Source organism: Cervus elaphus, chromosome 21 (genome assembly GCF_910594005.1).
Source record: "Cervus elaphus chromosome 21, mCerEla1.1, whole genome shotgun sequence".
NCBI lineage: Eukaryota > Metazoa > Chordata > Mammalia > Artiodactyla > Cervidae > Cervus > Cervus elaphus.
In genome coordinates, this window is record NC_057835.1 from 20316783 (window position 1) to 20443635 (window position 126853).

At 43.7% G+C, this 126853-nt stretch overlaps 1 protein-coding gene and 1 non-coding gene across 3 annotated transcripts; both read left to right on the forward strand.

Annotated features, from left to right (window-relative positions):
* The first annotated feature begins 47781 nt into the window (after positions 1-47781).
* Positions 47782-84902, forward strand: FBXO32 (F-box protein 32). Of its 2 annotated transcripts, XM_043879299.1 has the most exons (9): positions 47782-48163; positions 54235-54347; positions 55173-55222; positions 56279-56371; positions 69975-70068; positions 70913-71097; positions 77600-77782; positions 78828-78971; positions 79591-84902. In XM_043879299.1, the coding sequence occupies exons 1-9, from the start codon at positions 48048-48050 to the stop codon at positions 79678-79680; spliced, it is 1068 nt and encodes a 355-aa protein (XP_043735234.1). In that variant the 5' UTR covers positions 47782-48047; the 3' UTR covers positions 79681-84902. The 2 variants fall into 2 exon arrangements, with proteins under 2 accessions (XP_043735234.1, XP_043735235.1); XM_043879300.1 differs by lacking the exon at positions 77600-77782.
* Positions 84903-119363: 34461 nt separating this feature from the next.
* On the forward strand, positions 119364-119436 carry TRNAG-CCC. The gene has a single exon. It is a non-coding gene; the product is annotated as a tRNA-Gly (tRNA).
* The last annotated feature ends 7417 nt before the right edge of the window (positions 119437-126853 follow it).

The window sequence follows — 126853 nt, forward strand, 5'->3', positions numbered from 1 at the left end:
GGCGTGTCTCTAAAAGGATGCGACAAAATAACCCATTTTCAGTGACTAGGACGTGTGGCATGTGTCACAACCATCCACCGCTTGAAAACCTTGGGATGACAGCCATGACTTAGCTAGACTCATCAGTTCCACCGAGACCCTCTGTCTGAATTCTGAGGAGTTGCTACAGGTTTATTCACTCATAGGTCCAGCACCTTAGCACATCTAACGCAGAGAAACAGTTATGCACATCCTGTCACAGAATTAATATATTTCCTCATCAAATACACAGTTGGTTGCTCTTTACTCAGTATAATATCACAACCTCTGTATTAATCTGTTTCTTCTCGCAACAGCATATTCTTCTTGCAACAACATATTCTTCTTGCAATAAATGTTAGAACAAAGCTCATATAATTAAATACCCTTGTCACTAAACTATTATACAGCCAAGTTCAACTACTCATCAGGTCTGCTCCCGCTTGTTCTGAAATTGTACATAAAATAGACTGTTAGTGTTAATTGCCTCAGTAAAAATAATATTTATAATATAATAGCAATGGCTCATTATATGCCAAGCACCATACCAAACTCTTAATATCCTTTAATGTTCACAAGAACCCACACAGAAACAGGCAAAGAGAGGCTGAATAACTTGCCTCAAACCACACAACTAATAACAGTGGAGCTGGGCAGTCTTTCTCAGAGCACCCTATGTACTCCCTTCCCCTTCCATGGGTTCTATCCCATCATCCCAACTGTGTCTCCAAAAGAGAAATAGTTCTTAACATCCCCAACAAACAGCACTCTTGAACTTCCACTTTTGGTATCCTAAGATTCTCTCTGTTTTGCAACTCAAAGTTAACTGTTCTAAAACCTCACACCTTCGTGTCTCCAGTGTTTTCATTTTTTCAACTTCAATATCCATCTCGTTTTCTAATGTAATTCTTATGCATTATTTTTAGCTTTTTTAGAAAGTTTTTTAAGTGCTGAATCCCCTCTCATAAAATGCTTTAAAATTTTAAAAAGCCTACCTAGAGGAAGCAGACTAGAATCATTCTAGGGTCTGGGTACATGGTCAAGTAAATATTATTTTAATAAATGGGAAAAAATTAATGAAGCCAAGAATATGCATGGTGGAATTTGGTTTGTTGGCAGCAGTCTATTAAAGAAGATATTTTTGAGTTATCTTCCAGGGAAAGCAAAACAATTCAAAACAGAAACTAGTGCTCTTGCCACTCTTTCAGGCTCAGGAAATGGGAACCCATGGAAATTTCTACCTAATGATTTGACCGGCCAGGAATTTGTCCTGTCTGCTTTGAAAGGGTTGTCCTCCTAGATCTGGCTGTGATGAAAGTGGCAACCATCAAGAAGTGACTCTGAAAAGAGAAGATTGAGACAGGAAAAGGGAGGTAGTAGGTCATGTGATTGCTAAATTTCACCTCCAATTGTAAGATGCCAAGAACTATTGTCCAATTGATAAGATATCGATGTCAAAAAATAAACATGTGACAACATTGAGGTTTATGGTTGAAACCATAATGTTAATTTATAAAAATTAACATTTGAAGGTGGGTGAATGTGTGCCTCTAGGAAGTGGGGTGGTAAGGTCAGGAGAGAGCAAAACCTTTTTTTATCTTACATATAACTTCTATACTATTTGAAATCTATAGGAATAGGTATTGCTATTGCTCTTCAATCACTCCGACTCTTTGCCACCCCATGAACCTCAGCACGCCAGGCTTCCCCGTCCTTCCCTATCTCCCAGAGTTTGCTCAGACTGTCTGTTGAGTTGATAATGCTCTCCAACCATCTCATCCTCTGTTGCTCCCTTCTCCTCCTGCTGTCGATTTTTCCCAGCATCAGGGTCTTTTATTATTGCTATAATAGAAAAATAAAATGACCAAAAATTACAATAATGTATATATACATATAGTATATATGTATCTACATATGTGTATACATGTGCATGTATACATGGAAACATGGCTACCATGAGTATATGCACATGTATGTATATACATCCATCTTTTCAAATATTCTTTTTTCCTTAGGGTGGCTTGTAAAGCTCATATGGGTACCTGTTTTCACTTCATCAACTTCTGTATGCTTTCCAAAAAAAATGAGTAACTCAAAACTTATAGTCAAAGATCCTTCTATTTAGATAAGGAAATAAAAACCCCCTTTCTGCTGACATTTACAGAGAAGCTGCAATTACCAGAAGGCAAGGTGGTAGGCCTCAGGATGCAGGGATGAATAACTCCAAGGGCTTCTGATTAAGATGAATGTCAAAAGTGCAAATGCCTAACCATGATGACGACACAAATGCAGTAAGTGGTAAAACTGGAGAAAAGAGCTCAAGAACTCAAGATGATGCCGAAAAGAGCATCAGTCCCGGATGTGAGCTTTTCCGTGGTGGAGAGGGGAAGTGACTGGAAGGCAGAGTATTTGAAGTTACTTCCTCTTGTCCAGAAGTTTGGGAGCTGAAAGACACCCACCTCAGTTCTCCCCATTTGTCATCCTGCTCTATCCAGCCAGATCAAGGCCAAAGCAGAGGCCAGGGATCCAGACACAAAGAAATCCTTTCCCTCCCTCTGCCTCTCTGCAGCCAGGTTATCTTAGGAGCCAGGAAACTAGCAGACATTCTGAGTCTCCCTAGAGCCTAGATCCGTGGAAATCTGGGCTGACATGTGAGTCTTATTCTTTTCCAAGAACTGAGGGCTTTGGAAAACAAGAGGCATACAGACCACCCCGTGCTTATGAGTTGTGGAACCCTCCCTAGTAACCAGTGACGCAGCAATCTGGTGCTTCTATTGTCTGCTCATCGGATTGGCAGAATTTTTAAAGACTGAGCAAATTTATGTTGTTGAGGGTGCACAATAAAGGATATACCCATTCATTGCTGGTTAGGGTAGAAACTGGCTTAACTTCTTGGGAGAACAGGTGGAAGCAGCTCCATAAAAGTTCACATGCAAACCCACAACTGACAACCCCACAAGGACATCTTAGCAGAAAGATATATGCACAAAATGCTAATGTGGATGCTTGTAATAGCAGAACATTGTAAACAACTGAAATGACAATCAATGAAGATACAGTTAAATTGATGGCAACATATCTATCTAAGGGAATACCGTGTGCAACAATTAAAAACAATAAGGCAGATCTCTTTGTCTTGTCGCAGGTAGGAGGACAAGCAAAGAATGCAAATATCATAAAAGTACAGGGTTTGATCTCACCTGTGTTTTTAAAAATATATACGTTTTTGTGTGAAAGCAAATGTCAGAGAAAGTGTCCCTTGTTATCTAAAATTTTATTACAAGTATTCATATTTCACTTACTGAATTTTTATAGTGAAAGAAAAATAAGAGTATTTTAAAATTCCTATTTCACTTATTGAATTTTTTAAAGTAAGAGTATTTTAAAATATGACAATAGAAAGTGGAAAGAATTTTTTTCTCTTTTTTGCTGTGTCGTATGGCATATGGGATCTCCCCTGACCAGGGATTGTTCCCCCTGCATTGGGAGTGTGGAGTCTTAACCACTGAACTGCCAGGGAAGTCCTAAGAATTTTTAAGTCAAGGGAGACCAGTGGGCTGCCCAGGACTCTAAGGAGAGAATTCAGCACAGTCCAGGTGTTGGTCTTCAGCCCAACAGGCTAAGTAGACTTTGCTATACCAGACCTGGGAGTGGTTTAACCTCCCAGCAGCAAATTCAAAGTAGCTAAGCTTACCGGTGAGTGATGGAGAAATATGGACTTGTCATCTACAGCGAGGTGTCTCAACCTCCGCACTGTTGACTTTGGGGGCTGGATGACTGTCGTGTGTGGCGGTGACATCATGACGCATGTAGCGGCGTTCCTGGCCTCTATTCTCCAGATGCCTGTATCACATCTCTCCCCCAATTGTGACGACCAAAAATGTCTCTAGATGGTGCCAAATATTCCCTGTGGGGGTGTTGCCAGAATCGTCCCCAGTTGAAAGCCACTGATTTACAGTGAGAAATGTAAATGCCAGGAAAGCCAGATGCTGCGCTGCAGGAAAATGACAAGGGCAACCAAACTACAACAGAAGGTTGCTAGGAGAGCAGGAAGTCAGGACAAAGGCAGTTTAAAAAAAAAGAAAATATGATTTAAATATCTGATGACTTTGACCTGGGATAGTCTCATACTCTCCAGAGGATCTCTGTCTCTGGACAGTTACCTTGGTTGGGCACTGAGAGCGCTTTCCTCTCTGACCCACATTAACTAATGGTTCCCCTTTGATCAGCACTTTTTACCCCCAGAGAAACCAACGTGGTCCATTGTGTGAACACTGCTTAAACAGACCCATGACCTTGAATGACAGAAGAGTGTAAACCCATGGAAGCAGGTGACCTCTGAGGGCAACAGAGCTCCAAATGCCCCACCACAATCACATCCTTGCTTTGAAATTGTTTCATCTTAAAACTCTATACTTCAAATTTAAAAATACTTCAATTTAAAAAATTAATCTAGGTAAGAACCTGGAAAAAAAAAAACTATGTGATTTTGCCCTCTGCTCTGCCTTATATGTATGTTTTTATTTTAACAAAAAGCAAATACATTTCCCAAATCCTAAATAGCAAACTTTGGGACATCACTTTGCTGATGAAGGTCAATATAGTCAAAACTATGGTTTTTCCAGTAGTCGTGTACAGATGTGAGAGTTGAACCATAAAAAAGCCTGAACACCAAAGAATTGATGCTTTCAGACTGTGGTGGTGGAGAAGACTCTTGAGAGTCCCTTAGCGACTGAACAACAAACTTTGGGAAGCTACACAAGTTTCTCCTGTGGCTTTATGCTCTCCCAGGCACCTGCCAAGGTATAAAGGATAGACAACTTCCTGCTCTTCCCTCATCTCATTCAGGGAGAATATTTTCATGAGCTTGAAAAAGGTTCAGAGTTGCTTGGGGAATGTTCTTCCTTGAGGGCACCTTGTGCATCTATCTGACCTCCACAAGTGTACTGTTTACACTCCCAGGTCCAAGGAAAGCCCATTCATGGTCACCTGTACTAAGTAGCTCACAACCTCTGCAGCAGCTGAGCTCCAAGAGCAACACAGACAAGAAAATGACGTACTAAGCTTTCTCTGTCTCCAGTAGAATTCTAGTTAAGACAAATGCTGTATGATTTCATTCATGTGTGAATATTTTAAAAATTTTAGATAAAACGTTTAAAAGCTAAATGAACAAACCAAACCATACAAAAATGAACACATAGATACGAAGAACAGAGTAGTGGTTATCAGAGGGGAACAGGGACGGGGGGAAGAGAAAAATGGTTAAAGAGGGTCAATTTTATGATGACAGAAACTAAACCTTTGATGAGCATGCTATAGTGTATATAGAAGCTGAAGTATACTATTGTACACATCACATATATAAAATGCTATAAACCAATTTAAAAAAAAATGGACAACCAATTCACTCATTTCAAGCAATACTGCTTCTTGAGATTTTTTTTTTTTTTTTTTTTTTTTTTGTAGAAATTTCTCTTAGCAAGAAAGAGATTGGGGTGGGGAGGATGGGACATGGGAGGCTCTATTTCTAAATCAGACTTCCATGGAATTTTATTTTCTCTTATCTGAGGGATTTCATGCTTTAATGTGGGGTCAGAGGGCAGATTAAATATAGTATATTTCAATCATGGCTCATTTAAAGCATGTGTTAAGACTGACTTTTGCAGGGGATGGAGCACTCATGGTTGAAGAAAAACCACAGCAGGGGAGCTGCCCAGGAAACACTGAGCTCCTTCTGTCTGTTACCAAGTCACAGGGCTGGACCCTGCAGTCTGGGACAGGTCTAAGATGTCCGGAAGCAAACACTTTTGGGGTTGCAGTCATGACTTCATCATCCTCACTTTAGTATCATTTGGAAGCCTACTTTTCTTTTTCTTGTTCCCATCTCTCCTCATCCAATCCCTTCTTTATTTATATACCATAAAAACAGAATCTGAGAAAGGACAGAACTAGTCACATCCCTTTCCTCTGATTCTTCCCAGAACTGGGATGGAGTTTCATGTTTTGCTGTTGCCTCCCTTGACAATTCTATATGTGATTTTGATGTACTTTAATCATTAAATAGTTTCTTGGTAGAACAAGATTTTCCGTTTTTACAATTTCCCTGAAAAATGACTAAGAAAAATGGGCCTTGGATCTTCACCTTTTCTTCCCTTCAGAATGTTTTTCAAAGACTCAAATCTCCATCCTCTTATTCTCGTCAGTAACTGGAAACCCTCTTGAAAGTTAGATTTGGGGAGAGATAAGCAAGGCATTGGTTCCTGCAATTTCTAGGCCCACAGGAAAAAAAAAACTCAGCCACACCAGGGACTATTTACACAGGTAGGAGGCAGGGAGAGATGAGAAGCATAGTTCTGCAAAAAGGGGTTTCATGTTAAGAAAAGTAAGGACCAGCATGAATTAGGTGGTATGTCAGAGCAGAAAAGTAACCCAGTCCAATTCAGCCTAGAAGGAGAAATCAGACCAAAATAAGGCCACACTGGGATTTCCCAGGGGTGCAGGTTTGATCCTTGGCTGGAGAGCTAAGATCTCACATGCCTCCTGGCCAAAAAGCCAAACCATAAAACAGAAGCAATATTGTAATAAATTCAACAAAGACTTTTTTTAAAATGGTCCACATCAAAAACAAGTCTTAAAAAAAGTGGGGGGAAGGGGTCATACCAGGATGGGGCCAGAAACACATGAGGATTAAGGATGTCCGTTTTGGACATAAGTAACTTGGGTTTGAACCAGCTCTGCCACTGTATTAACTACAAGTTACTTAGGCTCTCTCTGCTTTCATTTCTCATATGTAAAATGGTGGCTATAGCACGTCTTCAACAAATGTTTATGAATACCTGGTAAACATCAGGCACGCTTCTAGACGCTAGGAAGTGGGGAGGGGACTATGGAGGGCAAACCATTCATGGCCATTGCTCTTGGGCAGTTTATATCCCAGAGAGGAGTGATGAGAACACAGAAAAAGAGAGGCTGATTTCTGTAACAAGTGCTGCAAAGAAAACCAAACAGGATGATGTGACAGAAATTGGTGGGAGAAAGAGGGCAGCAAAGCCCGAGAACAAACAGCTGACTGATGGCTGAAGGATGGAGACACACCAGCCACGTGAAGATGAGGAGAAGCACATGCAGGCAGAACCTGCTTCAGAGGGCATTTCATAAGGACTCAATGAGATAAAGTGTGGAAAATCTTAGTGCAGCACCAGACACAACAAATGGAAGTTACTCAACAAATGGAGGCAACCATTATGATTCAGAGGACTTGGGGAAATTCCCAGAGTCAGGGCATGAGGAAACCGGGTGAGGGAATGACAAGGACATCAGGGAGGAAACTGAAGCCAAAGGGTTGACGGTATACCCTCAACCAAGCAGGCCAGCTGGAACAAAGGAGTCATGGAAGGCCTATGAAGGACACCAGGACAAACTGCAGAGCTCAGGCCCCATCTAGAAGGAGCAGCGGGGACACACTCCACTTCCCTCGGTTACCCTGATCCCTGTGACTTGTCCTTCTGGTCTGCACACAGCAGGACTCTCAGCTCACCCTACCCAAGCACCTCCCCTCCAATACCTGGGAGGTCTCTGCCCATCTGGTCTGGACTCTTGGGCAGGAGGTGGGCAAACAAGTCAGACAGCATCCGTCTAATCTCCTGTTTTATCGATGAGGAAGCTGGGGCCCAGGGAGGTGATAAGATACTAATGGAAAACACAGCTCCTCTCTCAAACTTGAATATCGCTTGTGCCTCCCTTAATCAAGAAGGTTGTCTTTTTCCACCTCGGCTCTCCCTGTGTCTGTCCTATAGCTCAAGAGATGGCATGAAGAGAGCAGCAGGGGAGAGGGGGGTCACCTGCCCAGCCAACCAACCCTGGTTCTCCATGGGGTCACTGATGCCACAATGAACTATCCCCCACACCCAGAGAATGAAGCTCCAGTGCACCTAGTTTTCAGAACTGTAAGAAGAATCTTCTGGCAGGTCATGGGGATGATGAGGAGGCCATGATACCATTATCAACCATTATCATAATGGTTGATAATACTATCAACATCGAGGGCACTGGTTGAGCAGGCCATGTACACAGCAGGGCAGGATGGTGGGGACCAGCCCTAGAAAACAGATCTGGTCAAAGGAACAATTCAATCATCCAAAGAGTATCAATGGTACAGCCTCAAACACAGAGATGCAGGGACTTCCATGGTGGTCCAGTGGCTAAGAATCCACCTTCCAATACAGAGAAGGCAGGTTCGAATCCTGGTTGGGGAGCTAAGGTCCCATATGCAGCAGGGCAACTAAGCCCAGGCATCAAAACTAGAGGAGCCCTCACACTGCAATGATGAGCCGGCATACCACAATGAAGACCCAGTGCAGACAAAATTTAAAAATTAGAAAACAAAAGCACGGAATTGCAGAAGGTAAGAGAAATAATGACATCCCCTTCCATCTGAAAACTGCTTTCTTGTCCCACCCAGATGGCTTACAGAGGAGAAAACCACAGCCCAAGGAGGTTAACTCAGATGTTGTGATCCCCCATGCCCTGCTCTCATGAAGGCAAAGCCCATGATACTGGAGTACACCTTCCATGGATGAGGAACACAAGCCTCCCATCCGTGAAACCATGAGACAGCAGCTCCACACACACAGGCCCACCCCAAGGGGACCTGCTGGTCGGAGCTCCGGACTTGCGAACCACTTATACTTCCTGGGTGACACCACGCACTTCTCATCTGCAGACTGTGTAAATACTCTTTCCTTTGCCTGAAATCCTATTCCAGGCGTCTCTCCCCAGCACGAACCTCATTTGCCTGGCTAAATCCTATTTATTTTGTCACAATGTAAATATCACCTCCTCCAGGAAGTCTTCAGGCTTCCCTGATAGCTCAGATGGTAAAGAATCCATCTACAATGCAGGAGACCTGGGTTCAGTTCCCAGGCCAGGAAGACCTTCCCCTGGAGAAATGAATGGCAACCCACTCCAGTATTCTTGCCTGGAGAATTCCATGGACAGAGGAGCCTGGCGGGCTACAGTTCATGGGGTCGCAAAGAGTCGGACACGACTAAGCGAATAACACAACCACCAGCAGCCAGGAGGTCTTCTCTGACACTCATGGGTCGGTCCCCCATCCATGCCTCACTGGTGCTTGATGCCTCTGAGAGCACTCACCAACCACACTGTCCTGTGCTGACTTGATTGTGTTTCTGTTGCATTATGTTACACTACATTCCATGATGGCACAGGCTACGTCGTATTTGCTGGTATATCCCCTGGCCTCGACAAGCACTTGACCGGTTGTCATCTACAGAATCATAAACAAGAGCAGAGGCCCTGCCCTCTCAGGGCTCACAGTGTGGCAGCTCACAGCCCAGGATGTTTATTCCACAGCACACGCACCCTGAGAGCCCCAGGCCTCTTATGGCTGTCTCGCTCCCTCTTTTAGGAATGTCTACCCTCCCTCATCGTCAACAACTCCATGTTAGTCAGATGGGATCTGGATAATGCCAACCCGCTCCGGAGCCAGCCAGCTCCTCGCTGCAGACTGGGCACCAGTCCATCTGATTTTCTCCCCTCCACTGGCATGAGAGGCCCAAAGGCAGCCAGAAAATCAGCCTTGGGAATATTTGGCCTTTCCAAGCCCTTGGGATTAGAGTATAAAACTCGGGTCCAGGGAGACAAACTAACCACCGTTTCCCCTATTGATTGGTGGGAACTCCTTGCACTCATTTAGCTACCTGGACCCACTAGCCTCTCTCTCATTCTTCCAGTCTCATCACCATTTGTAGATTAACTTTTATTTTTGGTGGCAAGTCTATGTATAGGCTACGGTGCACCTTTTGGGGTGTCTGCTGGGTCAGGAGATCCTCTGGAGAAGGAAATAGCACTCCAGTATTCTTGCCTGGAGAATCCCTTGGACAGAGGACCCTGGTAGGCTATAGTCCATAGGGTTGAAAAGAATTGGAAATGACTGAAGTGGCTTAGCAGGCACGCACGCTCAGTTTAAAAGACTCCTTAAGCTCAGAAGGTAAAGAATCTGCCTGCAACGCAGGAGAACCAGGTTCAATCCCTGGGTCAGAAAGATCTCCTGGAGGAGGAAATGGCAACCTACTCCAGTATGCTTGCCTGGGAAATCCCACGGACAGAGGAGCCTGGTGGGCTACAGTCCACGAGGTCGCAAACAGTTGGACACAACTGAGCGACTGAACACACACACACTGTTACGGGGTGTGCTGAAAACTCACACCTCTCCCCACCCAAAAAAATGGAGAGTGATCTGAAGCATGACCTAGGTTCATTAACACAGAGAGAAGAAGAGCTCAAATACCAAGGAAAATAAACAGAGGTAAGAAAGAGAAGGAGCGAAGATGGCTGGACAGGGGTAGAACTAAGAACAATTCCCTTCAGCCATCTAGACACAGAATATCAGGAACATAGGAGGCAGAAAGCCAAACAAGGGTACTCCCAAAGTCGTGTATACAAGCCAGAGAAAGATGTGTGCCAGTAGATGCAACAGTGGTGTCCTGGCCAATGCTTATCAACCACTCTCAGGGGAAAGCCCTGGTCGCTAGCATGTGCCCATTTCTGGGGTGTAAACACTCCCACCATGGCTGATTTCGAGTTACCAGTACAGAGCTGGGAAGAAATGCTCACAACTGGCGCTCTTGAACCAGCCCTAACATACCCCTGGCCAGCCAGGTAACCTGAGTGGGTTTTGCAGTCTGTGGCATCCAGGAACCCTAGGTGCTTAACGTTTTTAATCTTTGCCATATATATTAATAATAATTAATAGCACTATCTGTGAATTAACATCATACATGTGGGGGCTGGGGGGAAGATCATTTGTACTCTACCCTCCCTGCCTCCCCAGGAAAGTGAATCCCAAAGAGGATGTGTCTGGACGGCTGGAGAAGCTACCAAAAGTCGTGGAGAATATTTTGGGCAGGGAGGAGAAATGAGGTTGCTTGTGTTGACAGTGGAACTTTGGAAAAAGAACAAAGATGCTTAAAAGGGGAATTCTTTTTAAGTTTTGCTTTGTAGTGTGCATTATCATCCTCCAGATTTCCCCTAAGTAATCTTGAGTAAAGTCTGCATTTTTTTTTTTCACTAAAACTTTTGGAACTCAATTTGATTTAAGGAGGGATTAAGTAAGGTGCTAAGTTTGGTCTCAAGGTGGGTACAGAGAGAAGGGGCTGCCCAAAGGGGCCCACTCACATTAAGAGCAGATGGAAAATAGCAATAATAACACATAATAATAACATAATAATACCAATGACGCTTGCTGAGCACAAACCACATGCCTGGCTCTGCTCCACTAGCTTTATGAATATTAACATATTTCATCTCACAACATCCCTGTGTGGTAGGAACTCTACAGATTAGCAACTTGTTTGAACCCAAACAGGCTGGTAGCAAAGCCCAAGCTCAATTGATTATTATACTACCTCTCTGGATAGTATATGGAGCATGGTGTATATTTTAATTTTTTTATTCATTCTACTCTTTTTTAGAACAGAAGAAATATTAATAACCTCAGATATGCAGATGATACCACCCTTAATGAAGAAAGAGAAGAGGATGAAGCCTCTTGATGAAAGGGAAAGAGGAGAGTGAAAAAGTTGGCTTAAAACTCAACATTCAAAAACCTAAGATTATGGCATCTGGTCCCATCACTTCATGGCAAATAGATGGGAAAACAATGGAAACAGGGACAGACTTCATTTTCTTGCACTCCAAAATCACTGCAGATGGTGACTGCAGTCATGAAATTAAAAGACACTTGCTGCTTAGAAGAAAAACTATGACAAAACTAGTCAGCATATTAAAAAGCAGAGATGTTACTTTGCTGACAAAGGTCCATCTAGTCAAAGTTATGGTATTTCCAGTAGCCATGTATGGATGTGAGAGTTCAACCACAAAGAAAGCTGAGCACCAAAGAAATGAGGCTTTTGAACTGTGGTGTTAGAGAAGATTCTTGAGAGTCCCTTTGACTGAAAGGAGATCCAACCAGTCCATCCTAAAAGAGATCAGTCCTGGATGTTCTTTGGAGGGACTGATATTGAAGCTGAAACTCCAATACTTTGGGCACCTGATGCAAAGAACTGACTCATTGGAAAAGACCCTGATGCTGGGAAAGATTGAGGGCAGGAGGAGAAGGGGACAACAGAGGAAGAGATGGTCGGATGGCATCACCAACTCGATGGATAAGAGTTTGAGCAAACTCCAGGAGTTGGTGATGGTCAGGGAAGCCTGGCATGCTGCAGTCCATGGGATCACCAAGAATTAGACACGACTGAGTGACTGAACTGAACTTTTTTTATTGAAGAATAGTTTATTTACAATATTATATTACTTTCGGGTGTACAACATAGTGGTTCAATATTTTTGTAGATTATACTCCATTTAAAGTTATTATAAAATATTGACTATATGCCATACAGTGTATCTTTTCAGAGAAATTGTCTATATTTCAATACAGAACACCTTAGATTTCTGTGGTTAGGAGGTTTGATTGGATATTCCCAGGAGAAGGACTTCTCTGGTGATCCAGTGTCTGAGACTCTGTGTTCCTAATGCTGAGGGTCTGGGTTCAATCCCTGGTCAGAGACCTGGATCCCACATGCCACAACCAAGAGTTCACATGCTGCTATTAAATATCCCACATGCTGCGGTGAAGATCGAGGGTCCCATGTGTCACAACTAACAGCTGGCACAGCCAAACTAAAAGAAAAAAAAAATTCCCAGGAAAGCTAGAAACCCAATGTACGTTTTGGCGAGCATTCCTTTGAAGAGAAAATGAGAGCCTTACATGGACCGTAAGGGAGAGAAGGGAGTTTCTGTCATCAATCACAGAGCTGGGTATCATCTCTCTGAGGCTCCTGAAATCCCTGCAGAAATGCATTGGCACCAGCTGCATACAATTCCACAGACATTATTAAGCACCCTTTGAGGGCTACTCTGTGCATGGCACCCAGCCAGAGGGGCGGGGCCGGGAGCGGAGAAGCGGGTACACCCTCACCTCTGTGACGGGAGAGGGATGTGGGTGCGTGAGAGGCAACTAAGTGAGCGCGCTCAGCCCGTGACACAGACATCATGAGAAACCATGGGGTGATAAAGTCGGGGCTCGTCTTTGAGGGATTCCAGCAGGGCACAGGTGAAGGGAGAGTGAGGGAATTCCCGGGAAGGGGGAAAGCCCGAAAAGTGCAGGGGTGGCACAGACAAGGGAAAGAGTGGGACCGTGAGCCTGAGGAGGACGCTTCAGGCACGGAAATCAGACGCTGTTCTCCGGAGTTCACAGTCTTCTCCACGGTATTATTATCTTTTAATTGAAATGTTCTTAATTTTTTTGTTGCTGTTTGGCTGTGCCACTCAGCCTGTGGTATCTTAGCTCCCCAACCAGGGATTGAACTCTCGCCCCCTGCCTTGGAAACTCAAGAGTCCTAACCACTAGACCACCAAGGAAGTCCCTCTCCACATGATTTTATAATTTAACTATGAGATGAAGAGATTAAAGTTATCATGAAAGTCTAAAAGATCAACAGGACTATGTTCATCCTGACCAAATAAAGAGCGCCTTAAAATGGAGTGAAACATAATAATACTTCCACTAACCTTAACTCATGATCATGAATAATGAACCAGTTGGTCGAGGCTTAAAATTTCCAAGGCAGAGCAGAGTTACTGTGTGCAGGTCAGTTTCTCCAGCCCTTTCCCCTGCTCCTCCCTCTCAATTTTTCCATCCTTCCCCCAGTTCAGATCTTAAAGCCCCACAACTCTGAATTGCTTCCCTCTGGTCCTTTCCAGGTTGCACTTTCCTGATCATGTCTTTTCTATCAAAAAATCATGTCTTTCCTATCTTCTGTGTTCCATGCCCTTGCAGTCTGAGATAGCCCTAACTGGAGCCCAGGTGATAATAAGAGATCATAAAAATTATGATCTTCAACTGGGACTATATTGGCTTCAGAATCAAAACTGCAGGAAATGGGAGAATGTCAGACCACTAGGAGAGATCAGGGCAGGGTCTTCTAATTCCTTTCAAATCATATCCAATAGAAGACTCTCTATTCTACCTACAGGGCTGGCACTGTTTGGGGAAATTGCTTTAGGAAGCCAACAGCCAGATTTCATAAAAGAAAAGGTAGACCATGGCTACAGAGTGTCCTCTCTACCCTCTTGTGCCCTGGTTCCTGTTTTCCTTCCACCCCTTCCCCCCACTGAGGAAACACAGAGATGTTTTTGGAATGTAATTCTAGATAACTCAGGCTATCTATCAAGTTACATTTCATCTGGCAATCCAGACCGGCTGGATGAGCCAGCATAAAAAGAGAGCAGAGGTGGGGGAGGGAGGAAAAAGCCATGGGGGAGAGCAGGGTAAAAAAGAAGGTGATGACAAGAGGAGCTTATAGAAGCAAAGACCTGGAAATCTGGACCCAGCAGGTTCAGCTTCTGAGCCCAGTGTCCATCTGAAGGCCAAGGGCACTGGCAACAGTCCTATGGGCATCTTCAGTATTTCGTAATTGCCTTGGCCAGAGTCCACTGCAACTCATATCTCTGGACATTTCAGTGTTTACAGAGCCCTTCCCAGACAGACAGCCTCCCCATGGCCCTGTGACAAAGACTACTGCTGTTAATATACCCATTGTACAGATAAATAAACTGAGGCTGAGCAATCTAGTGATTCACCCAAGTTTGCTCATTGAGTGAGAAGGGAAATGGACTTCACTCTAGCTCCTCTCATTCAAGAGCTCCCACCTCCTCCTCCTTCTTCTCCATTACTGTAATGACTACCTAGAATTTCTATAGATTCTATTTAGCTGATGTCCTCAGTCTACTATGAACCAGTACCTGGTAGTAGCCAGTGTCATAGGAAATATAGAAATAGGGGGTAGAGAACTGTCCTCTTCCCTCAAGTTACAAGACTGAGAGATCTTGAAATAATGGTAAAGAGCCTTCTGGCCAACGTGCTTTCAAACACAACCTCTCCTTCAGAACTTTGCCCTACAGTCACTCATTCAATAAATGTTTATTGAGTACCTGCTCTGTGCCAGCCCTTTCCTAGGTGCTGAGGTTACAGTGGGGACCATTAAGGCCCTTGCTCTATATGGATGTGAGAGGTGGACCATAAAGGAGGCTTAGTGCCAAAGAATTGATGCTTTCAAACTGTGATGCTTCAGAAGACTCTTGAGAGTCACTTGGACAGCAAAGAGATCAAGCCAGTCAATCATAAAAGAAATTAACCCTGAATATTCATTGAAAGAACTAATGCTGAAGCTGAAGCTCCAATACTTTGGCCACCTGATGTGAAGAGCTGACTCGTCAGAAAAGACCCTGATGCTGGGAAAGATTGAAGACAGGAGGAGAAGGAGGCAACAGACAATGAGAGTTGAATGGCATCACTGACTCAATGGACAATTGAGTTTTAGCAAACTCCGGGAGATAGTGAAGAACAGGGAAGCCTGGTGTGCTGCAGTCCATGGGGTTGCAGAGAGTCTGACATGACTTAGTGACTGAACAACAACTCATGAGGATTAGATTCTAATGGCAAGGGACAAGTAAGAAACCAAGAAAATAAACAAGTGCGTGCCAAAAGAAAAACAGATGCAAACAGAGCTTCTCTTGGACAAGAACAAGCTCAGATCGTATGAATGTCAGGCTGAGTTTCACAAATCAGCCTCCAATCTTCTAAATTAATACCAAGTTGGTTCTCTATTTACCAGATCTATAAAAATAAGCCCCCCTTATTACAAAACCACAGAAAATACCATGTGAGAGCCCCGGTCAAAAGTCAAATTGGGAAAGACAGCTGCAAGACCCAAGGAAAGATGTTGCTGCTGATAAACCACAGCCTCATCTTCAAGGCAGGAATAGATGTGAAGCCTGAGAAAAGGGCAGATTCATTCACGCTGGAATGATCTGGAAAGATGACATTATCATTATGTCTTCAGGGTCGAATTGGAGACTCTTGTATATCAAAATTAAATTACGCTTACAGTATCACACACAAAGATTTCAGCTTCCAGGATGTCCATCTGTGTTTGTTCACATGTGACTTTTATATTTCAAAAGATAATACCTTCAGAAAGTAGCCAAGCCCACCCCACAGAGTGGGGCATTTGACACCCGCTGTGCTTGTTTGGCAATTAACCACACACTGTCCATGAACTTGAACCGGTGTCTTGTATTGTTCATAATCTCTTCCAGGGTTGGACTTCTCCTGCAATGATGACTCATCTACCAGCTGGGATTTATAGGGATCACCTCTCACCCTTGGGGCTTCCCAGGTGCAATGCAGGAGACGCAGACAGACCCGAGTTCAATTCCTGGGTCAGGAAGATCCCCTGGAGAAGGGCACCCCAGTATTCCTGCCTGGAGAATCCCATGGACAGAGGGGCCTGGCGGGCTACGGTCCATGGAGTGGCAGGGTCAGACACAACTGAAGTGACTGAGCATGCACCTCTCACCCTTGCACTGTTTTAACCTTGCACTATAACATAGCCTTCATTTAGTCCACAAGGTGTCAAATTCCTACTATGTGCTAGGCACTGCATTAGACATTGGGGAGGGTAGACTTCTGGGAGATGTCAGTCAATAGAGACAAACATTAGCCATCACCCAGATGAGTCTATAGTTAGATATTACAGACGGAGACACACAAAAGGAAGGGAAAGAATTCAATCCAATGAGAATGGATCACATTTAGGAAATATGATCTGGACTGGAGGGAAGGAAAGGATTCCCTATGAAAGTGGCCCTGGAGGTGAGAAGGAGAGCAGAGGAAGAAAGCAGGAAGGCCCTGGGCGGGAGGAACAGCGGGGCAACACATGCACCATGCAAAAGTTTGCATGGTCAACAAATGGACCACAGCAGAGACAGGACCGGGAGCTAGAAGGGAGCAAGGCAAGAGACTTGGATGGATCTTTGCAGAACTTTCCTTCAAAGCAAGGAGAAGCCCTTGAGATGTATGCCATAAGGTTTTCACATCAAAAAGGTCTCCTACCTGCTAGGTGGAGCAGCCTTCTCTAAACACTGGATTATACATCTTTAAGAGTAAAAATGTTTTATGTAATTTTATGTGTTGTATATTTGTATATTCATATATATTGTATAGTTTGTGTACATTATCAAACAAACAAATATAGAAGTTTTTAAAGGGAACAAAGAAATAGTTTTCAAAGTCTTGTCTTGGCAAAATGCTGATAATTATTGAAGCAGAGTAGTAGGTACATGGAGTTTCATTACTATTTTTTTTTCAGTGTATGCTTGAAAATGAGCACAAAGAAAAGATTTTCTTGAAAATTGATGATGGCTATGTATTATCATTAATCAATATTTTTGGCCATGCTGTGGGGTAGGTGAGATCTTAGTTTCCCTAATAGGGAGCAAAACTTTGCCCCTTGCATTGGAAGCACAGAGTCTTAACCACTGGGCTGCCAGGGAAGTCCCTTCATGCGATATTTTTGACCACTCTGAATTCGGGGGCCAACTTGGTGTCTGACTTGATTAGATCCAAAGACTTTATCATTGTCGTTACTCATTCACGGAGATGTAATGGCTCAGCCACTAGCCTTTCACTCCCCCTTGCTTGCTTTAGGTATTCAATCTACAGCTATGAGGCAGGAATCATTTTAAGTTGCTTGTCCGTATTTTGAAAGCTCATTTAATTAAAGTTACTTAATGGAATCCATAAACAGCTTCTCCTGGAGAACATACAAAATGCAGCACATTCTAAGACACTAAGGACAAATGCACAAGGGAACCTGAATAGACTTTGCCAAAGATGTCAACAGATGTCATACAGATGTCAACAGGTACATGAAAAGATGCTCAGCTTCACAAATCAGGAAATGCAAGTCAAAACCACAGGGAGGATCACCTCACACCTGTTAGGATGGCTATGATCAGAAAAATGAAAGGTAACAAGGATTGGTGAGGATGCGGAGAGAAGGAACCCTCGTGCAACACTTGTGGGAATGCAAATTTGTACAGTCACTATTGAAAACAGTATGGAGGTTCCTCAATAAATTAAAAAACTACTATGTGATCCAGCAATTCTACTTCTGGAATATATCCAGAAGTATATCCAGATGAAATGAATTCAGGATCTCAAAGAGGTATCTGCACCCCCATGTTCACTGCAGCATTATTCCCTATAACCAAGATATGGAAACAGCTTACACATCCACTGGTGGATGAATGGATGAAGAAAGTGTGGCACCCTTATTACAATGGGATGTTAGTCAGTCTTTTTTTTAAAAAAAAAAAAAGGAAATCCTGCCATTTGCAACAACATTAATGGACCTGGAAGAATTATGTTAAGTGAAATAAACCAGATGCAGAAAGACAAATATTACATGATCTCACTTATATGTGGAATCTAAATAGTCAGACATAGAAGGAGTTGAATAGTGGTTACCAGGAGCTAGAGAATGGGGAGAGCTTGGTCAAGGATACAAAGTTTCAGTGATCCAAGATGAATCAGTTCTAGAGATCCCACCTATGCAACAATGTGACTATAGAATATTATACAGTATACTTGAAATTGCTAAGAGGGTACATTTTAAGGGTTCTCACTGCAAAAAAGGGTAGCCCAATGAGATGGTGGCTATGTTAATTAGCTGATTGTTGTGCATATTCACAGTGTATATGTACATAAAATCGTCAAACTATACACATTAAATATGTACAACTTGTAATCATCAATAAATTTGGGGGAAAAAAACCAACAAGCAGAAAACCATGAGGGCAACCTTGAGCCCTGCCATGTTCTGGAGCCTCCAGCGTGCCTGTTAAACCAAAATTACAAGACTGTCTGGTACAAGGATTGGGGCAAGGAGCCCGGGTAAAGCCACTTGTTGAATATAAGTAAAATTTTATTCCTAATATTAATAAAAAGAAAAATTCTAGTATTTTCTGCCTGCACCCCAATGGCCATCACATGGTATGCAAAGTTTTGGAGACTCCGCAATAAAGACTAGAGAAGAAGGATCCAGTAAGGGCATAGAGGAGGCCACTTCAGTATGGAATGGAGTGATGATGGGGTAACAATGGCAATAATGGAAGGATAAAGATGGATTCAAGAGATATTTATAAGTATATCAATGCCAGATTAAAACGGGGATGGAGCAGAAGAAGGACACAGAAGCACTTCTGGGTTCTGTCTAGCACAGAGTTGTACCTTGTACAAAAATGTATATTGATTCAAATGTTGAATTAAATTAGCACAATGTCATAAAACTGAAACTTATTCACAGTACTTAAATGAGGTATTCATTATTTACAAAACCAATACTCACAGACTTCGAGAATGAACTTATGGTTGCCAGGGGAAAGGATTAGGGTAGGGGATAGTGAGGGAGCTGGGGGTCGACTTGTACACTGCTGCTATATTCAAAATGGACAGCCAACAAGGTCCTACTATATAGCACAGAGAACTCTGCTCAAAGTTATATGAAAGCCTGGAGGGGAGGGGAGTTTGGGGGAGATACCTGAATATGTATGATTGAGTCCCTCTGCTGTCCACCTCTAATTATCACAACATTGTTAAGCAGCTGTACCCCAATACGAAAAAAAAGCTTTCAAAATAAATAAATAAATGGGTTGTTCCTACTACTAGTGCTGACATAAGACTTTCTCTGTTTGTGTTTTTTAATAGTTCTAGAAAGTGCACGAGGTTTTCACTTAGCTAATTTCACTTGTGGGAAGCTTTTGATTTTGAACCCAGAGCTCAGGCAGAGGTGAGGAGATGACAGTGGACAAGCTGCACATTCAAGCCTCTTCAGTGCAGCTCGCACCCCGGGCACCTAGTCTCGGAAGATGAGAGGGCAGCCCTTGCCCTCCCACCACCCAGAACCAGCTTCCCCAACAGGAAGCTCCATGTACGGGCACATCATAGTCAGGATGACAGGGACAGGCCTGTAGGCTGAGCCCCAGGTGTGGGCCGAGCAAACCACCGCCTCCTCTCGTTTAACTGGAGGGGCTCCAGGAAGCTCAAGCCCCAAAGGCTGCTTCTCTTTCCTCTTCACCTGGAACCACTACCTGAGATTCCCTGCTCAGAAATGAATTCCTCTGCATTGAGTATCAGCTCTGAGCCATTCTGAGAGGAGTGAAACATCATCAATGACCCTTCATATGAGTAGGTTTATCAGATCGCTTTTCTCAGTGGCAAGAAAAGTCCCATTTCACAACAACACTGTACGTGTGGGTTTGAGCAAGCCCCAGAAGTTGGTGACAGGGAAGCTGGGCATACCGCAGTCCGCGGGGCTACAGAGCTGGACACGACTGAGCGACTGAACCGTGTGTACGTCAGAGCACGGAGACTGGCGGGCAAGATGCCCCACAAATGCAACATCTTGCCGTGTCCTTGCCACACCCCAGGCTGCAGGGGGTAGGCAGACAGAGGTACCCCTTCCGCCTCACAAGCCAGTTCCCCCACCTCGGGAGATGATACTATAGATAAATTTTTAAAGTTCTAATTTACTAAGCAATTATGTGTACCAGGTGCATGGGGAAAGCACTTTACAGCTAAAATCCCTTTTATGTTTTACCATAAATCCATGAGGTAGCTAACTATGATTGCCTGTACTTAACAGATGGGTAAAGATCTGAGGCTAAATAGTTGTGTAATGATGAAACCAAGATCGTATTCATGATAGCAGCATGTTGCAGATTAAAGAAAACTGCACCAAAAATCAAGACTTGAGTTTGAAATCCAGCTTTCCCAGTCAAGAGCTACGTGACCTCGGGTGACCTCAGAGTCTCGGTTTCCTCTTCTGTAAGATGAGGAACCCAATGACCTCCAGGGTGCGCCCAGTTTGAACATCCCATGAATCTACTGAGACATAACCCTCCATCCACCAAGGCCTCCCATCCAAATACACACTTTGTCTTGAAGGCAGTTTAATTAGCCACTCTGTGCCCCGGGTCAGAGGAGCAGACAATTTTCAGAGAGTGGCCAGGAATTAACAACAGTTGTCTTTTTTCAATTTTTAAATTAAACTGAAAAAAAAAAAAAAAGGCTACTCTAGTGCTAATAAGATCAATGCCTGGGCATTCAATGGGTTGGATGGAAAATATCAACCTGCTGAGTGGACAGGCCAATGGGAGGCAGGCTGGCATGTTACAGTTTGTGTTCCTGTAACCAGGGATGGGAGGCTTAGGGCTTCAGCTGTTCCATCAGCTGTGACCTGTTCATGTTTCTCAGCTCTCAGAGCTACCCTGCATCAGGCAGAATTACTTTCCACAAGGACACATGACAGGTGGCCTCGGGTCCCCACATAGCCCCCAGGAAAGCCACGGTGACCAGGCCTTGCCGCAAACAACTTTTCAGAAGAGGAAGTGCCTTCCTTGATAATCCGGAGGAGCCTTCATCCGGGACCTACCTCTTGCTGATTCATCTCACGTCAATCTTGATCATCCCACGTGGAGTCCATGAATAAGCTACACCTGGCGCTGGTCATAAATCTCAGCTTTGCTGTTTATTAAGAACACCTGGGTTGAAATTCCAGCTTTGCCACTTCTTAAAAGCATCGCTTGACACCTCCAAGCCTCAGCCTCCTCACCTGAAAAATTGGGATTGAGTACTTTACAGGGTCGCTGACAATTTTAAGATCTTACTTATATGGGAACAGATCTAGCCCAGGAGTCACATACATTAAGCACTCAATAAGTATTTGTTAAATTTCAATCATAAGTTGTAAGTCTCCAAGCCTCAAAGAGGAAAGTTAAAGAGTGTATGTCACTCAGGGGAAAATGATTATAGAATTCTGCAGCCCTCAAAAGCCAGTGGAGGGACTTCCCTGGAGGTCCAGTGGTTTAGACTCCGTCTTCCAATGCAGGGGGTGCAGGGACCTAAGATCCCACATGACTCAGGGCCAATAAGCCAAAACATAAAACAGAAGCAATATTGTAACAAATGTAATAAAGGCTTTTTTAAAAAATGGTCTACATCAAAAAAACTTTTCTTTAAATAAGGACAGTGTAAATTTAATTCCATTTATTCTGCAAGTCTTTACTTGCTGAATATGCTAACTATGTATTGGGCAGAGGTATCAAGGACACAGAAAAGAACAAGACACACAAGAACTTGCTCCCATGGAATTTATTTACTGTGCTATTTGGAATTTTCTAAAGTTTAAATCCATTTGGGGACCACAGTATCCTACTGAGCTATTAGGCCATGAAAATCCAGTGTCCAGCCTCCTCATTTGGCCTCAGCAGAGGGCTCTTGCGACACTCTTCGTGGTGGCCCTATCACAGAGCACATTCCCAGGCTGGAAGAACTATGACTCTGACCCAGTGTGACATTTCTTATATCCTCGGGTATCCTTTCTGCTGGCCTAAGTGGACAGGCTGCATGGTGAGTATGACACAGCCTCTCTTCCCCCCAGTATGTACCTCAAGACATGGCTAGATGATCCATGAGAAAAGAGCTCTTTGTCTTCACAAGTTCAGGAAACTATGCCTTGAACCAAGTTTAACAGGTTTCTTAGCTGCAGGCCTTATCAGAGCCTTTAGTAAGCTGAGGATTACAGTATGCAGTCTTTGACCGAAGCGCTGCTTTGACCATGGAACACTTCTTTATTCCAGAGTATATGGTAAGTCTGGCCTTTCCCGACACACATTTTCAGACACTCTGGATTCTTGAAAAGCAGTCAGGAGCCCTGAATTCTGCCACTGACTCACTCTATGGTCTCAAGCAGGGCAGGGCACCTCCCTAGATCTTAGATTCCTCATCTAGAAAATGTATCTGTGTGTTCAAGATGGGGCAGGAAGGTGATGAGGAGGAGGGGGGAAGCTGGACCACATCACCTCAAAGGTCCCTTTCAGCAGGACAAGTTCATGATCTGCAGGGTCACCAAGCCCCCTGATGTACTAGCTGGCTCATAACTCTGAGTGTTGGCCCACAGGTTCCAGTGGCCCCTCAACACTCAGCACCCCTGGGTTTGACTGTGACATATTCTTCTTCACTCCAATGACTGTTCCTACTTCCCTTCAGTTCTATTAGTGTAGTGTAGTGAAAATCACTCAGCTGTGTCCAACTCTTTGCAATCCCATGGACTATCACCCACCAGGCTCCATGGGATTCTCCAGGCAAGAATACTGGAGTGGGTTGCCATTCCCTTCTCCAGATGATCTTCCCCACCCAGGGATTGAACCCTGCATTGCAGGCAGATTCTAAGCCACCAGCTTAATGATCAGTTCTATTAATGGCCTCTCTATGGCCAACTAGTTCTTGAAAGAATTGCTCAAAAGTTTGTCTTAGCAGTTAGGTGGGACCTTGAAGATGCTCCAGGATCAGCGAGAGTCAGTTCTATCCCATCTGAACCATTTCCAGAGGACCAGGGGAAAACTATGCAAATAGTATGAGCTAATACTCTATACTGAAGTGGATAGCCTTTCCCTTCTCCAGGGGATCTTCCCAACCCAGGGGTCGAACCCAGGTCTCCCAAATTGCAAGCAGATTCTTTACCAGCTGAGCCACAAGGGAAGCCCTTAACATGATAAACCATGTACAAATCAATGTCTATATTATTCCTGTATCTATATCTATCTACCTATGTATACATACAGATATTATACAGATATCTAGATAAATACAGACATATATGTTTATATACAGTTTCCCTGGTGACTCAGATGGTAGAGAATCTGCCTGTAATGCAGAAGACCCAGGTTCAATCCTGGGTCGGGAAGATCCACTGGAGAAGTGAATGCCAACTCACTCCAGTATTCTTGCCTGAAGACTTCCATGAACAGAGGAACCTGGCAGGCTATAGTCCATGGGGTCTCAAAGAGTCGGACACGACTGAGCGGCTAACACTTTCACTTTCAGACATCTGTAACTATTTATTTATCTATCTATATCACCCATCAAGAAACAGAGAGAGGAGAGCCTAGAAAAAAATCCAATAAAACATTAGCAGTGGTTTTCTCTGGGTTGTGGATAATGTGGGACTACTATTTTCATGCTTAAACTTTTCTACATTTTCCAAATGTTCACCCATTTGCGTATATACTTCTATGATGCAATGAAACTAGCCCCTCCCCCTTTTAAAAAAGTCACTTAGTGTGAGTCTGGGTATGAAAGAAACCATCCAGCAGATTCTGTCAGATTGCCCCAGCTAGAGTCCTCCGCGTTCCTTCTCCCATTACCTTGGCTTGTTTCCCTGATTCCTAATCTCAACACCAACTCCCAAGCAGTTTTTAATAGCTCCCCAACTGAGCTCCTGGCATTTCCATGTGACCTCTGGCTCTCGGTTTATGCAGGCCCCAAGGCCTCAGAGTAGCCATATATATTTGTGCAGGCTGTCCACTGCACAACTCCAGTGTTTACAATTACAAAGGTGACAACGTGTATGGCCCCCCCTGAGTTGTGCAGTGCACAGTCCATACAGCCTCACATGGCGGCCCTGCCAGATGCCCTGAGCCCTTACTCACAGTCCTGTAAACACTTGCAGTGAAGTGCTATGCAGAATACAGCATAGCTGGACCTGGGAAGCAACCACCTAATGTGTCACAGCACGGGCTCTGAAATCCAACAGCCTTCTTTATACACTGAGTGGCCTCAGACAAATTTATAAACTCTGGCAGATCAGCTTCAGTTCCTTTACCTGTAAAGTGAGCACAAGTACATATCCCCCAGTGTTGTTCTGAGGATTCAATGCGGTTAAAATATAAAGCATGTAATCAATTTTCTGTCCCATGGTAAGTGCTCAATAAATGTTAATTACTGTAAGTACGATTTGCTCTGAAGTCACACACAGACACCTAGAGACAAGCTCTTCAACGCTAATTAAAACTTGCGTTCTTATTACCTCCATCTGGGTAGGATGGGGTGTTGGGGGTGGGGGGGAAGTGAGCCAGGGTAAAGATGAGTTCCTTGGGGCCAGAACTGGATCATGGGTGCTCACTAAGGTGTTGATGGCAGGGGAGGTGCCCACTGTGGAGGAGGTAAGACTTCTTGTCTGCCCAGCATCTCTGAAGTATACCCCTCCCCTACCTGCAGCCAGGTGGTTCACATGGGCTGGCTCCCAGCCTCTGAGCTTCAGACAGCGCTAATCAGAATGCTCCTAGGTGGAGCTTTGCTTCAGGAAATGGGCAGGTGACCCAAGCCAGGTCAATCGTGTCATTCCTGGTACTTAGACTGGAATTTGAGGAATGATGCTCTTTTTTTTTCTCAGATAATCTACTCGGAGGACAATGGAAGCTGGGAGGGGCCAATGGCTGCCTTCGTCACTGATGAGAAAAGCCTGCCTGGTGTTGAAGCCAGCGCAGAGATGAGCAAGAAGGTATAATGGGGCGAGGTGGGTGGGGTGGGGATGAACAGAGAGGCACGGGGACCTCAAGTCATGCCCACAGCCCAAGAGCCACCCATGGACTTTCAGTGCTCCTGAACCAAAACATTCCCTCTACACTTTTCTTTTTTCCTTAAACTGATCTGAGTTTGCAGCCAAGTGCCTTGGCTAATATGCTCAAGAAATGTACCTGTTGGGGCAAGTCACAACTTCCCAGAGCCCTGGAGCGTCTCCTGCATCCCAGCTCTTCAACACTCTGATGCTAAGCCAACGAGCAGGACCCAGGAGGCCCTCCGGTCTCTCTGTGCCCTAACAGACCCTCAAACACCTGGCCTCTCTCGGCCTAGCTCAGCCCAAAGGCATGTAGACTTTGCCAAGTCATTTACTCTGCCTGGGAAACCCCCATGCAACCAGGGGCCCTTCCTGGTCCCTTGATTCTCTTTTCTTTCTGCCTCTGCTGGGAATGCTAACAAACAGTCCGGCAGAAACCAGAAACAGGCATAGCTCCCGCAGGGCATCCATATGGAAATCCATGGCTGCAGAAGAAAGAGGGAAAGGACCACTTTCTTTCTCTGAGTGACAGCTGCGAGAACCTATAGTTCATTCCTTCCTCCACAGTCCCACCCCATGCACAGCTTTCCTGGCCTGAGTCCCTCCACGTGGGCCAGCTCTTGGCTCAGCTCCAAGCAAAAGACACTCCTGTAAATGTAACCTGGGGACTTCCCTGGTGGTCCAGTGATTGAGAATCTGCCTTACAATGCAGGGGACGTGGATTCTATCCCTTGTCCGGCAACTAAGATTCCACATGCATACACACCGCAACTACGGAGTCCGCGTGCCTCAGAGAGAAGCCCATGTGCCGCAACTAACACCCCATGCAGTCAGATAAATAATGCATACAATAAACACTCAAATGTAACCAGAAGCAGGGAATCCAGCCGTGAAGGAGGAGTTTGGAAGAAACAGCCATTCCCAGCCAGCTGAGGCCAGAATTAGAGCCCTTCTGAGTAGCCACAAGGAGCAAGGCAACTGAAGAGGTTTACAAAGCACCTGTGGAACTGCTTTGCTGTTATAAGTGTCTCGTTTCAAAATTCCCTGCCGGTAGTGTGCCTGGCTGGCTCATGGGAGCAGCCGTGAGCATCCCCTCCCAGGCTTAAACATCTATTAATACCAGCCCCCCTCCCCCTTCCCCAGGCAGATGGGCCAGGACAGCTATCAGACCCACCTGGGTTCTGGTGTCGTTAAAGAAATCGGCACCCTCCTAGGTCATCCATTAAATGAGAAATAAATCCTCATATCTTGTACTTTGACTAAAATTCCGTGTGAAGTCATCATAATCACTGCCACAATCATTGCTTCCCCTGTACCAGACACTCCACTAAACCCAACAACAACCTACCAGGAGGTTTATTATCACCAGCTTACAAGTTAGTTGCCCAGGAACTCACTTAAAAGAAGGTATGTGCCCCAGAAGAGCTCAATCCCAATGAATTAATTAATAAATAAAACTTACTGAGCTATTAACGCGAACAGCTGTCAACCTCCGACAGGCGTGTTCATCCCTGCTCTCCATGGAGCACCACCACCTTTATTTATATTCTTCCGTGTGACTTGGTTCCAAGAAAAGTCACATGGTGTCACATGAGTTGAAGACCACTGGAGTTTTAGAGAGACCCAGTTCTTCAAGAGAAAGAAGGTCAGGGATCAAATTCTGGCTCTGCCACTTAACTAGCTGTGTACCTTTGAATAAGTTAACTCGCCAAGCTGAGCTTCAGTTTGCCCGTATGAAAAATGGAGCTCAGAATACCTATCTCTCTGGGGTTGTGTAGGGATTTGAGACATTTGTAAAATGCCTCACAGTGAGTACAAAGAAAGTGCCTGGTTTTATTAGTAGTTAGGTACTATAATTGTTTGATATGGAGCAGAGTGATGGGCTTGATGAATGGGAGGATGGTGAGAGCAGAGAACCCACTGAAAGAAGGCCCAGGAGAGGGGGGCTGATAGTGGGACAGAAGTCACCAGACAGCAAGGTGCAAGGGACAGAGAGGTTGCAGAGTGGACCAGAAACTGTGCAAAAGTGAGTGCCACAGAAGACAGACAGCTTCCACTGCCACCGTGCCAAGGACGCCATGGCCTGGAGCCCAAGAGCTGGCTGGAGGCAGAACCCCCACAGGACCTCTCTTCCAGAAGGACCACTTGTCTAGATGCTGAGTAAAACCAAGACCCTTGAATCGACTTCCTGTGCAAAGGGGTGGGGCCTCGAGAAATTTCACTTGCTCACTTGCTCTTCCATCAACAGACAAACAGCCCCTCTGTCTCCCCCAACCTCTTCCCCCCATTGCTCTCCCGGAGGCCGAGTGGAAATGCTCCCCAGAGCCTCCTCTCTCTGCAAAGCCATGGGAAGGAGACTTTTAAAAAGCAAATATTCAGCTTCATAAACATGTCATAAATCCATAACCAGTTCTCCACGTTCTTCGTGTTTTTATGCGGTGCATCTACTATCTATCTACCCCTTGACTTTGAGCCCACATTTTTGGGTCCAGGTTTCTAGGAAGTGGCTGTTCACAAGAGATTTTATTGCCATTTATTACTTTTGTGTGGACAGGGCAGTTGCTTCTTTTTTATTTATCTCCAAGAAAAATGCATTCCTATGGCACTCAGACAAAACATGATATTAGATATATTTTTTTCTTTTTCAGAAGAAGTTGCTTCTACTTCTGGTAAGAGATTGTCTAACCTGGATCTCCCAGAAGCCGCTTGCCTTCTAGGTTTCAGGGTGGTTCTCCCTGCATGGGAACATACACCTATTTCCTTCTCTCAGAACAAACGTGCTTGAGACAAGCACCTCCTGATGCCCAACAAGCTCCTTACAAATTCCATCCATAAATAGGCATAAACCACCAAATGAGAGGGGAGCCAACTCGATTAACCAGTATTCAACTGGAACTCTTGGTTAACCAAAACTTTGAACTTGACTTCAAAGGAAAAGACTAAGAACATGGAGGAAAGAAGCTAACACTAGAGAGTTAGCTTTAGAAACAGCCCCATCCATGGGACTTCCCTGTTGGTCCAGTGGTTAAGACTTCACCTTGCAATGCAGGTGGTGAAGGTTTGATCCCAGGTTGGGGATCCCTGCCTCATGGCCAAAAAACACAAGACATAAAACAAATAATATTGTATCAAATTCAATAAAGACTTTTTAAATGCTCCACATCAGAAAAGAAACCCCATTCCAGTAACTGTGATTATTAATATTATATTATTACTACTTATACTATCTGGAGAAGGAAATGGCAACCCGCTGCAGTATTCTTGCCTGGGAAATCCCATGGACAGAGGAGCCCGGCGGGCCCCAGTCCACAAGTTTGCAAAGAGTCAGACACGACTGAGCGACTAACATTACTATTATAGCCAGCACTTACCAGGAGCTCACGGGGTGCCGGATACCAGGCTAAGCAGTGCACACGCACTGTCTAATTCCATCCTCACAACAACCCTTGAAGAAGCATCCTCTTCATCCCCATTTTACAGATAGAAAGCTGAGGCTCAGCACTTGCTCAGTCATGCAAGACTGTCCTCAAACCCAGGACTCTGATTCTAGAATCCACAAGCTTAACTACTCTAGGAAATGAGTAAATTCAGTTCCAATATCTACACCTCGTACTCAAACTAAAAAGAGCCCATTGCCCCCCTCTTTTTACAATCAAGGAAATGGATATCCCCCAAAAAAGGAAGCCTATAGTCACCCAGCCAGCCTGTAGGTACCGACAGAGCCAGGTTGTGGAACAAGCTCAGCCCTCAGGACAGTACCCCGAGGCTGCATGTTCACAAAGATGGCACAGGGGCTTTCCTGGTGGTCCAGTGGTTAGCATTTGGTATCCCACTGCAGGGGGTGACTCGGGACTGATGATGTTACTCCCATTTCACAAGAGATGAGGCTGAGGTACAGAGAGATTAAGCACTTGTTCGGGGTGTGCTAAATTTATGTACTATTTGTATAAAGCTGCTTCCACAAATATTTTCTTATTTGATGCCATAGCAAACTTCTGATTCACAAATATTTCATTTATTTTAATTTTTAATTAATTTGTTTTTTGCCACACCAACATGGCTTATGGGATTTTAGTTCCTCACCTAGGGATCAGACCCGGGCCCCCTGCCATGGAAACATAGAGTCCTAACCACTGGATAGCCAGGGGAGTCCCAGATATTTTCTTATTTTTATCACTTCCATTTTAGAGATGGAGAACTGAAGTTTGTGTTGGCCCTACCACTTCTGAGCTATGTAAGCTCAAGCAAGCACTGTATGTCTTCCAGCCTAATTTCTGTAAAATGGTCAGGGTGAACCAGACTCTCTCTGAATTCTCACTGCTCCAACCCCCAGCTGGAATATCCAAGGTGATAAAGAGAAATGGCCTTGTTCTCTGGAATGTCCTTCCCCTACATCTGGCAAAGCTGAAGTCTCTTGGCTTTAACACAGGGAGGTTGGCACCTCCACAGTGGTTGTGAGCAACTATGTGGCTTAATTACCCGTGTGCCCAAGGGCAGAGGAGAGGGGGTGCATTTTTACACTGATTTAATCAAAGCCCAAGAAGGCTGAGCACCGAAGAATTGATGCTTTTGAACTGTGATGCTGGAGAAGACTCTTGACAGTCCCTTAGACAGCAAGGAGATCAAACCAGTCAATCCTAAAGGAAATCAGTCCTGAATATTCATTGGAAGGACTGATGCTGAAACTGAAGCTCCAGTACTTTGGCCAACTCATCAGAAAAGACCTTGATGCTGGGAAAGATTGAGGGCAGGAGGAGAAGGGGGTGACAGAGAAAGAGATGGTTGGATGGCATCACTGACTAAATGGACATGACTTTGAACAAACTCCAGGAGATAGTGAAGGACAGGGAAGCCTGGCGTACTGCAGTCCATGGGGTCACAAAGAGTTGGACACGACTGAGCAACTGAACAACAACTAATCAAATCCTGCTTCACTCAGCCTGAAGCCTCTAGGACCTTGTCACAATTCTGCTTAATGAACACCTGATGGATGGTCTGGGGCTGGCTTCCCCTGATGTGATGTTGAGGAAATGACATGGGGAGTTCATCCATGAAAAGTCCTGGGGACATCACCCCAGGGAAGAGCCATATGGGAGACAGACACAGCCACCAGGCCATGCCTCTCAAGGTCAAAGCAGCAGGGGAACTCCCCAATCACGTGGCAAGATCAGAAGCTGAAGCCCTAGTGTTTTTCTGGGTATTTTTGTTTTGTTTTGTTTCTTTTCTTAAGGCACTCAGTTCAGTTTACATTTAAAAGGGCACTGTGTTCTGGCAGGATTTGCTTTTAAAATAAAAGGTACGTGATAGATAAGAAATTAACAGACCTCTTGAGTACATGATGACCTGTCAAAGTTTTGACACCTGACATTTGGAGAGTGGGGAGTAGATGAGAAATAACACAGTAAGCTTTTCACTGACTCAAAGGTTCAGAGAACTGGGCATTTTGTCAGAAGCTATCAAACAACTACAATGTATTCAATATGGAGAGACCTAGCTTTCCACCTACTATAAGAATGTTTTTTTTAATATGTTTTTTCTACCCAATTCTAAACCTTCCTATCCTAGAGAATTCCACACTGAGAGTTCCAGGGTAAGACAGAGCCCATCTTCACTATAGAAGCTGAAAAGACACTTTCCCAGCTTCCCTTGCAGCTAAGTCACATTCAATCAGCTGAGTCCATGAGCTTTCAATGAGAAACTGGTGGTGCAAAGAAGCAAGGTTAAGAGAAAGGCATTCTGGTGAGGCCATCAGCAGAGCAGCAGTGTCTGATATCCGGGAACAGAGATGGTGACTGCAGTGCATGGGGAATGTGCTCTGCTCAGGGGAGATCTCAGCAGTGTTCTTACTAGGCTGCTTCTCAGGTATGATTCTGGCCTTAGTCCTGACTGCCTCCCTTTGTTCCACCTCATTTTCTAAGCCTGAGTCTTCCTATAATTCAATGAGCTCCCCAACAGTCTGTCAATAAAATAGTTTTCTTCTTAAATCAGCCAGAGTTGATTTCTGTTGTTTATAATTAGGAACTCTGATGGATGTACTAGTTATGGGACTTGGACAAGTTATTTAATCTCTCAGACCCTCAGCTTTCCTATCTGTAAAATAGGGATCGTACTCCTATGTCTTTCATTTATTCACTCAGCAAATATGTAATTACTAAAAACCTATAGGATCTCCTACACTCATAGACTTAGAGTCTGATGGGAAAGACGGAGATTAACAAATTTTCTTGTTAATCTAATAAATTAACAGAAATAATTTATTAATGTTGTGGAATATTTTATGAAAAATTCATAGAAGCATAATTTATAAAAGCCCCCAAACAAGCCAAATGTCTGTCAACTCATGAGTGGAGAAACAAAATGTTGTATATCTGCACAATGGAATATTATTCAGCCATGAAAGAACTGAAGTATTGATATATACCGAAACATGGGTAAACCTTGAAAACATTATTCTAAATGAAATAAGGCAAGCTACAAAAGACTACATATTGTATGATTTCATTTATATGAAACACCCAGAATAGGCAGAAAGTAGATTGTTGGTCTCCGGGGCTGGGGATCCAGGAGGGGAGATGGAGGGTGGTTGTGAAAGGTGACAGTTTTCATTTGGGGTGATAAAAATGTTCCAGAATTATATAGTTTATCAGTGGTGATGGTTGACAAATCTGTGACTCTACCAAGAACTACTGAATTGTATAGTTCAAAAGGGTGAATTTTTGAGTAGATGAACTGAACTAATCTCTAAAGAGGGCTCTCACTCTTATTCCACTCCTCACCTCTGTCTTCCCTTTGTGCCCTATCCTCTTTCTCTCCAAATGCAGATAGCTTTTCTCAACACTGCTGAGAAAGATAAGCCTTTGATATTCCTAGATGCACAGGCTTCTAGCTTAGCAGCCCCATAAGAAACAAATGCCCTCGCTCTCTCCAGGTCTCTTGAAATCAGTCTTGAAAGACCCTGATGGGCTCTGCTTAGGTCACATGACCATGGGAAGGCTAATCACTGGGGGTGGGCGGAGGTATCAGTATGACTATGACTGGCTCAGCCTGGTTACCTGGAAACTCCTGTGGTGGGAGGCGGGCTCTGTGATTATCAGCCCCACCAGAACCCGCATAAAGGGGGAAGTCTTCCCCCAAAGGAAAGGAGTAGTTGTTACCAAAAGAGGTGGGGATGGGATGGGGTGCTTGACCTTCTGTCCCGCTTCACCGTGATCACTACAGAAAACAAGTCTGTTCTTTGGGTGCCAGAAAAACCTCCCTAGACACAGTTAAGACCTAAAGAATGAGTTGCAACTAGTGAGATAAAATCCATACCTGAGGAAGAATGTTACAGGCGGAGGTAACAAATCATGGGTCATAATACAGTTGAGTCTTGAACAACACAGGTTTGAACTGGGAGGGTATAACTGCAGGTAAAAAGGTCAACTACGAAATCTTGCATCATCCTGCCCCATTCCGCCTGGGATGTGAATCATTCCTTCATCCAGCGTATCCCATCTCTTAGTTCCCGAGTACCTGTCTGGGTATCATCAGATTGACTGTCATGGTATATATTGCATGCTTGTGTTCAACTGACACTTATTTTACTTAATAATGGCCCCACACCCTGGCACATTACTGATGGGGTGCACATTGATTAAGCCTCTCTGGATGGCAGTTGGACAATCCCTGTCAAGTTCAAAATTCCTACACTCTTTGACTTGGAAATTATCATCCCAGGAACCTAACCAACAAATATTTTGGTAAGCGGGGAAAAGGTGTGTATTCAGGTTAATTACCATGACGTGGTCAGAGCAAAGGATTGGAAACCAGCTGCCAAGGGGGCATCAGTGAACTAGATTATAATGTTTCCACAATAGGATAAGGCTTGCTCAAGGAATAAAGGGCTTCACCTCCCTGCTGGCTCAGTGGTAAAGAATCTGCCTGCCACGTAGGAGCCTCAAGTTTGATCCCTGAGTTGGGAAGATCCCCTGGAGGAGGAAATGGCAACCCACTCCAGTATTCTTGCCTGGAGAATTCCATGGACAGAGGAGCCTGGTGGACCACGGTCCATGGGGTTGCAAAGAATCAGGACACAACTGAAGGACTTTCACTTTACTTTGTCCAGTGAAGTGAGGTTTGTCCTTCAAAAGTTGCCTCTTTTATGGAACCATCCATGATTTCCCCATAAAAGAATACGTTCCTCCCTCCAACTGTGCCCCTTGACTATTTTGCACACATGTACCATACATGACATTTTATTACAATGGGTCAGTCTCCCCAAATGACGATCATGATCTCAAACATTTATTAAGTATCGACTATATGCTTGGTGCACCACAAACGTCTCATTTAACTCTCACAAGAACTCCACATGGGTCCCTAGGCTACAAGGGTTATTACTTCAGAGATCATCTGAGTATACGCTTGGGGGTTTTTTGTTTGGCTTCGGGGTTTTTTAATTTCATCTTGCTTTTGCTTTTGTATGCTTTGGAGCATTTGTTTCTTTTCTGTGCATTTTTTCAGTCTTATTCTTCCAGTGCCTAGCCTTGGCACATAGCAACAAATAATTTTTAAATGAATAAATGTTAGTATCACTTTCACTAACAAGGACACTCAAAAGTAAAGACTTGATTGAACTTGCCCATGGCTCTCTCACTGTGCCCAACTATGCTGGTGATTGAGGACAATCCCTCATTCATCTTTGTTTCACCAGTGGCAGGACTTTAAGAGGTATTCAGTAAGTATCACATAAAATCTTGGAGAAGGAATAAATGAATGTTTGGTTACTGCATATCCCATAGGATTATAACTTGATGACAATGAATCAAAAAAAGTAGAGTAACAGCTAAATTCTACCAAAAGTCTACAGAAATCAACTTTCTCGTTTATGACATAGAAATGCTGTAACTCACCATAAGAAATACTAGGAAGAAAATACGTCTGTCTATGTAGTGAACAGACTCGTGGTTGCCAAGGGGAAGGGAGGTGGGGAGGGAAGGATGGCAATTTGGGATTAGTCGATGTAAACTGTTATATTTATAATAGAATGAATAAGCAACAGGGAACTACTGCCTAGCACAAGGAACTATATTCAATATCCTCCAATAAACCATAACAGAAAAGAATATTTTAAAAATGAATGTCTATGTGTGTATAACTGAATCACTGCTGAATAGCGGAGATTGACACAACATTGTAAATCAACTATACTTCAAATTAAAAAATAAAATTTAAAAGAAAGAAAATATGTCTGCCTAACTTTCTTAGGTAAAAGAGACTTTTAAAATAGCCCTCCTCCTCCTCTTATTTTGTATGATTCCTGGCATGGCAGCATGTAAATCAAACATTTGTAGATCAAATTGATTTAAATATTGCAGAAACTCTTTTTCAAGAAACACTACTGGGAAAATGAAGACTGCTTCAATAAAATGAAAACATTCTGCTTCAATGAAATGAAATCAGCTCCCAATTTGTATCACACATGGGCCCAGCAGGTTACAAAACTGCTCCAATGGTTTAACGTAAGAGGTTTTAATGAAGGCATAAGTTATGGAGGTGTGGATAGAGTCAAGGGAGCTTTCAAGAGACAGCTTTCAAGAGGGCAGCAGGAAGCTGTTGTTACCTCTGGGTCTTCAAGGGCAAGGGGAGAAAAACAATTCTGCAGAATCCAATGAGAACTGAAATCAGGGCAGAGGAGCTGCCTGGCAGGAACCAAAGTCATGGAGGACTCAGGCCAAAGGTGCTGAAGCAAAGAGGAAGAAATATTCTGACTTCTCTCCTCCCACCCTCTGATTTTTTTGCCTGTAACTCCCATTTACCAAACCCAAAGGAAACCAGAGGGCAAGGGAGCCCAGATGAAGTGGTCTATAGGGCTCAGCCCTAGGCCTAGAATGTGTGTGTGTGTGTGTGTGTGTGTGTGTGTGTGTGTGTGTGTGTGTGCGCGTGCGCTAAGTCACCCAAGTCGTGTCCAACTCTTCACAACACTATGGACTGTAGCCCACCAGCCTCCTCTGTCCACGGGATTCTCCAGGCAAAAACACTGGAGTGGGCTGCCATGTCCTCCTCCAGGGGATCTTCCCGACCCAGGGATTGAACCCCGTTCTCTTATGTCTCCTGCATTTGCATGCGGGTTCTTTACCACTAGTGCCAGCTGGGAAGCCCGTAGGTCTAGAGAAGGACAGAAAATGATTGTGGGGAAGGGAAAAGGAGAGATGCTGAGAGTCACCTGCCTGGTCCACCCTGTTGCATCCACTCAGCATCCATCCTGTCCTTCACTCAGATGAAGAAACTCTCATCCCCAACATTATTGAGACACCAAGTCTCACAAACTGCCTTGTCATGAAAAGGAGATCTCAGAACAGTCACATTCTCACCTGGAACCTAACCTGTAACACACCCTTTACTAGAGGTAGCAGAAAGACAAGCAGAAAAAGGAAATTGTACTTGATCAGATAAGACCTACAGCAACTACCACCCACTCCTCAGCCGCTGATCAAGGAACCAAAATCAACAACCAAACTTCCTTTTTCCATCACCCAATCCACCTTCTCCCCACTCTCAGCACTGCAGAGGACTGGAGTTTTGTTTACTTGATAGATGAGTCAACCTTTTATTTCCATAGGGTTGGAGCCCTTAGTGACCCAATATTTACTGGGTTGTCATGGTTTTTCACTAACCATCATTACTGTACATGAGAGCACTAAGAAGAGACCCAGTGAGTCTTCTGGGCTCTGGATGTGGTTTTCTTCTTGGCTTTGTTGGATGGCAGTAACCTGATTTTCCTTGATAATGAGCATCAATCAATCTCTCCAGCCAACACAGTAACCTTCCGACTGCTTGTTGGTCCAGTGGCATGGTGGTGATGGTTTAGTCGTTAAGTCATGTCTGACTCTTGCGACCATGGTTTAGTCGTTAAGTCATGTCTGACTCTTGCCACCGCATGTGCTATAGCCCACCGGGCTCCTCTGTCCATGGAACTCTCTAGGCAAGAATCCTGGAGGGGGTTGGAATGCCCTCCTCCAGGGGATCTTCCCGACCCAGGAATCAAACCCACCTCTCCTGCTTTGGCAGGCAAATTCTTTACCACTAGCACCACCTGGGAAGTCAGTGAGGAGCCTCAAATGGCCAGGGACATTTTCAGCTTCAGCCCTAATGGAACTATGTCTGTGGTCCCCGGTAGAAACCACGACCTCCAAATCCACCAACCCAAGATCTCAGAGATAGAAAGCCCCAAAACATTCTAAATGCATTGTTAGGTGTAATAATCTAAAAACAAGATGGAGTTACTCCCACCTCCCCCTGGGTTCCAAGACCTTGTATTCTAAATCTGGCGGAACACTATATTTACTCTATTTCTTAGGACAGGAACCTCAAACCTTTAGGGCATTATTTCCCAGCGGTCTTTAGGTCGTTCTATGATTCTATCAAGCTTATGAGTGATGGGCTAATTCAGTCAGATCAGCTAATTTTGTCAACAAAAGGCCAGTGATATATTTCTTCTGCTTTAAAGTGAGTTTCTTGGTTATTTAGACACCAAGACAATGGAGGTCCCCTCCCCGAGTCCATGTGGCAGCTATGTAACAAACCAGTCAGCTATGGTCGCAACTCTCCTTTACAAGGAAGAGGAACTTTCTTCCTAAGGTCTAGTATCCTACTCTCTCTTTTATTCTTCCTGTTGGTTTCATGTAAACTTCAGAAGGCAGAATGGTGTCATAGGAAGAGCATAAGTTTTGGGGTCAAAAGACCCAGATTCAGATCTCAACTCGGCTTCTTATAAGCTGTGCAAGTCTAACTATGCACAGTTTCTTTGTGAATAAAATCAGGATATTACACTTACTTTGAAATTTTCAGGGTGAATTAAATAAACTAATGTAGATGAAAAGTCAGGCACACAATACACATTCAATAAATGTTCCTCCATCCCGCCTGTCTTCAAGCTAAATCCCACACCTGAAACATCAATTTTAGAAGTTGTTTATAACAAAATGTATACCTTAAGGAAACTTCACCGCCTCGGTCTTGCTGCCCTAATGATGCACATGGCATGGATTTACAAGAAAAACCTACAGCTTTCGGGTTTTCAGTTCTTCATCTTTTTCTTTCACACATGGCCAGCTCAGCATTCTTCTCTGTCTCAATGTTTCTAAATCTGCCAGTTTTGTGCAAACCAAAATCCCCTGTCTGGGCTTGAGTCCAGTTTTCTCAGCAGATGATTTCTTCTGGTAAGCCCTAATACTTACAAATCATCCTCTGGTCTAACTCAACCCTTGGCCCCAGTTTACACGTAAGCACATGAGACTACAGGGCTTAAAGGAGGGCAGGGTGGAGGGGAGGGTGTGTATGTGTGTGAGACCCAGTGTTTGAATACCTTTCCTACATGGGAGTTCCATACTGTCAAGATTGTTGTTTGCAAGCAACAGAAATCAACCCTGTTGATTTCTCTTGAGCACAAAGATTTTATTGGAAGACTATCAGGGTCCATAGCATCAGCAAGAGACTGAAGAAACAGGTGTGGAAAATAGGTGGGAACCGAGACAGCCCAAGGACTATGGCAAAGCTGCAGCAGCACCTCCTCCAGTGATGCTGGCCAGGAATGTCTTCCAACAAGGAACCACCAACTTCCTTCCATCGTTCTCCTGGGACTGTTTGTAATCAGTCAAGTCTAAGTCACATGTCTGTCCCTGGCGCGACCACAGCAGGGAGTGAGAAAATCTGGTCCCCTCAGGTCCTATATTTGGAAATAAGCACTACCTCCCACCAAGACACAGTGGGGTATCCCCCCTAAATCAGGAAGCTAGCAGGAGGGTGCTACTAACCAGATGGTAAACACATACACAACAAATTTTCAACACACATGCATTCACTTGGTTTTAGGCATTTTATAATTCTTGGCTTCCCTTTGTTTAAAAGAAAGTTTGTTAGAACTTATTTGTAGTGAGAAATAGCGCTATATATATTTGTAACATTTTTCACAGCCTGTGAAAAGGGAGTTTTTCATTTCATGGTTCAAGGCTGTGTGCTGCAACAACTGGCAGAGAAGAGCCATCTCAGATGGACCAGATTGGGGAGGGCAAAAGAGAAGAGCCCCTCTGGAAGTTGTTCCAAAGAGAGTTCCTGCCTCCTTCTGGGCAGGTCTGGGCAAGTAGGAAAAGGTCCTTCCAGCAACACAGGCAACCTCCCCTACCTACCCCCAGACAGAGAAAACACAGAGTTTGTTCTGTTCCCGACCTTAAACCAGTGAAAGTGAGGCCTCATTCAAACAATGAGACTCTAGTCTTCAGCCTCCCATCTAAGCATTCACTTTTCCTTTCACCGAGGCTAGAATCTTGAAAGCCCTCCTCAGCACTTTGGTCTTCATCCTTTGCATCTAATCGATTGCCAAATCCTGCAGTGTTTACCTCCTACAAGCATCTCAAGCCCATCCCCTCCTCATCACCCCAGCTGCCTCTCTGCTGGCTCTGATGCTCATCAGCTGCTGCCTGGAGACATCCTCCTAACTTGTCCCCTGTGTCCTGTCCATGTGCTTCTCCATTAATCCCTCTGACACCCAAGAGATACGTACCTACAGCATCATCGACCATGAGATTCCCCTGCTGACAGCTCTTCCCTGGCTCCCACCGCTCAGAGCAAGCCCAGGCTTTCCAACAATCCTCTCTGAGCTCTCTGCCATGTCCCCCAAGCTCTCCATCCCCAGCTCTCCTCACTCCCTGCGTCACAGTCTGAACTTCGCTGCATCCAGTGCCATTCCCCTCCTCGTGTCATTGGTCTGTCTCCCCGACCTGCGTAGCCACCCTATTCCCATCTTTATCTGCTTTTGCTTCATCAGTTCTTTGCTGTTGCTGTTTAGTTGCTAAGTCATGTCCAACTTGTTGGAGACCCCATGGACTGTAGCCCAGCAGGCTCCTGTCCATGAGCTTTCCCAGGCAAGAATACTGAAGTGGGTTGCCATTTCCTTCTCCAGGGGATCTTCCCAACCCGGGGATCAAACTTGCATCTCCAGCACTGGCAGGTGGATTCTTTACCACTGAGCCGCGAGGGAATTCCCACATCAGTTCTTACTCATCTTTTAAGACTCAGCCCAAGAGCAGCTCCAGGAAGCCTCGCCTGACTGTCCTAGGCTGACTTCGGTGCTTATCCCTCCCTGTGGACGTCCCAACGACTTCACGCACACCTCAATCACTGTACATACCACACAGTTTTAGGAGTGTATATTTATGTGTCTCTCTTTCCCTATGGCCTATACACCCTCTGAGAGTAAATGGTCATCTCTGTGTTCTCTAAGCTGCTTTAGATAGAAAAGGACCGGGAACATAGCAAAGGTGTGATGCATCCTTGCTGAGTCAATGAATGAATGACATTCTGTAATAAATTCTACAGCCTGTAAGATGATCAAAAAAACAGAAGAAACATAACTACTTCTTTTGTTTAGTTGATAGGAGAAACAATCTAATTTACGTTCCATCTCTTTAATAAACACACCATTTGAAGACATTTAGCAAAAGCTTTTATGGAATACCATTTTTAGCAAAGCAGATGTTTAAAAGACTAAATTATTTCTTACATTACTATCAACAGTAAATCCTGGTTGAAAATATTATGCCTCTTAAGGGACTGAATTTCGCAGGCAGTAGTCAAAATGGGAAAGATGAACATTCTGTACTTCTTTTAAAATTACCTTCTTCTTCCTGAAATGAATGTACTGTTGTTTAAAAGAAATCATGGGTTCATTTTATTTTTATCAAATCACCTGAGGCAAACGGTAAAATGGTTTTCAGTTCAGAGACCACAGTTCTAGGCCACGACTTAGAAATTCAATTGTACATACACAGAGACCTCCTATGCGCCATGCATCGGGCACACATCAGAGAAGAAAATTCACTTACAGACTTTGGTTTTCTGGGGAAAACCATGGCTAAGACAGGCAGAGATAGACAACTGACCCAAGAAAAAGCACAGCAGAGAATTGTCTTCCTATTTCCCAATGAAATTTGTAATGATTGTTATTGATCACCCTTTAACCAATGATGTCATAGAATTGTATAACCATGTCTATTCCACATATGTGTACATAAATGTGAAAACTGAACACCAAACAGGTTAAGTGACTTCCCTGGGACTTGACAAATCAGTAGCTGACTCATAGGAGGAAATACACTCACCGTAACTCACAAACCCCTTCCCTAATCACCAGGGTTGACAAGTCCAAACATGCAGTGATTACAGTTTGTCAAAATGTAACAAGCTGTACATCTGCATCCAATCTGATGGTCAAGTAAGGACTTACAAGGCACTCGATTTTTCAAATCTGCTGTTTCTCCAGGAGCCTAACTTTGAAGAGGAGTCTCTTTAAGGGTTCAAATACCTGTGACCATTTTTCTTCTATTCTTTGGATCAAACTCACTGATGAAACTCTTGATAAAATCCAATCATTGGAATGTGCAAAGCAAAGGTTTGAATTTTACCTCAAATTTTACCTTTCTCAGGGACCGTGGTCAGTACAGAAAGGTTAATGGAATATTCTAACCCCATTGGCTTGGTAGCATGTGTCTCAGTTCCCAGGACTGCTACTAACTAGTTCTGTGTTCCTGAGTGAGTTTCTTTTCTTTGGAAGTGGACCAGGTAACCTCTAAAAGTTGGTTCTGATTTTTATAAGCAGACTTTCAAGTAAGTGGTTAACATACCCGAGCATTAGTCTCTTCATCTGGGTCATTAGTTTCATCATCTTCATCTGGATTCACGGAATAAATCACATACCTCACAAAGTTATGTGAACATGACTGCTGATAAGTAACTAAACCACAAGACACAAAGCCTGGGCAAACTTTAGTTTGAGCTACTTTTGCATAGGAGAAATCTCAGAACTCAGATTTGCTACTCAACCATTCAAGATACTATGTGAAGAATTATAGACAATTTTAACCAATTTCAAGCACTTATACTGTATTTAAAGCTTTACATCCATTACAAAGGTAACATAAAACTTTAATATAACAAAATTTAACATTCACATATTTTAAATCTGGATTTTTTAAAAAGACACTAGAAGTCTGGGCTATTGGGGTAAATATTGCAGTTTTATTTATTTCCCTATATTATACAAAAGTTAGTAGTTTTGTCTCCAAATCCTTTCTGCTACTTATCAAGAGGGAAAAAAAAAAAAGAATTTTCATTAAAGCTGACCTATAAAAGAAGGATTATAGCAAAATATCCTTGACCCTCTCTCAGAAACAGAACCAAGCCCCCGTTTGAGGAATAGCAAATGATTCTCATTAAAGTAATGAGAATATTTGCAGTGACATGTGTCTGACCAACTTTAATTTTGTTGGCAGGACTCCTGGCAGCCAGAGACCCAGAAATAACACACAGCTGGCAGTTCCTGCTCAAACACACCTAGCAGACATATTTCACACTGTTTCAAGGATGCCCTACCCTAGACAGCTAAGGCACAAGGTCATATGCAAATTTCTGTGGCATTAAACATACATTCCTCGTGACAACACTAGCAGGTTGAAAATACACTAACTCCTCCTTTATAAAATTTACTCTAACTTGAACAGGCTGAGCCAACAGACTTGTTGATTCCAGCCCCCGCCCAACCCAACAAGCTATTTTTAACTCACAATTACTGCTGATAAGTACTTTTCACACACAAAAAAACACCCTTTTAGAAAGAGAAACCATGAAAAAACAAAATATCATTACATTTCAGTGAGAAGAAGTCAGTCCCTCGGCCAAAGCTATAAAAAGATGTCATTTTGAATTAGAAACGTATTTATCATATTTATTATACTTATCAAGTTTTTCACAGTTCTTTCTACAAACAATTTCTCTAAACAGCCTTACATGGTAGTAATCAGGCTACAACTGTGCCAGGTTTAACTTTGAAAATGCAGTCTTTGGAACAGAATAAGGCCCGCTTCCAGAGTTCAAGTGCAATAAATAATAACTAACAATATGTAAACTATCATTTCATTGTACAGTTTGCTCCAATAGACACATCGTTTCATATCTGGAAATTAGCTAAGTGAGCTGTGCTCCATGTCCTCAACACTTAAAATTTGGTGGGGAAAACATAAATGGACTTGAGCCAATTTTGCATGAAGATAATAATAACTACTACTGATGTTAGCACTATTATATGTACTTTATACATATTACTTCAATAAATCCTCACAGTACCCTCTGAGGTGGGTACTGTCATCATACCCGTTTCAAAAATGAGGAAAGAGTAGCACAGAGAGGTTAAGTAACTGGCCCAAGGTCACACAGCTATTTCAGTAGGGAACTATGATTTCCAGTCAATCTGGCTCCAGTTGGGATTGAAGTTAGATCTTGGTACCAGCCTGGGTTCCACCACATACTAACTGGGTTATCCTAGGCAGGCTATTTAACTCTTCTGAGCTTCAGTTTCCTAATCTACAAAATGGGAATAATGGTACCTAGCTCACAGGGTTTTGTGAGGATTGTTAAACAGGATTACATTTGCGAAGCTCTGGGCACACTATCTTCAGTATGGCTACTATCTGCCATCAAGGTAACAAGCACATGAAAACATCATTTTGAGGGAAGCTGCCACCTTCTCTATTTGTCTTACCAACTGGTAAGGCATCACTGTTGGAGAATTCAGATATGCAGGGCAGGACTAGGGATTGTTACTCTCCCACCTCCCTATTCTGTCATGTCCTTAGAAATAATAAGGTATCAATAGGTAAAGACATGGCACTACCCGTACGCCACGGTTAGCTCAATATTCACTGTGTTATTTATGGTTTATCTGTCATGTACCAAGCACTACGCTAGACACTGTGATGACTCAGCCCTGCCAACAAGGAGCTCCCAGCCCCATAGCAGAGAAGCACAGATAAATAACCCAATACCCAGCCTGTGATCTGGTCAGTCTGCTACCCAAAGCGGTTCAGCAGAGGCAGAGGCTCAATATCTGTGCAGTGGAACTCAGCCACTGTAGCTGCATTGTGTGAACCGCTCAAGCCCCTAGGCTATGCTGGTCCTACCCAGACTGGGCCTTGGGAAATTCTCAGAGTATCCTTCTGCTTCTATATCTTGAGTCCACAGGCATCACACTAATATTTTGTCTTTGTGGTTCTCAACTGCTCAGTCACGATAAGGATTCCAACTCCACAGCCTTTGCAGAGTCAAGGTAATTGGTCTAGACATGGCCGAGTACATTCTTTATCTTAAAGGGCTCACTCAGCATTACAAGGCTTCCTGGTTAGAAACCATGTGTTGGAAAAAGTGTCAAGTTGGATTTTTAATGGTGTGGGAAATCTAAAGCAGTCACTCATACATTAGTAATGGCAGAGCTAAGATATGATAGTCACAGAAGGAGAAAGCCAAAGGACTACAGACAAACACTGAAGCTTCCTGAGATTAGTTCTTAGCCAAAAAGTCAAGGACCCCAAAATTGTGATTTCCTACTTGTGCTTAAATTTTTGAAATTAAAATTTCCACAGAGTTTTATCTACTCAACCCTAGTCAGCAACTGACACAGGAATTCTGTGTAATAAAAGACCACAATTATCACAGTGGCATTCAAACATAAAAATTTATTTCTTGCTACCATACCTGTGGGACAAGTGGGGTGTCTGCTCCATGAGTCGCATCCTAGGACCAAGGCTTGAGAAGCAGAGGCTACCCTGAGTACTCTTTTGCCATGGTTTTGGCAGAAGTACAAGAAGGCAAGCCCAATCAGATGAGCACACACATGATATCCTCTGCTCACATCACATCCACTAGCATCCCACTGGCCAAAGCAAGCTACATGGCCAAGGTCAGTGTGAAGAATAAGGGAAGTACTGAGTTTATATTACAAAGCTACAATAATCAAAACGGCATGGTACTAGCGCAGTAACAGACACATAGATCAATGGGGCAGTATAGAGAGCCCAGAAATAAACCTATGCACCTATGGTCAATTAATCTACAAGCGAAGGCAGCAATAATATACACTGGGAAAAAGAGAGTCTCTTCAATAATAAGTGGTGCTGGGAAAACTAGATAGCCACATGTAAAAGGAAGAGATTAGGACATTTTCTCACACCATATACAAAAACGAGTTCAAAATTAGACATGAATGTAAACTCTGAAACCATAAAACTCCTAGAAGGGAGCATGGACAGAACACTCTTTGACATAAATGGTAGCAAGATTGTTTGTATCTATCTCCTAAGGCAAAAGAAATAAAAGCAAAAATAAACAAATGAGACCTAATTAAACTTAAAAACTTTTTCCCAGCAAAGAAAATCATCAACAAAATGAAAAGACAACCTACTGAACGAGAGAAAATATTTGCAAATGATACTATTGACAAGGAGTTAATACGCAAATTATGTAAACAGTTTATACAACTCAAATATCAGAAAAACAAACAATGTGATTTAAAAAAAAAAAAAACAGGCAGAAGATCTGAGTAGACATTTTTCCAAAGAAGACATACAGATAGTTAACAGGCACATGAAAAGATACTCAACATCACTAACTATTAGAGAAATGCAAATAAAAACAAAATTAAGATATCACTCACACCTATCAGAACAGCTATTATCAAAAAGTCTACAAATAACAAATGTTGATGACGATATGGATGTACACTGTTAGTGGGGATGTAAACTAGTACAGCCACTGTGGAAAACAGTATGGAAGTTTCTCAAAAAACTAAAAATAGAGTTACCATATGACCCAGCAATCCCACTCCTGGCACTACATCCAAAATAAATGAAAATACTAATTCAAAAACATACATGCACCCCAATGTTCATAGCAACCCTATTTACAATAGTCAAGATATGGAAGCAACAGAAGTGTCCATCAGCAGACAAATGGATAAAGAAGGTGTGGTGTATATACACAAGGGAATACTACTCAGTCATAGAAAAGGAACAAAAATCTGCCATTTGCAGCTATGTGGATGGACCTAGAAAATAGTATGCTTAATGAAATTAGACAGAGAAAGACAAATATTTTATGTTATCATTTATATGTGGAATCTAAAAAGTAAAAAACAAATATCTATAGCAAAACAGAAACAGACAAAACAGAACTTTGTTCCCTAACAAAGTCATGGATAATAGTGGGGGGAGGGGCAAGATGGGAGTAGAGGGTTAAGAGATAGAAACTACTATGTACAAAGTACCCACCAAGGATATATTGTACAACAGGGAACTAGAGCCGTTATTTTGTAATATCTTTAAATGGAGTATAATCTATAAAAACACTGAATCATTAGGCTCTACACCTGAAACTAATACAATATTCTAAGTCAACTATATTTCAACTTTTAAAAAAGAATCAGGGAATTACATATTACTAAGAGGCCCTGTGCCACGTGAATGCATTACACAACCAAGGGGAAAAGAACTGGTAACAATAATCCCATTTAAAATACTTTCTAAACAATCCTGAAAGGTAGACATTTATAGGCTCTATTCTTTCCTGACAGCTGAGAAAACTGAGCCTCCAGAATTTGTCATTCATCCAGGTCAGACAGACAGTATGTTGCTCTAGCAGAATTAGAATTCAAATCTTCTGCCTTCCATAGTTTCTACAGAGCTATAGCTCGCTGACGTGTAACTAGCACACATCTTTAATAATCACATCCCTTAATTATGCTCCCTTGCAGGTATCAGTTCTCTTCAACAAATGCCAGACCCAACACTATCTCATCTATGAGCTGGATCATAGTGATTATCATTTGTCTAGGACCTTCTGCAGTGTTTTTACAAGCTATTTTTACTATTACTACACTAATAAATTATTTATGGTGGAAAACCTGAATCAGAAAACTCTGGCTACTTGAAAACAGACTTTATTAAAAACATCTCCTTTCCCCTCCAACATGTACCCCTCCCAAGAGACACACAATTTGTCTACTCTGAGCCTTAAAGGTAGCAGAGTTGGTGGCTGCAGAGGAGGGATTGTGGAGATATCAAGGAAGCAAGTGTAAGCTAACTCTTGAGCATGGAGATTTTACTCTGCTGTGACCACTCTTTGCAATCCAGTCACCAGAAGGAACAGATCATAAACCACCATAAGTAGAAGTCAGAAAGAGCACGACGAAAGCCTGAGGTCAGCAGCCTCCCATAAGCATTCACCTACTCATAGGACAAATAGTTATGGAAGGCCTTCTCCAGGCCTGGCAAAGTGCTGGAGCTGGGATGCTCCCCAAACAAGACGCTGGAGCTCCCGCGGAGTTTACACTCTCTGCAGAGAGTGGTAGCTTATTACCAAAAAGCAAACGGGGTGATTTCAGATTGTACAGTGGGTTGTGAAGAAACAAGCCTTGTGACCCTGGCTAAGTCACAGGCTTAACCTTTCTCAGGGGCTGGATCGCTGCCAGACTGGCCCCCCTGCTCGCGGTTAGGAGGATTAGGTGAATAAACTGAGGTCTGTAAGGGTCTAGGACTCCGGGGGCTTTGCCTCCTCACTGTGGGCTTTGATCGAACTTCCTTCAGTCCCATCAGTCACTGGGCGGGGGTGCTTTCTGGAAACTCTTGCCAAAACTAAAACAAAACTCCTGGCCTGATTCTTCCCGGAGGAGGGCCTAATAGCCCAGAGGATACCAAACAGCAAGGAAAGGGAAGGGGCTTAGCGGTTCTTCAGAACAAAAGCCCAGGCCCCGGCGTCCCAGAGGGAGGCTGGACAGTGAGCGGAGCTGGGACACATCTAACCTGCTCCCCCGCTGCGCTGTGCTGGGCCGGGCGCTGCAGCCGCCAGCGCCGCTCGCTTAGGCGCGCAGAGGGGTGGGGGACGGTCCCTGCTCTCCACTCTCACCGCGCGGGGACCAGCCGCCGCCCGGCCTCCTTCTCCTTCCTTTGCCACCCGGGGGACAGGTCTGACAACAGACTCTTCAACAGTTCGAGGGCAGAGGGAGGTGGAAGACAGTCCCTCCTCCCATCCCCGCCTCGCGGCGGATCCCCTCCTCCGCCGAGGAGATCGGGGTCTAGGCAGTGAGAGAGGCCAGGAGGCTGCGTCCCGCTACCCGGCTCCGGGCCGCGCAGTGCCGGGTCGGCTCCCGCTAGGCCGCTCGGAACCGCGGGGCTCGACTGTGACAGCTCGGGGCTGGGAGGCGGGGAGCCTTTCTTCCCACCCCCGCTCCGCAGCGATCCAGACGCCGCCCGGGCCTAGTCCTCCCCGCACCTCGCCAGGCCGGGAGCTGCAGGAGGACGGGGCGCAGTTTCCCCAAGCGCCCGGCTTCGCGCTCGGGCCGCAGCAGCTGCGCCCTTTGCGAACAGGAGGGGAGCGCAGAGGGGCCCGGGGCGGAGGGGCCAGTGGGAGCCCCGGCCCCGCAGTGCGGCTTCAAGTTTCCATCGGCGAGCGGTTGTGCAACAGCCAGAGGAGCAGGAGCCGCGGGCGCCTCGGAAAACAAGTCGAGCCTATAAACAAAGCCACGTGGCCTCCGGGCTGGGGGGGCCGGGCTAAGAGCAGGCGGCTCTTCCGGCAACAAAGAGCCGCGGCCGGCAGCCCAGGATAAATACGGCGTCCCGGACTGCAGCGCTGCACTGCAGCGAGCCTCGCGCGCCCCGCGACCCTCCATAGGGCGTTCCGCGAGCGCGGGCACCTCGCTCCGCAACCCCCGATCCCGCAGCGGCTCCCTCACCGGCCCCCAAGCACCCCAAGCAGCCGCCCAGGGCGGGCGCGCCCCCGAGGCCGCCGGGCAGGTCCCCGTCCCTCAGTCCGTCGCCTGCATCCGTCGCATCCCTCGGCAGTGCCATGCCATTCCTCGGGCAGGACTGGCGGTCCCCCGGGCAGAGCTGGGTGAAGACGGCGGATGGCTGGAAACGCTTCCTGGACGAGAAGAGCGGCAGCTTCGTGAGCGACCTCGGCAGGTGAGGGGGTCGCCACCAACTTCAGCGGCGGTGGACAGACTCGGGCTGGCCTCTCGGAGTGGGGGGCGGGTGAATGCGACGCAGGCAGGCCGGAACAGGGTGAGGAGGGAGCCCCAGACCAGAAGGATGGAAGTGAATTATCCCGGGTTTCTGCAGAGATGTCGGCAGAGCACGGGTGTTTGGTTTCTCTTATTGTTCAAGGTCAGCGTCTCCAAGTGGTCACTTCTTACAGAATGCTGGTCCCTCTGAGAAACTGATCTTATCCCCAAACGCTAGAACTTAGACCCAACTTCAGGGGTCCACTGCCTTAAAGGACACCAGCGTCGTGCGATTTGCGTGGGGGGTAGGGGTGGGGAGTGAGCGCCGGCGAGTGGGCCGCATGACCTTCATCCTAGGGTGGACCCTGGGGTGGCGGGGCTCTGAGCACACGTCTGAGACGGGATTGGACATGGGTCCCGGCCGCTGCGCCTCCAGGCTCTTCCCACGCACAGGCGACCACAGAGTGGGCAGGGAAGATGAGTAACCGGGAAGGGGCGACCAGATGGTCCCTGGGGCATCCGTGCTGGCGGAGCGCCGGTAAAGACCCGAGGAGGCAGAGCTGCGGAGGAGGGGAGGGAGGTGGGCTGAGGCTCCCACAAGCCCTCGGCCTCTGGGAGGACCGCGTCTTTGCACCTGTTTCCTCAGTAGCCCTGTCGGGCGTTTTCTTTGTATAGTGAGTGCGCCCCCATTTCAAGTGATGCCCATCCCCTGCAGAAAGTCCACCCGGCGTGGGTGAGTCTCTGGAGTCAAGTTCCACCTGAACTGTCAGTGTGGTGGAAAATCTGAGTTTCCGAGGAGCCCCAGCCCCGCCCCGGTTAATAGCACAGAAGCAGCGACTAAGGAGTTGGATGGCCTGGAGTCTGTCAGTCCTCATCACCACAGTTGGCATCCACAGCGCTGCCATCTGGCCCAGAGGGGATCAGTGCAGCCTGCTTACCCTTGGGTGACTTTACCCGTGGCCTTTGGTGAAAACCACTGCTCCCCGCCCCCAGCCCTTAGACTGACTTCGGTGGAGAGTCCTGTACCTGGGCCAGCTTCCCACTCAGATTTACCAATGGTTGTTTGGCTGAGCCCCTGGCACTCAATTTTACAAAAACTATCAAGGAAATATGGTTATTTCAGCGTCCTGCCTTCCAGGGCCCCGCACCTATTTGTGATTTGTGAAGCATCACTTTTTGTTTTCCAGTGGAAAAAAATAAAAGTAATTGATCTTGGGGGTCTGCCAGGGAAGACAAGAGCACATTGACCTTTTACCTTAAAGACACTTTGAGGTCGTCCCTGGGGAGTTTGGGTAGCACTCTAAAGAAATCTTACTTATGGAAACTCAGAAAATTTACAGAAAAATAAAAAGACTATCTGCTGTCTCTAGACTCTTTTAGGGACTCTAGTTGCCCATTTGGTCTAAATTTTTCTCCCTGGACTAAAAGCTTTTTTTTTTTGGTATAGTAGAATGCAAGCTTCTTTCCTTCCTTCCTTCTTTCCTTCCTTCCTCCTCATTCCTAAGAAGTGAGGATCTAATATTTTGGACTTTATTTTGAGGTGACAGTTTGGATTCTTCCTAGGGAGGTGCAGCCATGGTCTGCTCAGCTGTGTCCTAGTGGCTCACCCAGATACAAGCGTAGGATGTTCCTCAGTGGGAGACAGACCAGTGGGTTTGGCAGGAGAGTTTCCAAATCAGAGGCTCTGCTTGGCATAAACATTCACACTGAATCTGCTCTGGGAGATAAGCTGGTGTCACTCCCATTTAGAAAAGGGGTGCCTCTCTCTCCGTAGTAGGGGAGACCTGGAGACAGGTTTACCTTACCACGGAAGTTTACCCTTAGCTTCCCACCTCTCTCTCCGCTTGAACCTCCTTTCTTTCCTCCCTTTTCAGGCCATCTGAGCTAGAACTGCCACCCTACCACTATCATCACAAATGGTGATCCACTTAGTGACCACTTGGGGCTGTTGGATGAGTCAGATTTGAGGACTCATTTGGTAGCTCCTAGCAAAGCAGCTCCCTGTTTGTTTGCAGAGTATTTTTTTTCCCCAGCAATTGTAAACAGTCCCTTCCCTACTTCACATGAGAAGTCTGCCAATTTCTTCAAAGCCGTTGGCCTTCTGAAACCCGGGTTTGCAGGCTCAAATATCCCTCCTGTTTTCAGTCCTGGTGATGTTGCTCTGTGATGTCAGGTTTGGGCGGCCAGCCTGCCTACTCAGGTGAAGCTGAATGCCTCTCCAGTTAGGAGAAAACAAAAGGCAGGCCCTTTCGAAAGAGAGGGAGGGGGGTGGATGTGCAACAGAGGCCTGCAGAAGAGGCCTCAGGCACTTAGTCTGATTCCACCTCCCATTCTGTGAGCTGCCTGGACAAGAGTGGGGGCGCGGGGGTGGGGGGGTGAGGGTGCCCTTGGTATGTTGCAACCTGGGGACCATGGTGTTTTTTGTGAGTGGACCACAGCTTCTCTGCCCAGAGCACCTTCTCTGGACCCTGCTGGCCATTCTCTCTGTGCCCCGGGCCCTGTCTTCTTCCAGCAGCAGAATGTTCCAAAACCCCATCACAGCTAAGTGCCCTGAACTGAGATCAAGGGAGGATTTCAGATAAGCTTCAAGGAGGGTGCCCTGTGAAAAAGTTGAAACTACCTAAGAGGAATGGCAAGTGTTACATTTGGGCAGATGAAAAAAATTCAAGGAAAGAGTTCAGCAGGAATTAGGGTGATCCAAGAGGGCTTCAAGGAACTGGTGGTTGAGCCACCTCGCAAGCAGTCCTGCTCACCAATAACCCCCAGCCCTGCCCTGCCCCACCCCCCAGATGAGTCATCTCAGCTCCCTGAGCGTGGGCTACCCTTCTGCAAGCCTGCAGGGACGCCTCTGAAAACTCCAAAAGTACAGCTAAGGCTGAACCAGGAAGCAGGAAGTTTACCCTGGTGCCCTGGGTGCACAAATAAAAACAAGCAAATAAAATAGTGAATAAGCAAATAAAATAATAGTTAAGATTTTTATGAGCACTTACTGTGTGCAAGGCAGTGTTCTCAGGGCCTCATACACTAGGCTGTTTGTTTTACCACAACAATGGGGTTCTCGCCCTGTGAGTCTGACAATTTGGGTATGTATTGGAGTAAATTAGCCTAGAACTCTCATTGGCCTTAATCTACAACTAAGCCCTTAGGGGTAGGCCACGGCTCTCTCCAAATGGTCTATTACAAATGAAATGAGAATTAGGACTTCTTTTTTTTTTTTTTTTCTTCCCTGCCTTTGTCTCTGCTGCCAAATGCACTTATTTTGAAATCTTGCATTTTTTTTAAAGTTGTCTTTAAGTATCTTGCTATGTCTGTGATGACAGTACAGGGCTGGAGGAGGTCTTTTTTTTCTTATTCTAGGCCTGTGCCTATAAAAATCAAGATTAGTTAGAACTGACTATAAAATAGCAAGTTACTGGTTACTACTGCATTTAATGAAGAAGACAGCCTCTTTAAATGGTTTTGCTTATTAAAAAAAAAAAAGTCATGGTTCCCAAATGATGGTGGCTTTTCTTGTTCAAAATTTCAGTTGTAATTTTCCATTGGCTTTGCATTTTCTTGAAATGGACATAATTGAACTCTCAAAATAGCCTCTAACTGAATATATTATTGCTTAAAAGAAAACATATAAGCAAGCAACACAAATAAACCCCGTGGTCCTTCCTCCCAGGCCCTACCCCTGAAGTCCAAAACCTAAGTGAAAAGTGCAGGGTTTCTCTTTGGTTAAAGCTTTTCTACATTCTCCAGTGGGAAAGCGTCATCAATTATGTCGAATTCTTCTTAAAACTAGCTTTGGAAATGAGTCACTCAGGCTTAAAGCAGGTTATTGTTATTTCTGTGAGGAAGGCAAGTGCTCAAATTCCTTTGAGGAATGTTTTCAATTAGAAAAGAATAAGATGAAAGATAAATATTTAACATTGCTAAGGAATGGTCACAATCTATGGCCCAGGCCCCGAAATGCTCTGCTAAACCTTGAATGTGTGATTGAGAATAAGACAGCTTCATTTTGTGGCGCTGTCTATGTGGAATTCATGCTGTAGGTGTCTGCTCATGGTGCCAGTGTGTGTTTCCTTTAAAAATAAGTCTTCGTGGGATATTTTTACACGAAATGGCCTCAACTTTGTTTTCTAAAGCTGTTCTCAGCTTTGGTACATCATGGACCAGTCAAGTGACTTTCCATTTTCCTCCCTTCTCCTCAGCGTTGACAGAAATTTCTTAAATTAGCTCTAAGAACTCTGAATTCTGCTCCCCGTTTCTGCTGCCCCTCTTATCCTGCTGACCTTGGCACCGGGCAGCTGGCTGCTCAATGGTTTCGTGCCCCTAGAGCTGTGCAAGCAAATACACACTCACGTGTGATACAAAGCCAGGCCGAAAACATTCACCCTGGGCTCAGTGAGACTTAGTGTTCCCTAAGACAGGGCATTTCTACAGTAAACCCGCAGAAACCTCAAAGTATCCTGTATCCCGGAATGAGAAGGAGAAGGCTAATGATATTAGGAAGCTCAATAAATGGTATTAAGCTTGGCCTTCTGAGGGAAGATTAACAAATGACTGATTATCCATCACGCCTATCCCTCTGGGTCCAGAAACACTGAGCATATTGTTGGTGCTATCACGTGTAAGCATGTTAGCAAGATACTTATTGTACTTATTGAAGTACTGGAGAGATCATTGTATTGATAGCAATAGGATACTGGAAATTGTTTTTCAACCCCTCTCTTCTCTTTTACATAATACTCATAACATGGAGAAGTGCAAGTGTACCTCATAGTATCCAACAGATGTTGGTCCAAACAAGATATAAATCAAATCATATTTTAAATTCAGCAAAAGAATTCAGAAAGTTAAAGGGCTCTAATATATGGTTGATGTAAGAAAAAAAAACCTAGTTGATGTTTTACAGGTTGACATTATAAATCTTGCCTGAAAAAAATAAAAATTCTGCCTGGCATATGCATACCCCATGGGGGTTGGGAGGTGGGGGTAGGGGGATCTTTTCATTATATCTTCTCAATATTTCTCCTGCATTCCTTCTGCGGAAACTCTTTGGAGATATACTCTCAAGTCCCATTACATGATAGAACTCCATCAGCCCCCCAAAGACAGCTAAGCTTTGTGAAGGAAATATGCCCCAACTCAAGTTGAAACTGTACATTGTTTAGTGACCTGTGAATTGGCCAGTTCTGTCTTTTCAGCCCTAATAGATGTGTGAATTGTAAATTCAGCTTGTTTCATTTAGGACTCAAGGTCTTCACCTCACAACATGATGCCTAAGGTTAGTCAAGGAATGATATGAAACCTAAACAACTGATACTATATGCTGAACACCTCCTAGAAATACAGTCTATAAGTCAGACTTCTGTAAATGTTTTAAAGACATGAGGGGAGCATGCTAGTTAAAAGCAGCTTGGGATGGGCAGGGAGATGGGAGGGAGGTTCAAGAGGGAGGGGACACATGTATACCTATGGCTGATTCATGTTGAGGTTTGACGGAAAACAACAAAATCCTGTAAAGCAATTATCCTTCAATTAAAAAATAAATTAATTAAAAATAAGTAAATAAATAGGTCAAAGATATGGTATGTGACTCATATCTCCATAAAGCTATTTTTTTAAAAGCAGCTTGAGGTGGATGATTTTTGCAAAATGAAAATATTGTATATTATAGTGATACCAGTAGCCCTCCCTCTTCCTCTCTCCCCACCATTCATAATTTTTGCTTAAAATAATGTTGCTGTACCCTGGGTGGCTCTTAAAAGAGTGCAGAGCTATGTATCTAATACAATGGCAAACACTGTTGGGCATTCAAAATGAGTAGAAGCCCCCATCCCTGTCTTCCATAGAGACGTGACACTATTTTCTTCCTAAAAGAGGCAAGACTGGGCCTGTGCAGACTTCTTTTGAGTGATTATTTCATTGCTTTGTTTGAGGAGCACATATGATTGAGTTTTAGAACTGCAGTGAGTTATTTATAGAAACAGCTCATGTTAAAGTATAACTGTTACAGCTCATCCTATCTGGTCTTATTATTCCTAGTTATTGCAGCAAGGAAGTATACAATAAGGAGAACCTTTTCAACAGCCTGAACTATGACGTTGCAGCCAAGAAGAGAAAGAAGGACATGCTGAATAGCAAAACCAAAACTCAGTGTAAGCCATTTGTTTTGAACTTAAGAAAGAAAGCTGTCTGAAGATCGTTTTGATTGGTTCTTGGGGCGGGGAATCACACTTCACATGTTTGACATTGGCTTTCACATTGACTGTGTCACTGACAGAGGTTACAGGGATCTTTGCACTCAGAAACCTGGTTATGCATTTTATGAGTGAGATTAATGTATTCTTTATAGTTGTGTTTATAAGTCAGTTGCTAGTTGGGGTATTTTTTCCTGGCTTCTCACTTATATTTGACATTGTTTAGTTATTATCCAGTGATATGGTCAGCTGAAGCACCAGTGTGTGCTTTCATTTGGAACTGGGTTTTGAGGCTTTGAATGTATATTTTTCCCCTTTCCTTGTAAAAATACTAGTAACAGTTCTAGATGCTGGATGTACGAACAGAGAGTCTACATTTCTGTTAATAAACAGGAATTACAGATCTTTAGTTGATTCCATCTGTACTGCATGGCTTCTTCATGTTATCTGTTTTATTTCTACTCTTTATGGCATTGTTTAACTTGTAGGCTTGGCATTTAACACAAACTTGTACTTGGGTATTAGATTTTTTTTTCTTTAATTTGGAGCTTTGGTATACTCGATCTGAGTATCAAAGACTTGAAATGCCTTCAACAAAGTAAGTTATAACTCTGGTATTTATACACTGCAGAAATTAGGCATTTGCATCCCCTTAGACTGTCAGTAGAATCTTTGTATGTTCTGTCAAAACTTTTTAACACTTTGGAGTAAATGAAAAATAAATGCAAAATCTTGGACATGTAAATTTTAAAGCTATGGGGTTTTGTTTGTTTGTCTTTTTAGATTTCCACCAAGAAAAATGGATCTATGTTCACAAAGGAAGTACTAAAGAGGTGAGCACTCATCTGTTTGTTAATGAGAATGCTTATTTATACCTGCCCTAGGAAAGTATAGGACTGTCTCCTTGGGTGTGGGTGGTGCTGGCTTGCAGCCCACTACCTAGCCGACCATCAGTTTGGGGCTACAGAGAGAGAGACTAAAGTCTCTAGGTGGACTCCCCAGTTGTTCAGTGAGATGATGACTGTAAAAGTGCTTAATGGAGATGAATATTCACATCTCAAAGGCTGGAACTGTTATAAAGTTCCAGCATTTCCCTCAGGACAATGCCTCCCTTTTGTTCTAACATCACTTTTAGACTTCAACTCGGTTCATTTTAGCCCTGGAGGTTTAATTACTAAATACAGTAGAAGTTTTTGTGCCTGCCTGATGTGATGCTGCACAACCAAGATGCAGAAGAGAACACGACATTGTAATATCTCAATTTGCATGGCAGATTGATAGAATTTCTACCCCTGTCAGGGACCTGGGAGAACTAGTTCCCTCTGTGATTTGAGGCCCTGAGAGGGGGACAGTGATATACCCGAGACCACCCAGGTACTGGGAGTAGAGGTGGGGCTGTGAGTCAGGGCTTTCCACCCTCAGTGCCTTGTGCATTCACAAGGGAAAGACCAAAACTTCTCTGGCTCCTTCGTGAAGCCTTAAAAACACTTCTGATGATCACAGTGAGAAAAGACCTAGAGATGTGAGGCAGGATGGCAGACAGAGCTAACACACACAGGGTTAATTCTCCCCCCAGAAGTATGTTCCCGTGATCAACATACATCACATATCTATCTCCCAACCCTTCCTCAATAAGCAAGTGCATGCGGAGGACAAGGGTCCACAGGGGACACGTCACAGCTTCAGTCACTGACTAAAGCAACTGTCTGCTGAACCACCCATCTTTGTGGCTCACGGGGGTGAGGGGTGGGGGGGTGGAGTTTCCCAGAAAGAGCTGATCATGGTGCAGGAAAGGAGCAGGTTACCTTAGATAGCCACCCAGCTGGTCCGCAGAGTCCAGGCAGATCATTCTAGAACATGACCTCTGCACCCCCTGTTTTCACATTCAGCGCCATGGATACTGCACTCTGGGGGAAGCTTTCAACAGGCTGGACTTCTCAACTGCCATTCTGGATTCCAGAAGATTTAACTACGTTGTACGGGTAAGTCTCTATTGATTACCCAGACTCTCAAGTTGAAGTGTCTCTTTAGGTTGTCTTGAAGTAGCCCCCACCCCCACCCCTGCCCGATAAAAGTAACGTTTTAGGACCCTGGACATCTTGAGGAAAGCTGAAAATGGACTCCTCAACGTCCCCCTCCCTGGGTGGACTTCCGGTTCCCGTATGGATCCTGTTAGGGTGTCCCTGTGATCGGCGCCCCCAGACAGGGACGCCATAATCCCTCACGGGAGCCACGGGGCGGGCAGCATGGGCCCTGGCAGCAACATTGGCCAGAGAGAATTTAGCAGAAAACAAGTTGTAAAGCACCTTGGCTTGTTTTACAATTTTTATGCCCCTCTGGCCATTCTCACTGGCCTTCCTCCTTGCCCAACTTTAGTGACTCTGGGTGAACCTAAGACATTTTTGGTTTAACCCTCAAAGCTGGGTGTAAAGACATGTTGGAACCTTGTTTCCCTGACTCCCTTCTCCCACCCCTCCACCGCCACGTGATGACAATATTCAGTCCGAGGTTCACTGCAAGCCTGAAACTACCTGCTGGGGTCAGTTGCTTCCTATTTTAAACCCTGAGCTGGGGGAAAAAAAAAATTAATGAGCTTTAGGAAAATATTAATGATGAAGGTAGTAAAACAAGTTAAGCCTAACCATGACCTTCAAGTCACTGATTCCTTTTAATTGCTCGGTGGCTGTTTTTCCCCCAGGCTCCCTTGTGTGTTGTTCTCAGCAGTTCCATCCGGGAGGTAGCAGCTGTTTGGGTTTTAGGATCAGAAGTAGGAGGCAGTTTACCCCCCCTATGGGTGTTGGTCGGTCGGGTTTTTATTTTCTTTTTCCTGGGTTGTTGTGCTTCTCAGTGCTGTGTCAATGAGTCAGATGATTGCAAAGACTGAGCCAGAGCGATGACATTCAAGCCCCCTTGAGGCCTGGATCGTTCACCTGTCATCTGGGCAGATACAGGCCTGGCTGTCCCAACTGACCTGATTTTAAAACACACGCACCACACTCACACACAAACCCAGGCCTCTTATAGGTTAGAAGCTTTGAGCTGAGCCCGTGATCAGGTCTGTCTGTCTGCTCAGATGAGCCCTTATTCCAGACCAAAAGGGATAACAATCAGAGACCTTCCTGATGAGATGTTCATGTCATTCAGTGTGACTCTGCTGACTCTGGGAGGTCATTTCGGCCCTCAACCCAGTGCAGGCTGGTTGGAGTGAGGTCCAGGAAGACCTGGAACTTGTCACTAAGAAGGTGAATAGTTTCCAGTCTCCCAGATCTGATGTCTTGATCCCAAACTGATCAGCATATGGTTAGTTTTTAGATGGTTCTCCTTTCTACCTGTTCTCCTTTCCACAAGAAATAAGATAAAGCAAAGGAACAAGGAGTTGAATTGTGGAAATCTATTTCAAGCAATTATGTGCACTAATACTTCTTAGCCTTCCATTAACTGTGTAAAGTATAGGTACTTTTATTCTCTGTTTACATAGAGAGGTACAGAGAAGTAAAATGACCTGTCCAAGGTCACAAAGCTACATAAGGGAAGATAGCCAAATCTGAAACCGGCAGTTAAAGTCCACACTCTTTAGCTGCTACAAGGAGGAGCTCCATATAAGCAAAGGACTGAAAGTAAAATGGCCTGTGGTCAGATCTCAGCGCCACTTCTTTCACATTGTTTGACCCTTACGTTCCCAAGTGGAAGAAGGACTTGGAATAACCTAACTTCACAGAGTAGCTGTGAAACTCAGTAACATACATGGAAATTTTTTGCAGACCGGAATATGTTAGTCAAAGTCAGCTACTAATATTTGTTATTACCTACCTATCAAAATTACTGTTTATAAGAATCAACTCTAATTGATCACACAAGGCAATTTTATTTCTGGGAATTCAATTAATATTTTTTATTATAATGACAAGATTTTATAATTGGTAACCTTTTCCAGACTTAATTTTTTAATTTTTAGACTAGTTGGCTATTAAATCTTCTTGTGTGTTTAAAAAATTATTGTTTATTCTCCCTGAAAGACCTTTTCAATTTGGTTGATTAAAAAAAAAAATGTTTTTCTACTTAAAAAAAAAAATACCTGGAGAATAATGCCCTTTCCTTTTGATTAAAACTCAGCATGAAGAACCTTGTATCTAACAGTATGAGCACAATCTCCTAATCTTGAAGTTAAAGAAACTATTGAATGCTTTCTGTTATTAGGTTCAGAAAGAGGGGGGAAATATCTATTTTGGAAAGAATAATCTTTTTTTCCTCTTCACTGTTAGAGTCCTCTGTAATTTGAGAAATGTTATTTTTATAAAGAGCTTAAAACATTTTAATGATAGGCACCACATTTTGAGGGTTTTCTTCTAAGGAACTTAAGACACTTAAGTTGTTCTCAAATAGTCTTCTTATCCTTAAAGCAACTTTGCAAAGTAGCTTGCCAGTGTTTTATCCTCATCTTACTGCTTTGGCCTAATGGTTTCTTAATACTACAATGATTCCTCAGTACCAGAAGAATCAACTCTGACGCCTTCAAATTTGTTTAACCTCTTTAAAGACAAAGTACATTTTAAAAAAAGGTATCGTGTTCATACTGGCTATCACTCTCCATAAAAGAGACAAGCAGAGGGAATGAAAAAGATTGCCAACACTCCTATCTCAGTGTTATGAGTTTTATCAGATAGCATGAAAATTTTGTGGAACTTTTAGAATCAGAAATTTGACGATAAATTGGAGAGGTTTTTATATAACATTTGTACCTTTGTTTAATTGGCTTTAGGCTACACTGATTGCCTCTACCCACTTCTCTCCATACCACCAGTGGCTTAAACACAATTTTAACTGTGGTTTTTAAAGATGATTTAAAATCTCTAAAAGCAGCAACTTACCCACTTATGAAAGGTCACTTTTTAAAAAATGGGTTTACACCATGCCTCAAGACCAACACATTTTGGAAATTCCCCTGGGGAGCCAGTGAAGATTCCAGGAGATGGGCCAGTGGTGGGATTAGAACTGTAACCAGGAAAACAGAAGTGCTGACTAACCCGTCCAGGGCACAGAGAGCCCAACAGAGAAAGTAAGTCTCCGGAAGACACACAGTTGCACATTAGAATCACCTGTGAAGCTTTTTTCTCTAGGAAGCCCACCTCTAGTGCATTCAAGTTCATCAGCTGAAGGTGGTACCCTGGCATTGCTAGTTAAGTTTATCCACCAGTTGATGCTAGTGTGTTTTCAAGTTTGCAAACCAGCCCAGAAACCACTTGGGAGCCCAACTTATATTTTGCATAATAATTTTTTAAACAAGACACACTGAGGCATGAGTGCAAGAGAGGGCTTTAACACTTTAATGCCAGAATGATCTTTGGTTCTCCCAGCTCTCTCTGTGGCATGAGAATGTGCCCAAGTACCTGGTAACTCTAGAAGCTGTCTTTAGGTCAGGAAGAACCTTGAATAGCAAATTCCTGACCTTAATGAAGGGGATTCCCAGGTGGCGGTAGTGCTAGTGGTAAAGAACCCACCTGCCAATGCAGGAGACGTAAGAAATGCAGGTTCAGTCCTTGGGTCGGAAAGGCCCCCGGAGGAGGGCATGGCAACCCACTCCAGTATTCTTGCCTGGAGAATCCCATGGACAGAGGAGCCTGGCAGGCTATAGTCTGTAGGGACGCACAGAGTCGGACAATTTAGCAATTTAGCCTGCACACACACATGACCTTAATGAATTGCCCCTTGTGTGCAACAGTTGGGGAAGGACAAACAAAAAGTTTGCAACCACACTCTCTCTTCCTCTGCCACAGAGAACATCCACAACCTAAACCGATGCACGTTTTTATTTTTTTCTGCATTACAGCCCTAAGTCCCATTTGAATGTTTCCAGCAAGTTACTGAGTTCTTACCACCCCCTAAAAATCTTTTTCCAAAAACATGTTTTAGTTTAAGTTGACTGGCGGTTTGGCAAACGAAAGGCTGAAATATGGCACAGTGATGACTCAAATTTAAACCCAATGCCTTCAATTAAAGGCATGCTGTTGCCAAGCCCCTGGTGGGTCATGATGTGTGCGGGCAGCTGGGCCCTGCACCGGGTCCCTCTGCCCAAGTGACCTTGGATTAATCTGGTTGTGCACAGCCTTCCTTTGCTTAAAGTTTGAGTCCTGCCCCCTGGGTCTTAAAACCGGTGGTATCTTTTTTCTTCGGGACTGAGAAACGGGGATGGAGGGAAGGAGGTCAGCCCTCCCAATGGCAACAAAGTCAAAGGAGCAGAGCCCTAAACCTGTTTTAAAATGATGGCAGAAGTGGTTGCAAACTGGGAGAATGCACTGTAGGGTATTAGCAGTGAAGGTCCCAAGCTAATCTTAAAGTGAATGCTGGCTGATTAGGGTGCTGGTGATTTTACCAAGCAGTGCTGCATCTCAGAATTCCTAGCTTTCTCAGTCATCCTAAGCATTTAGGCAAGGAGGTCCTGCAATTTCTAGGTGCCCTCAGAAGTGGGGGACACTCACAGACCTTGAGGGTATGACCAAAGAATTGGAGGAGTACATGCAGAAGTAGGGGGCTATCTACAGAAGTGGGGGTGCCCACACAATGACAAAAGTAACAGAGTACTTGCAAAAGTTGGGGGTACCCACCGAAGTGGGGGCACCCCCAAAAATGGAGGAAGGCTGAAAGACCAGAATGGTGGTGTTTTTGACCATGGACACCTGACAGTACATTGATAATTTAAGCACATATTCTCAATTTATATATATTCATAAATTCATTTGTAAACATATACATATGCATGCATGCATGCTCAGTTGCTTCAGTGATGTCCAATTCTTTGCTCCCCTGTGGACTATAGCCCACCAGGCTCCTCTGTTCAAGGGATTCTCCTGGCAAGAATACTGGAGTGGATTTCCATGCCTTCCTCCAGGGGGTTTTCCCAACCCAGGGAGTGAACCCATGTCTCCTGCATCTCCTGCATTGCAGGTGGATTCTTTATCCACTGAGCCACCTGGGAAGCCCCATATACCTCTAAAAGGTGCTAATAATGGTACCTACTGTCCTGTTGCTACAAAATTAAACGGAATTTAATCACTTGAAATGCCTTTGAACAGTGCCCAGTACATCCATTGTTGCTGTAACTATTGTCATCTTTAGGGTCATAATTAGGCATTAGAAAATATATGAAAATAGAAATTAAAGATGAAATAAAATATAGAGATTGACTTTTTTATGATTTTTCTACCTGATTTTCTTTCCCTTTGGAGATGGAGAAACACTGGAGGCAGATTCTTGGAAGATGTTGAACCTGAGAGTCTCCTTCCTTGAAGGAAGGCCAGGATTTACCCAGGTGGAGAGACAGTAGAAGGCTTTGCAGAGACAAATGGCAGGAGCCCCACACTGGAGATGGAAAAAAGAGAAATGGAGAGTGATGGTGGACCAGGGGCCAAGGGCAGTGTGACAGTGAACCTGGTACAATCCTAGGGTGCAGGTAAAGAGCTGAGTAGACAGGGAGCCTGATTTCAGCAGGCTCATTGTGGCAAACAGAGGTGCTCAGATCGATGCAACATGGAACAGGGCATCATTCTAAGTTCAGAATTTTCTGGGATGGATAGAAGACAGAGAGGCAAGTTGCTCTCGGCTGAGAATACAATTGATTTGTATAAACTTGGCCCTCAGTTAGAGAGATGTTTCATTTGCAAATAATATTTACCCAATCTTGACATGCCTGGAGATTATTAATGTAGCCAAAATGCTCCCTCTTCCAACCTGTCAGTGTTCAGGCTCAAAGTCAGGACAAAACTTTCCAGGTTCTAATCTAGGTTGTCCCTTGAATAAATAAGGGTCTTGGAAGTACACAGAGCACTGCCTGATATAACCAAAGGTTTATGGCAGAAGACATAATTTTCCTATGGGCACCCAGCTTGGGTACTGAGCATGGGAGAAATGGCAGGGGCTTCTCCAAGCTTCTTAAAGCTTTTTCCTACGTTTGAGAATCCTTTGGCATGTTTTCTAAGCAGACATGCATGTCCTTTAAACCTCACAGCCTACTGTCATAGGAAAAGGAGGAATTTAGGGATGAATTACATTTTTAACAATATTCTATGCAAGACAGAGTATGTTTGGGTGTGCATATTTCATGGCTAACCTCGAACCAACAAGGCGAGTAGCTGCTCTTTCTGTTTGTCCTTCTGAAGCCCCAGTTGCCTAGTGTCCCTTTAAATCTCAGCTGCTTGCCTTCCTGGAAAGTGTTAGTGACATGTCTGCATTATAAGTAATGTATCAGTCTGGGAACAGACCCCATATGAATACCAGCCTGACAGTCCAGACCATCTACTGTTGACCTCGATCATGCCGTTTGACCCCCCTGAGCCTCCTCTTCTATAGCAGGAGGGAATATGCGTAAACTGTTATCCAGGGCCGCTCCAGCTATACTGCTCCTTGAGTCTAACAGACAGGTGTGTTAAATATATATGTATATAGTTGAGTGCCTGCCATGTGCCAGGTTGGCATAGTTGTTGCTGTTCAGTCACTAAGTCGTGCGACCCAATGAACTACAGCACGCCAGGCTTCCCTGTCCTTCACTGTCTCCCTGTATTTGCTCAAACTCATGTTGATTGAGTCAGTGATGCCATCCAACCATCTCATCCTCTGTTGCCCCCTTCTCCTTTTGCCCTCAATCCTTCCTAGCATCAGTGTCTTTTCCAATGAGTCAGCTCTTCGTATCAGGTGGCAAAGTATTGGAACTTCAGCATCAGTCCTTCCGATGAATATTCAGGGTTGATTTTCTTTAGGATTGACTGGTTTGATCTCCTTGCCATCCAAGGGACTCTCAAGAGTCTTCTCCAGCAGGTTGGGGTAGAGTGGTAAACAAAACAACCCTTTCTTCCTTGAGGTTTCTATCCCAACTAGACAGCCAGCAAGCAAGTAAACAAGATCATTTCAGACATGTATAAATGGAATGATGAAGAACAATGAAACCGTAGTAAGATCTAGGAGAGTCCAGAAAGGGCTCTCTGAGCTCTCAGCAGGCAGCTTTGGAACCGAGACCTGAATGGAGCTGCCCGTGAAGATGTGGCCGGGACAAAGCCTGGGAGGTGGGAATGAGCTAGAAGGTGGTTCAGGGAACCAGAGGTGGGCTATGGAGCCAGAGCGGAGTGAGCTGGGGAAGGACTGGGCGCGATGAGGCTAGACAGGGAGTTGAAGACCAGGTCAGGGAGGACCTAGCCAGTCATGGTCAGGAGGCTGAATTTTTTTCTAAGGGCCAAGGGAAGGCATTTGAGGGTTTTGAGCAGAGAGGTGACTCGAGCAAATTTATTTTTAAAAGTCTGAATTCTAAAAAAAAAAAAAGTCTGAATGCTATGATGAACCAAATGGAAGAGATGATAGAAATCTATTTTCTGTGCAGCAAAGTGAGATATGAGGGCAGTCGTTTTCTGCCCATTCATCTTGCACACACCCCTTCAAGCTGTGGTTGGCATCCATTCCAAGATTGGCTGTAGGATGTTGCTGGCAACTAGATTTTTCTTCTCCGTGTGTCTAAGACTAGCATGAGTCAAAGCCAAAGGGCAGGATGTGGTTTCGGCATGCGGTGACCACCAGCCCTTCCTCCAGGAGCCCAGAACCGGTCCTGTTACAGCACAGCTAGTCACTGAGGATCCTCCTGGATCCCCAGGCGGCCCCGCGGTAATGACAGCCTGGAATTAGAACCCTCTTCTCACCCCCACCCCGCCCCCACCTCTCTTTAAACACAGCCACAAATTACTGGCACCTGGACTAAAATTTGCCCAGCAGAAAACAAACAGCCATTTGCAAATAGTCCGTTTTCCTCTGCTTTTTCTCTTGTGGCCAGAGGCAAAGAATCCAACTGGCTAAGTCATCTTGATAAATAAATTGCTAGATACAGCTCTACACTCCTAGGCATACAGCTCCCTTGACACAAGTAAAATTAATCAGTTCTGTCCTCCTTGCTACTAGTTCATACAATACTGGTTCTGGATCTGTAGAATTACACTGACGTGGAAAGTAGACCTATGTGATTTACCTAAAGCTATTGGCTTCCCTGATAGCTCAGTTGGTAAAGAATCCACCTGCAATGCAGGAGACCCTGCATGTTTGATTCCTGGGTTGGGAAGATCCGCTGGGGAAGGGATAGGCTACCCACTCCAGTATTCTTGGGCTTCCCTTGTGGCTCAGCTGGTAAAGAATCTGCCAGCAATGTGAGAGACCTGGGTTTGATCCCTGGGTTGGGAAGATCCCCTGGAGAAGGGAAAGGCTACCCACTCCAGTATTCTTGCCTGAAGAATTCCAGGGACTCTATAGTCCATGGGATCACAAAGAGTCAGACACAACCGAGCGACTTTCACACACACACACATTGCCTCATCACGACTGAACAACTAACACACACACAAACGTGTTGTTTGGAGAAGGACATGGCAACCCACTCCAATATTCTTGCCTGGAGAATCCCATGGGTAGAGGAGCCTGGCGGGCTACTGTCCATGGGGTCACAGAGAGTTGGACTTGACAGCAACTAACACACACACACACAAACGTGTTATTAACCCTTTCTGGATGTTATTTCTTTCTTAATGTTACAAGCTGATTACCTATCACAGGGTAATATTGATATAAGGTTTTCAGACCCTGTTTCCTAGAACATAGCAATACATGATATTACTACTGTTTTTAAAGTTTGGCCTAGATGCAAATTTGATTAGCCTTGAGAAACCGAAGTCCTTAAACTATCAGAAAAACCTGTTCTCAGGACTTCCCTGGTGGTCCAGTGGTTAAGACTCAGTGCTTCCACTGCAAGAGGCACAGGTTCGGTCCCTGGTCGGGGAACTAAGATCCCACATGCAACCTGGCATAGCCAAAAAGTTAAAATAAATAAATAAATAAATGTGTTCTCTGTTAGACATATCTGGGCCCAAGTCCTGGCTCCTCTACTTGCTACAGCTGTTATGTCTTTAGATGAGTTGCATAATTTCTCAGGGCCACAGAATCCCCTTTTGACTAGTGGAGAACCCACTTCATTGCGTTGCCATTGAAGGTGAAATAAGATCACACATATAAGGTACTGAGCACAGTCACTGGCATTTGGCAACCACCAGTTGGTGTTAACAAAATAAGACTTCATGGTAGATGGAACTACGTGAATCATCTAATGTAGCAACATTAACTTTTATCATCCGACAATAAGCTATTAAATGTATCAGAACTATAATAAAAATGACAGAAAGGAATATGAGAATTTGAAAGAATTTAAGCATTTGGTTGACAATATATAAAATTGAATTACAACGATTCTAAAGGTCTTTAAACCAGCTGTACTTTACCCTACTAATTCACTATGCCTTCCTTGGCAATAATTTTACCTAGTAATATTCTCTGTGCTATGATAAAAACCAATGATAATAATTTATTGAGTATATTTTTGGTATCAGGCACTGTTCTAAGTGCTTTATGGATGCATTTAATCTTCACAACAATTCTAAAGTAGATACTGTTGTTACCATGTACATTTTAAAGCTAGGGAAACAGAGGTAGGCAGTTTGGCTCTAGAGCCCTCACTCTTGAACTCTGTGATAAATATATATATCAAACTCTATACTCTATCAGAAGTTGACAGACTGTAGCCCAAGAGCCGAATCTGCCCCCCATGTCTCTTTTTATAAATAAAGTTTTATTGGAACACAGCCACACCTGTTCTTTTCCATACTGTCCAGGGCTGCTTTTGTACTACCATTGCTGACTTAAGTAGTTGCAACATAGACCTTATGGCTCTCAAAGGCAAAAATATTTACTGTCTAGCCCTTTACAGAAAAAACTTTATGGAAATGGTAACCCTTGATATCAACTTTAAACTTCACTGAAAGACTGGGATTTGGAAGGGAAAGAAATAGTACCTTATTGTAATGATGCCCTGTATTTGGTTTCTATATACTGATCTCATTTAATTCTCATTACAGCCCTGTGAAGTAGGTAATCTTTTTTTTTTAAGCTATTTATTTATTTTTGGTTGCGCTGGGTCTTCGTTGCTGCATACAAGCTTTCTCTAGTTGTGGAAAGCGGGGCTATTCTCTAGTTGCAGCGTGCAGGCTTCTCATTGCAGTAGCTTCTCTTGTTGCAGAGCACAGGCTCTAGGCTCCCAGGCTTCAGTAGCTGTAGTGCACGGGCTTAGTTGCTCTGAGGCATGTGGGATCTTCCCGAACCAGGGGTCGGACCGGTGTCCCCTATATTGGCAGGCAGATTCTTAACCGCTGGGCCACCAGGGAAGTCCCAGGTAGTCTTTTTTTTTTTTTTTTTTTGTCCACTTCAGAAATGAAGAAACTGAGGTTCTGGGAGGTAAAATGATTTACATCACAGACTAGACGGTAAACCCCCCTGAGTCTAGGGATCGTGTGTCTTAATCCACGTCACCTACCACAACACTAGAACAGAACTGACATGCAGAAAACACTTGCTAAGTGATTGACAGATGCAAAGGTCACCCAGCTAGAGCATCCGGTCTCCTCCTATTCCAGGGCTCTCTCATGACCCCGAGGCTGCCTGGCAGTGAAAAGAAGGACTTTCTTTTGACACAGAGACAAACAGAGGGCGGTTGACATGTTATTCTTCTGCCAATTGACTGATTTTTGCTGCTCTATCTTGCTGCTCTTCCTTAGTCAAAGATCATCTCAGTCAGGCCAAAGGGTTTTTCTTGTTCCCCTTCAAATGCACAGTCATAGCCTTGAGAATTTTTGTGTTCTTGGGGTTGGTGCAATTTTAGACAAGACTGAAGCTGACGCCCTGGTGAGATGGCAGTCACATGGAGTGGGGCTTTTGGACAGATTTCAGGCAGAGTTCTGCCTCCCCTCCTCCCACCCCGCCCCCCGCCCCACCTCCCACCCCGTGATGAGTCATGGCGCACGGCCGACTGCCCTTCCCAGAGCCGCCTCAAGACTGTTGTTTGCTTTCATCTTGCTTTGTGCTGGTCATGTGAGGCTCAGGGTATTAATAGACCGTGGTCTTGGCCTTCTGAGTCTTGTTGTTGGTCAGGGAGATAAATGGAAGTTTTGGCCAGTCCCTTTGTGCCATTTTTCGCTCCTCTCTTGACTCACGTGTCAGTTGGTGACAGAGCTGAACTGGACATGCAGAGGACATCCAGTCTGGTCACTGCCCCAGGGACGCAGCTTCTGCTGATGTGTTCACTTCTTTCCCCTCCTCATGGGCATTTGGTCAGTTCCTGACATCCAGCCTTGGATCCCCAGTACTGATCTTAGTAAACCAGCCTTTCTTCATCATCCTCCCCCAGCCCAAAGATGGCACGTCTCCCGGCATGTGTGAGAGATACCCAAGCCAGGCAGGGAAGGATTGGGGGTCTTGTTACTGTTCAGTCACTGAGTCGTGTCTGACTCTTTATGACCCCATGGACTACAGCGCACCAGGCCTCCCTGTTCCTCACCACCTCCTGGAGTTCACCCAAGTTCATGTCCGTTGAGTCAGTGATGCCATCCAACCATCTCATCTTCTGCCGCCTTCTCCTTTTGCCTTCAGTCTTTCCCAGGATCAGGGTCTTTTCCGATGAGTTGGCTCTTAGCATCAGGTGGCCCAAGTATATTTTTAACTTCGAGCAAAATTATTTTCAGGAAATTAAAAGTCTGTGCATGGTTCGACTGGCTCCTAAGGAGCTTCATGGGGACAAAATTTTTAAACAAATGCCTTGGAAGCAGAGGTTCTTTGAATTGCCTGGGGCTTTGATCCAAAAGTTTCAATTCTTCTCTACAGCCCAATTTTTTAAATGTCACTTTGCTAGTTCCCTCAGCCTGGATTCCAGCACCCAGCACAGTGTCATACTTGGTGTTTACTGACCTGAAGTGAAGTTGGGCTGGGGCCTGGCCCAGGAGATGAAACTTCTTTGGAAAGTTTCCTAGGAGCAGAGACTCAAGCTTTAACATAAAGGGGAGTCTTGACTTGGTTCTAATTGACTGGCTGTGAGACTAGTCAGTTTTCCTTTGCCTGGTGGGGTTCCGGGTGCAATTAATTACTTTCCCTTTATATCGACTCTTTCATTCAATAACTGAAAGCATGAAGTGTGTTAAGAAGATCCTGCTGATCCCTTTCACTCTTTGTGGTGTAGTTGGTGAAGTTTAGTCTCTTGAGCCTCGTTTTGCTCATTTGTTAACTGGGTTGAACTGTATGATCGCTAAGACCCCATTTCAGTCTAAATTTTCATTTTTTCAATGACAAAATTTTTTATTTAAAAAAAAATCTTGCCATATCTGTAAGAATTTTGCTTTTGAGGGAAAGAATGATTATGCTAAGGGTGCACCAACTTAAATTATTATCTTTATTTCTTTTTGTTTAGTGATAACATGGGTGGTGGGAATGTACCATACCCCCACAATATACCAACTAACCTCTATTTTCTACCTAATTTATGCCAAGTGCTCTGCTAAGGGCTTTATGTGTGTTTCCTTATTTAACACTCACACCAATCTTGAAGACTCTAAGTATTACAAGTACAGATGAAGAAACTTGGGGCACCAAGAAACTCAGGAAGTTGCTCAGAGTCACAGAGCTAATAAGTGGTCAAAGCAAGACTTGCGCATAATTCTAAGAACTACAAGGATCCTAACTTCTAGGTAGAAAGATATATATATACACTATACATCCCTGAAGGTCTCTCTTCCTGTTATTAGCTTCTTTCTTTTGTTCACTCTACAAGTTTTTATTAGAACTTGACTATGTCATATATTGTTTTTTTTATTTTATATTAGAGTATAGCCAATTAGGGGGCTTCCCCTGTGGCTCAGTGGTAAAGAATCTGCTTGCAGTGCAAGAGCCATAGGAGATGCCTGTTTAATCCCTGGGTTGGGAAGATCCCCTGGAAGAGGGCATGACAACCCACTCAAGTATTCCTGCCCAGAGAATCCCATCGACCGAGGAGCCTGGTGGGCTACACTCCATAGAGTCACCAAAGAGTCAGACATGACTGAAGCGACTTAGCACGCACGCACACAGACAATTAACAATGTTGTGATAGTTTCAGGTGGACACCAAGGGATTCAGTCATGCATTGGCATCTTTCTACAAAGAGTTAAGTGTGATGAAAGATTCTAATTCATGGACATGTTTATTGAGCACTGCATAAGCAGGAGATATCTGGATAAGAATTGCCACTTCCTTGAAAAGTGCACATCACTGCTGAACTTGAGCATTTAGGTACCTTGAGAGCAGTCCCAGCCAATGGGGAGAAGTTCAAGTCAGGGTAGAAGAACTTCCTCTGGGAGTGATTATATAGAACTCCAACATCACAGGTCATGGGAGGTTTTGTTCCCCTTGGAGAACTTCAGCTTCACTTGTTGAAGTAGGACAAGTAGAATGAATTAGCCCTGACTGAAGCCAAGCTCTTTATATTTAAAAGAAAAAAAGCAATTAAATATTCAGCCTGATGCCGAGGTTTTGAATTACCCCCATTTGTCTTTTACTCGGAGCATCTGCTTTTTATTGCACTGTGGCCCTGTCTGCCATTTATCTCTCCCCGTCAATCCGTGTCTACGTGTCACGTGACTCAAAAGTGAAGATTAGAGGAGAAAAACATCTCTGTAGTCTAAGCCTGGCAACTTCTATTTTTATCCACAGCTGTTGGAACTGATAGCGAAGTCACAGCTCACATCCCTGAGTGGCATTGCCCAGAAGAACTTCATGAACATTTTGGAAAAAGTGGTACTGAAAGGTGAGCTCTTTCCCACTCTCTCACCCCTTTTTATAGGCCTGGGGCTGGGCAGATGGATTTTCCAATGCAGTGGACATGTCACTGAATTAAGGGGACGTGAGTGGATGGAAATGAATGACTCCAGATGCATTTCATGGGTGCCAGATTCCAGTTGAGAAAGGAGGGCCATTCGTGCTCAAGACAAAGGGTGAGACGATCACCATCTTGTCCTTGTATTGGAATCATCCATTTGTCCTGCTGTCTCCCTCTCAGGCTTCTCAGTGGAGGCACATGTCCCAACCTTGGCTACCAAACTTCTAGATTCCACATTCCTAGAAAAGTGAGCAGGGTGCAAGGCAGGATAGATTCACAGACTCTCTGAGCTAGAAAGAACTTGACATCTCTGGCTCAACTGACTCATTGTATACATGAGAGAAAGAGTGGTTTATTCACAATCACACAAAGAGGCAGCCAGACTGGGTATGAATCCAAGTTCCTGACCCCCAGACCCGTGCTTCTACCACTGATCATCTGAAAGACACATCACTGCTAAGCAAGAGACACTGCTTTCAGATCAGGTGAGCCCGTGGTGCTGGCGGGACCAATGAAAAGAGAAACAGTCTTTGTAGAAAACGGAGAGAAGAGAACAAAGAGGGACCTAGATAATGGAAACTCTACCCCATACCCTCGAGTGCAGAAGCTTAGCCAAGTATAGAATAAACACCAGTGAGAAAGAAGACCATATCCCCCATGGGTGTACCTGGGTAACACAAGCACAGTAGAACAGAAGAAAGGACCACTTGTAAAATTATGGAGTGTTCTAGCCTCATAAACTCTTCCTACTGTTTTTCTTCCCCCACTCAAGTCCTTGAAGACCAGCAAAACATTAGACTAATAAGGGAACTCCTGCAGACACTCTACACATCCTTATGTACACTGGTCCAGAGAGTCGGCAAGTCTGTGCTGGTGGGGAACATCAACATGTGGGTGTATCGGATGGAGACGATCCTGCACTGGCAGCAGCAGCTGAATAACATCCAAATCACCAGGGTAAGCGGGAACCCCCCAGCTTCCTCCCAGCAGGAACAACCCCTCTGCAGTCAGTTCCTCTGCCGAGATGCTGGGCAGCCTCACCAGGACTTTAAACCCACTCCGATGATGGAAGAGTCTAGACAGCTCTGCTCGGATGTTGTCTCTTGGGTGCTGAGGGTGGGCTGGGGGCTTTCTGATAAAGGGAGGGGGGGAAGAACTTGGCAGAGCAGGATCAAAGCACACGGAGGATGATGACCAATGGAAAGGTGGGAAAAACTGGAAACTTGACCTTTGGGTCAGATGTGGGCTATACCACTGAAATCTTCAGTGGGATCTGGAGATTTCTGCCCATTTCCTCTTAAAGTACAAGTTCGTTTATAGCTTTAAGATGCTGCCTGGATTGCAAAGGCGCTATGATGGTGGTGGCTTGGAGAACTGGTGCTACCAGCGTTTTAAAACTCTAGTTCCAGTTATTAACTGGAAGGAAAGGAAGCCTTTGAGTAAAGACTGTAAACATACAGGTGGGGAAAGAGATGGGCAAGTCTCACTCAAGGCAAACAAATAAACCAGACCCCCCCACATTTCCAGCTAAACTACTACCAGTAGTTTCTTCTGGCTTTTAAAACACAAGCTGGCACCCTAGCACTTGTCCTCTTGAGAGTGAGCAGAAGGACCAAGACATACGAAAAATGTGAGAAAGATGTTGTTGTAATCTCTCAAGGCTCCCTAATGGACATACACACTTAGGCCGCTCACATGGCACTTGGCTGACTTATCTCATCACTCACCACGGCTGTTTTAAGTGGTTCCGGGACCCAGGCTGATAAAGTTAGGGTCTGCCTTGTCTCTTGAGAATGAAACATAAAAAAAAAAAAACTTCTTTGACCTCTTTTAAGTGTTTCACTCTATGAAGCTTGCAAAATGCAGTGTCCTTGACTTTACAGTTAATAACCTCTCTGTTCCTTGGGTTTTTTTAAACTCAGAAACAGAGGGAATAATTAGAAACCTCAGAGTTCTATGACTTCCTTAGAATTATGTAGGCTACACTACATACACACACATACACACAATACATAGAAACCAGTGATACCTAATCAATGATATAAATGAGCAAATCCCATTAGTCTCAAGGGCATCTTCCCTCCAATAACTTGGAACACCCATTTAGATGGTCCCACTTGCCCAGAAGTTGCCTCTGTTCTGTTTCCCTCACAGGAGCTGCCCCCTCCCTTGGCCACGTCTGCCCACTTTCATGCGTCTGCTCTCCCCAAAGCCCTCCTTAGTTGATCTACAGACTCTCTTGGGAGGGACTCGTTGTAGTTGCTGTGACCCTTCATGGAGTGAGGGGCGAGGAGGGATCAGAGAAGCCCAGTGACTTTCCCAAGTAACACAGCAATCAGGCCAGAGCTGAGGTCAGAACCCTGAGCTTCTTATTCCTAAAATGGCAAAGCTTTTTAGCATCAGTGGTTTCCAAAATTTTTTCAATCCAGCTTTCTTCCAACTATGTATTCAGTGATTCAGCTTTTTGCAAACCTTTTAAATCCAATGAAATCTCACACAGGATGGATCAGACCCTGAAATTCATCTGACTCTCCCCTCTGCTCATGGCACCCCAGCCAGCCCAAGCTATTCTCAGCTTGGTCCTACCTCAGGGCTTTGAGGATAGCTGCTGCTTCTGACCATCCAGTCTGTTGAAGCCTCTGTCATCTTACTGAGCTGCTTTTATGAAATGAGATTATCTCATACATATAGTCACCTTCCTGTCTCATCCACTGGCTTATAAACGCCACAAAGAAAGGACAGTACCATCTAGTTCCCTGCTCTGTTTCCTGTCCCTGGACCAAAGCAGGTGGCAGTCAGTAGACATTAATTGAATGAATGAGTGATTGAAGGCAACTCTCCTCCCTACACCTACCTAAAGAACTTGCTCAGTGTTCAGAGGAATACAGTTGCAAAATAGTGCCCTGTATTACAGATGAGGATGAAAATTTACCAACTGCAGGATAGGTAGGGAATAGGTATTGAACATCTCTGTGCCTCTCTTTTCTCGTTTGGGAAATAGGAGCAACCGTGCCTATCTCATAGCCCTGGTATGAGAGTTAATAAGTTAGTATATGAAAGCACTTAGAGCGGAGCCTGACATGTAGTACTGTAAACGCATCAGCTGTTATTACTGTTATGAGGGGCTCAACTCGGTGGCACTCCTCAAAGTCCTCTAATGTATTAATTAACTCATCTAGTGACTAATTGTAAGGAGGGGTCATTATAAAAGCTAATATTAGCTGGCCACTGTGCTCAGTACTTCCAGGCATTGTCTCATGAGAAAAATCAGACTGAGTGGTTAAGAATAATCTGGCTGGGGCCTCCCCACCAGTAGGATATGGACTGAACCCAGGCCCGTCTGCAGAGGCTTAAGAAACCCATCAGCCTCTGCTCCCTCATGCCCTCCTTCCCAACCCTCCATGACTCTCAGCTACATTATTTTGACAGCAGTGCTGGGAACCCACAGAGCTCTGAAGTGCTTTTCACAGAAATGCCCACGTCTCCAGAGGAAAGAAAGATGGACAGAGAGAGAGCGAGAAAGTGGGGGTGGACAGAAAAAAAGTCAGTCGCTCAGCTGTGTCCGACTCTGCAGCCCCATGGACTGTAGCCCACCAGGCTCCTCTGTCCATGTAATTCTCCAGGCAAGATTACTGGAGTGGGTTGCCATTCCCTTCTCCAGAGGATCTTCCTGACCCAGGGATCGAACCCAGGTCTCCTGCGTTGCAGGCAGATTCTTTACCATCTGAGCCACCAGGGAAACCCAAGGGATTTAATTACTTCAGTGTGGACTGTATTTTAAAACTTTTTAACAGTTTGGACCAAAGAGAAGTATGTTATTACATGAAAATGTTAAGGTGACATTTACAGTCATTGTTTTCTGTTTGCCAAAGTTCTATCAGTATCTCCCCAGCACATAATCTTGTTTTCTTTCAGAATTTCCTATCTCATTCTATGGAGCCAATTTTTATTGGCAAAATAATTAATATAGTAAATAATAAAAGGGAGAAACATGAAGAGAAGTGGCTTGCGGTGGGCAGGGGGCTGGTGGGGGGAATCACACAGAATCACAGTGTGCTGTGAGCAAGGCAGAGTTTGGAAGTGTCGGGGGGCAGGGAAGGCAGGGTGAATATAAAAGGATTTTTAGCCAAACACTTGATAGGGGGAGCAAGAGTGACTTCTTTTTCTTTAATATGTTTATATTCAAATAGAAGAAGGTACGCAAGCAGTTAATCATTTATCAGGAGTAAAGGCTCAGCATGGGGTCTGGGCAAGGATTTTGGAAAAGTTCAGGTTTGAAAATTTGAGAGTGAAATTGCCAAGTGGACTTTAATAGGAGTTCATGTAATAATTGGCTTGGGAGTTTTAACCAAAAAAGTAGATGCTTTGAAGTGCTGGAAACAAAAAGAAAATCTCACAGCAGTTTTATTGGCTCATATGATCAGCCGCAGATGATAAATGACAAATAGGTCTAGGACCTTCTGCAGTCCAGCAAAGTCCTGAATTCTGCAAACAATTGTAAGTTCAGCCCAGCAGCCTGAGCAATATAAATTGTCAAGTCAGAGACACTTCTGACAGGTTAGGAGGCTGATGCTACTCCGAGTCTGAGATGGTTGGAGCTGGAGGGGATCCTCAGAGACTTCTAAGCCTGCTCATTTTGGACACGAAGGAAGTATGAAAGGAAGTGTTAGTCGCTCAGTCATGTCTGACCCTTTGCGACCCCATGGACTATAGCTTGCCAGGCTCCTCTGTCCATGGAATTCTCCAGGCCGTGGAGTGTGTTGCCATTCTCTTCTCCAGGGGATCTTCCCCACCCAGGGATCGAACCTGTGTCTCCTGCATTGCAGGCAGTTTCTTTACCAGACGGACAGAATTTGAGACCCAGATTTCCCATGGGATCTCCATCTGCTGCTGCTCCATCCCATGTTCCTCCCACGCCACCTCCTGTTCTTTTCCATCATTCAACGTCCCAGGGCACCCTGTGACTGCCCACCTTCCCTCTCCACGCCTGTCCTGCTTTGCAAAGACACGGCAGGGCACGGGAGGGGGGAATTGCTGACACTGTGTGTCCCCCTGGAATCTTGCGTGGTCCAGCCTTGACATGCCTCGTACAGAGTTTAGTTAGCTAAGATTTCAAGGGGGGAACTCAATACCCATTCCCAGGATATTTTCCCCTAGCTAAGGAAAGGTTTCTTCGTCCTGTTTGTTTGTGTTGTGTTTTTTTTTCCCTCTTTTGACCTCCAGAGGTGATAGAACACTGAGCTAAAAATGTCACTAGTTCAAGTTCAAGAGCTCACCCAGGACTTGCATGGGAAGGACAAAGAACCACGGTCTTGGTCTCAAGCGATTTGTGCTGACTTCTTATCCAGATGGCAGAAGCTAGTTGCTGTTCAAGAAATAGCAACAAGCACTACCGACGACCTTCTGTACAGATGGTTCCCATAGCACTTTCTGCTTGTCTCCTTGGTGGCATTTAACCTTTGTTCTCCAATAATTTGCATATGTTCTGGGTCTCTCACCCTTGCAGCAAGTCCAGTGCCAGAAGAGGGTTTTTGTGCTAGACTAGTCTGCGAGGGTTACAAGCTTAGTTCTTGGCTTCAAGGATCTCGGTCTGGATAGGCTAAACATAAGCTCATCCAAATTTAAACAATAAAGGGCTTAACTGTAAATGCAAGGATATAATAGAAGAAGCTTCTAAAAGAGCTCATGATTAATTGCCAATGTGTTTGTTCTCCACAGATCAGTAGTTTTCAAAATGTTCCACAGAGCCTAAGGTTCAATAGAGATGCCTGAACGGATGGATCTTTAGGCTGAAAGATTCTTGACCAGCCCTTCCCAAAGTGTCCATACATGTGTACACACACACACACTAGTACAGAGTCTTTCTACTGTGGTTGTTTTTACCTGTTTAATTATTACTTTATTTTCATTATTCCACAAATATTTATTGAGTGCCTACTATATCCTAGCACACTTCTAGACTCTTCTAGACATAGCAATGAAAAACCACAAAAATTTCTGCCTCTGTGGAGCTTATATCCTAGCAGGAATGTTCCATTAAGCTTTCTTTTGGAGATGGGTTCTGAAAGAGGGGATTTCCTTGGTATTCCAGTGGGTAAGACTCCACATTCCCAGTGGAGGGGGCTAGGGTTCAGTCCTTGGTCAGGAAACTAAGATCCTGCATGCCTCTTGGTGCAGCCAAAAAAGACAATGGTATCTGAAAGAGATCATAGGAATTCTAGGAAGATGCAGTGCCTAAGACTTGAGGGAGACACAATAGCAGTTTTCAGAGGAGGTGAGTTTGAACAGGGGCTCCCCAGGTGGTGCTACTGGTTAAAAACAAAACAAAACAAAACAATACCTGCCAATGCAGGTAGACTTAAGAGATGCAGGTTTGATCCCTGGGTCGGGAAGATCCCCTGGAGGAGGAGGGCATGGCAACCCCCTGCAGTATTCTTGCCTGGAGAATCCCCTTGAACAGAGGAGCCTAGTGGGCTATAGTCTACAGGGTTGCAAAGAATTGGACACGACTGAAGTGACTTAGCATGCACGAGATTGAACTTGATCTGAGAAGAGTCACTTGTACATGAGCAGAGGCCTGGACAGAGTGACAGCCTTCTGGACAGTGTTTGGGGACCAGTGAGAAAGCCTGTTTTGGGGGATCAGTGGTCACAAGGAGGCAGGCCATGAGAGCTGGGGTTGAGGGGTGCCCTGCCAGGGCAGTGAGTCCTTCAGGACTATTGTAATTGAGTGAAGCACAGGAATCCAGCTCACAATATTAGAATCTTTCCGGTTGGTGCTAGTGGTAAAGAACCCGCCTGCCAATGCAGGAGACATTAGAGATTCAGGTTCCATCCCTGGAGAAGGGTATGGCAACCCACTCCAGTATTCTTGCCTTGAGAATCTCATGGACAGAAGAGCCTGGTGAGCTACAGTCCTTAGAGCTGCAAAGAGGTAGATACAACTGAAGCAACTTAGCACTTCACAGTAAAAGTGTGAATCAGTGAAGGAAATTAAGAGGTACAAACCTCCATTAGAAAACAAATGAGCCACTGGGGCTGTAATATACAGTATAAGGAATATGGTCAATCATATTGTAATAGCTTTATATGGGCACACATGTTACTAGACTTACTGGATGATCATTTCATAACATCTGCAAATATCAAATCACTATGTAGTACACCTGAACTAACGGGATAATGTATGTCAATTACATTTCCTTTTTTTTTTTTAAGCATCAAGTTTTGTGCAACTTAGGAAAATTTCTCTGGCACCATTGGCCGGAGCTGCTCCAGGCTGATCTTTGTGCGTCTCGGTCATGGGTCCTGTCTTGTACTCGGGGCAGGGAGAATGGCTGCTCTGATCAGTAAACCAGCTTGAGGCTGGAGGCCAAGGGGACAGCTGCATCCTTGGAGGGTGTTGCCTGGTGCCTAGCTGCTCTCCGCCCTGCAACTTAACACCGTCCTTCTCCCCGCAGCCTGCCTTCAAAGGCCTCACCTTCACAGACCTGCCTTTGTGCTTACAACTGAATATCATGCAGAGGCTGAGCGACGGGCGAGACCTGGTCAGCCTGGGCCAGGTGGCCCCCGGCCTGCACGTGCTCAGTGAGGACCGGCTCTTGTGGAAGAAGCTCTGCCAGTACCACTTCTCCGAGAGGCAGGTCGGCGTGGCCCCGCCGCTGTTCCTTCCTTCTCTCCCGCTCTGCCCGCCACCCTGCCAAGCGTCCTTGGCATCTTTCTCAAACCCACCCTGGGGGGCTCCCTAGTTTGACTAGAAAGCAGTCCGAGGAGTTTCTAAATAATACTTGTGAGATTTCTTTTATGTGATTCAAGAAGGAAAAAAAAAAAAACAAAACCTTATATTTTAACCCATTCCCATTTTACAGCTTGCTCTGAAAACAATTCATAAAATTGGCAACAGCCCTTCTTTTCTATAACAAAGGAACTTACATTTTTATGACATTTTACAGCTAGAGGATTTTCCTGATGTTATTTCATTTTATGCTGATAACCCAGGGAAAGGTAGCCCCGGAGTTGGAAATGGCAACTCCACTCCAGTATTCTCACCTGGGAAACCCCACGGACAGAGGAGCCTGGCGGGCTGCAAAGTCCATAGGGTTGCAGTGAGTCGGACACAATTGAGCGACTGAGCACATTATGCCCACTTTAAACAGACAGAGGGACTGAGGCCCACAAGTGGCTAAATGACATATCCAAATTAGTGGCATGCTCTCCAGGTGAGGAAAATGGCCTTGGATTTGAACTTGGGTCTTCGGACACCAGGCCTTTTTCCCCTCCGCACACTGCCTCGGATTTTTTTTTTCCCCCAACTTCTTTATATAGAAGTGTGAGTTCAACAGAGTCTGTTCACGAAGCCACTAATATTTAGATATAAAATAGAGCCACTGTGCCAAACAGTCACTGCATCTCCCTGGAAATAATCACTCAAGTCTGTAGCAGTGAAAAGATTGAAGTTGTTTATGGAGATCACCTAAACTTTCAACACCAGAAGATGTCACCAACCACCTGTTTCTTTTAAAGACTGGTTAAAAGCTATTGTTTCTTTCACTGGGTAGAGATCAGAAGCTACATTTTTATATCTCTGCTATTTTTTCCCTGGCTATCATCAGGGTATAGATGAAAACGGTGGGGAAAGAAGGCAGGAGCAGAACTTTTCAGAGCAACTTTTATGTGTTTGATACTTAGATCCGCAAGCGATTAATCTTGTCCGACAAAGGACAGCTGGATTGGAAGAAGATGTATTTTAAACTCGTGCGATGCTACCCACGGAAAGAGCAGTATGGAGACACCCTTCAGCTCTGCAGACACTGCCACATTCTTTCCTGGAAGGTATGTGTCTCAGAGGCGGTGGCCACACACCCCCAAGCCCAGCCCCCAAGAGCCAATGACACCCACACTGTGTCGCCAAATGCTTTCCTGCTCTTTCACTGTTGTAGCCCCCAGGTGAAGGCGAAGGTAAGACTGATGCAGGCCCTGGGGAGAGAAACTGTCAAAGACTTTCATTTCCTTTACCCCACTGTGTCAGCTTTCCCTGCAGCGCCCCCAGATTCCCCCATCTCTCTGTGCACAGGTACACAGACACATATAGCACTCTTTAGCTTTTGCATAATACAGGGCGTTCTTGAGAGAGGAATGTTGTTTTGAGGTTGGGCAATGCCAGGACTTCCCTGCCGGCTCAGTGGTAGAGAATCCACCTGCCAGTGCAGGAGACATGAGTTCGATCCCTGGGTCAGGAAAATCCTCTGGAGAAGGAAATGGAAACCCACTCCTGTATTCTTGCCTGGAGAATCCCATGAACAGAGGAGCCTGGTGGGCTACAGTCCATGGTGTCGCAAAAGAGTCAGACATGACTGAGCGACTGAACAGCAGCAGCAGCAATTCCATAGGGTACCACAAGCCAATGGGATGCTGTGGAGAATGCCCACCTAACCATGATGTTCCTTTCCAGGGCACCGATCACCCGTGCACAGCCAATAACCCAGCGAGCTGTTCTGTTTCACTTTCACCCCAGGACTTTATCAACTTGTTCAAGTTCTGAATCCCAGCACATGACAGCACTTCAGAAGGGTTCCCCTGATGATTGGATGGTTGGGAATCCAGAGTTTGGACACTTGATTTGTAAATAGTGTACATGTTAAACATTGGCTCAAAACTTCTGAGATAAGGGACACTGAAGGGGAGAGAACAGCTGCTGGCTGGAAGTTTAAGCATATGGACTTCTCATTAGAATTGGTATGGAAAACAGAAATCCTGTAAATAAACTTTTTTTCCTAACGATTTGCCAGCAAGACTGTAAGGCAGGAATTCTATTTCATCGGTGAAAATGGAATTCTCTTGAAGTTCACTGCAACTCCTTGATAGTTCCCTAGAGCTGTGGGAGAGAGGGCAAAATTCAAATACAAAATAGAACGCTCTTCGTTTACAATGTGAAAATGTGTTGGGAAAAAAAATTAAGAAGAAAAACTACATGTGAGAAACCCCTGGGCTTTGGGTTTTGATTTGGGGTTTGTTTGGCAAAGGCAATGGAAGCACCACTCATCTTAAACCCACATGGGTATAGATAGGGCCTTATCTTCCGAAGACACCGCACAATAGTCTACCTCGGAAAGCTGCAACGCTCGCTCTGACAAACCGCATGGTCCAGTAGACGGTCTCTGTCTGTTTTGTGTCTTCATCAAAAGTGATTTGAAACAGGAAGAGAGATTGGAGGCATCCTTCCTCATGCTTCAGGCTTCCCTTTTAGACGAATGGGACACTCTTTGGGGTTTCTTCTGTTTGAGAAGAAACCCCAAAGCACCTATGCCTTTTTCCCTTTCACGTTGTAGCTTATGTCATGCAACATAAGGCCAATTAAAAGCAGTCCCAGAGGAAATCCTGCTGCAGGAAAAATGGAATGAGTCACCCAATAGCCATGAAGATTTTCTTATTCCTGTTTAACTTCTTGGCTTGTCTGGGCTTCCTAGGGTATCTTGATGGATAAGCCTGTCTCTGGGGACTGTTTGGAGCCAGAGGCCTGATAAAGACTTGTAGAACAGGTTTTACATATCAGCTGCTGTTCTTCTTGATGGTTGATGAGTTTTCTTTATATCCAGCCGAAATTTAGTCAACCTGAGCTAGGGCTTCTTATGAGGTTGATAAAGCCTGGTGTTCTCGCCAGACAGGGAGTGGATGGAGGTACTTTGAGTTCAACCCCAGGGGAACTTGCTAGACAAATACCAACAGGTAGTTATATGTGGAAGAAGGAAATCTCAGGACTTAAGGAGTCAATATTCCTAGAAGGGAGTGGGGAATGTTTTTGTTTTTTACCTTTTATAGAACTTTGCTTTTCTACAACAGTGTATATATTTTTGCAATTGTATTTGCTTTCCTTTTTTGTGTACGTAAAGTGGGCACCCTCCATGATCTTGGCCAATGAGTGAAGCAGAAATAGGAACTTGGTCCACATTTATGTTGAGCAACAGTGTATTCTTAGGGATTGAATTGGGGGTGACCTGAAATGGGGAGAGATGGTTAAGAATGCACAGAAACAAGCCAAGGGACCAGCTAGTGATGAGGGACCCCTTCGTGCCCTTTCTCAAAGCACAACCCAAGTACCAGTATCTGGAAAAGAACTTGACCACTAGTTGATGTTCCTCACTGTGCAAGGCCTATGCCTATGGATTTCTCAATATCTTTTTTTTCATCATCACCCCCCTAAGAAGAAAAAGGTAAATTGTATTTCAATTTTGAGGGAAAGTAAATATTAAAGAATAAGATATTGGTTAAGGTTGAGCTCTGGAGGGTCACAAACCACTGTGACACCTAACAGGATCCTGCCCACCCCAGTCAAGGTCACATTGAGAATGCAGGTCCAGACTATGGAATCAAAGGCTCATTCTGCCCTAATTCAGGCAGGTTCTCTCCAAGGTCTCAGCCTCCTTAAAGATGTGAGTGGAGCTGAGATCGTTGTTGTGGTGAGGGCTCTGGAACCTTTGACTCTGGCAACTTGGGGCGTTCATAGCCTTTCACATCTTGCCCCAAATTCATGTTCTCAGCACCTTCATGCTGATGGTGTAAACAGACACTCCTCAGCACCTTCAGGTTCACATTTCCAGAAATGTCGCCTGCTTTGACTGTCAGCACGAAACTGGGGAACCAGTATCACTTGGACTGTCCGAGTGCTCAAGACCACACCGCAGGCCCCAGGCAGCAAGAACAGCTATGCAAAATGACCCTACCACAAGGAACAGGCTTACAGTTTTCTGAAATGTTTACCTAGATCGTGACTCCAAACGCTCCCCATCTCCTTTGACATCACTGGAGGTGGTGTGGACAGAGTCAAGGAAAATTTTTTAAGGAAAAAAAAAAGAAACCAATACTTGTGATTCCCTTTCTTTGGAAGAGGAAAATAAGGAAAGAAATGGCAGGTGGCGAGGGAGAGGGGAAGGAATAGCGGTGGTGTGTCTTTGCTGCTGTGGTTTGGGCATGAGCGGGGGGGTGGCGGGGACAAAGAGCATAGCTGTGTGAGCATCTCTACTGGTGGCACGGGGCACCTCTGCAGTGTGGCCAGAGCCTCTCGTATAAGTAAAACCAGAAAGTTTAAAAGAAGATGCTTGTTCCCTGGGCACTGATTGTCTATAGAATTTCTATTGGCAAACCCTCCCAGGACAACCTGACCTAAAAACCAAAAAACAAAGAATCTCTGTCTCAGAACTTCTGGCCTAAAAAGCCAGAAGGGACATGCCAGTGGAAAGTGCTGGAGAAGACAGAATGCTGCACTGTCTCTGCTGTGCCTACCTATCCCCACCGCAACTCTGGAAAGGAGGATTCAAGATTGATGTCGAATATGAGAGTACCAGAGAAGGAAAGAGTTTTTGTCCAGGACAGTAGAAGCTGATCCACGCGAGTGTAATGATTTGTTTCAATGTGAACATTTCTGAACAACAATCCTAGAGTTTCTTGAGAAGAAGGCACAGCGTTTGAGGAAAGGAGAATATGTGAAGCTCACGTAGGACTCAATTTATAGCAAGATCCAGACATTTTAAAGTAGATCACATTATGACTCAACACTGTTACTTTTAGCAGATGGACCAGTCACCTGGGAGGGTGGTGGCAGAAACTACAATGTGAAAACATCTCCAGTTTTGAGATCAAAAGGGTCAGTTGTGAGATGACCTCTGTTTAGCCATGATCCATTTTATATTGAAGTAGATCAGAGGAGATATTTTAGATGGGCTGGATTTACACTGCAAAACTGTCAAGGCAACAAAGGGCTTTACTTGGCAACAATGAAGGAAGGTAACAAGTGTGATTACCTTATTGCCACAGTTCTCTCTTCAAAAACTGTTTGGGAGCTTGCAATTAACACAGGCTCCTCGTTTCCATTGTTTTTATGTGGGAGAAGAGAAGGGGCTTGGAATCTGATTTGTCTAAACAAGTGGTGTGATTTGCAAGAAGTTCAGTCATTTCAACAGTATATCATGCTTAGTGTTCAATACAATGTTTATCATAAAATATGCACCTGAGTTTATATATTTCTGCCAGGCTGTAGGGCAATTACATCTTGCTATGCAAACACTATTTTATGTGTGAATTTTTTTAACTGTAATTTTATGTGTGAATTTTTTAAACTAAACTCTATCATCATTTTCCATGTTGACATCTGTTGTTTTTTGTGTTTTTTCGTTTTAATCTGTTTCCAACTCTCAGAGTCTGTGAACCATCCCTCTGACTGGATGCTGGCCTAAAATCCTATTAGTGTTTAAACAGACCTCAGAAACACCCTGAACCTCTAGGCAAATGCAGAGATGGGGCTCTTTGATATAGCTTGGGCCCTTGATGTCTTCAACAAACAAGATCGTAATTCCTTTCAACTCCACGGTTTCTGTAGACGCTTTCTCCTCTGTTTTGTTAAGGAGAGTCAAGTCTCGTGGTTTTCCAGAGGAAGGAAACTCCTCTGCTAGACTTTAGTGCTGGGAGGAAGGTTAGCGATGATGGAGTCTGGCATTCCTTCTGCCTTTCCAGATGAAGTAGTGGGTCCAGAATATTTGGGAGACATGCCTCAACCCAGCTGGTACTCAGCAGTGGTCCTGAGTATAAACCTGGGACTCTGTGAGCCTTGACTTCGTGCCCCCTACCGCAGCACCTTTTGTTGTGGCTGGACGCACGTGACACCAGAGCTGATTCCTCTCAAGACTTCCACATTGGTGGTCCAGTGTTAGGTGTCTGGCTGTTAACTTTTTAAAAACATTTGAAGTCCCTGATTCTTCCTGGAGAAGTTAAGGAGCCTCTTAATGTTTTTACAGAACCCTGACTCTGCTGTGGGTACGGCATACTAGTGAGTACAACCTGCTTGCCGTAAAGTTAGCAGCCTGTGTTGACAAATTCATTTTTCCCTAGGTACTCAGATTTTAATTGTAGAGGTGCCCCCTGAAACAGATGACCACTGAGCACCTGGATTGCTTTCTAGAAACTAAGATTCTGATGGTAACCAAGCAGGTTTCCTCTCGCCTTAGACTAAGAGGTACATTTACCCCCTCCCTTCCATCTCCCGGTCCTCTGGTACCTGCTGTGAGACCCAGTGAGCTTCTACCAGTGGAAGGTCACTCTCTGCTAAACCTCACAAGCAAAGGGGGCATGAGGCGGCAAGGAGCAAGGAACCAGGATATTCATGACTTTGTCTGCTAGACATTTTTCAAAGTATCCTTGAACTCAGCAAACAAAGTTTTCTGAGAGAGCTCTCAAAATTCAGGCCCTGCTCCATTTGGCCAAAAATGGATGGCTGCTTCAAAACTCTGAACGGCTTGAAACTCCATCTGCTGCAACATTACTTCTGGAGTTTGAACATGACTTTTTCTGTCTTTGAGTATAGAAATGTTTAATTTAATTAATGATATACAAGGCTGTTAAACAGAAGGCGCCAAGCTGTGCTCTGCACTTGAGCACATTTGGCGCCATCTTTATTCTGCCGATACTGCCAATCATCCTGGCTAGAGGAGGTGTATGTGAAAGTCCATATCCTAAGCTTAGAAGCTTTCAAGTACTTTTTTAATGAAAAATGCTATAGGGGATTGAACATTTTAACTAAAAGTATAAGGTTAGACCAATTACATGCAGAGATGTTTATTTAATATTGTGTGAACTGAGTCCTTCTGTATAAATTATTTGCACTCTCTTCTTGCATGACGAACTGATTTTTTTATAGTTGTTTGTACCAGACGGTGGCATATTTTTGTAAAATTTTTTTGACACTGAATTGCAATAAATGTTTTTCCAACAACACACACTGGTGCATTTTTGGTGCGTGTCAATTCAAGTTGGTTTTTTATCAAACTGAGTATGTTTACCTTTTGCTGAGTGAGGCTTATATTCCTACTCTCAGAAACTTAACATTGATGTAAAATTTTCTAGGAATACACAGAAAGCTAAGCTTGCTGCTGAGTACCAATCTGAATCAGAAATACAGTATTATGCTTAAATGGGATATTCCTACTTACTGTTTATAAAATAGAATGCTTAGGGAATAGTGAACTTTAAAGTCAGTATTAAATAAAAATTAAAAAAAATAAATAAAGTCAGTATTAATTTACTCATCAACAGACATCTATTGAGGAGCTGCTCCATGATAGACTCTGTGAAGGCACTGGGCATAAGATGGTGAACAAGACAGATAGAGTCTATAGCTTAATGGAATTTAGATTCTAGTGGGAAAGAAAAAAACAAGTTGTTGTTCAGTCGCTTAGTCATGTCCAACTCCATGTAACCCCATGAACCATAGCATCCTAGGCTTCCCTGACCTTCACCATCTCCTTGAGTTAGCTCAAACCCATGTCCATTGAGTCGGTGATGCCATCCAACCATCTCATCCTCTGTCATCCCCTTCTCCTCCTGCCCTCAATCTTTCCCAGCATCAGGGTCTTTTCCAGTGAGTCAGCTCTTCACATCAGGTGGCCAGAGTATTGGAGCTTCAGCTTCAGCACAGTCCTTCCAATGATTATTCAGGGTTGGTTTCCTTTAGGGTTGACTGGTTTGATCTCCTTGCTGTCCAAGTAGGGGACAAAAAAATAAGTAGAGGACAAATTTAATTTGTCATAAGTGCTATGAAGGGAAAAAAGCAAGGGACTAAGGTGCAGAATAACAAGGTGTGGGGTGGAAATGGGCCGTCTGAGGAAGTGATGTTGAAAGATGAGAAGAGCTGGCTTCAGAAGATGGGGGCACGAGCATTCCAGAAAGGGGAAACAGCCTGTGCAAGGTTTACATCATGGTCCTGTCACCCACATGCAGTGTGACTTTTGTCACTTAACCCTTCTCTGTGTCAATTTCCTCAACTCTTGATAATAAATCTATTTCTTACGGCTATGAGGGTTAAGTGAGCTAATACTTATAAAGTGCCTGGAGCTGGGCACATAATATGAGCTCAATAAATGTTAGCAGTTATGATTCCCTGAGCAACAAGAGAATCAGGTTAGTAACTGCCCTGTGTTCCCAGTTGGTTATGTGTGATTGCTCAGGTGACTAACTCGGGGGTGACTGATTTACTTGACACATTTACTCTGGAACATGCCCTGATCCTGACACTGACACTCCATCAGAAATTGACATAAAAGTCACCTGAGAATAATTAGAATCTTTTTTAAAACTCCCAGCAGGATCACAAAATCTCACCATTCCCTACACATGCCATGCAGTCTTCTTTCAGGTCGTTCTACCTTCCTACAATGCTCTTCCCAGCCCCTCTGTCTGATAATTATCCATTGCTCCTTAGGGTCATTTCCTAGCTGCAGCTTTCTCCAACTGAGTAAATCTCATCTTCTGGTATCACTTTTTGGGCTCTCCTGGTGGTTCAGATGGTAAAGAATCTGCCTGCAATGCAGGAGACACGGGTTTGACCTCTGGGTCAGGAAGATACCCTGGAGAAGGGAATGGCAATCCACTCCAGTATTCTTGCCTGGAGAATTCCATGGACAGAGGAGCCTGGAGGGCCACAGTCCATAGGGTCACAAAAAGTCTGACAGGACTCAGTGACTAATACTATATTTTCTGTTACACCATAATCTTACTTGTACCTAGCATAGTGCCTGGGCCAAATGAATGAATAAATCCACACATACATTCACAAAATGCTTCTGAAAGTCTCACTTAGGACCACAGACTTACCCTGGACTAGAATAAGTATCAGCCTGAGTTTATGTGCATAGACCTATTTATAGCATCTTGGTTACAAATTAATGGCAATTGAAAAAGTAACAAATGTGGAGACCTAGTGTTCATTAAAGTTTAAGTTCAAGCAAATATAAGTCTAGTAAATTTTCATACGAAATAAGAGGGCCTTTTATTATTCTTTGAGAAACTCACATTGAACAGACTAAACAAGTCCCTTTGACAAACAATAAAAATTCTTTTAAACGTTTTAAAACTGCAATTATAACTCTAATGCATTTGCTTTTTTTAAAAAGTAAGCACTTCAAATACCTACTCACAGAAGCTTCAATCCTAATAAGCAAAACATTCCCAAGTTAATTAATAACTTATAAATTTAGTAAGTTAAACATAAATATATCTCAAATTCTTTCAAAGAAAAACTTCAGCATTCTTAAAATTAGTGAAATTATTATACCTTTCCATTAAAAATCATCTTACACTAATAGCTTATTTTAAAATGGAAAGCATAAGGCTACAATGGTGGGTGGAATAATGGTCCCCCAGAGCCAAGGAATGAGATCAAAGTCTACAACCTGGAAAAGGCAAGGATTAAGCATCCACCCCTAGAGCCTACGGACTTCCCTGGTGGCTTAGTCGGTAAAGCATCTGCCTACAACGCCAGAGACCTGAGTTCAATCCCTGGGTCAGGAAGATCTCCTGGAGAAGGAAATGGCAACCCACTCCAGTACTCTTGCCTGGAAAATCCCATGGACAGAGAAGCCTGGTGGGCTACAGTCCATGGAGTCGCAAAGAGTCGGACACAACTGAGTGACTTCGCTTCCTAGAGCCTACAGAAGGGAACCTCACCCTGCTGACAACTTGACCTTGGCCCAGAGAGACCTGTGTCAGCCTTCTGGCCTTCTAATGAATTTGTGTTGTCTTAAGCCACTGAGTTTGCAGTAGCTTGTTACAGCCACACAGGAAACTAAGACAGAGAACCTAGCAGACACTCTAGCTCTGCCCCTTCAGATAAATTCCCACTCATCCTTCTGCTCCATGTCTCCCGTCCCCCGCTGAGTGGTAAACTGTCTACCATGAAAGGCACAGCCTAAGTCAGCACCCAGTCACTCTGGCCGCCCTGATACATGGGCGGATACATGGGCTTTCTGGATACATGGTCCAGAGAGCTGGACCGCAGGGCTACGCCTGTTGGGGGCAGGTGTGAAGCTGCCTCCTTCCCGCTCTACACGGGCTTCATTGAGGCTGACGCCAATCACACTTCTGGCCAAGAAGCATCCAGAGACCCAGCATTTCAAATTCTCGCCAATAAGCCATGTTTATGAAGCAGCAGTGTCCTGCGCACTGGTGCCGCCCATCAGAACCATGAACTCAGGGACTTCCCTGGTGGCCCAGTGGCTGAGACTCCGAGTTCCCAATGCGGGGGCCCAGGTTCCATCCGTGGCCAGGGAACTAGATGCTACAACTAAGAGTCTACACACCACAACTAAAGAGCCCGTGAACCACAACTGAGGCCCGGTGCAGCCAAATAAATAAATAAAATTTTAAATAAATATTCAGTTCAGTCACTCAGTCGTGTCTGACTCTTGGTGACTACATGGACTGCAGCACACCAGGCTTCCCTGTCCATCACTGACTTCCAGAGCTTGCTCCTCATGTCCATCGAGTTGGTGATGCCATCCAACCATCTAATCCTCTGTCATTCCCTTCTCCTCCTGCCTTCAATCTTTCCCAGCATCAGGATCTTTTCCAATGAGCTTCAGCTTCAGCATCAGTCCTTCCAATGAGAGTGAAAAAGTTGGCTTAAAACTCAACATTCAGAAAACTAAGATCATGGCATCTGGTCCCATCACTTCATGGCAAATAGATGGGGAAACAGTGACGGATTTTATTTTCCTGGGCTCCAAAATCACTGCAGATGGTGACTGCAGCCATGAAATTAAAAAGACACTTGCTCCTTAGAAGAAAAGCTATGACCAACCTAGACAGCATATTAAAAAGCAGAGACATTACTTTGTCAACAAAGATCCATCTAGTCAAAGCTATGGTTTTTCCAGTAGTCATGTATGGATGTGAGAGTTGGACTATAAAGAAAGCTGAGCACCAAAGAATTGATTCTTTTGAACTGTGGTGTTGGAGAAGACTCTTGAGAGTCCCTTGGACTGCAAGGAGATCCAACCAGTCCATCCTAAAGGAGATCAGTCCTGGGTGTTCATTGGAAGGACTGATGCTGAAGCTGAAACTCCAATACTTTGGCCACCTGATGTGAAGAACTGAGTTATTTGAAAAGACCCTGATGCTAGGAAAGATTGAAGGCAGGAGGAGAAGGGGACGACAGAGGATGAGATGGTTGGATGGTATCACTGACTCAATGGACATGAGTTTGAGTAAACTCCAGGAGTTGGCAATGGACAAGGAGGCCTGGCGTGCTGCAGTCCATGGGGTCGCAAAGAGTCGGACACGACTGGGTGACTGAACTGAACTGAATGATTATTCAGGACTGATTTCCTTTAGGATTGACTGGTTTGATGAAAACTGAAAAACAATGATCACATGAGTTTTAAATGAATAAGTAAATCTATATAGATAGATTTTAAAGAACAAAATATTTTATTTTAAGGAATAAAATCTATCTCTACATATCTATTAATATATCTGGGGGAGGGATTACTATCTATAGTGAGAGATGGAGAGAGAGAGAGACCAGTACCTCCTATTGGTTCTATTCCTCTGGAGAACCCTAAAAAAATACGAGCTCCTAGAAAGAGAATAAGGGCAAGGCAAGTCTAAAGGAAGGATTCAGAGGGCAAGAGGAAAAATCCAAAGGAGAGCGGAATCTAGTGGCTACCAGAGGCAGTTAGCCAGCTACCACATCCTGAAAATCATACTTGGCAGATGCCAAAGAGCATAAGGAAAGAGTCACTCTTAACCCACAGAAGAACATTTGAGTGACTCTCCTGTCTCCGTACTTTTAAAACTTGCATTCAATTGTTTTAATTTTACTTTGCAATTTTTTTTTCTTAATTTCAAAATTACTCCATGGAGCCCCTACTTCCTTCAAAGAGGCAACAAGGCCTAGAGATGAAGAGCAAAGAATCTGAAGTCAACTTCCCGGGTTCGAACCCCACCCTACCTCTTCTCGGCTGTACCAAACACTGTACTAAAACCTTGACCTGCCTCAGTCCCCTTATCTGTAAAATGGGAATGATGACAATACCCACATCATGGAATTGCTGTGAGCAGTAATTGAGTTGATGCATTTTACATGGTTTTTCTGTGGTTAGAGCAGTGCTTAACACATAAGCTTACTTATAAACATTTGTTATTATTATTCACAAGCCCACTTTCCCTTTTATTTTGTTTTTTTGTATTATGTCTTCTAAGCAGAAAAACCATGTAGCCTTCACTATCTCTCAAGAGAAGCACAATGACTAAATCAATGACCCCCGCAATTCTAGCCTTTGTTTATTATTTAAAACCAGTGGTCTCCAACCATCGCATCAGTAAATATTTTTTAAGCATAAACCAAAATACGAGTGTTTATTTATGAACTATTGGCAAGCACTATTATCATTAATTAATATTTCAAAGCATAGTGCACACATAGGAGGAGGCTCATTATTAGTAATAATGGACATAAATCCATATTCCAAATAGCTGTGACCATTATGAACTTTTGGGCCAATTTTCAATTCAATTTCATTAGCTTATCATTGAGCTAATGCAGCCAGTGAAGAGCAATGTCAGTGCTCACACTTTTGTGTTTCTTGGCATCTGCAACAGTATCTTCACTCTGCTGTTTCTTTGCAAGAAACTAGGAAACTTCTTAAAGCATTCGCCCATTTTGTGAGATTTTGCTTATTTCAGACTAGATACTATAATCCACAAGTCCATTTAGTCGGGCATACAGAAGTTGCAATATGTTACAGTACACTGATCAACTTTGGGTTCCACTGCCTTCCACTCCTCATTGGGACCAAAGTGCCTTGGGTACTGAATGATGTCTGATAGATGGATGGAAAGGACCACTGTCAACCCAGACATTAAACATCTTTAAGGCTTTTGTGCTAGTTGTTCTCTGCTTGACCCTGAAGATACATTCTCCGCTTCTCTGCCGAGCTCAGTGCCCTAGGAGGCTGACCGCAAAGAGCCCTATATCCCCCAGACTCTCTTGCCAGTTGGCATCTGGTTGGGTTTGTCCAATAGGAGGTGCTGGCAGAGACCAGAGCAGAGAAGGAGTTCAGGGTCATTCCTGCCTGCTCTCTCCTGGCTGGTCCCTGGTCCCTGGCAGAAACTGTATCCCTCCTCCTTATGGTTCCAGCCATCCCTAGGCTTCTCTCCAAACCTGGGAGAAGTAATTCTCATTGTTGCTCATCTCTGGGGGCCTTAGCATCTTCTGTGTTCCCTTAACCCTGCCCACACCTGTCTGAGTAATTCCTTCGATGAAATGACACAAGATTATTCCCTGGCAGAAGATAATTGCTTGACGTCTCACTCTTTAATAGAAAAATCAATAGTAGTTTTGGGGTTTTTTTCTTCCAGCCTCTCACTTTGGAGACCACTGGTTTAATGAACTGTTCTGATAATTGAGTCAAATCACTTTTCCTGAATAGTATGAAAGGAAGCCTGAGATTTCCATCACTCTTTGCTCATGCCAACAAGCACAAGCTGAAAAGAATTGGACCCACAGATGAGTCCCGAATAGCCAGTCAGCAGAGCCGGCTTCCACTCGGGGCTCTGTTGCAGCTGGGCTAAACCTGAGGGAAGCCACTTCCACTCTCTGACTCAGTTTCCTCATCTGTAATAGGAAAGAAGGTGGGTTGGTTTAGCTATCTCTAGGTCCCTTTTATTTCATATAATCTTTTGAGATTTTAGGAAATCATATATTAGTTCAGATGAAACTAGTTTATTTTGTCTTTTTGTTTTATTTCTTGCTTCTCCAACAGTCTCTCCATCCCCTCTCCAACTTCTGCAGCAGACATTACACACCCTCCACCAGTTAGGATTTTTCTTGGATGAAAATCCTTTCAATTTTATAAACTCCTAGGTAATAAGAAATGAGAAAGCCCAGATGCAACATCAATAATAAACTGAATCCTACTCTTGGCCAAATGCTTTCAAATATATTATTCTTTTGAACTGTCATAGCAGCCCTGTAAGACAGATACTAGTATTGAATATTATCCTCACTTCACAAGTGTGGAAACCGGGGAGGCTCAGAAAAATTAGATGATGTGTCCAAAATCACACAATCTGGTAGGCTGGAAATGGCTCATGAGAGCTGAGCTGAATGCATTCAACTTTTTTCAACTCCACATTCAGTAGCATGTTAGTAACTTACAATCAACCATAGTGGGAATATTTCCATCTCAGAAGTCAGGAAGAACTACAAATCAGAACTTTTTTTCTTATTTGGAGAGTTGATTCTTTTAAATATTTACTATCACACACTTTGGTCACACAGTTCCTAAACCACAGAGATAGGTTCTAAGCTCAAATCTGACCCTAAACCTGGTGTCCTTTTATGACTCTGCAGCTCCCCCTGCCCCACAGTGCCTAGTGCTATACCTTATGAAGAGTCTTTGTGAAATATTTCCTGCACCAGCTGCCCAGGGTCCCTAGGCTAACCCTTCATTAGCCTTGACATCCGAATGGTCTTATAGAGGGAGACTTGCCAGCAAGTAACTGAACAACTTCTTGGCTTGTGCTCACAGCCTCGCCCCAGTAGATGAGAAAAGATTATACACAGAGCTCAGCCCTGGGTCCGTCGCCCTCCTATGTATGAACACAGCTCCCGCCTCCCCTCTCCCGGTTAACATCTGCCCCTCTTTCTAGTCAGGCATTTCACAACTCTGAAGTGCTTTGACATGAATGTGATTTTTAAACTATAATTGATTTACAATATTGTGCTAGTTTCTGGTGTATAGCAAAGGGATTCAGTTATATAAAAATATTTATGTGTTATTTTTCAGATTCTTTTCCATTAGAGATTATTAAAGCATATTGAATATATAGTTCCCTGTGCTATACAGTAAATCCTTATTGTTATCTATTTTACACATAGGGGTGTGTACCTGTCAATCCCATGCTCCTAATTTATCCTTCCCCCTCGCTTCCTCTTGGGTAACCATAAGCTTATTTTCTATGTCTGTGTTTCTGTTTTGTAAGTAAATTCAGTTGTATTGTTAGTAAGTGATATCATATGATATTTGTCATTCTCTATCTGACTTACATCACTTAGTGTGATAATCTCTAGGTCTACGCATGTTGCTGCAAATGGCAATATTTCATTCCTTTCTGTGGTTTTTGTTGTTGTTTAGTTGTGTCCAACTCCAGTATTCTTGCCTGGGAAATCCCAGGGACCAAGGAGGCTAGCAGGCTACAATCCATGGGGTTACAAAGAGTCAGACACAACTTAGTGACTAAACAACAGCAACACAATGTCACATAAGGTTAAAGTATACAACATAATGATTTGATACATTGGATGTTATGATTTTTTGTAACACCTTATGGAAAAATATTAACAAATATTGGCCAACCCAATATATTGTTACATGATATCACAATTAGGTTAGTTAACACCTTCATCAAAAAAAGTTGGCTTAAACATCATCATGAAAACATTGGCTTAAAACTCAACATTCAGAAAACTAAGATCATGGCATCCGGTCCCATCACTTCATGGCAAATAAATGGGGAAACAATGGAAACAGTGACAGACTTTATTTTTGGGGCTCCAAAATCACTGCAGATGGTGACTGCAGCCATGAAATTAAAAAGACGCTTGCTCTTTGGAAGAAAAGCTATGACCTAGACAACGTATTAAAAAGCAGAAACATTACTTCGTCAACAAAGTTCTGTCTAGTCAAAGCTATGGTTTTTCCAGTAGTCACATGTGGATGCAAGAGTTGAACTATAAAGAAAGCTGCGTGCTGAAGAATTGATGCTTTTGAACTGTGGCATTGGAGAAAACTCTTAAGAGTCCCTTAGACTGCAAGGAGATCCAACCAGTCAGTCCTAAAGGAAATCAGTCCTGAATATTCATTGAAAGGACTGATGCTGAAACTGAAATTCCAATACTTTGGCCACCTGATTCAAAGAACTGACTCATTAGAAAAGACCCTGAAGCTGGGAAAGATTGAAGACAGGAGGAGAAGGGGATGACAGAGGATGAGATGGTTGGATGGCATCACTGACTCGATGGACATGAGTTTGAGCAAGCTCTGGGAGTTGGTGATGGACAGGGAAGCCTGGCATGCTGTGGTCCATGGGGTCACAAAGAGTTGGACACAACTGAGTGACTGAACTGAACTGAACTGAACACCTTCATCACCTCATGTGTTTACCATTTTAGATGTCTGTGGTGAAAACATTTAAAATTTACTCTCTGAGCAACTTTCAAGTATCTAATACATTGTTAACTCAGGCTATACCCCAGAATTTATTCATCTTACAACTGGAGGTCTGTACCATTTACCCAACAGTTCTCCATTTCTTCCAGCTTTCAGTTCCCGTCTACTTCTGTGAGTTTGGCTGTTTTAGATTCCACATATAAGTGAGATTATCTAGCATTTGTCTTTCCCTGTCTACTTATTTTACTTAGCATAATGTTAATTTATGTGCTCAAGGTCCATCCATGTTGTCACCAATGGCAAGATTTTCTTTTCATGGCTGAATAATATTCCATTACATATTTTTAATATAGGATATTAAAATATATTTTTATATAATGTATATATTTATATATATTACTTTGTTTTTCAGTCACTGTGTCATGTCCAACTTTGTGACACCATGGACTGCAGCATGCCAGGCTTCCCTGTCCTTCACCATCTCCCGGACTTCTCAAACTTGTGTCCACTGAATCGGTGATGCCATCCAACCATCTCATCCTCTGTCATCCCCTTCTCCTCCTGCCTTCAATCTTTCCCACCATCAGGGTATTTTCCAATGAATCAGCTCTTTGTATCAGGTGGCCAAAGTATCGGAGCTTCAACTTATATATTATATATAATATAACATACATATGCATATATTTATATATCACATAATCTTTATCCATTCATCTGCCAATGGACACTTAGTTTGCTTCCCTGTCTTGGCTATTGTGAACAACAAAGCTGCAATGAAGTCCTAGGACTTGAGATAAAACCCAGTGCAAAGGACAAATGGCACTGAGTATTCTGACCTTGTAAATCCAACAGCTGGAGCCAGCCACCACCCTGAAGGGCTTACGGAGAGGTCAGAATCAACTGAATTCCCTCCACCCTCTGAGTCAGTGTAACAGGAAGAGTGAAGAGAGGGGAGGACAGTGTTCATGGGAAGAGCCTATATCCTCCCCTACTCCCCCACTGGGACTCCAGGGGAATCATTCATAAAGTCCAGGAGTTCCAATGATATAGAAGACCAGCATTTCATTCCCTACTTGCAGCTGTTAACTGGGGCAGGGGAAGACAGACTTGGAGAGGACACTGGCTTGGGAGAGGGAGGGGTGGCAAGGCACCTTGCAACGTCCCCAGAGGCACACAAGGGCGTGCACATTTCCCCAGGGTGGAGTGGACACTAAGAAGGTAACTGGGCTTGAGTCATCTTCTCTGCACCTCATTAAAAGAGGATCCCCATATATATTAAGTTAACCTTACAAATGCATTCCAGTATATAGTAGGTACAAACAAACAGTGTTTGATTCCATTTATATGAGGTACCTAGAATAATGAGGGACAGGGAGGCCTGGCATTCTGCAGTCCATGGGGTCGCAAAGAGTTGGACACATCTTAGCGATGGAACAACAATGACCAAGAATAGTCAAATTCATAGAGTCAGATCCCATCCTCTTCACCAAAAAAAAAAAAAAATTCACAATCAGAAAGCACATCGGAAGATGCCAGGGGCTGAGGGGTGGAGGGTGGGAAGGGGGAATGAGGACTTAGTGTTTAATGGGGACAGAGTTCTGGTTTAGGAAGGTGAAAAACTCCAGAGATGTATGATGGTGAGAGTCGCACAACAATGTGAATGTCCTGAGTGCCACTGAACTGTACAGTTAAACATGGTCAAAATAGTATGTTTTATATTATGTGACTTCTACCACAATAAAAAAAAAAAAAAACATTTTAAAAGGGGTGTCCCCCAGGTCAGTGGCCCCAGCAGCCATGGAAGAGGCAGGAACTGAAGTAGGGTCAGGGGAAGAGTTTGCAACTGAAGGCAGCTCTCCGAGCTGGGGAGGGTGTCGGGGAGGGAGAGATTCCCAAAGGGCCTGCAAAGGACCAGCCCTCACACACCATGGAAGACCCAGCCTTGAGAACCCGCCCCCGAGAGAGGACCAACGACCTAGCAGCTGGAGAGACAGCAACCGCCCCTGTAGAGAGAATGGAAACCTCACCCCAGACTGCCAAGTAAGGCAAATGTCGCCCTGACGTCACCCTCCTACCGCCCACCCACACCTAAGCTCCGGAGGAGAGACAGCCACGAGGAAACCAGGAGCGACTGCAGTCACAGCTGCACTGGCCGGGCCGGGAGGAGAGCTACGGCGGGAATCGGAGAGAGACGTTATCAAATAAATCAGGCTGAAGCCCAGTTCTGGAATGAAACTGCTAATAACCAGCGGGAAATGAACAACTGCATAACTTGGCCTGAAGGTCATCAAGGAAGCTGTTCCCATGAAGCTTCGGAAAGAACCATATAACAACGGTTGGGAGCCAATACTGAAAAAATGTATTTTCATGTTGATGCCCCAAACTGACACTTCCCACTAAGTTCCTTCCAATGTATTTAACATTATTACTGTGTGTCTGGTACTAGATCTATGATAAATTAGGAGATTAGGATTGACATATACACAGTTATTACGTATAAAGTGGATAACTAATGAGAACTTCGCCCAGGGGGAAAAAATAAAGACAGCTAGAGTTATCATATTTGAGGAGCCCACATATTTATGGAGGAGAGCCAGGCATATAAACCGATAATTGTAATACTCTACAACCAGGTTTATATGAGGTTCAGCAGAGACACAAGAATATTTATACCAAATAGACTTTTCTATGTTTCAGTTTCCTCATCTATAAAACAGGAATAATAACAGCATCTACTTATAGAATGGCTGGTTGGATAAAGAGAGCTGTTTTATGTAGAAAAGTACCTGGCACAGAGTAAGCTGAACACTTTTGCTAGTATTCGATATTTCTAGCTGTGGTTATTTTTGCTACTTGTATATTGAATAGCAAGGCATTGTTCTAAGCATGTGAAATGGTTGATTATCTCAAAAATCTATGGAATAGGCACTACTTATTAGCCCCCTCTTTATAGACAGAACTGAAGTACAGGAGGATGAGCAGCTTGGCCAGGGACACAGTGGAACTGCATTCAAACCTGGGCTGTCTAAATCCAGAGTGCACACTCACTTCACTGGGCACTTCCGGGAACGCAGAGGCGAAAGTCCTTTTTTCCAAAACAGCAACCGATAAAATATAAGTCCTAAAATAACTTGCAACAAAAAAAGAAGTCTGGCTCTGGACTCTTTAAAAACACTTGCACACATTTTTCGATCCAATTTGAAATTTGAAAAGGCAAAAATCATGGTGGAGGCCCAGATGTGCAGACATGAATTCACTGGGTGATGTGGCCGGGGTCCCTCCTGGTGCCCCTGCCGTCAACCCCACCTCTGGCTCTGCTTGGGGAAGTGGCGTCCTGCCCCTCGGCCTACTTCAACTTGAGTGCCGTTCCCTCTGAAGGGGAATTCAGGTCCTCGAAGTGTAGCCTGGATGAGCTATGTTGCTCTCAGTGTTTATGTAACCATCCCAGCTCCAAGACGAGAGATGCCAATACTGGGTAATGACAGGCTTGCAGGCCTGTCACTGGGGAGAGAAAACATGGATAAGAGCTCCATCTGCCTGTGGAGTCCAAACTTGTCTGGAAGCCCAAGAAAGCACCATGAAAAGGAATCAATAGGCCAAATCCCCTAGCACCCCCATTCAAAACATCCTTTTTTAATTAAATAGACGGAATTTGGCTGCCCCCAAACTGAGCATGACTGTGAAGTTGTAAATGACATCATCTCATCTGGATAGCGTTTTGTTAAAATGGAGGGGCTCCTATAAAGTTCCCAGCCACAAAACCAGCCCCTCCAACATGTTCTTTAATCAAGAACAGCAAAAAAGAAGAGTTCAACTTAAGAAGTAATTTTTTTAAAAAAGTTCATTAACCCATGCTATGCATCAGGATTCCGGATATCAAAATCTTGCTTCTCTTTTACACGCTAAATTATGAGCTCATGTCTGCTGTTCCCATGGGGGGTTGGTGGTCCCAGCTTTCAATTCTAGGGCCTTTCATCAATCCTAAAATTAACATTCTTTCCATTTTTATATCTTTGAATTCAGGCTGCATCTTAACAATCCATGGCATCTTAGATATAATGAAACACAGACTTATTATTGAAACACATGTAGCCCATCAATTCTACTTTTAAATTCCTCCCTGTTCAGCCCCTCCTCTCCTTCTCTAGTGCCTTCCCCCAACTAGGGCCATCAGCATCGCTTGCCTGGAAATTTACAAGAGGTGCTTAGCCTGTCTCCTCATCTCCAGCCCGAACCCCTCCAACATACCCACTTTGCTGCCCGAGAGGTCTTTCTAGAACACATTACCTAATCCCACCACTTCCCTGTTTATGATCATTCAATAGATAATCATTGAATCTGGATAACAGGTCAATGAAGATTCTTTTTGCTATTTTTTCTAATTTTGGGAAGGTGTCTTAGTCTCAGGCTGCCACAACAAAATAACACAGACTGGGGCCTTTAACAACAAAAATTTATTTTTTCACAGTTCCAGAGGCTGGAGGGTCCCAGATCAAGGTCGAGCAGGGTCCAGTTTCTGGTAAGAGCTCTCTTAGACCTGCAGACATCCATTTCCTTGCTGTGGCCTCACATGATGGACAGCTGACCTCATTTAATCTTAATTTCCTTCTAAAGACCCTATCTCCAAATACAGTCACGTTGGGAGTTAAGGTTTCAACATGAGAATTTTAGGAGGGAACACAATTCAGTCCCTAGGAGTATATTTGAAAACATACATGATAAAATGTATAATACATCAATGAGGATGCCCCAAACTATTACAATGGCTACCTCAGGGGAGGGGGAGGGGGGAGTGGGGGACTGATTTGGATGGACCCAGAAGAGAGTAGTGAAAGAGGACTTTCACTCTTTAACTGTAAAATTATTCTTGCTTTTTCCAAAGTGTGGCAAGAGTCACTTTTGTCATTTTTATAATAATTTTTCAAATTATTCTTAAGCTTCCCATTAACACCAATCTAACACTCAAGCTCAGTGTCATGACCGCAGGGCTGGTGATAATATAGTCCGTGCATCCCCTAAAGCCACATTCAGAGACAAACATACCTTCTGCCCCAGGACCTCGAAATCACAGGCAGCTCCCTAAACTAGCCATCTCTTTCATGCCTCTGTTGTGAATTCTTCCCACTGTCTGGAATGCCCTTCCCTGTTCCATAAACTCCAACTCTCCCTACAAGACTCAGCTCCAATGTGACCTCTTCTATAAAGCCTTGTTTGAGCATCGCCTCCCAGTTCCTAAGGCACTAAGTCCATGGTCCCATCACAGCCCCGATCTCACCATATTATAATTATTTGTGGCAGAGCTGTCCCTCCCAATAAGCTAAATCTTTGAAAATCTGTATTATTATTCATTCATTTTTGTATCCACTGTGCATAGTTCAGTGGCTGCCAAATCAAAGTAGTTTATTACATGTATGCAGTATAATTAACCAACGAAATAGATTTTTCTGTTCATACCCAACTGTGTTTGGTAAATTTAATTCCAATCACAATCCAGCTGACCTGAAGTGGAACTGGGTAAGCTTTTGGAGGAGATAGTTTTAAGACTAACAAAAAAGTCCTCTTTCACATCATAAGTAGCTAGTGAATCTATAGTCAGTTTGTCCAAAAAAGAAAAAAATCTCTGTCTAAGGCACTTGTGGTTCCTTATAATCTCTTGGGACATATTTTTATTTTTTTTTTAAATATATATATATTTATTTATTTGACTGCATGAGGTCTTAGTTACAGCACATGGGATCTTGTTCCCTGACCAGGGTTTGAACCCGGGCCCCCTGCATTGGAAGCAGAGAGTCTTAGCCACTGAACCACCAGGGAAGTCCCCATATTTTTATTTTTTTAAAATATTTTATTTTATATTGAAGCATAGCAAATTAACAATGTTGTGACAGTTTCAGGTGGACAGCAAAGGGACTCGGCCGTACACATACATGTATCCCTTCTCCCTCTGGGAACTTAGTTTTAAAAGAAAACAGATTTTCAGTCCTCTAAACAGATTTTCAGACCAGCTAAATGAGAATCCCCAAGTCTGTAAAAAGCTTAAAACACCCTGGGAATGCTGATGAAGTTGGTCCAAGGATAGGTGCTTTGAGACTACCATTTTAGGGGAAAACAGGAAAAAGGCTGGGGTAAATTCACTCACGATACTGCAATGTCAAGCAACTTTTTCTTCTTATATTTACAGTAAATGGTGGATTAACTATAATTCATATCATTTGCTTTGGAAACTTGCTGCATCCCTCTGACGGTGAATTAGATATTAGAAACAGGTGCATTGACATCCTGTATCTGCACTATAAAGGTGTGAGGCAAAACCAAAGATGTTTTCGAAGGCTGTGCTAGAGAGAACTCACAAAAGAAAGGGCCAAAATAAGCCTAGGCAGCATGCCAAATGTTCCTGCTTTCTTATAGGCTCCAGATGAAGAGCAAACCACTCGGCTTGGCAGCCTGCACTGCGCTGGACATTTTCTCTCTGCTGCTCCAGATTCACTCTCCTCTCCCCTCCATCCTCTTTGTTACCTAAAAGGCTGGCCCATGTGAACGGCATCTGTGGATCTCTCACCTGTGGCTTCTGGTTAGATCTGGCCAATGGAAGGAAGACAAAGAGCTCTGGAGGGTGAGGCAGGGTGGAAGGCAGATTACTTATTCCTACCAGCACCTCCCTGCTGTAATTAGGGACCACAAACCTAGGGGTGAAAAGCAACACGAGTTTCTCATTTGCAGTTCTGTAGGTCAGAAGTCTAGAATGGGTGGGCAGCACTAGTTCCTTCTGAAGGTTCTCAGGGAGAATCCATGTCTTTGCCTTTTCCAGTTTCTAGAGGCTGCTTGCTTTCCTAGGCTCTTGGCCCCACGTCACTCTGACCTCTGCTTCCGCCGTCACATCTCTTTTTCTGTCTCTGACTATCCACCCTCCCTCCTAAGGAGTGCTTGGTCCCGGTCACCACCATCTTTTGCACAGACAATCCCAACAGCAGTCTTTCCTTCATATTTATTTTTATTTGTTCGGCTGTGCTGGGTCTTAGTTGCGACACATGGAATCTTCTAGTTATGGCCTGTGGGATCTAGTTTTGAAAGGTTGTTGCTGACCCACAAAAAGACACCGGGATTCTTGGCCTCTGGAGGAGAAGAATTCAAACCGGGGCCAGAGACGAGGCTTGATCGCTCAGAGCTTTTGTGTAATAAAGTTTTATTAAAGTATAAAGGAGATAGAGAAAGCTTCTGACAAAAGCACCAGAAGGGGACAGAAAGAGTCCCCCGCTGCTAGTTTTCTAGCTGGATGTTATATAGTCACTAGCAATCTGTTAATGAAAGAAAGGAATGTCTTAAAACTCAGAATGACACCAGGCCCCTCATCCATAAAATGTATTTTGGGATAATCTTGGCACCAAAGGAGTCATCCTTCTCCGGCCGAAAAACGATTGACTTGAATCTTGTAGAAGGGTAGATTACCATACAAATAGTTTTGTTTACATAGATTAGGGGAACAATGTATGAGTATAACATAATGGTTTGTCAAGTCGATTCTGAGCGATTAGGCAGAACGGACTTGAAGACAGAGTCTGGGGTAAATGCGTAGTACATTAACATAGCTTAAGACAAGCATTTCCATAAGAAGAATGCATTGCTTAACTCAAGGTTTGAGAATAGTTAACTTCAGGTGGAACCAGGTGTCATTATGGCAACACAGTATTTTAAGAGAAACCTCCTTTTAAATTTGTATAGAGAAGGGAAAAAAAAATATATATATATATATATATCACTAGTTTGTTTCCTCCTTCTGCTTAAGAGAGAAAAAATGTCTGACACTTGCAGCTTATTTCCTCCATTTGGAGACCCCTAGCCTTCCTGCCTGTTACCCTCCCAGTTTCCTGACCAGAGTTCGAACCTGGGCCCTCTGTACTGGGGTGCTGAATCTTAGCCACTAGACTACCAGGGAAGTCCCCTCAACAGCATTCCCATCCTGTCTACTTCATTCTTCATGCACCAGCAAATTGGATAATGTCACTTGTCTATTTAGGACCCTTTGGTGGGTTCCTATTACACTTAGAATAAAACTGAATTTCTTACCAAGGGCTGGTAAGGCCCTCCATGACCTGTCCTGACCATCTTTCTGGCCTCATCTCACCCCACTCTCCTTGTTATGCTGCAGCCACACACACTCTCTTTCAAACCCTTGAACTGGTCAAGTTCTTCCCCCACCCACTCGCCAAAACCTTTGTATTATTTCTTCTTTCCAGGCTCTTTCATATCATGGGGGCTTAAATGTCACCTGGTCAAAGAAGTCTTCCTTTCCTTCCCATGCAAAGTAAGATCTGAGCTTCCTTCCCCATCCCAACTCCATTATTCTATATTTCAACCCTTCCACTACTTCCTTGGTGGTGACTATTACAATTTGTAATGATTCCACTTGCTTGTTTTTTAATGTATTCTCTACTAGATTGTAAATCCATGAGCACAAGGATTCTGTCTTACCTAATAGTGTCTCCCTACCACTTTTGAGTTGTGACAAAGTGAAAGTGATAAGTTGTTCAGTCTATGCAGTATTTGTTATATGTGGTATGGCGGCCATTTCTTAGACTCTTATAAACAATGGCTAATAAAGTCAAAATTGCAGACTTCATTGCTGTGTGAGCCAGTTTCCTTTACTTGTTTTCAAAGGCTCAAACCTGACCAGCTGTTGCCATCATTCTATCTCCAGCCCCACGATAATGTTGCAGGTAATACATTAAATACAAATCCTTACCATTACTATTCAATACACTCAGTTCAACAGCTACTTATAAGCACTATACAGTGTGTATCTTACAAGGAGGGGGCGTGGGGGTGTCATCATCCACTTGTAATGAAAAGTAGTGTTATTTTACTTAAACAAATAATAGCAGGAATTAGTTTTGATGCATATTAGGGGCCAGAAACCATGACAAATGTATGTACATCATCTCATTTAATTGTCAAAACAGCCCTAAACAGTATAGAATACCAAGAACATAGGTTCTAGAATCATATTTATTTGGGTTCAGATGCCAGTCCTGCTTCTCTTGTTGTTCAGTCGCCAAGTCATGTCTGACTCTTTGTGGCACCATGGACCGTAGCCCGCCAGGCTCCTCTGTCCATGGGATTTCTCAGGCAAGAACACTGGAGTGGGTTGCCGTTTCCTTCTCCAGGGAATCTTCCCAACCCAGGGATCAAACCTGCGTCTCCTGCATTTGCAGGCGGATTCTTTACCACTGAGCCACCAGGAAAGCCTTCTGCTACTCTTATAAAGTTCCTTAACTTCTCTGTTTCCATTTTTTCATGGGTAAAGTGGGGGTAATAGTAGTAACCACATTTTATTAGGGTTGTTGAGAGGATTAAATGAGATCATGCATGTGATGTACATGGCACATAGAAAGCATTCCATAGATACCATCTGCTGCTGCTTCTTAACTTGTCCTTCTGGGGGGGCACTGTATGTCCTTCAGCATCACAGGATGCATCCAGCACAGAGGGAGTTAGCCAGGCTGAGTTCCTGCCCTTCAGAAGCACACCATCCGAGACAGCTGTGAACACACAGAATTCAGAAGAAGAGAGCAAACACGTTCCTCCAAATGTCTGTGTTCATTTTATGGGCCAAGCCCAGTAAACCCATGTTCTCATTTCCTTTTCCACCAAAATAGCTGTCTCTGCTCCCTGAAGAGGCCTTGGATTATTATAGTTCCTTAAATGCCCTGAAATCCTCAAGAGAGAAGGAATGTTTTTCTAAAGCAGGCAGAGCTTGGAGCTAGAAGACAAAAGGTTAAATTCTCTTAAGCTACAACAATGTAACTCATTTCCTGTTTTTCTCAACTGTCTAGACACAGATCTCATAAGCATTAGCCATGAATCCCACCATCAGGTTAAAAATAGAAGGTTTAAATATGAAATGCTGTGGTGGGGGAAAGATTGTAGGTTTCTACCTTCATCCACAAAATGACTACTTTGAAACGGGATGTTTCATCTTTGCTGTTAGTTTTTCCATAAGTTCTGTTGAGCTCTATTTCAATGGCAGGAGTAGAGAATACATTTTTTCTAAAGAATATATTTGCCCCTTGAAAAGCAAATGCAATTTTCCCCATAGACTTTAAAAGCTATTTGAAGACATACCTTATAGCAGCTTCTCTTAACAAGGAATGTGGTCACACAACTTTAAAAATTTCACGTTATTGTGCAGACCAACATTTAGTCCCAGAAATTTATACAACAAAAATCACATTAAATTTGACATGTTTTCTTCTTCTTTTATATCTTCTGCTTCCATAAAGTGGTCTGATAAATATTTTGTTTATATCATATAATTTTTCTGGAAAATATATTTTTTTTAAACTCCTTTAATAATCCCTGGGCAGTGTTACATAAGTGTGGGGGGGACTACCATGACACGCTTCCCAAATTTATTGGACCACAGAGCCCTTTCATCATGGTAAGCCTATTAACACTTCCCAAAACAGTATTCCATGGAATACCAGTTTAGGAAACATGAATTGGATATCTCTATGATTTTTTTTTTTTTCTGTTCTCAGAATTATATCAGGTTAGGTCCCTTTTCTAATAACCTAGGCTATGTGAATCATAACATAAAATTGAAAGTAAACAAGTACCGTTGACTTTGCAATATTGTAATAGTCTCCTTATTTGGGACAGACAAATAGAGAAGCCTGCCTTGTAGATACTCTTGCAGCTTCTTTAGAGTGAATGTATTCATTATGGCTTTTAATATTTATATAGGGAATTCCCTTATGGTCCAGTGCTTAGAATTCCATACTTCGGGGGCATGGGTTCCATCTATGCAGGGAACTAAGACACCACAAGCCAAGCAGCTCAACCCAAAAAGAAATCTATACAGATTCATTGAAATAAAAGTTGATGTGTGTGTGCTAGTAAACATAAACATATTTCCTAGCTCCGTCCACTGAGAGGACCTAGAAGCAATGATGCCCCAGCAGCAATGAGCACCCCTACCACCAAGATCATAGTTTCTAAATCCATTCTCCAATAAAAGGAACTAGCGCTTTGGGGGACATGAAAGGGGTGTTGGGGCAAGGAAATGTAAGACGAGCCTAGAAAAAGTAGGCACTGCCGATAGTAATGAATGATGGAGCATGCTGAAAGAATACAGAAGCCAACCTAATTAAGCTCCTCATGGGAAAGCTGGAACAATGTGATCATAATAACAATAGTATTAGATTATAACCCATAGAATAAAATAAATATGTATTAGCTCATTCTAATACAAATAAGTAAGTGGAAGAAAAGAAACAACTTTTCCTTACAGAGGAATTCCAATTAACAAATATAGGCATGAAAGAAATAGAAAATCTCCAGTAAGCAAACACCACATTAATAATTGTTTCTGGCAAAAATCCTGCATAGATGCTAAAACTAGTGTGCAAACGTATGACAAAAAAGGATATATTCATGGTCTCAAAGTATCTCCCCAAGATATTTGTTAGCTGCAAGAGGAAAAACAGTAACTTAAATTCAAGAAACCTGACAGATACTACTTTAACCAAGAGGTCAAGTTTAACAACACCAGTTATAAAATACATTGGCATTGTGTACCTCCTGAAATGGTACATGGAGAAAGGTATGGCATTACTTCTGAGGTATCCTTGCTAAATTGCATTACCTCAATTTAATCAAAGAAAACACAGACAAGCCGAAACTAAAGGACATTCCACAAAGTAACTGATAAGTTCTCTTCGAAAGTGCTGAGATCATGAAACACAATTTTTAAAAAATCTAAGTTGGAGAAGACTAAGCTAGTCGTCCCATAAAGTCCCTGCATTGCAATAGGAAACTGGAAACTTAAACAGGAAAACAAGCAATTTCAAGTAAGGTCCGTAGCTTACTTATTAGCATTGAATTGATCTTAATTTCTTGGTTTTGATCATCTGACTGTGGTTAATCAAGATGTTAACATTAGGGGCTTCTCTGGTGGCTGAGTGGTAAAGAATCCACCTGCCAATGCAGGACACACAGGTTCGATATCCCTGACCCAAAGATCCCACATGCCACAGAGCAGCTAAGCCCTTGCACCACAGCTATTGAGCCTGTGTCCTACAGCCTGGGAGCCGCAACTACTGAAGCCCGAGCATACTAGAGTCCATGCTCCACAACGAAGAGAAGCCACAGCAATGAGAAGCCTGCACCCCACAACAAAGAGTAGCCCCCGCTCACCACAACTAGAGAGACGCTCGCACTGCAATGAAGACCCAGCACCGCCAAAACTAAATGAAAAAAATTTTAAAGATGTTAAAATTAGGGAAAGCTAGTGAAGCACATATATGAATTCTCTGTATTATTTTTATTAACTTTTCTCTAAGTCTAAAATTAGTTGACATTTTTTAAAAGTTAAAAAAATAGATTCATTAGCCAAGTATTTATAACTCAGTGCTTGTGAAAACCAATGATATTAATAATGTTAATAGCAATAATAATAGCGATCTGATTTTTTTTTTTAAGTTTTCACTTCCTGACCATCTTTAATGTACCAGGAGTTGCAGTGGGAGCTTCTTTGTGCTCACGCATGTGTATGTGTCTATGTGTATATGTGCATTTTCCTTTAACCTTCACAATGTAAGATGAAGTTAAGCAACATGACCAAGGTAATATTACTGGTCAGTGGCAAGAGCTATGACATCAACTTATGCTGTAACTTAGCAAAAACAATGAAAGTAAATTACTTACTATTTGAAAGAGGCTAAATTGAGAAATAAATTACAGGCAATGTTGAACATCTATACTACACTATTTCTGTTTCTTGTTCATCTAAGACTTAAAGGCATGTCAACAATTAAGAGATTCAAAAATATAAATTAATCAATAACCTACATGAGTAATGTCCCCTTTTCTACCTGAAAATTTGTCCGTAAAAATTCCTTAGAGTTGCATGCATGCCTCGGAAGCTTTTGCCAAGCTTTCTCACACTGATTTTACTGAATACTCACAACCACCAAATGAGATGTGTCATTTTTTGCCATTTTATAAACAAAAAGAAAACTAAATCTCCAAGAGACAGAGATTTTGTTTTCCCCACACATCATCCCATCCCTCCACCCAACAGGCAACAGCCCTGGTCATTTCTGTCCATCAAAATTAAAATCAACTAACATCCAAGGTGTCATTGAACAAGGAAATAAGTAATGAAAGTCCAGGAGTGGTGGCTGGCAAAGGGGCAAACCGATGGGAAGGAGGAAGATGTTTTGGCTAATTAACAGTTTTTAAATGTGCTTCTAAACTCAGGTCAGTCACTTTCTGTAACCTGGACAAGTTATTCTTTCTGCCTCTTTCTCCTCAACTGAAAAAACAAAAAGAATTGTAGTAAGTGTAGTGGGGGGTCCCCCTAAATTTATGCCCATTCACAACTTCAGAATGTGACCTTATTTGGAAATAGAGTTACCAAAGATGTAAATAGTTTATTTAAGATGAGGTCGTACTGGAATAGGGTGGGCCCTTAACCTAATTGACTAGCGTCCATATAAGAAGAGGAAGTAGGGAAATGACAATTTAACTTGGGAGACAGAGACTGAGTGATGCATCTACAAGCCAAGGAACCTAGAGGAGGCAAGAAAAGATTCTCCCCTACCAGTTTCAAAGGGAGTGTGGCCCTGATGACACCTTGATTTCAGACTTCAAGCTTCCTGAACCGCTAGAATTCACATCTGTTGTTTTAAGCCACTGAGTTTGTGGTAGTTTGTGATGCAAGCAGTCTTAGGAAATGTATGTTGTTGTTCATTTGCTAGGTCGGTGTCCAACTCTTTTGCGACTCCATGGACTGTAAGTAGCCTGTGAGTCTCCTCTGTCCATGGTATTTCCCAGGCAAGAACACTGGAGTGGGTTGTCATTTTCTTCTCCAGGAGGTCTTCTTGGACCAGGTATCAAACCCGTGTCTCTTGATTGGCCAGTGGATTCATTATCACTGAGCCACCAGGAAAGTCCAGGAAATGTATACAATTGCTTTATCAAGGCTAAGTTTAAAAAGAGGGTGTTCCTGCCCTAGGAAAATGTATGTAACGAAATAGAGTCAAATAGGCATACTTTTAAGTATCGGTGCTGGCTATTCACTATTTAGACATACTCTTCTCCATTTCCCACCCTTCTGTGTGGCCTGGAGTGCTGATCCCAAAAGACTGTGGTGTCCAGGCTCCCCTGCCCTTGGATTCTGGTTGAGTTTGGCCAGTGGGTGACAACAACTGGGAACTGGAGGCTAGGAGAAGTTTGGATATTTCTCATTCTCTCCCTGCCTTGCATTCTGGCTATGTTTTCCTCTCTCTACCACTTCAGCTCCTGCTAGGCACCATGCCCAACTCCCAACCACCATCTGCAGCTTTGAGACCCACAGTACAATTTCCTCCCCTTGCTCCTTCATCCCTTGGGGGTTCCCTCTGCTTCCAGTCCCAAAGAGCCTCAACATCCCTATCGGTTCCCTCTATCCCTGCCTATTACAGACTGCATGTGTATGCCCTACCCCTAACTCCTATGTTGAAGCTCTAACCCACAATGTGATAGTATTTGGTGGTGGGGCATCTGGGAGGTAATCAGGGGTAGATGAGTTCATGAGGGTGGGGCCCCTATGGTGGGATGAGTGCCCTTTTAAGAGAGAAAAAGAAACCAGAGCTCTCACTCTCTCCATGTGAGGAGAAAGAGGGCAGCCATCTGCAAGCCAGGAAAAACACCTTGACCAAGGCTCTAGTCTTGGATCTCCCAGCCTCCAGAGCTATGAGAAATAAATGTCTGCTTTTTAAGTCACCTGATCTGTGACATTTTTATAGAAGTTCCAGCCAGTACACTGACTCACCTGGGTAAACATTAAATCCTCTTTAAAATCCTGGCTGAGTGTACTTTAGATTTTCCTTCCAAAACCTTGACTAACAGAATTGTCATGTTATGAAACCAGATATAAACCTGGCCAATGCTGGATCATGTCACAATGACACATACCTACAGTTTTCCCTTCTGGGCACTGGATTTTTTAAAATTATTGTATCAGCTGCAAGGGTCCATTTAGGTCTATCCAATCTAGAAAATTACCTTTATTAATAGAAGTGCTTTAACTCTGGGCTCTAGAAAGACCAGAAAATAATGCACTAAAAATGATTACACTATTGTAAATCAATGTATGGGTGAATAGCAATAAAATAAAATTTTAAGTGATTTGACCCAAAACTCTACAAAATACATTCCTAATTCTCCTCAAAACTGTCAGTCATAAAAAACAAAGAAAAATTGAGAAACTGTCACAGACCAGAGAAGACTAAAGAGACACAACAACTAAATGTAACGTGGTGGTATCCTAAATTGAACTGTAGAAGAGAAAAAGACATTAATGGAGTAAGTAGTGAAATCCAAATGAAGCCTGAAGTTTAGTTAATGGTAATGTACCAATGCTGGGCTCTTGGTTTTGATAAAAGTACCATGATAATGGTACCATAGATAATGGGCTTCCCCAGTGGCTCAGCAGTCAAGAATCTGCTTGCAGTGCAGGAGCTTCAGGAGATGCAGAATCTATCCCTGGGTTGGAAAGATCCCCTGGAGGAGGAAATGGCAACTCACTCCAGTATTCTTGCCTGGAGAATCCGTGGACAGAGGAGTCCATAGGGTCACAAAGAGTTGGACACGACTGAAGTGACTTAGCATGCACTTAGCATGCATGATCATACAAAATGTTAACATCAGGGAAAACTGAAACTGGGTAAGGGATATATGGGAACATTGCAACTCTTCTGTAAATCCAAGATATTCCAAAGTAAAAGTTTATTTTAAACAAAAAAGTTTAAAAGAATTAATAAACAAAAAAGTGGCTGGACCTACATTACAAATGAAAACTAAATACAGGTTAAGGGACAGCAAACTTAAGCATCAATAATTTGTTTACAATATTAAAGATTACAAACTGAGTTTCTTATATAAACTCAATACTCCTCTCCAAAGATACTGAAAACCTTTCATTATACAAAGCTAAGAGAAGTTGTACTAGAAGAACAAGCAATGCAAAAGAGATTTCAATTCACATATGCACACCTATCCCATTTGAAAGAAATAAAACACCTGCCAAATAACTGCAAAGCAAAGCATTATGCTAACTCACACACAATCACCACTGTTCAGCCCAAATGAGGGTGCTATTGAATGTCTCAATCTGCTAGTCTTGCAGACGCAATCTCTCTTTCACCCTATTTCCTGTGTGTCTTGAATAGAACATTAGGTTATTGAAATGACAGAAATTTTGGTTTCAACTAGAGTGGGATGTGTCTGGGGAGACCCTAAGAAATAGCCCTACAGAGAGCAGCTTCAGATGGAACATGGACTCCTTCAGACATCTGGACACAAGTCCCAGCCTTTAAGCCCTCATCCCTTTCATTCTCCAAGCAAAATGCATCAGTTTCACTAGGTATTCAGTTCAGTTCAGTTCAGTCGCTCAGTCGTGCCCGACTCTTTGCGACCCCATGAATTGCAGCACGCCAGGCCTCCCTGTCCATCACCAACTCCCGGAGTTTACTCAAACTCATGCCCATTGAGTCGGTGATGCCATCCAGCCATCTCATCCTCTGTCGTCCCCTTCTCCTCCTGCCCCCAATCCCTCCCAGCATCAGGGTCTTTTCCAACAAGTCAACTCTTTGCATGAGGTGGCCAAAGTACTGGAGTTTCAGTTTCAGCATCAGTCCTTCCAATGAACACCCAGGACTGATCTCCTTTAGGATAGACTGGTTGGATCTCCTTGCAGTCCAAGGGACTCTCAAGATTCTCCTCCAACACCACAGTTCAAAAGCATCAATTTTTCGGGGAGACAGGGGAAACAGTGTCAGACTTTATTTTGGGGGGCTCCAAAATCACTGCAGATAGTGACTGCAGCCATGAAATTAAGATGCTTACTCCTTAGAAGGAAAGTTATGACCAACCTAGATAGCGTATTAAAAAGCAGAGACACTATTTTGCCAACAAAGCTCCGTCTGGTCAAGGCTATGGTTTTTCCAGTGGTCACTAGGTATTAGCCCTTAGCAAAGAGCAGTGGGCATGAAGGTGATCTGGGGCCTTGGTAAGAACAGGCTCACATGGGCTCTTAAGAGCATGGACAGCATCTCACAGTCTCTTTTACCTCTTCAAATTCCTAGCAGAGGGAGGGCAGGCACACACATTTTCCTTGATGCTGCTAATGGAAAATTAGATTCTATACAGAAACACACATAGCAGGGACTGGTCTCTTATGCACAACTGTATTCCCTTGGCCTGGTTAATGCCTATATAGTAGACACTCAGTAATCACTAATTTGGTGAATTAGACTGTCAATCAACTTTCCCCTCGGCACTGATGACAACTTAAGAAAAGATGTTACTAGGTCTCCATCCAATGGGTTCGAGTTTTATTCACATTTTTGTGTTTTTTATCACCACCTCATTCAAAAAGCCATTATTTGCCCCCAAGTGTACTTTACAAAAGAATTCTTTGATCTGGTTATTATTCATATATTTCCATCAATTAAAATATAACAACAATTGATGATTTTTGACAAGGTTGCTAATCAGTTCAGTGCAGTCCCTCAGCTGTGTCCAGCTCTTTGCAATCCCATGGATTACAGCACATCAGGCTTCCCTATCCATCACCAACTCCTGGAGCTTGCTCAAACTCATGTCCATCAAATTGGTGATGCCATCCAACCATCTCATTCTCTATCATCCCCTTGTCCTCCTGCCTTCAGTCTTTCCCAGCATCAGGGTTTTTTCGGTGAGTCAGTTCTTCTAATCAGGTGCCCAAAGTATTGGAAATTCAGCTTCAGCATCAGTCCTTCCAACGAATTTTCAGGACTGATTTCCTTTACGGTTGACTGGTTAGATGTCCTTGCAGTCCAAGGGACTCTCAAGAGTCTTCTCCAACACCACACTTCAAAAGCATCAATTCTTCAGCGTTCAGCCTTCTTTATGGTCCAACGCTCAAATCCATACATGACTACTGGAAAACCCATAGCTTTGACTAGACAGAACTTTGTCGATGAAGTAATATGTCTGTTTTTTAATATGCTGTCTAGGTTGGTCATAGCTTTTCTTCCAAGGAGCAAGTGTCTTTTAATTTCATGGCTGCAGTCACCATCTGCAGTGATTTTGGAGCCCAAGAAAATAAAGTCTGTCACTGTTTCCATTGTTTCCCCATCTATTTGCCATGAAGTGATGGAACCAGATGCCATGATTTTAGGTTTTTAAATGTTGAGTTTTAAGACAGCTTTTTCATTCTCCTCTTCCACCTTCATCAAGAGGCTCTTCAATTCCTCTTCGCTTTCTGCCATAAGGGTGGTGTCATCTGCATATCTGAGACTATTGATATTTCTCCCTGCAATCTTGATTTCAGCTTGTGCTTCATCCAGCCTGGCCTGTTGCATGATGTACTCTGCATAGAAGTTAAATAAGCAGGGTGACAGTATACAGCCTTGACATACTCCTTTCCCAGTTTGGAACCAGTCCGTTGGTTCTAAATTGTTGCTTCTAACTGTTGCTTCTTGACCTGCATACAGATTTCTCAGGAGGCAGGTAAGGTGGTCTGGTATTCCCATCTCTTCAAGAATTTTCCACAGTTTGTTGTGAAAGGGGAAAGAAGAGTTTCTTCAATAAATGGTGTTGAGGAAAGTAGATGTCCACAGGGAAAATAATGAAGTTAGAACCTTATCTCACACCATACACAAAAATTAACTCAAAATGGATTGAAGACCTAAAAAATGAAAACTATGAAACTCCTAGAAGAAAACACAGGGGGCAAAGCTTTATGACACTGGTCTTGACAATGACTCCTTGAGTATGACACCAAAAGCACAGGCAGGAAAAACAAAAGCAGACAAATGAGACTACATCAAACTTCAGACTTATGTGCATGAAAAGGCAGAATCAGTAGAGTGAGAATTCAGCCTATGGAATGAGAGAAAACATTTGCAAATCATGTATCTGAGAAGGAGTTAATATCCAGAATATATTATTTTTTTTTTATTTCAAACATGAAACAGCATTTAAACATCATTATGCTAACAATCTAATAATACTAAACTTCCACATATTATCTGGTGGGAATGTAAGTTGGTACAAAACTTTAGAAAAGCAATTTGGAAATACGTTTTGAGAATCATAAAAATATCCATGCCCATGCCATAAAAAATATCCAAACCCCATTTCCAGGAATTTGTTCGAAAGAAATTATACTATAAGAGAAAAAAACGACTTATGTATAAAAGATGTTTATTTCCAAGTTATTTATGTAACTGCTGGCAGACATAATCAAAATATATTTTGTTTTTCTCCCACCATCCCTCTAAAATGAACTCATTTGGAGAGAGGGGCAGTAAGGAGGAAGAAAGGAGCTTGTCCTTGACTCTAGATGACAACTATTGCTGGACCTTGTCTGCTCTGGCCACTTCCAAGTAATGACAGTTTGATGCCACATCAAGTCACAAACATGGTCTTAGTAGAGTAATTCAATGTGTCAGGTCATTATATTAATCAACAATTCAGTTTCATCCCAACACTTTCTCCCCCATTCCCAGATAGAGCCAGCAGTCCAGTGCGAGGTGGAGGGGAGGAGGGGTCTCCTCCGCAATTTCTTCTCTCTTCCACTACTCTGTCGCATGTCCTCCCCCACTCACTAGCTGCTGTTTTGGATCCCATGTCAAAGTGACAGAGGTAAATGGTTATGTCCCGAAATACTTTAATTGGCTTGTGACTGGCACGGTCGTAAGTTCACTGGACTTTGAGGCTATAAACTGCTTCTTGCTTGTGCACTTTTTCATGGGATCTTTGGAGATCTCCATCTCTGGGGACCTCTCCAGTTTTTAATTCTCAGGACAAGAGAGATGTATGAAGCATTCCATCCCAGCTGCCAGTACCCACTGTGCCCCTGGTTCCCTGACAATCCTTTCTGTTCAAACTTCATCATTTGAGTTGTTCTCACCGCCTGAGAAAGTCCAATGGGCAGGACTTAAATGACTCCTGCGGGGAATGTATAAACTATGTATAGGTATATGATTAAATATTACTAAGATATAAAAAATAAAGAACTATTGATACAAGCAACAACAAGGCTAGAACTCAGGCTGTTATTTCTGCTAGTGAAAAAAGCCAATCTCAAAAGGTTACATACTGCATGATCCTAATATGTAACAATCTTGAAATGATAAAGTTATAGTGATGGAGACCAGATCAGTGATTGCCAGGGAATAGGGTTGGCAGAAGGGTCTGACCAAAAAGATGTAGGGTGAGAGAGCTTCTTACTAGTAAATCAGTATCCTGATTGTGATGGTAATACACAAATCACAAATCTGTACATGTGATTAAATTCCCCACCTCCTTGGCAGTCTAATGGTTAAGATTTTGCCTTCCAGTGCAGGGGTGGGTGGTTTCAATCCCTGGTCAGGAAGCTAAGACCCCACATACTTCAGGGGCCAAAAAACCAAAACATAAAGCAGAAGCAATATTATAACAAATTCAATAAAACTCTCTGGTCCACATCAAAAAAAAAATTGTTTTAATTGCATAGTAACACACACACACACACACAAGTGCATGTGAAAATGGATGAAAACCAAAAAAGTCTGTAGTTTAGTTCATAGCCTTGTACCAGTGTCAATTTCCTAGTTTTGAAACTACAACTATCACTGGGGAAAAACTGGGTGGAAGGCACATGGGAACTCTCTGTTTTATTTTTGCAACTTTTTGTAAGTCTTAGAGGCTTTTTAAAAACATATATATATATTTTTTTTAAATAGCTCTAGCCTAGTTCTCTCCCAAGTGACTCACATTTGAGTCCTAGGAAACCCTCTCTCATCCTTTGCTCCAACAACCCCTGGGAGGGCAGGACCAAACACCACCTTCTGTGTCCTGCGGCCACAGGCCACCCAACTGGTTTTCTTTGTCTCCAATTATAGAAAAAAGTACTTCAAGTTCAATATGTGGACCTGAGGAAGCCCCCATCATGTACTTTCAGAAAAGGAGGCAGAACCCTGTCTTTCCTCTGGGGAGGGAGGGGGGAGTCCCAGCATGCAATGCTCTCTCTACCTCCTCCCATCCTCCTCTCCTCTCCACACACACACCTGTGCATTCGGACTGGCTGCGGGAATCTAGGACTTGCATGACAGATTCATGAGAATTCCCCTGGTATAGTGGATGCTGTGGTCTCTGCCCACAGGACGGAGGCCCTCATTGTCACCCTGAGTCTCTTTGAAAATGGATCTAAGCTAACTACCTCACCCAAGGTCATGGCCACTTCCCAGGGGTAAGCCGCATCCAATGACTGGTCCCTGGAGAGGTAAAAAGACCCAATCTCCTCACCCCAGTACAGAACAATTCTGCAAGACGATCTTAGCTCCAGAGCCAGTGGAGGGCTGGCTGAGGCCTTTGTAGTAACTGGGTTGAAGTTCAACTATTCCTTCAGCCCAGTCCCAACTTCTTTTATTCCTCCATAGGTATTGATCTCCAGCACTCTCAATAAACCTCCTGGACAGAAATCTTCATCAGGGAACCTGATCTGTGACACTTGACAAATTCCATCTATGATTATCAGTCTCATATAATTGCAATCTGATACCTATTGAATCAGTACCTGAGTCAAAACTGAGAAAGGAAAAGTCCCACATGACACCATGTTATGCTTCTAACAGAAATAACTGAAGAGAAATTTATTAATAAATCACAGCAAATCAGCTTCATGGAATAGTAAAGAGTCAGGAAAAATCATGAACATTTTACACCAAAATATTTCAGAAAAATGACTATGGTCTAGGATTAAGAGAACAGAAAATTGATTCTGGATCAAAAATAGAAAAAGAGGGACTTCCCTGGTGGTCCAGTGGCTAAGACTCCATGCACTCCCAATGCAGGGGGCCCAGGTTCAATCCCTGATCAGGGAACTAGACCCCACATGCTGCAGCTAAGAGTTTGCATGCTACAACTAAAGACCCCACATACTGCAATGAAAATCAAAGATCCCACATGCTACATCTAAGACCTGGTGCAGCCAAATAAATAAACATTTTATGGGGAAAAAAAAACGGAAGAATTTTTAGAAAGAAAAAGCAATAAAGGGCATCTTGGCAATGATGGGAAAAATCTGGATATAGATAGTTATATATAGATTATGTGGTTTCATCAATATTAATTTCTTGGACATCATAATAACAATATTGGGATTAGGTAGAAAACTGTCTCCATTCTTAGAAAATCCTATTAAGAGAGAAAGAGAAAGAGAAACTCTTTCTCGCCAAGAAGAAGAACTCACTCTCTGCAGCGATCTTATTCCCATTCCTGTGCTAAACGCTCCCCCTTGTGTACCAAAAGAGCAGACCACATTCATCAGAATGCATTTTAAAACTCCCCAACACAATAGGAAAGCAAAGCTCCAAGACTTGCAGAGAAGGTCATCCAAGTGTGGCACACTTTAATGCCCTCTCTCCCAACTCCCAACCAACAGTGGACAGGTTCCCGTTCCCCAGACTGTGTCTCATAAGATCAAAATCTGAATTTCAGTTCTGATGGAGGGAGTGTATGGTTAGCCAAGAGGTGGGGAGGAGGGTACCTATAACCTTGCCCATAAAGGTCATGGGCTCCTGAGTCAAATAGCCCGGAGGCTAAATCCCACTCAGTCTTACTTAGCTGAGTGACCTCTTTGAGCATCAGTTTCCTCATCTGTGAGCCAGGGATGACAGTAGTACCTATCAAAGAGTAACTGGGAGAATCAACTGAGATTATGCAACCCAAGACACAGCCTAGGGCTTGGTCTATGTTCTAATAAAGTTTAGCAAATATTAGGAACTCCTTGGCAGTCCAGTGGTTAGGACTCAGCACTTTCACTGCCAGGGACCAGAGTTCAATCCCTGCTTGGGGAGTTAAGATCCCGCAAACCACATGCGATGGCAAAAACAAAAAAAAAAAAAAAAGATTTAAAGCTCAGTAAGTATTAACAATTATTATGATCTACTAATCTCTTCTTGAGGAGGCTTGTAAGAGAGTTCTTTAGAGCCTTGTAGAGCATCATTTGAAAAATACTGCCCTGAGTATCTGATTTGTAGAATTTATTCTTGGGTAGAATACATCCAATGTTTTTTCTACAAAGCTAACATTACTATCATATATTAAAAACAAAAAATAGGGCCTCCCTGGTGGTAGTGGTAAAGAATCGGCCTGCCAATGCAAGAGACATGGGTTTGATCCCTGATCCGGGAAGATCCCACATGCTGCGGAGCAACTAAGCCACAACTACTGAGCCTGTGCTCTAGAACCAGGGAGCCACAACTACTGAGCCCGCCTCACACAACTACTGAAGCCCGTGCACCTGAGAGGATGTGTTCCACAACGAGAGAAGCCACCACAATGAGAAGCTCGCACACTGCAACTAAAGAGCAGCACCCCCCCCCCCCCCCGCCATCGCTGCAATTAGAGAAAAGCGACGGAGACCGAATACAGCCAAAAATTAAATAAATAAAGGGTTTTCAAATAAACAGATAAGAAAAAACGAAACTCTCCTTCAGAGATTCATGCACTGAAAAGGACTATTTCATTAGGGATAGCTTTCCTCATCAGTGATTTCCAAGAAAATGGATTTTTGAGTTCTCTACCAAGTTTTCTGCTCACCATTGTGCCTCCTCTGGATCTTCTGCTTGACAGCCTAACCATGGTCTCCTTTAAGGCAGGTCACTCTCCAGCCCCATGACAAGATGCCTGGAGGCTCTCATTCATGCTCCTGCTTCATGGACCCAAGTGCCTATGTCTCCTCCTCCTTTTGCTCTGTCTCTTCCTTTCCACAAATCCTCACTGAGCATCTGTCTCTGAAAGACACAAGTCTTGTTGGTCTTGGGTACTAAATTATCCGGACCATACTTCCTGCCTTTTATGAGTTTATACTGGTGTCTAATAGGCCAGACTCTAGCAGGAAAGCCAAACGTGTAAAAAGATCCAGGGAGACATTACAGTGAATACAAAGACTGGTTAGTATCAGAGAACATCAGGAGCCCACTGGGTTTAGGAAAGCTGAATTAAAATCCTAGATTCCCTACAGACTGGCTTTGTGAGCTTGAACAAGTGAAACAACCTCTCTGGGCTTCCCTGGTGGTTCAGATGGTAAAGAATCTGCCTACAATGAGGGAGACCTGGGTTCGATCCCTGGGTTGGGAAGATCCCCTGGAGAAGGCAATGGCAGCTCACTATACTATTTTTGCCAGAAAAATCCCATCAGAAAAATTTCTGTCCCACTGATGAGGACAGAGGAGCCTGGAGAGCTACAGTCCATGGGGTCACAAAGAGCTGGACATGATTGAGCGACCTCGACATACCATCTCTCAACTGTCTTAGGTTGGGTTCCCCCAAAGCAGGAACTGAGGCGGGGCTGGAGTACAGGTGGTTTATCTGGGAGGTGATCCTAGGAAGCAGCAGCCTGGAGTGGAGAAGTGAGGTGGGAGAGGCAAGGGAGCGGGTTACGGTGAAGGCAATGAGCAGGTAGTGGGGGCTTCACCCTGCTGCGTACCCCTGGGAGAAGCTGCAGCACCCCACTGGGAGCTGTGCCCTTCAAGGGGAAAGAAAGCAGAAGCCTTTATCCACCAGCTCCGCGTATCAGCAGAGGCTGAAGCCTGCTCCAGCCGTTTTAACTCCTTCCTGTATCCAGCCTGACCAAGCCAGGGTCAAGTGCACCAGGACCAAGGAAAGCCCTTCACGGATGCACCAGGGCTTCACTCAGGTGAGAAAGAGTAAGGGGAGATGGGCCCTCGATGGGAGGGAGGGACTGACAGCAGCTGTTACACCTTCTAGAAGAACTGTTTTGCAGACAAATGAGAAACTCAGGGAGCCCTGAACAGAAGCATTAAATGCACGTGGATGTAAAAGCAGGATGAAGTACCTCCTCCACCGACCCCTGGGTGACAGAGCAACTTCAGCATGTTCTTATCTCCTTGCTTCCTCTTCAGCTTTCAACTGGTATGAGCCCCACCAAGTCCTCAAGACAAAATCTTCCAGATCTATCCTTCCTCCAATTTCCACAACGGCCTCCCTAGTCCTGACCCTCTTCTATCTGTATGCAGAGGCCTCTTTCCTTTGGTCTCCCCTCTGCCAATCACACCCCCACCTGCCAATCACAGTCCAAGGACACCCTACACAATGCTAGTTTCCCCACATCCTTCCCCTGTTTAAGAGCTTGCCCCCAGAGGCCCCCCTCCTTTTTTTTTTTATTACTATAAGATTAAGCCCTAATGGGACTTCCCTGGTGGTCCAGTGACTAAGACTCTGCACTCCCAATGCAGGGAGCCCAGGTTCGATCCCTGGTCAGGGAACTAGATCCACAAGCCTCAACTAAACGTCCTGCCCCCCACAACGAAGACGGAAGATCCCGCATACCACAACTATGGCCCAGCGCAGCCAAATAAATTTTTTAAAAGATGATTAAGCCCTAAATCTCATCTTGTCGAGGCTCTCACATTGTAAAGACCAACCACATTCCAAAGACAGGCCACCCCATTACTTCCCCAGGCTCTCACTTCTATAATCCACTCAGCATCTCAGTCCCGAGACCAGCAAGAGAAGCAATGCTCTAATTCCGCCTTTGGATTTATTCCAATGTGACTGGATCTTCACCTCAGGGGGTAGCAATCCTGGAGTCAGACCCAGGTTCAGATGACATTCATCTGCGTGTTGACTGTGCTCCTTGGGGAACATTGCCCGCACCTGTTTCCTCATTTGAGAAATAGATAATAATAATCCCTACTTCATATGGTTGTTGTGAGGATGAATCATTTCATATACAAGCAGTAGCTTTGACCCGCACTGTTACAAACTGATAGCCCAATAAATACTGGCTATCATGACGGGTTCCCACAAGGGGTTATTTTAAGATTCTTAAATTCAAGAGCGATCTATCTACTAAGAAGGTTTTTTCTCTGCATGAGCTCATGCTTTCTGAGCCTTTCTGCCCCTAGGCTGCAGCTCAAAGCCATATAAGGCACCAAAACACATTCCTCATGAGCACAGACAGCTCCTCAGCCAACCCTTGAAAGGTCCCACCTTTACCCACAGCAGCCAAATCAAAGGTTAGCACTGCTGAGCAGAAGGCTGAGATCGGTATGATAGGAAAACAATTGGAGGCATGTTTCCCCGTTACTCAGTCTCTCTCAGCGTATGGACGTTGCTGTCAAGTTCTCTAGGTGTGTGTCACACATTCTGGCTTCCCGTGCTGCTGGTCCACCCCACTTTCACTCCAGAGAACACCTGAGGATGCAACTGTTAAAAGCTCTGCTTTGCTTATTAAAAAAAAAAAAAGGTCCTATGGGTAAATGTGTGAATGAGGGAAGGTGTGATTTATATATTTTTAAATTTTATGTATTATTTATTGTATTATTATTTTCAATATTTTAAATAAAATACTATTTATTTATTAATGAGTAAGATTCTTGATGGGGCTCACAACTTTTTTTCCTTTTGATAGGGGTACAGTGTGAAATGGAGCAGGACCACATGGTCCTTGCCCCCCCACCACCGTGTCCTCTGCATGCCTTTTGCCTGTGGGAAACTTTAGTCAAAGAATAAGTTTAATCAGAGAAATCAGAAATGTGGAAACAAAGGAAAACAGTCAAAGGAGACTAAATAATAGTAATGTTGTCATTAAGCACAATCAAGGATCTTCAGTTCTTTCTCAAGGGCTATAGAGAATATTCTGACCTATATCCTGTGAGCTGTCCTATAGACACTAGAACAGCAGGTAGAAAAGTTAACTACATGATGACCAGACTACCCAGGATATGAGCTGCCACAATGCATTTTAAAATACTTCCTCATTTATTTGGCTGCGTTGGGTCTTAGTTGCGGCATGCAGAATTCTTTAGTTGCAAGGAAATGGGAACAAGTGCACCCCGGAACTGAAGATTAGCTGTACCTAAAACAACCAAGATGATGATAGTCAGACCAGTGATGACCAATTTGAAGATGACTGTTAGAGATGACTGTGCTGTTTCTGCATGTGAACTCCCCTACTCTGTCTATAAAAGCTCTCCCCCACTGCTTGTCGGGGGCAGGGAGGGGGTGGCGTCGGGGGCGGGGTGGGGGGGGGGGGGGAGTCGGCCTTTGGCCAGATATCTGCCACCCTTCCCCCAGTTGCCAGCATCTGAAATACAGTAAACTTTTCTTTCCACCAACCTGGCCTGTTTATTGGCTTTTGAGTGTCGAGCAGCCATGGTGAGCAGCCAAACCCCCATGCATACTTTTCAGTAACAAGTTGATTGACAATGTTGTCTTAGTTTCAGGACAGCAAAGGAGGCTCATGACTCTTAAAAACACAAAAGGATATATGAGGGAGTTTCCCTTCTTCCTCTGATGCCAGCCACCCAGTTCTTCTCTCCAGAGGCCACTACTATCACCAGTTTCTTTGGGATATTGAAAATTCTTTGAGATGTTCTATACAAATACAAGCAAATATATACCTATTTTCTCTCTTTTTTTTTCTTTAACCAAGACACAAAGGTAGCAGATACATATATGTTCTAGGGTCCTTCCAAAGTAAAGATGGATTGACTTTTATCTATTTTTAAATATTTATTCATTTATTTGGCTGTGCTGGGTCTTCGTTGCAGCATGCAGAATTCTTTGGTTGCAACATACAAACTCTTAGTTGCTGCATGTGGGATCTGGTTCCCTAGCCAGGGATCAAACTCAGTCCCCTGCATTGGGAGCACAGAGTCTTAGTAACTAGACCACCAGAGAAGTCCCTATTATTTTCTCTTTTAATACACACTTTTTCAATTGCTTTTTAAATTTAATTTTACTAAATATTTAATACATGTGAAAGAATATAATATAAACTTAAAGAGTAAAAACACTACCAGTCAGCTTAAGAAACATAAGCTTCATTTGTTTTCGTAGCTTCATGATGTTTTCTTCCATGTTGTTGTTCAGTCGCTAAGTCGCGTCCAACTCTTTGTGACTCCAAGAACGGCAGCACGCCAGGCTTCCCTGTCCTTCATTATTTCCTGGAGTTTGCTCAAACTAAAGTAAATTGAGTCAGTGATGCCATCCAACCATTTCATCCTCTGTCTCCCTCTTCTCCTGCCCTCAATCTTTTCCAGCATCAGGGTCTTTTCCAGAGAATCAGCTCTTCACATCAGGTGACCAAAGTAATGGCGCTTCAGCTTCAGTCCTTCCAATGAATATTCAGGGATTGATTGCTTTGATCTCCTTAGTGTCCAAGGAACTCTCAAGTGTCTTCTCCAGCACCACAATTCAAAAGCATCAATTCTTCAGTGCTCAGTTTTCTTTATGGCCCAACTCTCACATCTGTACACGACTACTGGAAAAATCATAGCTGTGACTATACAGACTTTTGTTGGCAAAATGATGTCTCTGCTTTTTAATATACTGTCTAGGTTTGTCATAGCTTTTCTTCCAAGGAACAAGTATCTTTTAATTTCATGGCTACACTCACCATATGCAGTGATTTGGGATTGCCTTCCACAGAGTTGGAAACAAATTGATTTTTATTTTTTAAAATTTCCAAGGTGCCTAGAAGTTTAATAGGTGGCAACATCATTTAAGTTACAGAGCTAAGAGGTTGGGAAAGTGGAAGAATCATCACTTTAAAGTGACATTTTTTCAAAGGATGAGCTAAATATCATTTTTCTGTTTCACCCTGAGGTAATCACATAAAGCAACTCTTGGCTTTTCCTTCAATACTTGGTAAAGAGTCCAGGTACACACTTTATTCTAGCATAATTCCTGTAAGAGTTGATGTTATTCAGAACTGACCAAAATAATTATTTCCTGTAATGAGGTAATTATGTAATTAATCAAGTTCAGCAACACTTTATTGTAATTCTGTTTACTTAAAAATGACTAATGCTTTAGGTATTTAAGAAGTGCATCTTGTGCTCCAAGTTTTGAAATAAAAGTCCTTGTGACATGTAAGTTCTCTTGACATTTAATAGCATCAGGAATAAGCAGGTTGACTATTAACTGAATCGTTTATCTGGAAATATAACCACTGTCAGATTATAAGGAACTATGAAATGGAATGTCACAGCCTCCGGAATTTGGCATTCCTGTAAATAAGTACAGTGAGTTAAAGTGACTTACTCCAATATTATAAAGCAATTATCCTCCAATTAAAAATAAATTTAAGAAAAACAATGAAGTGACTTACTTAAAGCCAACTTTACTTATATGTATATACATATATGTGTATATGTATATATATATTTATTATTTATTTACTTATTTGGGCTTCCCTGGTGGCTCACTGGTAAAGAATCTGCCTGCCAATGCAGAAGACGCAGGATCCCTGGGTCAGGAAGATCCTCTGGGGAAGGAAATGGCAACCCACTCCAGTATTCTTGCCTGGAGAATTCCACGGACAGAGGAGCCTGGTGTGCTGCAGTCCATGGGGCTGTAGAGAGTCAGACACGACTGAGCAACTAAACAGCAAGAGCAGCATTTATTTATTTATTTATTTGACTGCCTTGGGTTTAGTTGCAGTACACAGGATCTCACTGCACCAAGCAGATCTTCCCTTGCAGTCCATGGGCTCTCTAGTTGTGGCTTATGGGCTTAGTTCCCCAACCAGGGATCAAACCTACATCCCTTGCATTGCAAAGTGGATACTTAACCACTGGGCCACCAGTGAAGTTCCAAAGCCAACATTACTTTTGATCACGAATCCACCTACAGTAAAAGGAGTAAGTCAGTGAGTTGGTACCCTAGGATTCTCTGGTTTTACCACGCTCCTCATAACCCAGAAGTAGCTGATCTTCTGGAAGGTAGAATAAATGGCCTGTCGAAGGCTTAGGCACAGCACCAGCAGAGAGACACCACCTGGTGATGCTGACCTCCTGTCCTCAAGAATGCAGTAAGCCATGATGGTGCTGCCAGAATTCCTGGCACCAAAGGATACGTGTGAAGCATCTCTGGCCGCTACACCCAATGATCCCCTCTCCAAATGTTTGCCTCCCTTCTCTGTGATTTGAATCAAACTCTTTTTGGCTTCAAGCAGCAAGAATGACTTCTGTTATCTGCAACTGAAGCCTGACTGGTATGCTTACTGAATCAACACCTCTCAGATAGGGCTCTGAACATCAGCCTTTTATGTGTGTGTGTGTGCGTGTGTGTGTGTGTGTGTGTGTGTGTGTGTAGGCTTCCTCTAGTTGCGGTGAATGGCGGCTACTCTCCAGTTGTGGTGCATGGACTTCTCATTGCAGTGGCTTCTCTTTTTGTGGAGCAGAGGCCCTAGGTGTGCAGGCTTCAGTGACTGTGGAGCTTAAGTTGCTCTGTGGCATTTGGGATCTTCCCAGGCTAGGGATCGAGCTGTTGTCCTTTGCCTTGGCAGACAGATATTTAACCACTGGACCACCAGGGAAGAACAAAATAACTCTTTCTTAAATGAAGCAATGAAAGCCCAGAGAGGTTAAGTGACTTCCTCAAGGTCACTCAGCAAGTGACTAACAAAAGCACAATTATAATGGGGACTAAAGACTCAAACCTGATTTTTCCTGCATTCTGAGTGCAGGCACTAGGTCCCCTCTGTACCTGGCCCCAAGGAGGTCACACACAGCTCTGTACCCCATGGGCCTTGAGTGGAAAATGACTCATATATCACCCATGTTTCTAGAAATGGCGTCTGTCAGAACAATGTGACTTTATTAACATTTTTACCGTCAATTTCTTTCCAACGTTCTTCCCAGAAATTGCTCTAAAACTCCAGATCCCCATGGAAACCATTGGAAAGACTGCCTATTGACTCTACGTGTGATGCTGCTGCGACTGCTCCCTTGATAACAAACGGATGCTATTAAAAGCCTGGCTCAAATGGAAGCCTGCTATAGCTCATGGCGAGAGCCACATTCTCTTTGGACTGACAGGGCGAAAAGAAATAACCCTCTGATGCTAGGCTACGTGGTCAAGTTTAGAGGAGAGAAGGAAAAAGTAATGCCTTCCCCAACTGTCATGAGCAGACACAGAGGACAAGGCGCTTTCAATATATGTTTACAACTGGAGACTAGAGTGAAGAACCCACCAAGAGTGTCAGAGTGACGCCGATTAAATCAACTCACAATAATCTTTGCTATCTGCCATTTGTGATGTCCTTTCTAGACCAAAAAGTGAAAGAGTAGTGGAGTGGAGGCTTGAGAGACCAAAAAAGAAAAAAGGATAATACCATCTAAATAAGAATTATATAACTTTCCTAAACAGTACAGTACTGTTTGCAAAAGGACAGTACAATCTGAAAATGGAACAGAACCTGGTCAAAAGGAAGAATGCAAAGAGCAAGAATTTAGCAACAATTTTCTGGCATTACTCAGAGATCGGGCAGGGGCGGTGGGGGGGGGGGGGGGGACCCTGATCTTCCAGACCCCTGAGGTAGCAGGGATTGCTCCTTCATTAAATGTTCCAGGCATGTTTGTTGGGCACCTACACAGTGGCAGACAACATGCTAGGCAAGGCAGAGAGAGCTCATAGTCTAGTGATGGGAGATAAAAACAGACTTTACACAAATAAATATAGCAAATCACTTTAGTTAAGTGATAACTGCTGGGAAGGGGGAGGTGGTGAAGCAGTCTGATACTGACTGGGGCTGGCAGCTTCTGACACGTGACCAGGAAAGGATTAGCTCAACTGTCAGGGAGCCGACAGCCAAGAGAAAATATGAAGGGGCAGAAAAGGGGTCAAATTAGAGCAAATAGCATGTGAGGTCCCTAAGGAAGGAATGAGTTCCTCCTTCTTAGGAATAGCAAACTCACCAGTGAGGCACGACAGGAAACGGCCAGGAGCAGGGGTGCTGGAATCACAGAGGCAGTCATGTCCAGGCCCTACAGGGCATTGTGGGCGAGAGTAAGAACAGTGGATTTGATCTTTTCCCCTTTTTTTAAACACTGATTTTTTTTTTTTTAAGCATGCTCACTTATTTATTTATGCTTGGCTCTGCTGGTCTTCACTGCTATGAACAGGCTTTCTCTAGTTGCAGCAGCAGGGGCTACTCTCTAGTTGCTGTGTGTGGGCTTCTCATTGTGTGGGCTTCTTCTGTTGTGAAGCACAGGCTCTAGAGAGCAGACTTCAGTAGTTATGACGCACGGGTTTAGCTGCTCCGTGGCATGTGGGATCTTCCAAGACCCAGGATCTTGCCTGTGTCCCCTGCATTGGCAGGCGGAGTCTTAACCACTGGGCCACCAGGGAAGTCCTGAATTTTATCTTAAGTATATGTTGAAGCTAGTGTGAAGTCCTGGTAGTGGTGGTTGTTTTGAAACAAGGAAGTGAGATCATCTGTTTATATGTTTAAAAGACCACTCTGGCTGCTTTGTGGAGAAAACACTGAAACGTGGGAAGGGGACAAAGGAAAAAGCAGGGAGTCCATTAGGGGTGGTGCCTAGACTTCTCTAAGACCTGGATGAGACATAGCCAGTGCTCTACCCACAGGTTCCCCATCTGTGGATTTCAATCTGCAATCTTCCATCGGTGGTTGGTTGAGTCCACTGATGTGGAACCCACAGTTGCTGAGGGCCGGCTGTATGACACCATTTTATATAAGGAACTTGAACATCCAAGGGGCTTGGTATCCACAGGGGTCCAGGAACCAATTCCCCATGGGAATCAAAGGATGACTATCCCTCTGGGGTATCCAACTTCCCTTCCTCCAGTCGATGCTGAGGAAGGCGGTATGAACTGATGGATGGATCTAGTCAAGAACACAGAAGTGTTCGCCCTGAGTGAGAATGGTGG

Bases quoted from the DNA above. Each gene is read 5' to 3' on its own strand.
- FBXO32 (XM_043879299.1), top strand. From the start codon at position 48,048: ATGCCATTCCTCGGGCAGGACTGGCGGTCCCCCGGGCAGAGCTGGGTG. The intron at 54,348-55,172 runs GTAAGCCATTTG...TTGTCTTTTTAG, and splicing joins TAGCAAAACCAAAACTCAGT to ATTTCCACCAAGAAAAATGG. The intron at 78,972-79,590 runs GTATGTGTCTCA...GTTCCTTTCCAG, and splicing joins GCCACATTCTTTCCTGGAAG to GGCACCGATCACCCGTGCAC.